This window comes from Xyrauchen texanus, chromosome 15 (genome assembly GCF_025860055.1).
Source record: "Xyrauchen texanus isolate HMW12.3.18 chromosome 15, RBS_HiC_50CHRs, whole genome shotgun sequence".
Lineage (NCBI taxonomy): Eukaryota > Metazoa > Chordata > Actinopteri > Cypriniformes > Catostomidae > Xyrauchen > Xyrauchen texanus.
Window position 1 is genome coordinate 25131670 of NC_068290.1, and position 144179 is coordinate 25275848.

General features: G+C 39.5%; 4 protein-coding genes across 6 annotated transcripts; 3 read left to right on the forward strand and 1 right to left on the reverse strand.

Moving 5' to 3' along the window:
- Positions 1–476: 476 nt before the first annotated feature.
- On the forward strand, positions 477–37484 carry LOC127655627 (sodium/potassium-transporting ATPase subunit alpha-3). The gene is made up of 22 exons (XM_052143524.1): positions 477–772; positions 859–926; positions 22131–22247; positions 22334–22393; positions 23386–23589; positions 24239–24352; positions 24444–24578; positions 25254–25371; positions 26532–26800; positions 28014–28212; positions 28315–28559; positions 29070–29262; positions 30303–30615; positions 30821–30971; positions 31554–31722; positions 31839–31993; positions 33069–33192; positions 33707–33852; positions 33978–34108; positions 34194–34295; positions 35052–35143; positions 35999–37484. The coding sequence occupies exons 2-22, from the start codon at positions 921–923 to the stop codon at positions 36025–36027; spliced, it is 3072 nt and encodes a 1023-aa protein (XP_051999484.1). The 5' UTR covers positions 477–772; positions 859–920; the 3' UTR covers positions 36028–37484.
- A 1882-nt stretch (positions 37485–39366) lies between these two features.
- LOC127655999 (prenylated Rab acceptor protein 1-like) lies at positions 39367–53687 on the reverse strand. 2 transcript variants are annotated; one of them, XM_052144114.1, is made up of 6 exons: positions 53405–53687; positions 43159–43239; positions 42612–42824; positions 41657–41754; positions 40371–40472; positions 39367–40275 (listed from the first exon to the last, which is right to left on the reverse strand). In XM_052144114.1, coding segments are annotated over exons 1-6 (585 nt in total). In that variant the 5' UTR covers positions 53407–53687; the 3' UTR covers positions 39367–40186. The 2 variants fall into 2 exon arrangements, with proteins under 2 accessions (XP_052000074.1, XP_052000075.1); XM_052144115.1 differs by lacking the exon at positions 53405–53687 and adding an exon at positions 45051–45259.
- A 2759-nt stretch (positions 53688–56446) lies between these two features.
- On the forward strand, positions 56447–61739 carry LOC127656409 (uncharacterized). Of its 2 annotated transcripts, none has more exons than XM_052144730.1 (7): positions 56447–56581; positions 57191–57318; positions 57424–57561; positions 57681–57705; positions 58183–58263; positions 58906–59011; positions 59199–61739. In XM_052144730.1, the coding sequence occupies exons 1-7, from the start codon at positions 56488–56490 to the stop codon at positions 59236–59238; spliced, it is 612 nt and encodes a 203-aa protein (XP_052000690.1). In that variant the 5' UTR covers positions 56447–56487; the 3' UTR covers positions 59239–61739. The 2 variants fall into 2 exon arrangements, with proteins under 2 accessions (XP_052000690.1, XP_052000691.1); XM_052144731.1 differs by having other exon boundaries at positions 56470–56581; positions 57194–57318.
- A 23011-nt stretch (positions 61740–84750) lies between these two features.
- On the forward strand, positions 84751–103907 carry LOC127655631 (DNA-binding death effector domain-containing protein 2-like). Its single transcript, XM_052143530.1, has 6 exons — positions 84751–84876; positions 85302–85808; positions 85939–86058; positions 86143–86271; positions 100129–100516; positions 102804–103907. The coding sequence occupies exons 2-5, from the start codon at positions 85352–85354 to the stop codon at positions 100506–100508; spliced, it is 1086 nt and encodes a 361-aa protein (XP_051999490.1). The 5' UTR covers positions 84751–84876; positions 85302–85351; the 3' UTR covers positions 100509–100516; positions 102804–103907.
- Positions 103908–144179: the final 40272 nt, after the last annotated feature.

Here is a 144179-nt window from a genome sequence, read left to right on the forward strand (position 1 = left end):
AGGGCAGTATGTCTGTATTTGAACACATTGAACATGGTGTCCTTTAGGCCTACTGCAGTGTAGGCAAGTCATGCACCTGCATGTTCACATTCTTGATGACAACATAATTGAATGCATGTAATACAAAAAAATACAAAAAACGAACAAACAAGAAACCAAACACGTTTACATACATTAATCATGCAATCACAACAATTATGACTTAGCTTATTCTCAGTCCATTTTATCATAAATGGATTTTCAGAGCGCAGGATGATGCTGCTGTGCGGCTGTCACCTTTGGAAATCTGCAATACCGCAGGAGGGGCAGTGGTCGCCTCTGATTGGTGTCCTTAGCCTGCTGATCCACGCTGATTGGACAAATGATACGTCTATATTGAGGCGTGCGTGTGTTGATTGGCTTAGACCGTATATATGGGCGTTTCTAGTGATGTACTCGGCCATTAAGTAAGAAGCGCATCCCTCACATCCACCGGCACTTCTTTCAGGCGGATTGGTGTGGTGCAGCTGGCAGTGCAGCGGAAGGAGACGTCACAAAAAGGGAGGGCAGTGCGGCTTTTTAGTTTTGCCGGCTTTATCTCAACTCCTCAGAGCAGTGCACGAGACCGGCATCCCGCGAGATGTACTGCCTTGTCGTCGGATTTCATTTGGTCATTTAGTTTGTTTGTATTTAACTTTTAGAAAGCTGCCAGATACATTAACTTAATGTTGCAACGAATAACTTTTTGACGTGAAAGTATACGCGCGTTTGGTCTCTCACCTTATCGGCTGAGGTAAACCAAGTTTTAGTCTCCGTTTATGAGGTAGGCTATGATTGTTTGTCCTTTTTTTAATTACTGACATTCTCTTTTCGTGAAAGGCTGCCACTCTCTCCATCACTCTCATTTTACCTGAAGAGAAGAACCTTCTGACTGCGCAATCATGGGGGTAAGACAGGCTTCTCTCTCACTCTCCTTTTCACGGCATCTTTTAACCGATTAAAGTGTATAAACAATAACAGAAAAAAATTCTGAGATTAAACTTCATCCCTCTTTAAAAGCTGCAAACTGCGGCGTCATGTCCTTTGCTGTCAGATACATGGTGACAGGATGACATTGACTTATATGCGGTATCTTCCGCCTCATCAGACTGCGACAAACGAATGGAATGGACATTCTAGAACGTTATTACGCATTAGATAGTCACGCAGATTTTCCATATGTAATTGTTATTAGTTTAATGCTCAGCAGATGCAACTTAACGTATATTACAAACTTTTGTAGTTCCGTCGTCGTAGTTGATTAATGACCTTTTTTTTGGAGACACAGATAACGTTGCAGCTGTCCTAATTGAAAGCTTGTTCTTATGCAGTCTGAATGATCATATCTGGACTGTTATTTCAATAACGTTCTCGTGCCAGTCTAATCGGGGTATGCAGAGACTTTCTAAAGGGCAGCACTACGTAAAAGGCAGGATGTGCGTTTTATACTTGTATTTACGCATAATAGTAGTGCGTCATGTACTTTAAAGTTGTTTTAACATGTTTGAGGACTGGCTCTTTTTATTCCAATACACAGTGCGTGTGATGTGGTTATCATATGGCGTGACCCCTCATCCTCCACCTGCAGTCCGCCATACCTTCTCATCCTTGCGCATGTTTCCTGTTCTGGGCAGATAATCCGCTTGACGAATGCGAATTTAAAATATATTTGTCTTTATGGACACCGACGGCATTGCTAATTGTGTTTAAGTGCCCGGTACCGGCATATTTTCACACGCGCTGCCTTGAGAGCATCGCTAAAATCCATGCGTCATAATGCGGTTACCGGGAAGCTGTGCTCAAACCGGCTTATTTCCTGCATCTGTGACATAACCTCGAGCGGGTAATCACAGGAGGTGCATCATAACAAGACAGATTAAATACATTTTGTCCTGAATAATGACCCGAAGGTTAAATTTGATTAGCTGGTGTGGATGCAGTCCACACTGCGTTGGGGTGAAACGCAGTGTCTCGATTGCGCAGTTTGCCCAATCATTGTGGTTTTATTATCTATATTCTTCTGAATGGAAGTCGTTGTTGCGTCCTCGCTATTTTAGTTATTTCCCTATGCAAACATGCGCTTAACGGACGTGTTTGATCGTTGCTGATCTCTTGCAGAGGCGCCGTGTATTTTAGACGCCGTGTCAAGTTATAAATAACTTAGATTTTTAAGCAGTCTTAAGTTCTTCTCCATACGTGGAGCTGCGTCTAGCCTTTTCTTTCTTTTTTTTTTTTTTTTTTTTTTTTGCGTATGGACGCGTTCAAAGTGAACGCCGGTTTTTGGCAGCAGATGTGGTTTATAGTCGTTGCCAGTAACACGGAAGGATTGCAGATACCAGCTGACATTATATAAATGTATATAATATTCAATTAGAAACATTTAGCATTGCAGAACTGAATGTCAAAGAAGCGCGCTGCAGCTAATGCGTCAAAACCGATGTCTAGTAGAAGCGCCAAAAACGATTACGCATACAGTTTTGTCAAGTCATGTAGGCTATTAATAATCGTGTGGATTTACCTGGTTAAATGGAATGGAAAGTAACAGACACGCACACTGGTTACCTTATTCGCACAGTTCTCTTTAATTTTGTGAAAGGGTTTGTTTCATTTCAGTGCTGCGTGATGTGCCGGTTGCTGTCGCAGTGATGCTCGTGGCAATGCACCACTATCATCATCCCAGCTGTTTTATTCCATAGGCCGCTTTCTGCGTCAAACACGAGGCGGAGCCACACGAGTGGAAATTCCCGGTATACCGGCCTGTGTTAGGCAAGAGATGCGGATACAGAAAGGGAATAGATGAGATAATCTGAAGTTCACGAGGGTCATAAATTGTATATTCATATTATTTTTAAATATGTGCGTTCTTAACACCACATAGCGCTTCATCAATCAAACCATGGTTTCAAATGTTTCTTAGAACAATATGTAATAGTTTATGATTTATTACACAAAGATGAGTGTAAAACGTTTTTGCCATATTAATTATTAATAGGGTTGTCATACACAGATGAAAGTGACCAGCAGGGGCGTCGGACTGGGGGGGTAAAGGGTACCGAGTACCCAGGGCCCGAGGCAGGGGGGGCCCCTTAGAAGTCAGTTTTCTATACATACATATTTGGTACGGGGGCCCAGCAAGATGGTTTGTACCCAGGGCCCAAAAGTTGGTGCTACACCCCTGGTGACCAGCACTATGAATGAACAGTTATATATATATATATTCAGGATCACTTCAATCTAAAATCTGTAGTGTGTGTGTAATGACTGAACTGACAGTGAACACCCCTTGTATCATGCCAACATAGCTGTTTGAATCTGAGAGAGAGAGACAGAAAGAACTGCTGCCAGTGGCTTTACACTATGTTCCATATTCAGACACGTGAGGATGCGATGCAGTATTTGGGACAAAGTGTGTGTGTGTTTGAGCATATGCAGGTGAGTGCATGTGGGTGGGGTGGGGAGTGGCCTGCTGCAGCAGGACAGTATATCTGAGGGGGAGGAAGAGACAGAAAGATCCTGTTACGTGGAATTAGCCTGGCTTGTGTTTCCAGAGGGCGAGTGGGCTGAGTTACAAGGGTACAGATGGTACTGATGAAGTGTGACAAAGAACGAGGAGACAGTGGTGTCCTTAATGTGGTACTAATGATTAATAAGGTCATAATGAAGTGTATGAATTAATAAGAATATAGCAATGATAATAATTTAGGTCTTATTTGAGTGCGTCCTTGTGTTGACAGAAGTGAGTGAGTTTTTTAGGACAGTGGATAGAGTTAAGTTTTGTTAATTACGTTTAAGTTAAGGTAAGTTTACCAGTGTTATTTTGGTTTCGGAATGCAGAATCAGATTATGGAAGTCGTGTGTGAATGAATGGGTCACATCTCCGTATTCAAATTCAAAACTATTTTATCCACAAAATAAATTTTTTATGAAGTCATTGTTTTATGTGTAAATCATATGTAATTTATGATCATTAACTTAAAGGAATATTCCGGGTTCAGTATAAATTAAGCTCAATCACCAGCATTTGTGGCATAATATTGATTACCACAAAAATTAATTTAGATTTGCCCCTCAAAAAAAAACCCAAAAATCTGGGGTACAGCGAGGCAACAATGAAAGTGAATGGGGGCCAATTTGTACACATTAAAATACTCACTGTTTCAAAAGTATTTCCACAAGACATAAACAATATATGTGTTCACATGATTTTAGTGTGATAAAATCCCTTACTAACCATTTCTGTGTAAAGTTATAGCCAATTTTACATCTTCGTTGCCATGACGATGTATTGTCAACAAACCTTAACCATGTGTTCAGATCAGAGGAGGCGAGAGTGTAAAAATTAGCTCTGGCTACCCTGCCAACAATGCTATGGAAGATTCGTGGATGCTCTGATGTATTTGGCGGCAACGTTCGTTTGGAATGCTTAGTTTTGTGAACTATATTTAAAGGGGCCGCAAAACATCCAGACATGTCGACCTGTATCTTTTTACCAACCTATCACAAGTAGCGTATATCCTCATGAAATATTTTAAATGTGAAAGTAAGAAATCGATCAATGGCAGAAAACAAATTATGGTTGATGCCGGCCATGGATGCGCCGCTTCTTGCCACCGAGAGATGCTGGCTACCATAGAAAATGAATGACTTCCTGTTGATCTGACACTCCAATTCTAGCAGAAGAATTAATGTAATTGCTTTTATAAAAATACAAGCTTCACATTTCAGCCCCACAATTGGCCCCATTCACTTCCATTTTAAGTGTCTCACTGCAACTTTGATTTTAGTGATTTTCCTTTTTTTAAGAAAATGAGGAACGAGTTGAAATAATTTTTAGTTGTAATCAACTTTATGCCACAAATGCTGTCGCTTGAACTCAACTTGTATTGAACACATAATATTCCTTTAAGACTCTCATGATGTTGTACATACTCAGATTATTATAAATTCAACAATACATTTAATCAAATATTTAATTTATAAAAATTTATGATTAAAATAATCAATCTATGCCACTCACATTCTGTCCATCATCCTGAATAACATTTAGTTAATCAGAATCTCTGTCTTGATGTTTCCTTTTCACCTTCTGTTGAGCACATAATCAATAAATGATTCATATTATAACCACTTTTTTTCCTGATAAATGGAATATATAAATGACAAATGATCAATTAAATTACTGTGGTATTGATGTGACAAAGACTCTTCAGTTTTTCCCAATTCATTACTTTAATAATATCATATTTTTAAAATTTTCATAATAACATAAAAGATCTCTAACGTTGTGTGTTGCCCCATTGCTTTGGCAAAGCATCTCTCACTTCCCGTCAGTCCACCCATACCCCCGCACACACACACACACACACACACACACACACACACTGGAACCACCTGGCTGCATCCGAGTCACCAAGGCATTTTGAGCACACAACATCATTTGAGGTAAGTAACATTAACTAACGCTACAGTATCCACCGTAGTTATCCACTAGTCCAAACACAATTTTATCATTATCAGTTTACAACAGCAAACAGATAGCATTACTGGAGAAGTTATCATTGATTAACTTTAATCTAATGTTAGCTAAGTTAGGTGACGGTAACGATGACATATCCGGCTGCTTGTAGTGAAAATCAATGTATAACAAATGTAACATTATATCTAGCTAGCTAACGTTAGGTCTATTTTTTGCTAAAAGCTTAAATTTTTCTGCTACAAAGTTGAACAGGGAAATTAAGATGTGCCCTCCTCATCCAGTATATTTCAATTTTCTAGAAAATAAACCAGTTCAACACAGGTAACCACTTTTGCTTCATTTCTTAATGGCTCAAATACAGTATATGCTCAAGTCGATTTTGTGTTTTGACCATTTGTGAACTGCGTTAATCTCTGTCTCGTTTACCATGCTTTGTGGGTGTGACTTTTTTGGCGTGTCATCACCATTCATATCTACACAAGCATTGTGTTTATGATTAAATTACTACTAGAGCACAAAATTGTCTACAAGAACACAAAGTTCTTCATAGATCTAGCCACTTAATTTTGCTCTTAAAGTGCACCAGATTGATGTATTTAACTTTAAAATGTACAGAATGTTCTTCTGGGGAAGCATGCCCCTGGACCACAGTCTCAAAAAAACATGGCTCTGCAGTTTTTCCAGCACATTATACCCCTGTCCTATTATCCAAATTTTAGACTTGTTTCTAGATCAGTGTTAGAATGCCACTCTTTGGAGGATGAAAGGTTTGTTATTGTAGGGGGTTAAGTGGGCATGATTGGATAAGTTGGGTCACATCATCACATTCTGTCCCGGGGCCATTTGTAAGTGGAGTGGATACTCAAGGTCAGATTACTGTCCTCATCTTTCCTCAGTGTTGATGTAGCGTAACTGCCTCCTCAGGTCAGTGCTGCCGTGATGTTGTTTCAATGATGGGGAGATGTTTGGATGGTTGGGTTCAGGTTCCACACCACCACAATCATTTATTCATGTAATCCTTTGGTAGGAGATGAAGCAGAGAAGAACAGTCCATTCAGAACGAGGGAATTCTGTGTCCATGCTCAGACCAGCTGACCGTTAGCTTTGTTCTAACTGAAACTGTAATAAACAATAAAGTGTCAGGTTTGAGCAAAGAGTTTTGAATGTAACAAATAAGTGCTAATTGGGGGAATAAACGTAATGACAGCACAAGAGAAAGAGAAAGTATGTTTGATTTGTGCATGAATGAGAAAGAAACTTTGGTACAAAGAGTACAAGAATTCTCGGACAACCACTTTTAAAAAGTGAAGCATTCACATTCCTAATGTCACTGTAGCATGGAGCAGTGATTCAGTGTTTCAACCAGGAACACACTCACACAGATGCCCTGCACTCTGCCAAAGCAGCTTGGCTCGGCTGGGCTCAGTAGATAAAGAATATGGACAGATGGAAGGATAGAATGATGGTTGGGGAAGAACAGGAAGAGGATAAAGATGTAATACTTTAACAAGATGGATTATAGATTTTTTTACAGGTTAAATTCCTCTTTTGCTGATCAAATAATATATGGAACCTTTCAAAGAAATGTCCTGGTGCTGTTTTACTCCGAAAATAATAATAACAATGAAGGATTCTTCTGGAAAAAGGGGAATAAAATAATCTGATTAATTAAATTATTTAAAAAAAAACAATCTTGATTGATAAAAGAAGCTTATTAATGTAGATTATGTTACAGTTATATCAAAATGCTTAGACATTTTATGCACACATAAAGATCAGAATCAGAATGAGCTTTATTGCCAAGTATGCTTACATAGAGTGGTGGTAGTGTAGTGGGCTAAAGCACTTATCTGTTAATCAGAAGGTTGCTGGTTCGATCCCCACGGCCACCACCATTGTGTCCTTGAGCAAGGCACTTAACTCCAGGTTGCTCTGGGGGAATTGTCCCTGTAATAAGTGCACTGTACTGTAAGTCGCTTTGGATAAAAGCGTCTGCCAAATGCATAAATGTTTAAATGTTTAAATATACTGTATAAGGAATTTGTCTTGGTGACAGATGCTTCCAGTGCACAAACAATACAACAACAAGGCAGAGATACTAAAAACTAGAATAAAAATAAAAAGTGAATAGAAAATATAAGTATATATAGAAATACATAATAAGACAAAAATATACAAATACGTATGTACAAATACAAATTGGTAACATACAGGGTGTACAGTGCAAGGGAATGTAATGGCAGAAGAGGTAGGATATGTTGGATAAATATAAGTAGACAGCTGTGTTATGCACATAATTATTGCTCAATGGGGCAGTTTTAACTGTTCATGAGATGGATAGCCTGAGGGAAAAAACTGCTATTGTGCCTGATGGTTCTTGTGCTCAGAGAACCTGAATGACTCCACTGCTGCCATAGTGCTGTTCAGAATGGTGAGCAGGGTCAATGTTGATGTGTTCTTCCTAAAGTCCACTATCATCTCCACTGTTTTGAGTGTGTTCAGCTCCAAGTCTGAGGATCTGGTTTAATTTAGTCTGGAGAATAGCTGGGATGATGATGTTGAAAGCTGAAATGAACTCCACAAAAAGGATCCTTGCATATGTCCCTAGTCTGTCCAGATGTTGCATGATATGATGCAACCCCATGTTGACTGCATCACCAACAGACCTGTTTGCAAGATAAGCAAATTGAACGGGATCCATAAAGGGTCCAGTGATGTACTTCAGGTGGGCCAACAGCAGTCTCTCAAATGACTTCATCACCACAGTCTTCAGAGTGATGGGTCTGTAGTCATTAAGTCCTGTGCTTGTGGGTTTTTTAGGACAGGGATGATGGTGGAGCATTTGAAGCAGCAGGGAACTTCACACTGCTCCATTAATTAGTTGAAGATCTATGTGAAGATGGGGTCAGCTGGTCAGCATAGGGCTTTAGACAAGTGGGTGAAACACCATCTGTTTCCAGAAGACCCGACACACATCCTCTTCACAGATCTTAAGTGCAGGTTATGTAGCAGGAGGGGGGTCACAGGAGGTGTTGATGTTTACAAGAGGTGTTTATGTAGATACTGTGAACAATAATGAATTATTTCACAAATTTTTTTTAAATGATAAAAAAAGTCTAAATTATTTTGTAAACCTTAGGTTTGACTTGAGCTTTTATTTATTGCACTCTTTTTATTGCTCCATTACAAAGCTATACTCACTTTGCTGAGTTTACTCCTTTGTGATGATGGTGATGAGGGGGAGCTAATCCCAGTGTGCTGTAATCAGATTATTTAATCTGTACTTAGAGGCCCAGACCTAGCCCAGTCTACATCTCACGGCATACCAGATGGTCCACTAAAGCCGCAAGGTCTCTTTACACACATACCCATCCACTTACATACTGGATGAGGTATTCAGTGTTATTTGCTCTTTAGCAACGGCAGAGTCTCTGTGACACACTTTTAAGATCAGTCTCAAAGCACACAATTTCGAGAACATAATGTTTTTTGTGTCGTTTTTCTGGGCTGTATCAACATGTCTTTAAAACAATAATTTAAACACTGACAGTAGTATATCACATACAAAGCCCTCTAGGGCAGTATTGATGTGCCTTCTGCAATAGCAGTGGTTTCAACTGTTGTGTACAGCTTGCTCGGTTCTGCAGGGAGATATTCATCAGAACTAATTTCTGAACAGAGGAGATAAGCTCTGTCAGGGATTCCCTCTGGTCAACAAGCATTATTTAAAGATACAGACACAAGATTAAGAATTTCTACCCCAACGGGTGATTCTCGCAAAACCTGTCAAGAAAATGTCCTGGTCAAATATTACCCCAATCAAACAATGGCCCTAAAAATAGGCTTCTTTTTTATATTCAAAATTGAATGTAATATAAAACATTTATATAGCACTTTTCTGACACTACACTCAAAGTGCTTTACATTGTAAATTGGGGGTTCTCCTCAACCAACACTAGTGTGCAGCATCCACCTGAATTATGCAACAGCAGCCATAGTGCACCAGTACACTCACCACACACCAGCTGTTGGTGGAGATAGTAGAGTGATGCAGCCAATTAATGGATGGGTTATTAGGAAGCCATGATTGATAAGTGGCAATGGGGGGAATTTGACCAGGACAAAAAGGTTACACCCCTACTCTTTTATGATAAATTGTCATGGGATTTTCAATGACCACAAAGTGTCAGGACCTCAGTTTAATGTCTTTTTCGAAGGATGGTACCTCTTTACATTATAGTGTCCCCATCACTGTACTGGGGCATTAGGACTCACACAGACAACAGGGCACATCCTGCTGATCTCACTAACACCTTCCAGAAGCAACTTCTCAACCCTGCTTAGTTTCAGTGTGCATGTGGTCTAGAGCTACAGGGAGATATGGCTGCTGGCATGTTTAAGTTCTTATTTGTCTGTACCTAAAAGTTCAGTGTCTCTTTTACCTGTAAGACGAGGACTTTTCTACACCAGCCAGATTGGGTGTTCTAATATCTCCCGTTCATTTTTATGCAAGTGGTCCATCTCAGGTAATAGTCTCTGGTTTTAGTTTACATATATATGTGTGTGTGTGTGTGTTTTTTTATATTATACTGGGTCAGCTGAAGCTGCTAACTGATAGATGAAAAGGGAGAAAAAAGCATCATGCTTTGTAAACATCAAATTTGGTTGGTGATTCTATTGAGTCTGCGAAAATGGCTCAAAGTCTTGACATAAAAACTTGCATAAGCCATAGGCACTCTCAAACCTGAATCTTAACATATGGACCAAGACATAATTTTCGTTAATGTGATAAGTTGACGATGTGAAATATGTTTATATGATCATCATGGCTGCTAGTTGAAACCAATTCAGTTGTTTGCCGAAGTGAAACAAAGTGTTAAGACCTCATTTGGACTTCTCTATTATGTGTCACTCTAAGGTGTCACACAGACCCTGGTGACTCAGTTCATGTTTTAAACATTATAAACAAACACATTTGTAGAGGCTGTGTTCCACTGCTGTTCCCAAAATGGAACAGCAGTGGAACACAGTATGCTTTGCTATATAGAACATATAAAGATGTGAACACACTGTATGTGTATACACACATGCAGACTAAATTAGTCCTCCTATTACAAGAGCATCAATAATTTGTGATAAGAGTTCAGGGGACAGACTAGAGTAAGTGCGTGTATGTTTGTGTGTGTGTGAGAGAGAGAGTGTATGAGTGTGGGTTTGTGTGTCTGTGTGTTCTGACTCAGTCAGTAGAAATGTCAACGTGCTGGCGTGTAATTCCAGCCTGTCGTCTCTGGTTCTCTGACAGACCAGTAGCCCTATGTTTTTCATCATGAGGAACACACAATCACTAATTTTACCACAAAGAGCACAATCATATCACATCAGAAATTAGGGGACCTGTGTTACTGTTTAATTTCACAAACTTTAGTAACTACAGTGACTTAATCTGCATAGCATACTATGATTTAAAATGATAAAAAAAAAATATTTAAACTTTGAATATTGCTTGTATGGTAGACAGCATCAGTTACACAATTTTGACTGGAGGGTTTTCTAGTTCCTATCTAGGAATTATTTGGAGCAGCGGGGGCTTTTCCCTGCAGAGCCAGACAAAGGTTACACTACTTTCATACATGAAATTTGTTAAATTCCAGAAAGATTGCTGGATTGCCTATATGTACCTCATCTGCTATTTACACATGCATTGAAATTCTGTCTTTTATCTGTTTTGGTACCATTCACATCAGCACCAAAATGACTCTGTGATGTCTTTCGCTAGAAAGGCTTTTGGTCCTGAGTATACCTTGTCCTGAAGGAGGCTCATTATTTTATTAGTTAATTATTTTATTAGTTTTATTGTGTTAAGTTACACAATCACTTACTCTTCTGTAAACTGTCAACAAATCACTTTATATTTTCTATCCGTCCAATTTGATTACTTTTTTTTTACTCCAGAGTCACAGACATTAAACAGCATTGAGTAATTGCGTCTTCTCCATCAGAACTTTGTGACTAGTCCATAGCAGACTTCTTACGTAAGTGCGTCCTGACATCCTGACTGTCAAACCATCCTGACAGTCAAACCATCAATACAGCTTTGTTCACATATAGCATCATAACTGAACATTTCAGGTAATGTTACATCTTCTAATTCTGAAAAATGGAGCTGATTTACCAATATTTCACAACAGGTATTTCGTAAACTGTAAAATTGTGTTCATTTTCCGAAATGGATTTACAGTATGTGTGACAGTGCCAGTGCAGACAACCCTTCCACTTCTCTATCGCACATTTACAGCAGTTTTATAAAATGGCCCCATCTCTACTTTGTAAAAAGTTGAAACCTGCTACTGTTACCTAAAAGGAATATTCCAGGTACAGTACAAGTTAGCTCAATAGACAGAATTTGTGGCATAATGTTGATTACCACAAAAAATCATTTCGACTTCGAAGTAAATAGGGCCAATTGTTGGAGAGTTTAAGGGCAGAAATGTGAAGTATCTTTATAAAAAATATAAAAGCAGATTAATTCTGTTAAAATGGTATTATATGAGCTGTAAAATTGTTTAAAACATAGTTTTTAGAGTCATTTTAGAGTTTAAGTGTTTACAGCATTACATTGTCATAACAACAGTGTTGTACAATTGAATATACATTTTCAAAATTAGTAATCTATTTTATTACACTAAAATCATATTGACCCGTCTTATGGCTACACTTTTGAAACTGTATATTTTAATGTTAAAATATTCCCTTCCATTGTAAGTGCCTCAATGTAACCTAGATTTTATTTTTTAATTTTTTTTAAAGAAAAGGATGGACAAGTCAAAAAAATGTTTGTGGTAATCAATATTATGCCACCAATGCTGTTGATTGAGCCTTAAATATTCTTTTAAGGAGCTATTTCAACCTGATCTATCCCTTAAAAAAGTTTTGTTGGTGTAAAAATGTATTCAGGTTAATTCAGTGATGTTAAGTAATATTTTTGACTTGAATAAAACATTTCTTTAGGTTATTTTTTTAACAAGTTCCAAGTGGAGAAACACAACACATAATAAAATTTAATTTGGAACAACAAACCCTGGATTAGCTTTAAACTCTACTTAATTTAATCTTATTGGTGCAACCCACCCTAAGTGTATTAGGAGGTTAAGAGGAATATGTTGGACTATGTTGAATTTACAGTCAGGAAAATAGTTATATTGCATTTATTTTGCGATTTTACAAGTTTAAATACATATTACTCTGTTACATCCATGCCCGAAAAAGTTACCTGCTAGGACACAATACATTTTTAATGAGAGGGGCAGGTGGTACTTGTGAACATCATCCCTATGGTCAAGCATGATGGTGGTAGTGTGGGGATGATTTGCTGCTTCAGGGCCAGGGCGACTTAGAATAATTGAGGGAAACATGAATTCTGCTCTCTACCAGAAAATCCTAAAGGAGAACATTTGGTCATCAGTCTGTGAGTTGAAGCTCAAGCGCAATTGGATTATGCAGCAAGACAGTGATCCTAAGCATAGGAGTATGTCCACATCTGAATGGCTGAAAAGAAGCTAAATTAAAGTTTTGGAATGACCTAGTCAAAGTCCTGAATTGAACCCAATTGAGATGCTATGGCAGGACCTTAAACAGGCAGTTCATGCTCGAAAACTACCCAATGTGGCTGAACTAAAGCAGTTCTACAAAGAAGAGTGGGACAAAATTCCACCACAATGCATCTGGTTACAGTTGTTGCTGCTAAAGGTGGCACAACCAGCTATTAAGTTTAAGGGTGCAGTTAGTTTTTCACAAGGGTGACATATGTGTTGGATAACTTTTTTGCTTCAATAAAAAAAAAAAAAAAAATATATATATATATATATATATATATATATATATATATATATATATATATATATATATATATATATATTTGAAAACTGTATTTTGTGTTTACTCAGGTTGCCTTTGTTTTATGTTAGATCTTGTTTGAAGATTTAGTATGAAAAATAGAGAAAATAAATCAGGATGGGGGCATATACCTTTCCACAGCATTGTAAATCTAGCATAAAAAGCATGGAAACGTATTATATATATTTTTTCTCTCTCTTCAATTTTTCTTTTATGTTTTTTTTCTATGATCTGCACCTGTTCTGTTTTTTCCACTCTTATCTCTCATCACTCCCTCTGTTCCTGTGTGTGTACTCAGCTGGTGTTTAATTCAATAGAGATGAAAGAGGACGCAGTTGCATGTTAGTAGAGTTTCCACATTGTGTGACTTATCACTCTTTTATTTGAGCTTACAATACAGTACATTTAGCCACAATTAAAAAGTCAGATTCCAAAAATGCTAAAAATGTTTTTTTGCCTAAAATGTGTCTAAAGTGACACAATGTTTCAACTGTAAGATCAGTGAGATCTGATAGGGGTGATCCTCACTTTCTATTTACTTAATTATTGAGTGGTGTCATCACACACACGCATTTGTTACAGGATCTTTGCCACTGATGTGCGTCCTATCTGGACTGGTTAAAAGGTCAGTGTGTGTGTGTGTGTGTGTGTGTGTCCTGTTAGTTTTGGGCAGGTGGCATGCTGAGAACTGTCAGGCATTAAATGCAGACACTGACAGAGACAAGCTCACACACACTGAGAGATCACAGCTCAATATCTAATTACCCTACAGGAAGTGTCAAATATTCATCTACTTCTCTCTCTGGTAATCTCTATCTCTTTGGATATCTCAGTCTGTCTGTTGGTAACTCCTACTCCCTACACACACTTCTCTCTCTTTCCATCTGTCTCCTGTTCTGTACTCTTTATCTATCCATCTTCCTCTCTCACATTCTCAATCTTTTTAAACCACCTGAGACCCGGGGGAAATTGCTGTGTTCCTTTCCATGTCCCTTTATAATTTGTAACTAGTAGCACTTATTAACCATACAAATGAAGCAAAAACAGCAAATCATATTCATAAAAATATATTTCTTCATATGGGGACAGAGAGTCCATCCATCCATCCATCCATCCATCGTCAACCGCATATCCTGTGTACAGGGTCGTGGGGGGCTGGAGCCTATCCCAGCTAACATTGGGCGAAAGGCGGGGAACACCCTGGACAGGTCGCCAGTCCATCGCAGGGCCACACATAGACAGACATACACTCACACTCACCTCCACATCCACACCTAGGGCAATTTTTTTGGGAGATACCAATTAACCTAGCCTGCATGTCTTTTGGATGGTGGGAGGAAGACAGAGGGTCCATGTTATGGAATTTTTTTAACCTAATACCAAGCTATAGAAAGTCAGCTTTGTGTATCAAATTGTTTATTACAAAGTGTTCTTTACTTTGGCAGCAAAATCTCAATGTTCTCTATCTGCATTGTCAAACTCAAGTGGTAGCCAGTGCTGTTGCATTTGAATAACTTCTGAATAAAAATAATGGTCAACATAGTCAAAAGGCTGCAAATCATGTTGAAATCTAAATTAACTTCATCAATTTTGAATCTATGTACTGTTCAACAAGGCACAATGACTGATCAGTGCTAATTGTTATCTGCAGCCTGGAACTGAACTCCTAAGCTGAATGAATGCTCTTGGCTGCTTAGCAACGCAATAGGCAGCTGTATTGCTGCCTTTAATGGCTTAACCTACAGAGTTTTTTATGAATGCACTGATCTCAGAACAGTTTGAAAGGCATTCATCCTACCATTTTATACAGCCTCTGAAGGCAGCATTTTCCTGCTTTTGGATGAAGTCATTGATTCCCAATGGTGATCACACTACTAGGTCTTGGGTTTTTCATAAATAAAGTGTCAATGTCCTCATAAAAGGACAACTTGATTAACTGTGTGCCCTCTCATGATGAATGACTGAAATTTTCAAATTGGCACATCAGGTGATCACGTCTCAAGATCACGTGAGAGTCTTCTGAACTCTAGGCACTCTTCGCTGACAGAGAACGCTTGCAGGTCCCCAACCATCTTGATGGAAGTGAGCGGCTCGAATGGGGCACTCCGTAGGCCTAAAAGGACCATGGAGAACTATCATTAGGGAAAGAATCACTACCTAGGAGGGTTCAACCTCCTGGCTCCTCTCAGGAACCTGATGATCAGGTCATGCTTACCAAGAAACTTACCTACAACAGCATCATAAGAAGGTCCTTCCTCAGGGGAATTTGCCTGGGATGTGCTGTCATGAGGAGCGTGAGGTCAGAGAACCATGTCTGGGTGGGCCAATACGGAGCCACGAGAATGACCTTCTTCTAGTCCTCCCTGACCTTGCACAGAACCTGTGAAATTAGGCTCACTGGGGGGAACACGTATTTGCGCAGCCCCCGGAGCCAGCTGTGTATCAGCACGTCTGTACTGAGGGGAGCTCCCATCAGGGCATACCAGAGCTGGCAGTGGGAGGATTCCTGGGAAGCAAACAGGTCTACCTGTGCCTTGCAGAAACGACTCCAAATCAAATGGACCTAGGGGTTTAGTCTCCACTCTCCCCTGAGCGTCACCTGCTGCAACAGAGCATCTGCTGTGGCGTTGAGGTTGCCAGTGATATGAGTGGACCTGAGTCGCTGCTGACTCCAGAGGAGGAGTTGACGTGCAAACCACCTTGGTGGTTTATTTTAGCCACTGTCACCATGTTGGCTGTCCGGACCAACACGTGCTTGCTCTGGATCAATGGCAATAGCCTTCGTAGGGGGAGCAGTACTACCAGCAACTCGAGGCAGTTGATGTGCCAACTTAGGCAAGGTCCTATCCAGGAGCCAGTGGCTGCCTGCCTGTTGCACACGGCACCCCAGCTGGTCTTGGAGGCGTCCGTCGTAACCACGATGCATCTGGACACTTGCTGTATGGGGACTCCAGCCCGCAGGAATGCAAGGTCTGTCCAAGGGCTGAAAAGGCAGCAACAGGCGGGCGTGAGAGCCATGCTTAGATCCATGTGTGCTGCAGCGCCATGCGTACCTCAGGACTTGGTTCTGGAACCAGTGCTGTAGCGGTCTCATATGCATCAACCCAATTGGTGGTCACGCCATATGCCCCAGGAGCCTCTGAAAGTACTTCAGTACATTTCCAGCTTGGATAAGTTCAGGTAGTTCAGCGCCGACTGTGCATGCTCGCATGTGAGGCATACTATCATTGACACCGAGTCTAATTACATGCCGAGAAAAGAGATGCTCTGAAAAGGGGAGAGCTTGCTCTTTTCCCAGTTGACCCGAAGCCCAAAACGGCTGAGGTGTATGAGCACCAGGTGTCAAAATGTGCTTTTGCGTCAGTATCTTGAACGGGAGCCTGTGCAAGGCCCGGTTCAGAACTCGCAGGTCCAAGATTGGCCGCAACCCACAGCCCTTCTTGGGAACGATGAAGTAAGGACTGTAAAACCCCTGTCTCACCTCGGCTGCAGGGACAGGCTCTATCGCGCCCTTCTGTAGGAGGGCCGCGATCTCTGCCCGCAGACCGGCAGTGCTCTTGTCCTTCACTGACATGAAGAGAACGCAGCGTAACCGTAATCGCATAGCCGAGTCGGACGGTTCTGGCCAGCCAACATGACGGGTTGGAAAGCGATACCACGAGTACAAACTCAGAGCAAGGGGCACTAACAGAAGGATCGCATCCGACGTTCCTGGAGATGGGGCGGCAGGGGATGCCACATCGAGGAGCGGTGCTCTGACACGAGGCGGCGGTGCTGAGGGGACCCTCGAAGCACTTACCTTGGGCTGTTCTCGAGACTCATCACCACCACCACCGGCCTTTGCGTGATGGTTCCACTCAAGCCCAACACTCGCGGCGGCCCGGTTAAGCATGGCGGTCAGTAGAGTGTAGTCAGTGGAGGGCAGAATGGAGAGAAAGCCACTGGAATGTGCTGTATATCCAACAGCACATGCTTCTGAAGAGGTGAATGGATCAGTAGTAGTATTCAGCTCGCTGAAATACAACCACTGGGCTTCGAAGAAAAAATCTGAATGAATCCGCATTCCAGCCTCCCTTTTATACCCATATTTCAGTGGGAGTGGCATGCAAATTCTACTCACCAATTCTCATTGGCCTTTTCTCAAAGATCTGAAGGTGTCTCGGGCTCTCAAGATTGACCCCTAGGGTCACTACATTGACACAACGTCGAGTGTGTGACAGAAGGGGAACCCCTGTTCTCTATGTAAAAGTGCTTTGAGTGTAGTGTAAGAAAAGCGCTATAGCGCTAAGTGTCAAATTTATTCACTCAAAATATGTAAATAGGAGTGTTTTTTATCTTCATCAAAGCAAGTAATATTTCAGTTTCATTGTAAAACATAATATCAACATGAAAATAGCATGTTATGACTCCGGCTCAGAATATCTGTCAGTCATGATCACACACAGGCGATGTCCTTGTGAGCTCAAATTATGAGATTCATCCACCACAAGAGCAGTGCAGAAACATGACTGACGTAAAGTGTGCTTTCGCAAATTGCTTGCAATTTTAAGTTTAAACCACAGATGTCTTTAGAGAGCACAAAGTTACATTGTGCAGCTTTAATAAGGGTTCTTACCAGATATACTTTGGTTTGGTCTACACCACCTTGTTTTGTCATGTGACTCCAGGCTTGAATAATTTAACCCTTAAATGAAAGCCTAGAGTCTCCTGATTTGGTTTGAAGGGATAGTTCATCCAAAAATTTTAATTCTCTCATCATTTACTCACTCATGCCATCCCAGATGTGTGACTATTTCTTCTGCAGAGCACAAAGATTTTTAGAAGAATATCTCAGCTCTGTTTGTCTTTACAATGTAAGTGAATGGTGACCAGACTTTTGAAGCTCCAAAAATCACATAAAGTCAGCATAAACATGATCTAGAAGACTCCAGTGGTTAAATCCATATTTTCTGAAGTGATATGATAAGAGTGGGTGAGAAAAAGTTCAATGTTTAAGTCCTTTTTTTTTTTTACCTTAAATCTCCTATTTCACTTTCAAAATGTGAAAAAAATTTGAAAGTGGAGATTTAAATATTTATCTGTTTCTCACACACACTTATCATATTGCTTCAGACGCTATGGATTTAACCACTGTATTCTTATGGATTAATTTTATGTGGCCTTTATGTGATTTTTGGAGCTTCAAAGTTCTGGTCACCATTCACTTTGTTTGTGTTCTGCAGACGACAAAGTCATACACATCTGGAATGGCATGAGGGTGAGTAAATTATTAAAGAATTTTCATTTTTGGGTGATCAATCTCTTTAAATTAATTTATTATATGTATAGGGTACAGGAAATTTCATCATCCTCATTAGAGGACGCAGGGTCTTACAAGGTTAATTAGTGTCTCACCTGACCATGTGCATGAGTCGCTGTGCATACCAGTCTAAACAGGCATGTCAGTTGACCATAGAAATGCAGTTAAATCCTCATTCAAATGCCATTTTATGTTTTGGATATGCATGATGTACATTATGACTTAAATTTGTAAATGTAATGAAAAGATAAAGGTCTGCTCTTGACTTGTGTAAAACAATTGCTACTGCTGTATTTATCCACTGCAGCAAAGAAAAAACATTTTTAACAGGAAAAACCTTAAGCTTTAGCTGTTGTTGTTGTTTTATCATGCTCTCATAATAATTGAAAGGGATAGTTCACTCAAAATTAAAATTCTGCCATCATTTACACAACTATGTTGTTCAAACCCATATGACTTCCTTTTTTCCATGGAGATGTTATACAAAAGTAACAGGAAGAAGGATAGGGACTGACAGCCTCAGTCACCATTCACTTTCTTTGCATCTTTTTTTCCATACAATGAACGTGAACGTTGACTTAGGTTGTCATTCCCTGGGGTTTGGAACATTATTAGTGTAAATTAATGATGACAGAATTTTTTATTTTTGAGCTAACCCAAGTTGGCCTGAAGGTTTATGTCATATTGTGACCAGCAGGGGGCGCTACTAATTCAGAAACGTCCTGTGAGAGTCCCCTATGCGGAGGCCTCAGTAAATTCCTGGAAGGGAATTCACTTTTTATGTATTGCCAGTGCTACTAAAATAGAACTTTACTCCCTTGAGGGAGCCATTTTGGCTCTGCTGGAAGCTCAGTATCGATCTGCCTTTGTGGTCAAATGATACACAGTTTCCTGCTTTAATGATGACTGCTCCACTAAAATGGTACCTCTGAGTCTCAATGGAGCCATATTGGCTCTGCTGGATTAATGCTGTGTCACCCTGTATGATAGGATTACACATCCAGCCAATGGGAATAGGATTTAACAAAGGTAATGAATAATGTTAGTATGAAGAGCTCAAAGTCTGTCCATGCACACACATTTTCTCTAGTTCTGCTTTAGTTCTGATGAGATGAATTATTCAGCCTGTTACAAGAAAATGATCTTGACCTCTGAACACACACATTTTCTCTAGTTCTGCTTTAGTTCTGATCAGATGAATTATTCAGCCTGAAAATGGACCTGTAATATTCCACTTATGCTGTGTGTAAACACACAGAAGTCTGTGCTTTGATCTTTGTCTTCATTCAGATAAGATCAAAGTATAACAAATTGGATTTAAGCTGTTTTGAAGTCCTCATGTAGCAGAACATGAAGCCTCTGAACTGTGTTTGTGTGCACAAGTTTCACTGCACTTTTCAGGCTTTCATGTCACTGTGATCTGAAACAGACACATATTCAACCTAATCAGAGCTGTCTCTGATCAAAGACGTAATCATCCCTCTTTATGATGTCACACTGTTTTTGTGAATGACAGGAGTCTCAAATAAAAGAGCTGAATAATGGTTGCAATAGAACTATGATAAAAGACACCTATGTTCAATAAACAATTAATTATTGGAATAAACTATTCTTCACCAAGTAAAATAGATAATCCTCAAGTCTCATTTCAAGTCAAGTCTCAAGTCTCATTTATTTATATAGCCCCTTCAACTACAACGTAGACCAAAGGGCTGTACATCCAAAAACAAGAAAAAACATACATACAATATGCAATGACAAAGTCAAGAATTAAAACAGAATACAAATACGTTTTCACACGAATTTTAAAAACATCAACTGACGGTGCAGTTATAATATCAGGGGGAAGAGCATTCCACAGTCTAGGGCCAGCGACTGAAAAAGCTCGATCTCCTTTAGTTTTAAGTCGAGTTCTCGGAACAAAGAGCAGTAGACAATTAAAAGACCTTTGAGATCTACTAGAGTTCATTAGCACCAAATCCTTGATATATTCCATGGCCAATTCGTGAACAGCTTTATAAACATATAACAAAATCTTATACTGTATCCGATATTTCACAGGGAGCCAATGAAGCCTTTTCAGAACAGGAGTAATATGCTCCCTCTTCTTAATACCAGCAATCAGCCTCACTGCAGCGTTTTGAACCAACTGCAATCTTGAGATAAGAGATTGACTAATTCCTACATATAAAGAATTGCAGTAGTCCAAACGTGTGGAGATAAATGCGTGAATCACCGTCTCCAAATCAGGAACAGACAAAAAAGATTTCATTTTAGCAATAGTCCTTAACTGATAAAAACAATTTTTTACCACATTTTTAACCTGATAGTCAAACATAAGAGCAGAGTCAAAAATTACACCTAGATTTCTTATTTTAGGCTGCACATATGTTTCCCATATACCTAAAAAATCGGTTAAACCGCTGTCAGCCTTCTTCGTCCCAAACACCATGACTTCAGACTTGCTGGCATTTAACTGTAAGCAGTTTTGCTGTAACCAATTAGTCACCTCCTGTAAACAAGCAACCAATGATAAATTAGGGCTTGATCCTCCAGCTCCAATCGGTAAATAAATCTGAATATCATCGGCATATAGGTGATAAAATATACCATATTTCCTGAATATTTGACCTAGAGGCAGCAAAAACAGAGAAAAAGAATAGGTCCCAAAATTGAACCTTGAGGTACTCCACAATCCAGAGAAACTGACCCGGAGGAAAAATCCCCAACCCTAACAGAAATTGAACGCCCCCTTAAATATGAGGAAAACCAATTTAAAACCGTCCCTCTCAGCCCTACAACGTGTTCCAAACGATTAATAAGAATATCATGATCAATTAAATCAAAAGCTGCACTAAGATCCAACATGATTAGTGCCCCAGTATTGCCCGAATCTGCAATAAGTAATAGATCATTAGAAACTCGCAGTAAAGCTGATTCAGTACTGTGTCCTGCCCGAAAACCAGACTGAAAGACATCTAACACCTCGTTTCTAGCCAAAAAAGAACTTAACTGAGATAAAACTACCTTTTCTAAAATTTTAGAAATACAAGGCAGCTTTGAAATGGGCCGATAATTATTAAAATCCAACGGGTCAAGAGTATGCTTTTTAAGAAGGGGCTGAATAACCGCCTGCTTAAAACTTAACAGAAAAATGCCTGTATAAAGACTGCAATCCTAACTCAAAGCTATTTTCAGTTTCCCATCAACAAAGCGATACAGTACATTTCTACAAAATTTGCGTTAACAGGTGTACGTTCTGTCTCCAATGAAAATTTAGACTCGGTACTTTCTGTTTTAAAAGTGCCTTTCGTTGAAAAAATCAACCCATTCCGTGTGATCTTACATGGGTGGTATTGTCATTATACATGGATTTCAGTCAGCAGAAATAATTCCATGACTGAATAATTTCCCCTCTTAATTTCTCTCTCTGTTGTGTTTTAGTATGGGCGGTCGGATAGCTACCGTGTGGCCACCACGCAGGATAAAGGTGATAAAGGCTCTCCCAAAAAGAAGAAGGGGGCGAAGGATCTTGATGAACTGAAGAAAGAAGTTCCCCTGGTGAGTCTTACTGACAAAGTGTCATGGTAACTTTACAGTATTTTGTCTCTTATTTTTAAATGTTTCCTTTTTACTCCCTTTTTCAGACAGAACACAAGATGTCAGTTGAGGAAGTGTGCCGGAAATTTCAGACAGACATTGTTCAGGTAAATTCACACCCTTGGACAAATCTAAGCTTCGTGGCCCGTGGGCCAAATCCAGCCCATTTGAAATTTTCAGTGGCCCTCGTGAGGCTGCTAGTTGTCTTAGTCACACCGAATGCATTTTGTGACTGATCGTGCTGGTTTTTTTTTATTGTTTTCCTTCAGAATATTACACTAGATAGAAGTCGTGCCAGGTCTCAGTGTTTTTATCCTGTCTCGTGCAGGAGAGCACATTTTTTAACGCTGTCAGAGGTTGCAGTACTAATAATTGTTATCCATAATTTAGATGAAATGGAAGATTGAAGAACTAAAATTATGGATGTCTGACAAGCGTAAGTTAGGAGAAGCAGAAAAGTTCTATTCATTAATTTGGTCAAGAAAACAAAGTTTAAATCATTGCATCTTTAACTAACTTTACTGTTATTGTTCAATACAATTTTTATTATCAATCTGATTTACTCTCTCAGTTATGGACTAATTTTAAAGCACTTTTTGGTTTCGTTTATTTCATTTATTTTTGTGTCAATTTATCTTTTTACAAATGTTCTCTTGATGTTTTATATAGTGAACAAATATTATAGGCCTACGATAACACAATATCTGATAGCAGCTGTACGTTATCACAATATTCTGGCTGGACTCGCATACCCCAGAGATTTTTGCCAACTGGCCCACTTGCCTATGAAGATATATAGTCCAGATAGCCCTGGTCTTGGGAATAACAGTTCTTCTGCACTTCTTCTTGTTGACCACTAGATCATGCAATGCCTGACATTGCCATAGTAGACAATGAAAGTCATACAGTAAGGAATACTAATGAACACAATAGACAGAAAATCAGATGTTCACACATAGACAACATCTTGAAAATAACTTATGATAATGATAAATTGGATTGTAATTATGTACTCATTAACTTGCTACAGGAAACTGAATGGCTTGAATTTTATTTAAACTATGATGTCATAATTCTTTCTCTCGTTTTTTTCTGAAAGGGTTTAACTATTGCAAAGGCCAGAGATTATCTGGTTAGGGATGGGCCAAATGCTCTGACCCCTCCTCCTACAACACCTGAGTGGATTAAATTCTGTCGTCAGCTCTTTGGGGGTTTCTCCATCTTGCTGTGGATCGGAGCCATTCTCTGTTTCTTGGCCTACGCCATTCAGGCTGCTACCGAAGACGAACCAGCTGGAGATAACGTGAGATCACCTACACACATACAGTGACCCCAAAAAGTATTTGGACACTTAAGTCATCCTTAAAATGTGTCATAGTATAGATAGTAAAATATCTTTGCCATTTTTGCAATTACTTTAAGCAGTTGGTTTCAAGGTGATTTTTTTGTGGATGGATGAAGTCAGTTCCCCTCAAGTTCACACAGATGTCCTAGCAGAGTAACCAAAGGTGCAGGGCTGGACTGGTAATCTGGCATACTGGGCATTTTCCCAGTGGGCCGAAGCACTTTGGGGCCTATCAGGGGTGGACTGGACTGGTTGGTCGGCCGTGAAACAAGCGGGAAAACGAATGGGCTGCGACAAGCAAAAATGAGCTGTTAATATAAAAATTATGCAGAATGGACCACAAAACGACGGTGCGATATGCAGAAAAGGACAGCGAACAACCCATCTTCGGTTGGCCTTTATCCCTCTCGAGGTCTAATTAACCTGATTAGGGGCCGGGTGTGCGGAATCACGACCCGGCCAATCCCTCCAACATTCACAGATTATGAAGTGTGGCTAAAGGTCCAAATACTTTGTTAACACTGTTTGTTCCCATATATAAATGCAATTCTGATTTGTTGGAGATCAAATTATTCTTTGACTGAATGGCTCTCTGGTCTCCTCACAGTTGTACCTGGGTATCGTGCTGTCTGCTGTGGTCATCATCACTGGCTGCTTCTCCTATTTCCAGGAGGCAAAGAGCTCCAAGATTATGGAGTCCTTTAAGAACATGGTGCCCCAGGTACTGGCAACATGCCAGGCACATTTAAAAGACACACAAAAACAAAGATATGAGTGAATATATCAGTAGAATAAATGGTTTCTATCCACAGCAAGCGTTAGTGATCCGTGAGGGAGAGAAGATGCAAATCAACGCTGAGGAAGTAGTAGCAGGCGATCTGGTTGAGGTCAAAGGCGGAGATCGAATCCCTGCTGACCTCAGAATTACCTCCTCTCACGGTTGCAAGGTACACACTTATGAGTTTTAATGATGAGAGATTTCAATGGTTGCATGGGTTATTATAGTTTTTATAGTCGAATTTTTAATTTAGTTTTTATTTTATTTTATTTTTCAATTGTGTGTGTGTGTGTGTGTGTGTGTATGTGTGAGCGTGTATTTATCACTTTGTGGGGACCAAATGTCCCCATAAGGATAGTAAAACCCGAAATGTTTGACCTTGTGGGGACATTTTGTCGGTCCCCATGAGGAAAACAGCTTATAAATCATACTAAATGATGTTTTTTGAAAATGTAAAAATGCAGAAAGTTTTCTGTGAGGGTTAGGTTTAGGGGTAGGGTTAGGTTTAGGGGATAGAATATAAAGTTTGTACAGTATAAAAACCATTATGTCTATGGAAAGTCCCCATAAAACATGGAAACACAACATGTGTGTTTGTGTGTGTGTGTGTGTGTGTGTGTGTGTGTGTGTGTGTGTGTGTGTGTGTGTGTGTAAATAATATCCATATTTTCAATTTCTATTTCAGTTCATTTACATGTTTTATTTAGTTTTCATTTTAGTTAACAATAACAGCAGGGCTGCAGACATATCCCTGCATAACTTACACACTTGTTTACTAAATTATATCAATTAAATGTTGCTACCTAGTTGTCATTCATGTTTGTGTATCTGACATCATATATAGGTGGATAACTCCTCCCTCACTGGCGAATCAGAACCCCAAACGAGATCCCCTGACTGTACCCATGACAACCCTCTGGAAACCCGCAACATTGCTTTCTTCTCCACTAACTGTGTGGAAGGTGTGGAATTAACTAGAATACAGTGCTGACCTTGTCTATCCATTTAAATGTGAAGTTCAGATTAGGGATGTGCATGGTAATCATTTTTAATGTTCAGTCAACCACTAAGGTTTACAATTGCTTATTTATTTTTTCATCAGGACTCTGGAATAAAGTTTTAATGCAATGGATATGCATCAAACACTACTCAAAGCAGCAGAGAACAAAGTGCACTAAGAGCAATGAGTTTAAAGGGATAGTTCACCCAAAAATGAAAACTCTCCCATCATTTACTCACCCTCATGCCATCCCAGATGTGTATGACTTTCTTCTGCTGAACACAAATTAAGATTTTTAGAAGAACATCTCAGCTCTGTAGGTTTATACAATGAAAGTGAATGGTGACCAGAACTTTGAAGATCCAAAAAGGAAATAAATTCAGCATAAAAGTAATATCTTGACAGCAGTCTCCTTGGCGATCATGAGTTCAAGCTTGATTACACTTACTATAGCGCCATCTAACACTGCAGGCATCAAGCACTAGAAAGTGTAATCAAGCTTGAAATGAGGGATGAGCCTAAGTAAATAATGAGAGATTTTTAATATTTAGGTGAACTATCCCTTTAAATAATCCAATACATAGAACTTCAAATGATAAAATCACTTTAAAGTCAAACAAAAATAATCAATATGTCACTGTGTGTAACATAATATTCTTAACCAATGGAAACTACTTAATTTAAGTGCTAAACTGGATATGTGCTCTGCCTGGGCAAGTTCACATTTCAGTGAGGCAGCAAACACTAGTGCTGTCATGTGAATGGAGTTACACTGCTGTGGTTTATTGGCCTCGTTGGGATGCTTTCAATATTAAATGGTTTAGCATTTAACTTGTGGAATTATTGTCTGCACACCAGAGCAAAAGGGAATAAACATAAAGGGTAAGCCATTTATCAAGTGCTGTTTGTTTACATGTGTGAACAGCCCCTAACTCTATCCTTAAAAATCTGACCCGAACATGGACCAAAACCTGGCAGTTTCTCAGGTCCTGTGAACACTATTGCGAGTGTAGAATAACCAAAGAGTGATTTTGGTATTCGAAAACAGGCACGTAGAAAGGTTATCTGAATAACATCTATCTATGCATAACCCAAATTTAGAAAATGTGTTTTCTTTTTCAGGTACTGCTCGTGGTATTGTGGTCTGTACTGGTGACCGCACCGTGATGGGACGCATCGCCACTCTCACCTCAGGACTGGAGACAGGGAAAACTCCCATTGCCAAGGAGATTGAGCACTTTATTCACATAATCACAGGCGTGGCCTGCTTCCTTGGAGTGACTTTCTTCATTCTGTCAGTCGCTCTGGGGTACACCTGGCTGGAGGCCGTCATCTTCCTCATCGGAATCATCGTTGCTAATGTGCCTGAGGGTCTGCTGGCTACTGTCACTGTGAGTATTCTTAAAGGCAAAGACATTATTTACTGATGGGACAGGTGGGACATGTCTCTTTGTCTTTGCCAATTTTGTCCCAACCACTTTTTGAAATAGCTTTCAACAGGTAAGTGTCTAAAGCAGAAGAAACATTTTTAACAGAGTTTCCATTTCATTTGTGTGTGTAATAAGTGCTCGTTGCGGCTGTTATCAGTGACGTTGAGTGACAGCGGGCGATGTTCTCTTGTGCATTCAGATGTGCGCACTTCTCACTCTGCTGTTCCGCAGCTCGTACTCTTTTCCAGTTAAATTGCAAAGCAAAATGCCAACAGGTGTGTCCCCGCTCATGATATACATCCACTGACGTACAGATGAATCCTTTGTTTATTAAAATGAAATAAATGTTTAGATTGTGTTTGTCAGGGCACTGATCAGGGAGTCAGCCATTTTTAAGGCTGCCTCATTCGCAAAATCGTTCCTATGCTGAAACATTCGCTCCCTAAAAAATCCCACAATGCACCGTAAAAACCAGGGAACATCATTGCAAATCAACAAAGCGTGTTCTTTGGCCAGGGGTGCCCAAACTTTTGCAGACAACTGTAAGTGCTTAGATCAGTTAAACACTCACATTAAGAACGAATGGATCTATAACTTTTTTGTCTGAGAAAATCAATGTACACCGTGTCACAAACGAGCCCCAGTCCACCTCACCGCATATCTCGAAACTCTCATGTTATAAATGCGTGTTGCGCAAACTTTTATAAGGTTTCGCCGTTGACTGAAAACCTGCCCTGTACCTCTGTCAGCATAGCTGAAAAGCTGTTCAGTCTTGAACATTCGCAGCCCGGGACCAACTCACCCTCTGAAGCGCTTGAGAGTTTCAACTGTTCGTCCTATGATATAATGTCATGTGGTGTCATGAATAATCATGAGATAGCACCTTCTCTTTTATTCTTTTTTTTTTGTGATCAATATTTTTATTGAGTTTGAATAAGAGCACATCGATATCAAATCAGATATAGCACCTTCTCAGGGGATAAGGCATTCATAATTATAGAGTCATTAATAATTACAAGTGAAATCTGTTTTCAAACAATACATATTTTTGCATTTCCAGGTGTTGATACCAGTGGCACAGAAATTACACACTTGAGCTTTAAAAATGTCACTACAGTTCGGTCCAGTTACTTTATTTTACTGTAATCCAACTCCTCATTTATCTGTGTCTCAGGTGTGTCTCACTCTGACAGCCAAGCGTATGGCTCGTAAGAACTGCCTGGTGAAGAATCTTGAAGCCGTAGAAACACTAGGTTCCACCTCAACTATCTGCTCGGACAAGACTGGAACTCTGACCCAGAACCGAATGACTGTTGCACACATGTGGTTCGACAACCAGATCCATGAAGCTGACACTACAGAAGATCAGTCTGGTCTGTCCTTTTCTTCTCATGCAAAGCCTTATGATGATCTAGTATTGCCCACTGTATGACACCAGTGTTCTCTGCAGAGTCTAAGTGGGTCTCTCTGTGTAGGTGCATCATTTGATAAGAGCTCGGTGACGTGGGTGTCTCTGGCCCGTGTGGCGTCGCTGTGTAACAGGGCAGTGTTTAAGGCAGCACAAGATTCTTTACCCATCCTGAAGAGGGATGTGGCAGGTGATGCCTCTGAGTCCGCCCTGCTCAAGTGTATCGAGCTGTGCTGTGGATCAGTCAAGATGATGAGAGAGAAGAACAAGAAAGTAGCTGAAATCCCATTCAACTCCACCAACAAATACCAGGTTTGTCATCAGATATCGGTTGGCCCAGAAGCAAACTGCAGACTCACATTTTCTGCGCTAATTTTAGGTGAAAATATGCAGAATGCATAGGAAACATGGGAAAAGTTAGGTAAATGGAGGTGAGAGTACTACACTCTAACTACCAGCTCAAATTAGCCCAAATATTTCATCAGCGATAATTCATGGAGCAGTAATGTGAAGAATTGTGTTAATGACTGGTGTTTTACTTAGGATGAAATCTGCTGAGCTGTCTAGTGAGTTCGGCAGGTGCAGATTCTGTGCAGGCCTGATTATTCGTTTTAAAAATCAAACGGCAAACACCAGCTTGAAATATGATCAATGGGAAGAGCTTAATTTCAATGAAAAGCATTTTAGCACCGACAGTCTAATGTCGGAGTAGATATGTAACCCTAAAACTAAAGCATATATCAGATCTCTCAAAAGCATTAGTGCAACCTCATGCATTACCACCAAAAAATACCTATTAACCCTGTCTCCTTCTGTCCCCAGCTGTCCATCCATGAGACAGAGGATCCCAATGATAACCGCTACCTGTTGGTGATGAAGGGGGCGCCAGAGCGCATCCTGGACCGCTGTTCCACCATAATGCTGCAAGGTAAAGAGCAGCCCATGGACGAAGAGTTGAAGGAGGCCTTCCAGAATGCCTACATGGAGCTTGGAGGACTGGGAGAGCGAGTGCTTGGTGAGTATATAGTGTAGTAGTATACACTGGATGAAAAAAGTATTTGGACACTATTTGAGACTTTATTTATACTTCATTTGTCCAAATGTCATTGCATTAGTTTCAAAATATCAAAACAAGTGTAATCTGCAAACAAAAGATTAAAGACCTTCTCTCAGAATTAACTTTGCTTTTCTTGGCCATTTGTTTTTAATTACTTGTAACTAACTGGTCTCAAGGTGATTTTTAGTGGATGTGTGAAGTCATTTGTTCATCAAATTAACTATGAACATGTCATGTCTAACGTTTGACAAAGAGAAAGTGCAAAAATACTTTTTGTCTTAATTTTTAACAATAATTTTTTCACTATTTGAAACCTAACACATATTTTTGTGCAATGTTTTGCTTGATAAGTCTTGGTGTTAAACAAAGATTTTTAGAAGAATATCTTATCTCTGTAAGTGAATGGTGGCCAGAAATTTGACGATCCAAAAAGCACATAAAGGCAGCATAAAATGTATCCAAAAGGCGTTTAATCAATGTATTCTGAAGTGATATGATAGGTGTGGTTGAGAAACAGATCAATATTGAAGTCGTTTTTTACAATAAATCTGTACATCCACATTCATATTTTCTTCTTTTGTTTTTGGTGATTTGCATTCTTTCTGCATATCGCCACCTACTGGGTAGGGAGGAGAATTTATAGTAAAAATGGACTTGAATATTGATCTGTTTCTCACCCACACTTATTACATCGCTTCTGAAGATAAGAATTTAACAACTGGAGTCTTATGGATTACCTACATGGAGCTTCAAAGTTCTGGCCACCATTCACTTGTATTGTAAGGACCTACAGAACTGAAATATTCTTCTAAAAGTCTTTGTGTTCTGCTGAAGAAAGAAAGTCATACACATCTGGGATGTCAGATGGTGAATAAATGATGTGAGAATATTCATTTTTGGTGAACTATCCCTTTAAATGTCCAAATATAAAGTTTATAGAGTATGGTAAAAAGTTATTGTGTATGTGTATATACAATAAATTTGTCTCCTGTCCACAGGATTCTGCCATCTGTTACTTCCTGAGGATCAGTACCCAAAAGGCTTTGCCTTTGACACAGAGGATGTGAACTTCCAGACAGACAACTTGTGCTTCGTGGGGCTGATATCAATGATTGACCCACCTCGTGCTGCCGTGCCCGATGCTGTGGGGAAGTGCCGTTCTGCTGGCATCAAGGTCATCATGGTGACTGGAGATCACCCCATCACTGCCAAAGCCATCGCCAAGGGTGTGGGCATCATCTCAGAGGGTAACGAGACCGTGGAGGACATTGCTGCCCGTCTCAACATCCCTGTCAGTCAGGTCAATCCCAGGTAAGACAATAGCCAGGATGATGCATGGGCACACCAAAACAACATGCCTTTACATCAGCATACATTATATTTGTGGATATAGAGGCAAAGCCACACGTATATACACATAGCAGAGCCACATGAAACACAAATACACATATTTGTGTGCATGTATATAGATATAAGCACACATATAAACATACTTGCTTTTCTGATGGTCCTTTAGGGATGCCAAGGCTTGTGTGATTCATGGAACAGACCTCAAGGACTATTCTCAAGAGCAAATAGATGAAGTTCTGCAGAACCACACAGAGATTGTGTTTGCCAGAACATCACCACAGCAAAAACTCATCATTGTAGAGGGCTGCCAACGACAGGTAAACACACGTCCTAACATTAATATGTGAAAAGTGTAGATAGTTTATAGTCATTGCATTGCAAAAATCTTTGTTTTTAACAAGTATATTTGTCTCTATTTGTCTTTCAGTAAAAAAGTCTTAACATTCATACAAATATTTTGCATTTACTTGAAAGGCAAAATGGCGTAAGATATTAATATTTGTATACTGAGAATGTATCCAATATTTACTTTGTCTTATTAGAAAATATAGTATTTATTTTTTTATAAATCAAACAACTATAAACTAGTGAGGTTTATGGAAACAAGAAAAAATAATACCTAGGGGTAAGAAAAATAAACATATTTTTAAGAATGTTTTTATTATTTACACAATATTTGTTTAGTTTTTAGTATGTTTGGATATTTTTACTGCTATTTAAAAAAAATACAGATATTTTGTAGTGCAATCCTCCATAAATCCTCAACATTTCAATAATATCCTAATTATACTTTTGTTTTGTGCCTTTTTCTTTCTTTCTTTCTTTCTTTCTTTCTTTCTTTCTTTCTTTCTTTCTATACTTCTTTACTTCTTTCTTTCTTTCTTTTCTTTCTCTCCCAGGGCGCTATTGTGGCTGTAACAGGTGATGGTGTGAATGACTCTCCGGCCCTGAAGAAGGCTGATATCGGTGTTGCCATGGGCATTTCTGGCTCTGATGTGTCTAAACAGGCTGCTGACATGATTCTACTGGATGACAACTTTGCCTCCATTGTCACTGGTGTGGAAGAGGGTGAGAAAGATAGGAGACTGAAGTGTGAATGATTGGACAGGCCTGGTGTTGTCAAAACAAGAGGGTTTTGGGTGCATCATTTAAAAGTAAATGTTGATGTGTTTCTTCCTTTGCAGGGCGTCTGATCTTTGATAATTTGAAGAAGTCAATTGCATACACCTTGACCAGCAACATACCTGAGATCACCCCCTTCTTGTTCTTCATTATTGTCAATATCCCTCTGCCCCTGGGCACTATCACCATCCTCTGCATCGACCTCGGAACTGACATGGTAAGACTTGACAATACACATAATAGTGGAAATTGTGTACGTACACACACACACATATGCCTCTGATGTGTGTGAGCAAACAAATGTACTAGCCTATATCAGATAAACACATTCCCAAACACTCCTGCATACATTAAGCTGCTCATATACACACCTCAATACACACACACACACAAACAACAGGGTTCCCACATTCATGGAAAACATGGGCATAGCAGGGAATTTTAAAATGTGTTTTACAGGAATGGAAAAGTAATGTAAATTAATTATTTAATTGTTTTTTCTCAAACAGGCACTCAGATCTGCCTGAATAATTGATTAGCAAAAGATTTGGTCTGAATCAAAATTATTTTTAAAAATCTTTATCTAACAAGCACAAATAATCACAAACTAGAAAGGTCATGTCAATTTATTGGTCAAAAAGTGTTTGAACCATTAACCTCTTCAACTGTAGTTTTGGGCAGCCGCCTGCCATTTTTTACACTCAAATTTAAAAGCTCACCATTAACACATACTGTGGACTAGTTGCCAAAATTGGTCTGATTTTTCAGAATTGTCATTAGAAAGTTGAAAAGCCCCTTTGCTATGATATATAACATTTTATCAGCAATAGTTGATAACATACATTTGCGATTATTTGTTTAGCATGCTTTTCCTGCTGGACTGCATATGTTGTTCTGAACATCTAAGATATAACATTGGATTCCTGAGAACGCAAGCTTTCATTTGAGATATGATTTGTCTATTTAAGGGCAATTTGAAAATGTTATATTAATATTAATATTTCTACTACATGACCTCGAGTTGGCGCTGATCTTCGATGCAAATATTTTCAGGGCTTATTTTGTTATTTTATGTAAAATAAATCCAGAAGTGTTGGTTATCTGTGAAAAGTTCAGATTCTAAGCTTTCAAACAATACCACAAATGGCTGATTTATCTATTAGCACCCCAGAACATTTTAAGCACAAACTTTTTCGCAACATAGCATCCCCTTTTGGAGTTGAAGAGGTAAAACAATTCAAATGTTTACATGGACACAGAAGTTAACCTTCTCTTTGTCTCTGTCTCCGTAGGTCCCTGCTATCTCCCTGGCTTATGAGGCCGCTGAGAGTGACATCATGAAGAGGCAGCCCAGGAACCCTCTGAGAGACAAACTTGTGAACGAGCGTCTCATCAGCATTGCTTATGGACAAATTGGTTAGTTTGATCCACACATTTCTTGAACAACCAATGGGTGATGCCATGATGGCTTCCTACCTCTGTTTGCCTGTTTTCCCTTTCTAGTTTCATTAAAATTCATAGTAGAATTGACATACTCACTATGAACCAGAACCATTTGAAATGTAAAATTGAGATAAATTTGAGCTTAGGCTCAACATGTGCTCCAGTTACTTGACGTAAAAATAAGATTTTTCAAGGAAATACTGTATAGAAGCCTGACAAAGTAGAGAAGAATGTCTGTTCGCTGTGCAATATAGGTTAAATTCCATTCAGACACAGGGGGAAAGGAACAAGCATGCTTGAAGCTTTATAAATAAAAGATCCTCAAAAAAAAGGTGTGTTTGTGTACATCTGGTGCAGTACCTGGGTTAAGGTTGTATTCCAGAAAAAGGCAGATAGCCATTCAAAGTACCTCTCAACACATTTCCCTCATTTGAAAATGATTTGATATGGTCAATAAGCACACATCTGTTTATGTGTTTGTGTGTAGGTATGATCCAGGCTTTGGGTGGCTTCTTCGCATACTTTGTGATTCTGGCTGAGAATGGCTTCCTGCCCTCTCTGCTCGTGGGTATCAGACTCAACTGGGACGACCGTTCCTACAATGACCTGGAAGACAGTTACGGACAGCAGTGGGTAGGTGCTCTGTGTTTTAAAGTCGACAATGTGTTGTGCATGTGTTTGGGTGTGTTAGAGAGGTTAAAAGATGTTTCATCTCTAGTGTTCAGCATGTTGTATAATGTTGTGTTCATATTTTACAGACATACGAGCAGAGGAAGATTGTTGAGTTCACCTGTCACACAGCGTTCTTTGTCAGTATTGTGGTCGTGCAATGGGCTGATGTCATCGTCTGCAAGACCAGACGCAACTCAGTATTCCAGCAGGGCATGAGGTGAGTTCAGGAAGTTTGTGTGTTTGTCTGTGTGAAGAATAGGATGTAAAAGAAAGTTTTTTGTGTAACTGTGTGTCTTTTACAGGAATAAGATTCTCATCTTCGGGTTGTTCGAAGAAACAGCTCTTGCTGCATTCCTCTCTTACTGCCCGGGCATGGATGTGGCCCTCAGGATGTACCCACTAAAGTGAGTTGAACACAACACACCTGCACAAATGTATACACAGCTGGAAGTGAAACCTCCAGTAGTACGGCACATCCAGTTCCACCTTTTAGCAAGTTAAAATGCAAATGCATGTGTACAAAACTAGAAACTAATGTTGAAAAAATGCAATGATCTGACCATGGAAATTCAGTGCATTAATGAGTGCATTTATATTCATGTTCTTACACTTATTATGCTTAAAACCATTTAAATTAGTCAGATCATTGGGATTCAACAACAAATATAACTGTAGGTCATCTGCATAGCAGTATTTTCAAATCACAGAACCAAGAGATAACATGTTTTGAGAGAACAAAATTGGCCCTAACAGGGATCCTTGGTTGATGAGGATGAATATAGTTGAGGAGGACATCTCCAACAGACAATATATATTCCCTATTTGACAAATAGGAAGGAAACCAATATAAAGCCACCCCAGATATTCCCACTTATTTTTGTAGTCACCTTAAGCGGCATTTGTACTGGCTAATCCAATGTGCGCAAGTATTGTACACATGCCTCTTCACGGTTTGAGGTCAAAAGTAGAGAATAACTAGATTATATAAAATCTCATGTAAAAATGGGTTTCTTGTGGGTTTCTTGTGAGTTTCTTGTGGGTTCATACTGTTTCCACACATCCTATATTCTTCTCTATAAAGTAACATATAAATACAGTACTTTAAAAAGTACTCTGTTGAAAATGGTCACTTTCCTCACATGTTTCTCTCTCTTCTCCAGGCCGAGCTGGTGGTTCTGTGCTTTCCCGTACAGTTTCTTAATCTTTGTGTATGATGAGGTCAGAAAGCTGCTCCTGCGCCGGAACCCCGGTGGTATGTGTTCCTCACTACTGTCTTTGACACACACACACACACACACACACACACACACACACACACACACACATGTTGTGTTTCCATGTTTTATGGGGACTTTCCATAGACATAATGGTTTTTATACTGTACAAACTTTATATTCTATCCCCTAAACCTAACCCTACCCCTAAACCTAACCCTCACAGAAAATTTTCTGCATTTTTACATTTTCAAAAAACATCATTTAGTGTGATTTATAAGCTGTTTTCCTCATGGGGACCGACAAAATGTCCCCACAAGGTCAAAAATTTCAGGTTTTACTATCCTTATGGGGACATTTGGTCCCCACAAAGTGATAAATACACGCTCACACACACACACACACACACACACACACACACACACACACACACACATATGGTAATGCAAGTTACAGTGATTTTACTATGGGTAAGGCATATACGTAGGCACAAAAAAAAAAGAGTTATAAATGGCATTTTGAAACCACAGCATTAGCAATGTGATATCAGAAACTAATATTCAATAAAAAGTCCACATTGTTATTGCTAATTATAGGAATAAACAAATCTTCCACAGGTAATAAAGTTCTTTATCCTAAGTCTGTTTACGATTGCCAAGCAACATAGCAAGCTGGCGCTTTAATATACACAGATAATGAACTTAAATATGCAATAGAATGCGTGGTCTCGTGTGCATTTATAGTAATTTTACAATGACTTGTTTGTGTCCTGTTTGATACATTTAATCAGAATTTACAATCGGAAATATGAATTTTATATAAAACTCAATACATGATTGAATTATTTACAACATTTCTTAAAGAAATTCTCACTCTTTTTCTCTTTCTTGCAGGTTGGGTGGAAAGGGAGACATACTATTGATCAACAAGTTATCTTCTTTACTCTCATTCTTACATCTTCCATTTTGTTCTACTTCTCTCTTCTCTCCCCAATCAAAATGCACAACCATTCTCTCCTCCCCCGTTTAAAGAGACAGCAGCTTTAAGCCAATAGCACGTCTCTCCCCAAAGAGGAAACCACAAAGCACCTTTCAGACTTGGGACCGTCCACCATCATGCCCCCATTTCCTATAATACTCTTTGCATGTATTTTCACACGGCTGTGTACATAAAGTCTACTATATATCTTAAAGTGGCAGCTGCATAATCAATATGTAGATTCGAAAGGAGCTTTTGATGCTAAAAAGGGTGTATATACGCCCACCTATTAAAAAGGCCGTCCCTTCACACTTTCCCTCCTTCATTTCTTCTTCCTGTTCCTCCTGTCACACACGGATACACAGATCACACAAATCTGTTGTTGGATCCCACAACACACTGCTCAACTCTGTTTATCACTCTGACTTTCTCTGTTTTAATGAAATTTTGTTTAATAATTTTGCTTGTTAGGTCATTTTATGTTCTTTATTCCGTAAGAGAGATGGCTCAGTGGCTTTGAACAGTTTATATCATTTGTATTTTCTATTGAAGTCTGATGGAAACAAGCATGTTGTTTCTGTTTCCCACATTAGCATTCTCTATTTCTCTCTTTCTTCTGCTCTTTTATGCCTTTGTTTGTTTGTGTGTTTGTTTGACCCACTGCTACAATAACCCTAAATGTTTCAAATACAATTACAAACTCTTGTGTGTTTTAGAAAAAATGTAAACAATACCACATCTGATTAAAACAAATAAAGACATGTGTTGGAAGATAGAAATACTGGAAAAACAGTAAAAAAAATATCCTGTTGTTTGTTAAAACTTAAATGAAACACACTGCAGGCAAGTCCATGTTTAATATCAGGTATTGCATAGAACACGAGTATGATGTTGAACAGCGTCTGTGGAATACAATCTACTGCCGTTATGGACCTAAACACACCAGGTCTAATTGTTTCCCCCCTTCTGTCAGTTTCCACAGATCTGGCACAGGTTATTTCCCTCGTATAAACATGAGGGTAGAAATCTGAACCACATATTTTCCAAAAATCTGTCTTGAGAGATCAGATTTTTTGACATAATCGATTGATTTGAGTAACTGATTGGGTCTGGTGTGTGAGGGTTCCAGGAGATGTGTTTATCAGGAGATGAAATCAGTATGAAACCGTATCAGGTCTCGTGGTCTGTATGCGTGCATCTCTGTTTGTGGTGTGTGTGTGTGTGTGTGTGTATGCATGTGTGAGGTGAGGGACAGTGCGCTGTTGCAGCCAGTCATTGTCTGTGTTCATCTGACAGAAGTGTTGATGCTGAAACTTAAGACAGAGAAGAAAAAACTACTGATAGAAAAATGGATCTTAATGAAATCAACTCCAATAAAACATCTAGTACATTTAATACAAACTAGTGATGTATGAGTCTTTATTTCTGGCTGCCTTTCTCCTGTATCTCACTATATCACATATCTAAGCAATCTCTTACACGTGATATCTTTTGAAAGTGCTTCAAGAATATTAACATGAGGTTTGATCATTGAAATCAGTTACTTATCAATGAGAGCCTGAATTTTACTAAACGGTCAAAAGCTCTGTAGAAAACTGCAGATTTCTGCAGAATCAGAATGCCAGTTGTTCATAAAATTTGTAGCCCATCCGCCTCAAGGTTCGACATGTTGTGTATTCTGAGATGCTATTCTGCTCACTACGATTGTACAGAGCGATTATCTGAGTTACCGTAGACTTTCTGTCATCTTGAACCAGTCTGGCCATTCTCCGTTGACCTCTCTCATCAACAAAGTTTTAAAATTTTAAAATTCCCTGCACCTTATGTTTCTTTATTACATTTTTGGCTAATTTGATGATGCTTTCAGCCACCAATAAGACTGTAGTACTGTCAGCTCCATGCAACATATTTTAAACATTTAAATTATTACATGTATTTTAATGTTTACGCAATTCATTCAATTTCAAAATTCTATAGAATTTAATTGAGTAATCTTTAACAAATAAACTAAAAACTAAATATTGTAAGTTTTATTAATTCAATTTGTTTTTAAATTACATAATTCAATTTGATGGAATATCGTTATGACAATGAAATGTGTAAATATTAGAAATAGGCTAATATATATATATATATATATATATATATATATATATATATATATATGTAAATCAGTGCAGAAAATCTGGATAAAATATTCCATCTGGGCCAGCTCATAGTCTTAGCAAATTGTAAATGAAATAGGTATCATCAATTTATTCATTTACATTAGCATAACATTTACAATATAAATAATATAGATTTAATACATACTATTATTGTATAAATACTTTTAGACATAAACATTAATTTAACGCATTAGGTATCATGATCTAACAAGGAACAATATTTTTTGCAGCATGTATTAATCCTGGTCATGTTAATTTATAAATATATTAATGTTCATTGTCAGTTTATAATGCATTAATTAATGTTAACACACTGTATAACTTTAAACATTTCAGTACATTTAGAAATTACCATTAACCAAGGTTAATTCTGTAAATGTTTTATTGTTAATGTTTGAGGCTCTATCACCAAAGCTTAATTATCAAATGAGATAAAGGTATTCTTTAAATATACTTACATGAAACCCACAATTGTATCTATTTCTAGAAATGGCAATTAAATACTCCTTATGTGCAGAATTTTAAAATGCATGGATATCTTTTTTTAACCAAGAATTACTCTAATATGCTGACTGCAGTACTCCCCTTACATTTATAAGTCACTGCAAACTACTGACTTGCAAAACTGGACTGCCCAACACACACACACACACATACACACACAAACACAGAAAGAGACATAGACAGACACACACAGACATAGAAAGACACACACAAACACACACACACAAACTCTAATATCCCCTGGGCGAATGCTATGGGCTCACTGCAGTGTCTCTGTCTCTCCCCCTCCCTCCTTACTGCACTGCTGTAATGAAATATCGATTGGCTGCTCTTGCCGCAGTGTTTAAATGGAAAGGTAGATCCCACTCAAGGTCATCACTATGGCAACGTACAAATGAGATGGACCGTCACTGGTTTTGTCATATAAAAAAACTGGTCACATAAACCCCATTTGTGTGTGATGGCTAAGAATAAGAAAGACAGTGAAGATGAGATGAAAAGAAGCAATAACTACTTAATAAAATTATACTAAGCCAGGACCACTCAAGTTATTTCTGCACTTTTCCCCATGTGCTGTGATTAAAAATATTAAGTATTTTACAGGCTAAGCATTTTATTGCACTTCCCATTTATTAATACAAAAGAAGCAAGTCATACATAAAAGGCCAGATTAAACTATTTTTTTTTTTTTACATTAAAATGAAAAACAAATAAAAACCCTCCCACTGGGAATATTATCAGGAGTTGATTACACAAAATAGCATTAATAGCAATAGTACATATCTTTACCATGTAACAAAGGCAAGGGAGGTTACAGTACAAATTAATTAAGTATAGTTTAAAACAAATGATTATGTAATGCCCCGTCACTATATATTTTTTTAATTGGATGAGCTAGCATTACCCATTTTTTGTCTTTGTGAAGCTATTCATGATATTTGTTCTCTACAAAAAGATCTTATCAAAATCAACTTTACAGGTAAAGTGTGTATTTCTTTTAATTATTATACTTACAATATTAACAAAAAACGTTCTAAATCAGCTTTACAGAGTAGTGCCTCCATTCCAAATCCCACCATTTCTTGAAGTTTTTAAGTCAGAGTTTTGTTTTAGGTCACAATCAATTTGGTTTGTGTTTGCTTTGAGGATGTTGAGAAAGTAAATAACATTATGTGTGTAACAAATGAAAATGATTTCAAATAGGTACCATTCTGAAGGCATTTGAGGTCTTTAAATGTGCTTGACCTGTCTTAAAAGTCATTTCAACATCTATCCTTTTCTCTATGCTGGTCTGTCCATGAGTATGTTGATATTGAATAATTCATTGATGCATATTACAAAATAGCACAACCTGTATGTGTCAATACAAATGATGAAGCAACTCATTTCAGGTTAACATGAGGCAATAGGTCAAAGGTGAGATGTGCCCTTTTAAACATGTTCCATGAGAAGCTCCTCCATGTCAGAAGACTCCAGCTCACGAAATGCTGCATGCGAACCAATAACAGCTAGTGTAGCACCTAAATGAAAGAAATCAGAGTTTAAGAGGGAACAGAAAGAGTGTTTGTGGAAACCATTGAAATACAGTGAGGTGAAGGTGAAAAAATATACTCACCCAGTACCCAGAACACAGCTCCTCCCGCTCCAGCTAACCAGAACACAGGAAAAGAAACTCCTCCTGCTAAACCTAACTGGTGTCCCTGAGTCAACTCATGGCCTGAGAAGCAAAGAAGGATGTGTGTTTAGGTGCAAATTGAAACACTAACCTCACCTCAAACATTCATCACTTACACTTTACCATAATCTTACACACTTTAAGCATAGTATTTTCAACCAGTGGTCTGTGGCCCCCTTGGGGTCCCTGATGGTACTACAAGGGGTCAGTGTGGAAGACATTTTCAAATAGAAGTTTCAAAACCACACAAACTAATTTCTAACTAACTAATCATCTGATCAGAGGAATAATTAAATAATGTAGTAATGTTATTTAATGTTAAAGAGTAAAGCTAGTTAGCAATACAATATAGTAATGACTGTGTTACTGAGAAAAATCTAGCTTTTTTTATCCTGGTGGTCCATTGGTTAGCTAAGAGTCCAGGTTGGGAGTCGCTGGGCATGTAGAGGTTGAAAACCCCCTCTTTAAGACAACAATTCAAATAATCCATATAAACACAAATACAATTCTTAAAGGAATAGTACCCCAAAAATGAAAATTCTCAAATAATTTGCTCACCCACACTCCATCCCAGATGTGTATGACTTTCTTTCTTCTGCAGAACACAAACTAAGATTTATTTTATAAGAATATCTCAGCACTTTCGATCCATATAATGCAAGTGAATGAGTGACAACATTCTGATGCTCCAAAAAGAACATGAAGGCAGCATAAGACTCCAGTGGTTAAATCTATATCTTCTGAAGCTATATGATAGGTGTGGGTGAGAAACAGATCAATATTTAAGTCCTTTTTTACTACTAATTCTCCTCTCTACCCAGTAGGATGCATATGCATCACCAACACCACAAAATGAAGAAAGTTAAAGTGGAGATCAACTGATCAGGGAGGAGAATTAATAGTAAAAAAGGACTTAAATATTCTGTTTCTGAAATGATCTGTTTCTCACCCACACCTATCATATCACTTCTGAAGATATAGATTTAGCCACTGGAGATTTATGGATTACTTGTGATGTGAAGTTTGGAGCTACAAAATTTTGGCACACATTCACTGTCATTGTATTGACCAAAACTGCTGAGATATTCTTTTAAAAAATCTTAATTTGTGTTCTGCACAAGAAAGAAAGTAATACACATCCGGGGTGGCATAAAGATGGGTAAATGATGAGAGAATTTACATTTTTGGGTGAACTATTCCTTTAAAATGACATGTAACTCTCTTACCAAAAACAACCAGCTTCTTTTCCAGTGTTTTCAAGTGGATTATATAGAAGGCACCAGCAAACACTCCCAAGGCAATCAACAGCATTGGGGAACTGATACTGAAGAGAAAAAAAAAAGAGAAAGAAACATACACAAATAATATACTGTTGATAAGAATTTTATTTGAACAGCACCTTCAAATTTGCTGTTAACAGAATAAACATTCACAACAAGAGTAAGAATATGCCAGACTGAATGTGGACTTTAACAGAAACTTCAACACACACGTAGTGTGTGCATAAGATTAAAGGATGACGCCATTACAATATAAACTCACTGAGCACTTCAATAGAAACATTTTTGTCCTAATAAAGTGTCTGATGTGGTTTTCAGCTGTTGTAGCCCATCCGCCTCAAGGTTCGACATGTTGTACATTCTGAGATGCTATTCTGCTCACTACAATTGTACAGAGTGATTATCTGAGTTACCGTAGACTTTCTGTCATCTTGAACCAGTCTGGCCATTCTCTGTTGACCTCTCTCATCAACAAAGCTTTTCTGTCCACAGAACTGCTGCTCACTGGATGTTTTTTGTTTTGGCACCATTCTGAGTAATATAGATACCGTTGTGTGTAAAAATCCCAGGAGATCAGCAGTTACAGAAATACTCAAACCAGCTCGTCTGGCACCAACAATCATGCCACGGTTAAAATCACTGCGATCACATTTTTCCCCAATCTGATGGTTGATGTGAACATTAATTGAAGCTTCTGAACCATATCTGCATGATTATATGCACTGCACTGCTGCCACACGATTGGCTGATTAGATAATCACATGAATATGTAGGTGTTCCTAATAAAGTGCTCAGTGAGTGTATTTATATCTATTGCAGTGGAAAAGTTGCATTCACATTAAGTTAATTTTTTTTACTCATAATTACAGATTATATTTAGCATTTTGAGGTGGTTCCTTACATGCAGTAGAGGATGAGTCCCAGGAAGATGAATGTGTAGTTGTTTTGATAGGTGTTCAGGTTTCTCACAACACGTTGGCACAATTCTCCAAAGTTTCTGGGTTTGGAGAACTTTCGCTGATCTACAAAGCTGGCCCATGGACGGATGGCCTTCCGCCTGCGATCCAACCAATCCTTAATCACACTTCCAGACAGACCTTTAGGCAGCCACAGCCTGAGTGAAACAGGAAGATACAAGAGTCATAACATATAATAACACAGTATAATAATATACCCATTTACAAATGTAATATAGTATCATAATAAAACTGTAATAACAATACAGAGTAATAAAACATAACTTATTATATGATAAGATGTGACTGTCATTACATTGGACCATATAATTCATTATGAATAATAATACTATGTGTGGTCAAACAATAGGAAATAAAGGGAAGGGAAATTACCAATTTTATATTTACATGTACATGATTTAAAATTACATATGAAACATCACTAGAGCATATAGGTCTTCTATTATTGGTGAGAAAAAGCAGACTACTTACCTCCCCACTATTCCTGCTCCAGGAATCTGCTCCGCCTCACTGCTAAAGGGGTCGCTCGCTTTTCCATCCATCTCCAAGTGCCTATTTACACACACAGACTTTAACTAATGGGAATATACAACCGATTTAACTCTAAAATAAATGCTATTTAGTGCTACTGAATACCCTAGAAGAATTACTGTAGATCATGTGTGTCATTAGAGGACACAATTTGAACTGCAGATTCCTTCAACCATACCACCCATATGTAGAATTTTTTTTTGGCATATTGCACTTATTGTTGAAAATATTTATGTAAATTTTACATTTTTCAAATGTGTTATTGGGTATTACTGCAAATCAGAAAGACATACATTTTGTTATTTTAATGGTTTAATTCCACATTCATAAATGAAAGAATCCATGTTTTATAATGCTTATACGGAAATGGTTCATTATGGTGAATACATTTTGCCCTCGCAGAAGCAAAATGCTACTCAAGCTGCACAGGTATTCTCTTTAAAGTCTTTATGTAATATTTTTCAAAAAGAAAAGGAAAAAGGTTTCTTCTTCCATGATGGGGACTTTCCATCAATTTGCTCAATTAGACTATTTTCTGTCTATTTGCATTACTCTATTTAGTTATCAAAAGGGCAAGAGGTCTGGAAAATATACTCAAACAAGAGGGAAAAGAAAACCTTCAAAGTGGGAAAACAGGGTCTCTTTAAACCTACTCATATGTTTGAACTTCACTTCTTTATGAACTATTTTATGTGGACCACTGCTTACTGGTGTCTGTCTGTCCACACTTTTACATGAACATTCATATGTAACAAACCACATAAAGGAATATTCAAGGTTCAATACAAGTTATGCTCAATGGACAGCATTTGTGGCATAAATAATGTTGATAACCACAAACTTTTATTTTTACTTACCCATCACTTTCTTTAAAAAAGCAAACATATGAGTTCTAGTGAGGCACTTACAATAGAAGTGAATAGGGACAATTTCAAAAACATCAAAATATTCACCGTTTCAAAAGTATAAGACACAAGACATAAACAATATGCATGTTAACATGATTTTTTTTCTGTGTATAGCTATTAGCCAATTTTACAACAAACTCTAAAACCCTAAATTGACTGTAAAAATTACAATTTAAACACATTTACAGCTCAAATAATACACAAGTTTTAACAGAAGCATTAATGTAAGTGCATTTATAAAATTCTAAGCTTCACATTTCTTCCTTTAAAACCTCAAAAATTGGCCCCATTCACTTCCATTGCAAGTGTCTAACTATAACCTCGATTTATTTCTATTTTTTTATGAAAAGGAGGGACAAGTCAAAATTATTTTATGTGATAATCAACATTATGTCACAAATGCTGTCGATTGAGCTTAACTTGTATTGAACTATTCATTTAACATTCAAATAAATTCAATAAACATAACTTTGAAATAATTATTTATTCTGTGGATAAAAAATAATGTGTTTCCACTAACTGCTCAGCATGGTATAAATGTTTGAAATGATATAATGTGAGCTAATGGAAAGTCGATGTCACGAAGGGCTTGTCAAAGGTCTCCGCGTCCACAAAGAAAACATCCAGCAGAACAAGTTTGCAACGTCGCTACATTACTTCAGCTGTTTGAAAACAGACTGGACGCTTCATCTCGATCATCTCAAATCATGATCTTCTGTCTATTAGGTACAAAAACACTCCCAATGATGTGTTTATCAAATCTGTTAAGGAAACAAACAGGAGCTCTTTGTCGAATAATGTTGAATCCCTTCAACGTAAAATGAACAAATTCAAAGTGACATTTGAGAAGCGATAACTGAGTCTGATGGCAAAACGGTGCAAGGCAAGGTACGAAATACATATAGGAATACAAATCTTACTTACAGTACTTTGTCTAGATGTTTTCAGTGTGTTGAACCACTGCGGATATGATGTGGTTAGCCAGTAATGAAAATAATCTTCTTCTCTAGACGTAATCAAGAGAGAAACTGACGACCGCCTCCTAGTGACACGGACCAAACCAACCGGTCTGATAAAGTTACTTTCCTCAAATGCTCAACAATGACTTATTAGCTGCGTCTCGTTTCGAAGTCTGCGTACTAGCTAGGACGCGCCCTTTGAAGGTTGCAGTATACACAGCGTCCTCCTTTAAACAAGACTGTGGACGTGTCCAGTTTGGAAGGATGCGTCATCGATTTTTTTTTTTTTGGTCTTCCTTTTTTTATCTATTGTCAATGCCTTTTATGTATATGCACTACATGAATGTTAACACTGACGTGCGGTCTGGGTAGGCAAACTAGGCACTGCCTACCCTGCCAAAATTCAAAAATAAAATGTTTATTAAATAATAAACTTGTATTTATATTTTTACTTTTTATTCTTGTGATTTATATATGCAATATGTGTGTTATTCCAATTGTTTAGACGTTATGATGACAAATGTAGCAGTTACGCATAATCAACTAAAAACAAATGGTAGAATAAGCAGTGCTTTTACGGTCCATTCATTGCAGACGACAAGCGGAAAACCCATGTTGCGCATGCGCACTTCGATCCTGTATTCTTTAACATGTACGGCAAAAAGCACAAATCTGCTGTGCCTTTTGACGTAAATATGTTATGCCTGTAATCATCTCCGTTACGTATCAGACATGGACCAATTAAAATCGAGATATTCCTGGACATTTGCGTAGCTAACGTCATTACACCACAGCTAGCCAAATTCAAAATCAAAATGACAGCACCGGCCGTAATCACGGAATTAAGAAATTTTTCCAAGCTCGATTTTAATTCCAAATATGAGTTAATTGCAAGAGGGAGGTCTACGCCAGCCTTAGATGGACTAGTACAGCAAAAGGGCCCAAAACTTATCCGATCATTTCAAACTGATTGGTATGTAAGAAAAGATTGGCTATGTGGCTGTGCGCTTGTGTGTGTGTGTGCGTGAGAGAGAGAGCGAGAGAGAGAGAGAGAGAGAGAGAATACACGATATACATCCTGATTTGTACATTTCTTGATATGCCGCGCTTGTGCGTAACGTTCACTGTTTACGCGCTTGTGTGTGTGTGTGTGTGTGTGTGTGTGTGTGTGTGTGTGTGTGTGTGTGTGTGTGTGTGTGTGTGTGAGAGAGAGAGTACACGATACATCCTGATTTGTACATTTCTTGATATGCCGCGCTTGTGTGTAACGTTCACTGTTATTACGTATTATTAGCTTAAACAATACATCAGGTAATCTGGCTTTCATAACTCAGTGCCTAGCCTCTTTAAGACATCACCGCACGTCACTGAATGTTAATAATGTATGTAAACACAATGATGCCAATAAAGTACTTTTATCACAATTGAATTGAACTGAGAGAGAGAGAGAGAGAGAGAGCGAGAGAGAGAGAGAGTGCACTGACATGTAGCATAATGTTTTTGTTAGTTCAATCAAACAAGACATCTAAAAGAAATAGGGACTTATTTGACATTATCACATAACACACATAATGTGTGTAAACAAAAAGCTTGACAGTCCATGAAAATGTTATTCAACCCCATAATATTTTTGCATATTAATTTATTCAATGTTGTTAACACTGCTTTTAGTAAAATATAACTAATGTAATGTACTACTGTTCATGTGTTGCTTTATTGGAACTTTACAATCAAGTGCCAATCAAGGCAATCACTGCAAACAGCAACCAACTAAATAGGACTCAGACTCTGCACTCAAAAATTGCCTATATTATGTTTTATCCCCTAGTTTGTGTCATTGTCCCTCAAAATATTTGTTCTATCAGAGATTATTTAGCAGAGATGGGCCACTTCTATTTAAATGAATGGGAGAAACTGGAACGCTCAACCAAGGAGCTCTAAGCACTCAGCAGTCAATGGATGTAGAAGGGAAGTCCCGCCTTACATTTACATTTACGCATTTGGCATAACTGCATTTATCCAAAGCGACTTACAGTGCACTTATTACAGGGACAATCCCTCTGGAGCAACCTGGATTAAGTGTCTTGCTCAAGGACAAAATGGTGGCGGCTGTGGGGATCCATCTGATTGACCATCAGATGGGTCTTATTACCAGTTATGTGCTTTAGTCCACTACGCCACCACCACTCCACAATTACAAATTAACAGTTACAATTAAAAGTGCCAATCACCTTTTGAATTGTCTGGTTTTACTGCTGATATGAAATATATTCTTTGATCATAATCTTGACCAACCGTTTTTGTAATTTTGGTCTTTCCCCATTCAAGTTCATCCCAGCCCCCCAAGTGACCATTCGTTACCTTTAAAAGCTCCTAGAGATTTGATTGGTGTAAATATTTTAAAACAACCTATTTGATTGGTTGAACTGTGACTTCTACTTGTGGAGACAGCAGCGATGAAGTGTCGTTCCAGTACATCATAGCAGTGTAAGTACATTCTCTTTATCGCAATTAATTGTGGGGTTTGCATACTTTTTATTTATTTTTAAATTAATTATATTACTAATTATTTATAAAATATGCATTTGTATCTTTAAAAAGGCAGTTCTTTGACAATTTAACAATCGAAGGTAAACAAAGTAATCATATTATGAAAAGACATGAAAAGTTTCAATATTTCAGTACTTTAACTCCTATCGTTTGTCACCTAATTCACCAACGGCAGGGGTAATCTAAGCTTTTTTATTGCAAATGCAGAAAAACAAGGTGTCACGGACAACATAAATATAATAATAATAACAATAATACCTAAACGATAAAGTTTGTAGACAAACCTTGAGGTTGTCTTGAAAAAGACTGGACTGAAACTTTAAGTTTGAAAATATTGGCCCACTTGAACATTCCTTTAATGTAAGTGAATAGGAGGTTTTTCAAGCCAAATAATAATAAAGGCTACATGCTACCAGACTGCCATATATTGCCTATATCATCTGTAAATTGTGCACTTGGAAGCCATTTTAATCAAACTTTGTGCTGTTGCTTATGTTAAAAATTCACAAGTAAATCAATTACATTTCTCATAAAGAATACTTGAATTGCAAGGAATTAGTCATTATTTGATCTATTTGCCTGTTTCTGCTCTGTTGTTACTTGTGATGCATTGTAATGAGAATGAGTGCTCAAGCACAGTATCTTCTGCTTTGCTTTTCATAAAAAATTGATTTCTTTTTTTTTTTTTTGCACAGGCAGTGGATGAAGCTGAGGGTAAACAGAACAGAACTCAGTTGTAAAAAAGTTTTTTGGTATTTCAGGGAGAAAATCATTAAAAACAATATATGGTTTATATATATATATATATATATATATATATATATATATATATATATATATATATATATATATATATATATATATATATTTATTTTTTTTTAAATAAAGGCACAGTATTACAAAAATTATGTTTCTCTATTATTTAGATCACAAAGCAGCTGAGCAGAAGTAGTAAGTTTGATTTCTAGATCTTTCCAGTGTAATGAACTTAGTAATATAGTGCTGTAAATGTAAATACACCAAAAAGACACACTGGTAGGGGTGTGCAAGTTCACAGGCAAACTTTCACTGTCACCTAATTGGGTTATGTTAATGTTATTTAAAATTGAGTTATTAAAAAAGAATAGAAAGTATGAAAACCGATGGGGCTTTTCAACTGCACGGGCCCGCTTTTTGGGGATTTTCCACTGTGGCTGGTACCTGGTAGGCTACTTTATTTTAGTGCCACCTCGGTCGAGGTTCCAAGCGAGGCGAGCCGAGCCGATACTAAATGTGACGTCAAACCCCTGCAGATCACTGATTGGTCAGAGAGAATCGTCACTACCAGCGTCACTGGATTTGACATGGGACATCAACCCGCTACTTTTAAAGTTAGCAACAGCGATAACAGTATCATTTGTTCACCCAACTTTCAAATTGTAATAAAAAAATGGCAATGCGCAAAACCACGGCGTGATCAATAAACGAGGTGCAGGCGTTCCTCTCGTTAGCGACGAATGAAACGAACACATCTTTCAGGAAGTTTCTAAGCTGTTGGCCGCACACGACGGTTATTATAGACGTATAAATACATAGACGCCTCATTAGCCGCTGGATCGTACATCAACGTCATCGCCATGTTGGAGCAGGCAACTTGCTATAACTCTCAGGCAGATTTACTGGTGAAAAGATGCCTGACTCGTGTGCAGCTTGTGGCTGTACAAACTTTTGCACAATCCAAACTAGATCTCGGGGTATTACCTTTCATAGGTAAGACTGAACAGCTGTTTCTGGTTGTATTTGGTCATTATAACATTGTTGAAAGCGAACTAGTTGGCCACCAGAGTCAGTCAGTATTAACGCTATTAGCTATGAATACTGGTATAGCTTTCATAATCCATAATCGGGATTTTCATCTATATTGCCGTTTATCTCCACACTGACTTAAGTGACAAACTACTTGTTTCGGCTGTGAGACTGACATATTGTGACTAGTTAGTTGTCTAGCTAATGTTTCTCATACTTTTTGAAGGTTTCCCAAAGAGAAACAGTTGAGGAGGTAGTGGGAAGTAAGGAGGGAAAGTTTTTCCGCCAGTGAGTCCTCTTTGCTAAGCAGTGAGCACTTCAAGTAGGAGGAATTTGACAGAACAGGTCAGACTGTCAGAATATATATTTAATATGTCATATTCATGCCTCGTCATATTCAAATCTCTCTCTCTCTCTTACCCTCTCCCTATGGGCTGAAATATGTGCCACCAGAAACTGAATTTGAACCATTTATATTTGAATTTGAATGGCTAAACTTGAATAATTGCATTGAAAAACTGAATTTGAATCACATCATTTGAAATTGTATTGTTTAATTAAAATTGAATTTATTCAAAAACTGAATCTGAATTGTATCATTTGAAATTGAATTTATTCGTTTGGAACTGAAGTCCAATAAAATTTGATCCTCACTGAAAATTAAACTCTCTATATATCTTCACATTCACTTCTCACAATTCAGATTCAGTTCTCAAATTCAATTTCAAGTTACTGAGACAGACATCCGGGTAGTTGGAGGATGAAGGAAGAGCAATCGGCGTAGATCGATAGATAGCGTTCATTGGCGCATAGGACTCCTCTTGGGCCAATCAGCACCAATGTTTTGGAGCACAGTACGTTACCGCCATGAAACTATGGAATTACGATTGTGTCAATAATAATGAATGTAACTTTATAAAACTGAACGTAACTTTTTCAGAAACTATCAAAAATATTCCATTACAAAAGAAGAAAAACACAATTAAAATGAAAAAAAAAAAATGAACTCAGTCGCATCGAATTTAACAGGATCTTCAAATATGCTTCATTTTTTGTTAATGTTTTTCAAAGATTCGTTTCGCAAATCATGGATTCTGAATACATTGCCACAGATTTCGCTACGCTTCGCAGTTTTTCGTTTGCTGTTTTGAGACAAACCTCTCGTGGGGGTGGGCTTAACAGTGATCTACTCTGATTGGATAGTGAGCTTTTGATGGACAGGTGCTCTCTGACCCGGATGTACAGACGTCACTCAGTGGCGCGATATTAGAAAGCTCTCGCGGTGATTTGTAGTTATGCAATACGTCGTGCTTTGTTGTATTACTTACTAACAATATGTAAATAATATTTGACCTATAATTATATAATTTAATATTATATGAGACCTTCGATCGTCTAATAATCGTCCTCGATTATTAGACGATCGAAGGTCTAAAAAACTTGAAAACTTTTTTTTCATTTTAATTGTGTTTTTCTTCTTTTGTAATGGAATATTTTTGATAGTTTCTGAAAAAGTTACGTTCAGTTTTATAAAGTTACATTCATTATTATTGACACAATCGTAATTCCATAGTTTCATGGCGGGTAACGTACTGTGCTCCAAAACATTGGTGCTGATTGGCCCAAGAGGAGTCCTGTGCGCCAATGAACGCTATCTATCGATCTGCGCTCGATTGCTCTTCCTTCATCCTCCAACTACCCGGATGTCTGTCTCAGTAACTTGAAATTGAATTTGAGAACTGAATCTGAATTGTGAGAAGTGAATGTGAAGATATATAGAGAGTTTAATTTTCAGTGAGGATCAAATTTTATTGGACTTCAGTTCCAAACGAATAAATTCAATTTCAAATGATACAATTCAGATTCAGTTTTTGAATAAATTCAATTTTAATTAAACAATACAATTTCAAATGATGTGATTCAAATTCAGTTTTTCAATGCAATTATTCAAGTTTAGCCATTCAAATTCAAATATAAATGGTTCAAATTCAGTTTCTGGTGGCACATATTTCAGCCCATACCTCTCTCTCTCTCTGCCACTATTTTCAGACACATTCATGTATACACATGCACACATTGAAACATTCTGGTGTTGAAAATGCTTCCGTGGCGCACACACAAACCCACGGTGATGGCAGTGGTATTGAGGAGTGACGAGATTAAAGGATTATTATATGTATGACTTTTGTTGTACATAAATCACATTTAGGCAGGATAATAGTAATCCATATATATAGGGCCTATATATATATATATATATATATATATATATATATATGGCTCCACATGCTTCCATTCTAACAATTTACCCATCAAAAACTTATTCTAAAAATCTTAATTTGTGTTCAGATCAACAACGAAAGTCATACACATCTAGGATGGAATGGAGGCAAGTAAATTATTAGAATTTACATTTTGGGGAGGAATAATCCTTTAAGAATGCAATCAGCTGGTAGTACATTGTACTAACTGTGCACCAAACAACCAAGACTGTGAGTGATGTGATATAAACATTACTCAAACATTTTCAACCTTCTTTCTACTAGGACCACTCCTATGCACTGAAGACCAGAGGGAGTTTGCCCTCACTCTCCACTTACATGGTCCAAAAGCATATAACTCTCCATCTTGACCACCCACATACACGCACATTACAAAGGTATTCTTCATGTCATTTTATTGCACTTTTACAAAATACTGTTTGCTATTATCAATCTATTATTAGCCTATTATTATACTATTGTATTATATTATACTCCTGTCTATACTACGTATACTATTTATATTATTATTATACTATTGTATTATATTATACTACTTATATTATTATATTATTGTACTATTCACTACTCACTGTTTTATTTACTTTTTATTGACTGTATATTCTACAATTTCATTTATTGCGATAAAAATATAGAAAGCAGACTGAATGCCAGTGTCTCACTATTTGATTTGTATTTGCCGATTGTAATTTTTCTCAGTGTCGATCAATTGTTAGTACTTAAAGATGCACTATTATAAGTATATGTGGTGGTGGTGTAGTGGTCTAATGCACATAACTGGTAATCAGAAGGTCGCTGGTTTGATCCCCACAGCCACCACCATTGTTTCCTTGAGCTTTAACTCCAGGTTGCTCTGGGGGGATTGTCCCTGTAATAAGTGCACTGTAAGTCGCTTTGGATAAAAGCATCTGCCAAATGCATAAATGTAAATGTAAATATGTATATAAACACACACACAGTATCTCACAAAAGTGAGATTTGAATTTACTTACAAATCCTACATTTTCCGCTAAGATGAAGTTCTATGAAAAGTTTTTTTTTATGAGAAACTGGTAAAAAAAGCTAAATCGAAATAATCACCTAGCGTTCCAAATTAAGATTTGTAACAAATGTGACAAGTAATATACGTACGTATATGTAGCGAATCAGCTCTATATTCTTCCACCATTAGGTAGCGAATCAGCTCTATGAAATATTAATAATCAATCATAACTTGTTATAATCGATTATGAATATTTGGATCAGTTAATCGGGTTAACTTGATGTAGCTACATTAACATTACAACCAAATACTCGGTTCATCCCGTGAACACTCAATTTTGGTTATTAATTAATTAATTAATAGAAATGTACATTTCCGGGGCATGGGAAATGTCTTTCTTACTAAGTATTAAGAGCAAGTAGTCAAAATCTATGATTAGTGACTTTAGATATGAGCTTGAGACACAGACAACTTTACATGTGACATGAACAAGAATTTATTAACTAGACTAAACATTTAAACTACTCTAACATACATATACATACATTCATACAGTTTACCAAGGGAAGAGGGCTGAAGCAGAATACAGGAAGGCAAGAAGTTATAGCATTGTTTGAAGTTCAGCAGATCAACAGCCTGAGCAAACCATCATATTAGTTCTGACACGAGGGGTTAAGGATACTTAATGTATCAAATAATGAGACTAAGTTTGATACTTGCATGTCCCATTTGAATTAAACTGTCCTGATGCAATTTGTTGAGGCTCCAGTTGATCTTTGATGATGTTGTCTTGATGAGAGAGAACCAGTGAGAGTCAGAGGATCTTGGTGAATGGGCAGTCGAGGCCGTAGCCTGGCACATGCTTGGGAGTCCTTGGGGCCTTTAGTTTGGCATCATTCAGCGAGAGAGTGAGAGAGCACGAGGCTCAGAGAACCAGAAAGGCAGGAAGCCGGAGGAGCATAACAGAGCGAAGAGATAAGAGAGAGGATAGAGCTAAGAAGAGAGGAGATAGGGCTAAGAGGAGGAGAGGAAGTGGGCGCCGCAATTTTATACCCTCGGGAAACAGGTCCCACCTCTCATTGGCTCGACCAATGAGAAGGGTTTGGGTTCCAGGCGGGAATTTGGTTTATTGCTCTTTGTTGTAGAATTGCCCATTGCATGTGCAAGAAAGAAAATAGGAAATATACTTTTAATACTAATATGTTGTTGTTATCGACATATCATGTACACAGTCATTTCGATCTTCAAAATACCAAGTTATAGAGACCAAATATGCCACACATATGATTTTGGTTAACCATAGTATGCAAAGTCTGAAACATTAACCCATTAGTTTGCAAGAAAACATAGATCAAGCACATTTAAGGGAAAATGTGAGATGGCACATTAGATACATGTCAATATTTATCACATGGATATATAGAATATATATATAGGATTAACAGGGTTCATTTCTCTTTCTCAGTAAGAGAATGAAGGGAGGGTCAGCACTTCTCTGAACATTCCTTTGGAGGTCGTAAAGGCCTCCATTACTCTGGGCAGGAGAATGATTCCTTTGTTCCGTCACGGCTCATTTGCATGTTTCTGGCTGGGTTTATGACAGTAAGAGATTTTGGGCTGAATGACTCAAAAGATGGCAAAACATAACGTAATATCATTCTACGAAGATCTTATATTCGAATTTAGCTAGGCCAAATCGTAAGGTTTAATTTGATACCAAGAAAAGTATATTTAGTACACTTAGAAAGGGAATATACACTGAGGCTATTAAATATGAGGCCTCAGAGTTTAAAACACACACTGAAACAGTTCTAACGAGTTTGATATACCTCAGAAATACACAACATACAGGGATTACACGTATTTCATTAGCAATATGCAGTTCTGTGTTTAACTGGAAAACACACACACACACACACATTTTTACGTTCAAAGTTTCCCCTTCCTGTCCACATGATAAGCACGTGGTGAGCATGCGGATGTCACATCGTCGAGTTCTCTGTCAATAGTTCATTGTCTCTTTGTCAATACATTTATTGTGCTTGTGGAGGCTGGTTGGCGCTATTTCAGTAATTAGGGGGGTTTTTAACAGTAAGTTCTTGTTTGTTCGGGAATCTGTTAAGGCACTGATCCTCCGCCATACCTTACATATATGCATCACAAATAAATGTCTAAATGTACAATTATTTTTTGCAAAAGACAGAGGCGATCTTTGACAGAATGTATAAAGTAACAACTGCCTACAGATCCGTTCAAAAGCACCTATATTCTGGATGTTTTGGCCCCTGAGGTAAATGTACATACACAGTTTACACATTGTTTCAACTCATGGGACACTTACATTAAAAATTAATCACACTTTTACACACTGTCCAAAATTGTATTCTTTTTGTCTTGAAAAGGTAACTATCTTAATTTGAAAAAGACAGAGTGCTTTCACAGGTTCCAGGATGAAATGTCTTTGCAGTTAAACATATCTTTGGCGTACCTGCTACTATAGTTTTTCTTTAGTCCTGTTATAAATATGTAATATCACTTAATCTTTAAACATGTGTTCTTATTGTTTTTAAAGGATTAAAAGTTCAGACAACAACTGATATCTGCCTTGTAGCAGTATAGATCATCTTACATCTATACAAGCTAAACATGACTATTGAGTGAGCTGAATTTGTATTCATTCACCTCACTCATTTGATTGGCTATCAATAGTTTGCATGTTCCCTTTTTATTTGATTTCAATATTTGTTTAATTGATATTATAAATATCAAGTGATATTTGGATGACATATAGAAAAACTATTAAGCATATTATTTTGTACATATACTGATTTTTGTTCATTAGTAAGGGAGATCATCACAGCATCTTATAGAAAAATAAAACAGGCTAAATAAACAAACAAACACAAAACATGTCAGTGCTTTTGCAATCCACAAACACTTTGCAAACAAATATGTTTCATGTTTTATACACTGTGATACACAATGACACAAAGTTATTTATTTTTTAAAAGGAGTGAAAAACATTAGGTTTCTGTCATCATAAAAGCTATATATTTTCACTATACAACACTGTAGACTTTAGATAAATCCTGTCATATTGCACTGAGCCTCTGTAACTGAATATAGAAACACTGTAATGATTTTAATCCAAAACTTTTCTCAAATCTAGCCAAATGAATGTTCGATTTTGATGTTAAAATATTATGTTATATTAATGTTCAGAGGATTGTACTTGGGTATATTGTTACTAGAAAGATTAGCATATATTATGGGATACATACAGCCATACACCATATCAATAAGCCAAAAGCAAAAATACTTTTTCTAGACAAAACATTATTGGGAGTACAAAGAGAAAAGGGGAAAAATCACACACCAGCCTATAAAATACAACAATTTATTGGGGTTACCATGGTTCGTAATTGATGGATGGTGATGTTCTGGTAATTTGATAATTATATGTTATGTTGATGATTTGTATACCTGCTTGAGCAATAGTAGCTGGCCAACATTTTTAATGGAGAGAGTGTGATTGGGGTTGGTTGGCACACAGTATTTAGACCGGAGGACGCACCTTTCCAAACGTGACACAGTTTGAAGGATTTTTTTTTTCACCAGGCGAACGAAGGCACGTCAGTTAACTGAGAAATCCAGCTTTTACGCCTCATAGTTTCACGTGTTTGGTGGGCTGATCCGATAGGAGGACACACATACACCCACACACGCCGCCGCTCATGCTGTTGCCTCCATCAGTTCTTCCGGATTTAATCGGCCCATTGAAGAAAGCCAGATAGACCGCAGCTATGCATTCGAAGACCTTCACGCTACTGTTTGTTTTCATGATGTTGGCATTTTATACGCCTGCGGAATCTCATTATGTTTTCAAGACATCTGACGGTAAGAGTTCATGGTTTGACGAGTTTTTAAACGGTAAAATATCTCACAACCTTTTTATTCGTCCAGACCAATAAGCGTGGTGAACGCTTACCGTATTGTCGAATATTCATGAATGAAGCCCTCGCAGTAGATCGCGGGAGGGTGTGCGAAAGAATCATTAACGTTTTTAGTTCAGTGAGTCGCGACGCAAAGATCGCCGGATAAACGAAGCTAAATGCATATAGTAAAATGAAACTAACAATATAATGCAGTTAGGATTGTAAAATAGGTAAGGTTTTTCGACTTTTAAAAGGGCTCTGTTGGGTTGGGCACACTCGCGTTATTTGTGCCGTTGTAACATTGTAAATGTTTCTATTCTGCCTATGCCATGTTAATCATTCTGCATATAGATACTTGGTATATACCGTTCATTGTAATATTAATAAACTTCAATGTTTGATTTAAGAAAATGTTTGTTTAGGCTACTTTTTGTATGATAATAGCCATGTTGTGTCACGACTTGATAAGTAAATTCTGGGCTTGAGGCAAACCCAGTTAGTTATTCAGCTATTAAACTGCTTAAAAGAATATAAAAATATGAATAATTAAATTGTGTTTGTTGTTTGTCAGAAGAATGTCCTACAACGCAGGAAATCCCATCATGTGATAGCATATTCTCACCCAAGGCCAAGGCATATATATACCAGGTGCCGCAGAACATCTCCACAAACCGTTGCGAACATGGATGGTATTATCAGGTGGGCAATTTTTATGTGTAGGATTTTATTTAACTATTAATTAATCATAATATTATGAGAGTAAAACGTTTTATAATGCATCCATTTCTGTTCTTTTGTACTTAGAATGGAACATTTATTGTTGATTCTACGCTGGATGGCAATGGGAAGAAGTTCGGATTTGTCATGGATGTGACACCTCAGAACCTGACAGTCAGTGGCTGTGTGAACCTTCAATGGCAAGTTAACTGTGAACACAATCAGGTGGGAGTTTCTTTACACACCAATAAATGATATAAGTCTGTTTGTGTGGCTCTGTAGTTAAGCAGAATAAAATGTATAATTTTGAAAGGTGTTAAAACATTTTTTTTCTTCTGTTACAGTATTTCTGTGCAATCAATTATACAGGTAAGCACCATGAAGCCTTACACCATAGATGCTCTATAAAGAATTTGTTTAGCCTTGGAGTTTAGATCACAAAGGACATTTCATCTTTTTCTTTTTGCTTTAGAACAAGAATATAAACAATCCTAATATAGTTCTCCAAATGTATGTATTTTGTATGAGTTACACATCTAGCCATTTTTATTGTCATAAAAATCATAATAAACATTACATTTTATATAGCACTTTTCTGACACTACACTCAAAGCGCTTTACATTGTGTATAGGGGACTTTCCTCAACCACCACCAGTGTGCATCATCCAACTTACAGTATAAAGAGAACAGTCAAATAGAATAATGGATAAGGGTCAAAAATAATAAATACTAGTGAATGTTTAAAAATGGCCTTTTAAGGTCTGTCGTCTGCAGTGTACACCATGCACCAGAGTGTTAAGTAGTATACTGTAACTTCTATGAAATGTGCTTTTGTGTGTGTTAAGTTTTAGAAATGGAACATCAAGCAACACATGACCCCTTGCCAACAAATGTGCCACCACAGGACAAAGTTGAAACCCATAATGGTATTTGTAAATTGCTTTTTCAAAATCTAAAGTTTTGATGTTATTTTAACTTTGACCTTGGTTTTTTTTTTTTTTCAATTTAAGTAATAGTTCACCTGAAAATTCTACCATTACTTACTCACCCTAAAATCGCTCCAAACGATGTATGAGTTTCTTTCTCCGTTGAAACAAACAGTGAATTTATAAAAAGTATTCACAGGGTTTATTTGTCATAATTTAAGTGAATAGTGACTGGTCTATCAACCTCAAAAAAGGACAGAAAACACCATAAACCACAGTAAAATTGGGCTAATCGATATTTTGAAGTGATTTGATCACTTTGTGCATTGAACAGAACAAAATATAAGACATTATTTACTGTCAAATCATTAATAAATTGCTTTAATAAAATATGGTGACTCCATAGATATCATCAAACTCCATTGGTTCTATTCACGCCTCATTACCAAACATGCAAAATGAAGTTTTTAACGAGACATGATGAGAACCAGTGAGGTTTTATGTTATCAACGTGTTCTTCCAAAGAAAGTCACATGGGTTTTAAACAACATGAGGGTGAGTAAATTATAACATGATTTTCATTTTTGGTTTAATTCTTTCTATAATAGATTTCCTAAAGCTTTTATTCACATATTTCATCAGGTGTACCTCCCTGGGGGATTGCTTTAATTGTGATTTGCATTATAATGGGAATCTTTGGTTTGACTGTTTGTTCCATTCGTTACTGGCGTCAAAACCCCAGAAACAGGTGAGTTCTTTAAGCAAAGTTGGGTAAGACTGATGTTGGCATTCTAACTAACTTCTGTATAAGGACCATTACATTTCAGCCTGTATTGGTGCAGATTACATTTTATTTTTTATTTGACTCCTAGACAAAAATCTTTCCCTTTCATAGAAGTGACTTTAGCAATGCAATTTATTTATTTTTACCACAGGACAAATTACGTTGCAGCTAAATCAAATGGTGTGGAGTAGTGAGTGAAGATCTGGGCTGGTCACCAAAAGAGTGTTCTAGAGCTATTGAGCAAAAGACCTTGTGCAAAGGTTGCTTCACAGGAATTAGCCTTCGTAAAAAGTATACTTCTTATAAAAAGTCACAATTTTATATTGTGTTTACTTAAATTACTAAAATAATTTCTTAATCTGTAGTCTTTCCTTTTATTTTATAACAATGGGTGTCTCTGTAAATTTTAACTGATATATCTTTAACTCCTGTTTAAGCATTTTTTGGCATCTCACACCTTTATAGATTGTTGGTTTTTAATCAACATGTAATCATGGGCCCTATTTTAAGAGCTCTGAGCACAGCGCTATGCCATCACAAGTCATAAGTGCTAAGTCAGTGGGCATGGCCATGAAGTTTTGATATTTTCAAGCAAACATGCGCTATGTCTCGGTGCAAATGGGTTTGGTAAAATCACACACAAGGCTCTAATAGGGTCATGTGCAAGTTAATTTGGAGGTTCTTCTCTGGCACCGTCTTCTTCCTATTATATAGTCCATTCCCTTAAGCACCTACGATATAAACAAAGACTGCACATTCATAAGAATTTGGTTGTGTAAATGGACTGTATGCAATGAATTAGATGAATAGAAATATTGACTTACATTATTTTGTTAAATGGGACAGACTTCTTTTAAGCATGGAAAATGTGGTTCAGGTTATGGATGTAGGCTCCGTTAAATTATAGAGAATGTAAGTATTATTATTATTAATTTTCATGTAATGACACACACATCACTTTTACCAGTCGATTTTGATTTAGAAAAATGTTATTCATTTATTGAAACACGAAAAATTAAACCTAAAATATTTCTAAATTCAAATTACACATCAAATCAATATACATAGGACAAATCCAAACATCTTACTCTCTCAAACTGCTTCCACTGGCTCCTGTTGCAGTGATATAAAAACGAATCTACAGGAACAGGTGGAAATTCTTTGAAAAAAGAAAAAAGACAGAAACGTCTTAGTGCAATGACCAAGTTATCAGGAAAATAGAAAATTGCACTTTATGCCACTTCATGAACATAATAAATGTTATGCAATGTATGCAACACATAGGGGCGGCATTTAAAGGGGGGCACCGATGGCTAAATAAAGGGGGTGCAATTGGAAACGTAATCGTGCACTGGCATGAAAATTGCACTTAGAATTATCACTTTCACAAAAATTGGATAAGACGTAGCACAATGTCGTAGGGCATAACGCTGCGCTTTGTGCGCTTCCAAAAATAGAGCCCCATGACTCTATTTTGAGCTCCACCAAAGGCAGAACTGACACTGAAAAATAGCATTTTTAGAACAATTATAGTAATAATAATTATATTTATGTTTCTATATATCATATTACTTATATATTGATTATAAATCCAAGTTCTAGTTGTCAAGCACTGATTATACAGAGGCTAAGGGGGCCATGTATGTTTTCTTTATCTATTTTATGTATCTATATACACAATATATAGCTCATGTATACCTGTTTATGTAATATTGCATGGCACTTATTTCTTGAGATTGTGGATATAATGTAAACGAGGGAGAGAGGAAACTTCTGTCTAGATGCTGTGATTATCCAGACATTGGCTTTGTTTATTGAGTGGGGCTAGGGCCTTTTACTGTGAGGGCAAAGGAAATGTACAACGAGGGCAAGTATTTTAAATTGTTGCTGTGGAAGCAAAATGCATTGAAATGCTGTGCCAGTGAGAACACAAATCTAATGCATTTTTAATTATATCCACTTAACAAATGTAAATCTGGAGAATTGTAAACGATAATCAAGCTTAAAAGTGAAGTGTCTAATTTCTGTGCCTGTTGCGATACCAAGCAAAATTGGAAAAAATATAATGTTTTATAACAGGTTTCCCAATCATTCCCCTCATCCTCCTGTTTTCATGGTGAAAAACAAATAGTCCCATCCCAAACACCTTAACATTGGGTTAATGTTTTTGTGTTGGCTGTGGAAGCAGAGCATGTTTTGAAAGCACTACACTTTTTACACCTATCTGGAAAACCAACCCACCAATAGATTACTTGGTTGTCTCTGCATATTAAGATGGGACAGGATAAAGTATTTTAACACAAAAAAATTACACACTTCACCTTAAATTAAAAGAGAAATGGATGTTGAAGATACTCCGACTATCAAGATGATGATATATATATATATAATTAATTATTATATCACTCTGTGCCATGCAATCTGCTGATACTCACTACATTGAGGAAGGTACTTTTCATTGTTTTTATCGGCCTATAATGAATATAGACTTATAAATTATGTTACAGTGTGACTACATTTGAAATATATCATACTATGTATTATGTAATAAGAAATATTAATGATAAAAGTCAGTTGGATCTACATTATATTGATTCAGTGTCAGCTGCCTATTTGTTGTGAAGTTCAATTAGCATTGCTACTTATGTTAAAAATATTTGTAATTTTTGCAAAGCTTGTTTGTATAAAATAACATTACTATACAATCTCTTTTTTTTAAATATATTTTCTGCCTTCATTTTCACCACTTCAATTTCTATTCATTTATTTTCTGTCAATAAAATCTGATGAGACCATTCTCATGTCTTGTGAAGTTATTTCCTTCAGATACATTTACAAAATGTTTAAACAACAGGGTGAATTTATCAGCCCTGTGAGGATTCTGAGGTGCCATGTTGTGTTGAGAAGATATGCAGAAAATCTATTTGCAATTACAGCTTCCACATACAGTATGTTTCTTCTAGCAGCTTTAGTTAATCAAAATAAAAACATCTATAATAATTTTAACAAAACTGTTGGTGATAATCATCAAAAGATCATGTTGTGAGCTTTCTCTGCTAAAAAATAAAATAAAAAGTGTCAAGTTTGTGACCAGCCTATGTTATATCTATATATAATTTGACCCTTACAATTACTTTTATTATAACCTATTGTAGTCAGGTTGATTCTGTCTTTTTTTAAGGTTTAGAATCTCTTCTTCTTTCCCTCTAGAAAGAAAATGCATCATAGAGAATAATCGCTATAAATATATTTTAGAGTATTGATTGTAAACGTAGCAACATGATCGCACATACAGTACTGTTGTGGTGAATAAATGTAAAGTGGGACACTTTCTGAATAATTGTTACAGGTGTTGTTTAAAGTGTGATGCCAAATTGCTTAGCCCCTGTAACAAATCCCTTAGTTTCAGGGAATGAGGAAGCGAGTGATCCATGCATTAGTATCCTTCATGCAGTGGAGCCATTAGAGTGGGGCATGATACGAACATAGGGCAACGGACCACCATTTTGTTGACCAGACATTCATTCTCTATCATGCTGTATTTCGTCTCTCACACCGAGAGCTTCCAAATAGTGTACAGCATGGGGCACTCCTCCCCACTCCACTACCTGGGATAATATGGGCTAACAATTTTGGGCTCAATGTGGGTAATAACACAAGGACCTCAGGCTCTTTCATAATGAATTTTGTTCTTACTCTCTGAAGTCCCTACTCCCAGTTTTTCTAAAGTAATTAAAAGGGGGTAAACCCCGTGGAGGCTTGTGGGACCTCTTGTACTGCAAATAACAGGGGTTCTAACCACTTATCCCAATTTTGCACATCTTTTATAATTAGCCACCCGAAGGACCATTTCCCGGCAGCTTTTTGGAATTAACAACTGGTTTGTATCCGTTTTTGTTTGGACGTCCTGCGTCACTCGATACAACCTATCTTTAATAATTGAAAAGTAGGGATAGGAGAGTGCAAAGAGCAGAGCCCTCACCTCCGGGTTCCCCTGATGTAGAGGGGAGAGAGAAAGAGAGAGAGAGGGATTTGCCGGCTCCTGGATACGCCACCAAGTAGTCCTCTGCCAGCTGGACTGCCTCTTCCAGCGATGTCGGATGGTGGTACTGGACCCAGTCCACTGTTCACATTGGCAGACAGATGACAAACTGCTCCAGGACCACAAGATTGAAGACTCCATGTTCGCCACGTTCCTCAGACAGCAACCATCTCCTACAGGCATCACGGATCTGTTAGGCGAACGAACGGCCGAACTCACCAAATGTCAGTGCTCAGAAGTGCTGATGTTGCTGTTCTGGGTTACGGCCGACCTGTCGCAGGATGGCTCATTTCAGGTCTGAGTACTCCAGCAGACTTGTGGCAGGTAGCTGTTGGACTGCAAGCTGAGCCTCTCCCTGACAAAAGCAGCAATAAACGAACCATCCACTGCGCACGGAACACCCGACCCATCCGTTGCATGCTTAAAGATTTCAATGAAGGCTTCAGGGTCATACTGGGGTCCCATTTTCACTAGCATGATCTGAGGAACAGCGGGCTCGGTCGAGGTCGCTGCTGGAGCCCCTGTGGCAACAAGCTCCGGATCACCTGTCGGTCCTCCGCCTGGGCTTACATCAGGGCCTGGAACCATTGCTCTTATTCTGACTGCAGCTCCAGTAGGGCCTTGATGTTGCATTTGGTGGATGCTGGTGAGGGTCTTGATGATTTTGGCCAGTAGCGAGGACTCCATGACGGTGATCTCCCTTAATTCCCAGGTTTTGGGACCACTGTAACAAATCCCTTAGTTCCAGGGAATGTGGAAGCGGGAGACAGCATACTCCATTGCAATGAGTGAGTCTTTATTTAATAGCTCTTTGGGGGCAGACGTGACACCATGCAAGGTTTGGACTTGTGAACGGTGAGCTCTGCGCTCTTTGCTTGTTTTAACACTTTTAATGACATAAACCAGTGAGATTCAATACATTTTGTTCCATAACTGTTCTAGGAGGGCAATATGTCAAAGAATTTTTCTTTGTTTTGTTCTGGGGGATATTCAGGTTTTGATGGTTGCACATGTTGGAATGTGGTCTTTATAATCCTGTTTTTGACACAATCTATTTTTTTATATGTCAAAATGTAAAATGTTAATATGAGTGGATGTTCTCTATCCACGTGGAATGTGAATGGGTTGGGGCACCCCATAAATAGAAGGAAGGTTATTTCTCTTCTTAAGCGTAAGAAATATGATATAGTATTTCTTCAAGAAACACACCTTTCTCCGCAGAAAGCTGAAATATTGGGAAGATATGGGGAGGGCATTTTTTTTATAGTGCTGGCTCAAGTAAGAGTAGGGGAGTCATTATATAATAAGTAAACATCTACAATTCAAACGTCTCAAACAGAGTAAAGATAAATTAGGGAGAGTCATTATAGTTTTATCTGAAATTAAGGGACGAAGTCTTATTTTGGCTAATATTTAGGCACCTGATGTTGATGATCAGGGCTATTTTATAGATCTTGAAGGGATGTTGTAAGCTGCTGGCACCCCTAATGATATAATATTAGGAGGAGACTTTAATCTTTTGATGGACTCAGTCCTTGATCAGAGTGAAGCAAAAGTGTGCATGCCCCCTAGAGCAACATTGACATCACAGGATGTGTAAACAAATCTTGGTCTTACAGATATTTGGAGACTTAGAGCCCATCTGGTAGGGACTATTCATTTTTTTCATCAGTCCATAAGATTTACTCTAGAATATATATATATATATATATATATATATATATATATATATATATATATATATATATATATATATAACTAAGTCCCTCATTTCATTCATTGTTGTGTCCTGGTGTGTTTAGAGGTTTTGCCATATACGGAAAAAAAGAAATCATATAGTTGGCACTTTAATGTATCCCTTTTCCAAAATCTTGAATTCTAACACATGTTAAAGGCTGAAATCAATGTCTATATGTAGACCAACTGGTCCTCGGTATCCTCTGTGGGTGTGGCTTGGGAGGCACTTAAGGAGGTTTTTAGGGGCCGGATCATACATTATGCCTCATTCACCAAAAAATCCAAAGCACAAGAACTCGTGGAAGCGGAAGGGAATATTAAAAGTGCAAAGGCAGAGTTGATGCGCTGAATGTCAAGTAATGGCCTCAGGGAATTGACCAAATTGAAATACTGATATAATACCATTTCGTCACAGAAGGTGGAGTTTTGGCTATTCTGGCAAGACAATCATACTTTGAGTAAGAGGACAAGGCAGGGAAAGCTCTGGCTAGATATATAAAACAGAGAGAGTCTTTTTCTACCATTCTCTTAGTGAAATCTGCTGGTGGTGAAAATTTTACTTGAATTATTTACCTGATTTACCTGGCCATTTAAATTAACAATGTTTTTAAATAATTATATCTTGATCTCTATAGTTCCACTTCTTTGTCTACTGATGAAGATATTAAAAACTTTGTGGAACCATTAGAACTTCCTAAACTGATGACTGAGCAAAAAATTCTCTTGATTCTGAGATAACCTTGGAGGAGCTTGGTGAGGTAATTAAAACCTTGCCTACAGGCAAGGCTCCGGGGCCAGACGGCTTTGCCACTGAATTTTTTAGACCTGATGCTACAGAACTGGCTCAACTTTTGCTAGAAGTTTATAAGGAATCATTAAAGAATGGAGCTTCCGCCAACCATGACCTTAACAAGGCAAAGATCCAAGTGAGTGTAAGTGTTACACTCTGACCCTACTAGATCTATGCCTTGCCTCCACATATTTATTAATTCCTTTTCTAAGTTCTCTGAATACAGAGTTAATTGGTCTAAATCCGAAGCTTTGGCTCTGACAGCGTACTGCCAGGCACCTTCCAGTAGCCCAAACAGGACATTAAGTATTTGGATATTTTATTACCAGCAAATTTGTGTGATATAAATAGTTAATTTTGACCCTTTAATAAAAAGGTTTTTGAGCGATGTGGGCAGGTGGGCTTCATTACCAAAATGTAACTACCTGCTACAATCTCTCCCTATAGATTTCCCCCTCTCTGATTTCAAGCAATTTGATTGCATAGCGATGTCCTTCATTTGGAATGGTAAACGTCCCAGATTACATTTCAGTAAATTGCATAGGCCGACTGACAAAGGTGGGCTATGCCTACCCAAGATTTTGTTTTATTATTATGCAATTTTATTAATGCAGACATTTGGCTCATTGGTCGCTTCCACCTGAGAGAGCCCCTCCTTGGTTTTGTATTGAAAAAACTTTCTTGCCCCTATTTTGCCATTGCAAAGCCTTTCTATCAAGCTAATCGGAGAAGTTAAGTTACACCCTGTTATCTTGCATTTGCACATGGTATGGACAAAAGTGTCCAGAGTGTTTAATTCTGACATTTATTTAAATGTTGCCTCGAGCATATGGCTGAACCCAAAGTTATGTATTAATAAGTTCCCTTTCTGTTGGACAGAGTGCATTGTGAGGGAGGTTAATACACTTGGTTACCTATATGAGGGTGGAGTGTTGAGATCCTTTGAAAATATGGTTCAAACTTTGGGATACCCAGGTCTCAGTTCTTTAAGTATTTACAGCTGCACCACCTGGTGTGTACTATTGGGAGTAGTAAACACCCCCCTAAAGCATCAGATACTGGGAGTGGCGATTACTGCTTTTAGAAAAGTTCATGAGGCATCAGTGTATTACTTCCTGCTAATTCAGAGTCTGGGGGACGGAGCTTCAACTTCTCTCAAGAGATTATGGGAGAAAGATTAAACTTGGTATTGGAGGAGGGAGTGTGGGCCAGGATTCTAAAATAAATCAAGTCTACATCTAGAGATGCAAGGGTGCGCCTTGTGCAATTTAAGATTTTACATCGATTCTATTGGATGCCCTATAGATTGTATAGGCTTGGTCTTAAAGACACACCCACCTGATGGTTATGCCAATCAGAAGATGTGGACACAGCCCATGTTTTTTAGTGGTGTGTTAAGATACAAGAATTTTGGATGAGGGTTCAGAGTATTATGTGTGACGTATTAGGCACTCAAATTTCATTTTGCTCCAGACTCTGTATTTTAGGTGATGGGGCGGTCATTAATATAGGGGAGGTGACGTATTGGGTCCTAGCCACTAGCAGACAGGTCATCCTTAGGTGATGGAAGTATTCTGGAGCACCCTCATTTCAGGAGTGGTGCACAGAGATGGGCAGGGTGGTGGCATTTGAGGAGGTGACGTATAGAAGGCTATGCAACTGGGAGTTGTTCGATTAAAAAGTGGGGCAGATATCTGGCCTTTTTGGAGGGCACTCTGGAAGGGCAGTGGAGAGGGACTTGTAGTTTTAAATGTGTGTTTATTATTATTTGTATTTATTTTATTTTATTTTGTATCTGCGTGTATACTCGGGCTTGGCCACAGGGATGTTTGTTGGAGGTGGGGTTGAGGATTGGGAGGGGGAAGGGAATTAATGGGGTTTAAGGGGGATAATGGCTGACTCTGTACATGAATGTACATGAATTGTGTCATGCAAATAATTGTCAAAAAATTTAATCTGAAAAACATATAGCTCTTTGCTTTTCAACAAACACTCCAAAACACACACACACACACACACACACACACACAGGCAGTTGAAGCGCAACTCTCTCTCCCATTTTCTGCCGTCTCCTCTGCCACAGCTCACAGAAAACACAAATGGCTGTGAGCACAGGTGTAAATCATTTACCACTCAGATTTCCCAGCCTCACTCTCCACAGATTGGCACTTGACCACACCCCTGCCACCACAGCCTCTCACACAATGCACTTTTAAACAGATAAAGATCTCCACAACAGTAAACAGACTCTGACTCCAACTCCTTCATCCCTGCTCAAACTTGTAGAAAATGCAGCATTGTCATTTCAAATCTTCAAAATCAGCTAGTGAAACACGTCTGGTACGTTTTTTAAATGGAATATGAGGTTTCAATTCAATCCTATGGGTAACCCCAAGCATACTCCCCACATCAAGATCATGCTTGGAGAAGGCATGAGAAACTGCATTTTTGATCTGTTTGAGGATATGCTCCTTGTACTCTAAAGTAATTGGACTTCCCTTGAAACTTGAATCAAGATTAGTATCCTTCACCCATTCAGACTTGTCACACTGATATATTGGTAAAGAGTGTGCTATAAACCTGTCAGTCTTTTTCAGGAAATCTTGAGATGCCAATGGGATGATCCAGTCAACTTGGAGACATTCAGCAACTATGAACTTTGTAGAAAGAGTAATAGCACGACTGGAGATATTCCTGATGGTCAGCCTGAATATATTATAGGACCCAGGCTTCATGTCTACAATCTGATCATTAAATATCAAACCTCCTGGAATATTGCAGTTCAGGGATTCTCCAATTACAGCTTTCACTGTTTTCCAACAGCTCTGGAATGACAGATGGCTTTAAGTGTACATACCTCATCCTTCTTAATACCTATGGGCACTTTGCTACTAATCTTTACTCTTAAGGCCTTAACTTTCATTATGTTGGGTTCCTGTTTTTGACAATACTCTGAATATGCAACAGCCCAATCTGCTTGAAAAGGTAGAGAATTCAAGAATTTGGAACCATCTCTTTTCTTACAGTCCTGAATGAAGTGTCTTAGGATGTTTGTGCCTACTAGAAATGGAACCTTCTCATTGTAGGATTGATCTGGGCACACCTATGCCAGCACAATTAATTTATTTCCCATTCCACAGACACTCTAGGGAAACTGAACTTCTACTTCAATATACCCTTTGTAGGGCACAGTTTGTCCATCTGCACACTTAATATTCAGCAAGTCACTGACAGAACTCAATTCCCTATGTGTTAAGTATTTTGAATGGAAAGATTGTGAAATAATGCTTACTTGTGATCCAGTGTCAATAAGACAATTACACTGAACACAATCAAGCCAAGCAGTGCCTTCACAAGATTCTCCAACGAGACCACTCAGAACTAGCATCTGCTGCAGCATCGTTTTGAAACTCAGAAAAACAGTGACTAGTCAATGAGGAACCAATAAGATGAAGAACTCCTTGTTCCACAGCAGGAGCTCTCACATGTTTAAATTCTATACTGGAGTGGTCCTCGGGGTTTGTCTGGCTTGGTGCTTCTCGCAGAGTTTTCTCTGCAATAGAACAGTATTTACAGGGTTGATACAGCATTGCAGAAGAAGGGAGTCCTCTCCACACCTGTAACAAAACTTTTTGAAAATGACTTGTGTCTCTTTTGTGTTAGTTATAATCAGTGGTGTACAAATATTACACAAGGTGCAAACATTACATTGATTGTTGCTTAAGAAGACAACAACCTTGCCTACTATATGCATACTATACTTTATGTAAATATCTGTAATGTAGATTCTGAAGAGCAGTTTTAAATAAATCAAATATATTTGATCTCTTATAGTTGTATAAATTATGAAAGGGGTGTGAACATTTGAGACATACAGGAATACAAACTTATCTTCTCAAGTATATACACTGTTTATTAATCCTTCAATGAATGGGTTATCAGCTGTCTTCCATTTCTTCGGCTTTCTATCTCGTTTCTGAACAGCAATCTAAATCGAGACAATCTGTGATTTGCCTACTGAAAACAGTCATTTTGCTCCTTAACATTTCAGTTTAGTCTGGAGCCCCACAGATACATAAATGCTCTCTGAACATCTATTAGACTCATATTTGCATCTTCTTTTCTCAAAAATATTGAGTATTCAGGATCAAAACCATATTTATCACAGAGATCCATTATTAGATACAAACAAAGAACCTGTTGTTAATTATGGTCTTTTGCTTATGATGACTTTTTTTTCATACTACTCAAACTGTACGCTCCAGTCCCTGTTTGGGTGCCACTTTTTCTCTACATGTAACCCTGCTCTGAAAATAAATTCTCAAGACAGTTTAATATTTCAGAGTAAACTGAATTTGTTTTTATTCCAAGGTCTGATAACAATTTGTTATCAAGAGCTCAACTTTAAAAGTATGAACTAGAGCATACGTCTGAATGCAATCAAATCTGTTTGAATTCGATAAGAGAAATAAACAAAACAATCCAGAACAATATTAAGAAATAAATTGACATTGTATATGAGTAACACTTGAAACATCAATATACCACAGACTCAGTGTTTGACCTTTCCCAACACAAATTACAATTCTTTAAGAATCTTAAAGGAGTAATTGCAGTCTCGAAACATTAAAACTACTAGAAAAATATTCTGGTAGTGCTTATTGTCCTTTTACAAGCACAATGAGTCCAAGAGCGCACATCTAAAATAATAATAATAAAGGTTTCTCTGATGGAAGAAAAAAATAGATATCCAGAAGAGAATATCTGGGAGGAAAATTGTATTTGAACAGAAATCTGTGTTTATGGCCATGTGTCACATGACTCACACCTTACTTAGTGACAACTATGTGAATCACCACAATATGGCATGATGGAGTCCCTGGAATGAGTCTTCAGACTTTTCACTCTCCTACGAACAGCTGGGTGTTACCATACAGACTGCATCAGATTCAGACTCGGGAGCTTTTCAATAGCTGACAAGACAGAGTTTTCTGTTCTCTGACATGACTGTAGAACAGGCAGGAATGAAGCCATTAAGCCAACATTAAGCCAACTTTAAACAACCCAGTCTGCCAGTTTGTGAATTATTAAGTTATTTAGTTTGTTTTAGAGTTAGTTACACATGGGAGCTGCTGTTGCAAGATGCCACTCAATGTGGCACTGGAGTGACAGCAGAAAACCCATACCACACCACCACGCACATTGAGCTCACCTCTGACACGTCGCCGTGACGTCTGATGTCGCCGTGACATCGCCTGTACTTGATCTCTGATCTACCATGTGAAATCTCAATTTCCACTGTATTCCCTTCCATTCCCACATGTGCATGGACCCATACAAACTGTACCTTCACTCTTAACTGCTGTAATGTATATACAAGAGGAAGAATTTCCAATATAATATCTTGCCATGTTTCAGACTGCCAAACATCAAGACTTAACAGAGCAGAACTTATAAATTTATCTCACTTATCCATTGTATTGCCATAAGTTCACAAGTATACACTGATAAATGATCAGATATCCGTTTCTTCTTTACAATTTTCAACATTGGAATGGTAAATGCAATCCCGACTTGTCCACTATTTGGATTCTTTGATGCATCTGTGAATAGGAGTGTATTATTTCTTTAAAGTGACCATAAATACTCCCTCACACATACCACTTCTTGTTCATTCTGACCTTCTTTTCATCTTTGTCTTCCTTGTGTGTCTCGGGTACCCCAAATAATCTCAAGTTCCACCGAGAGTAGCTCTCTTGATCAGGAGCTCTGGAAAGTTTGTCTTAGCAATGGACCACCTTGGAAGCCCCCAAATGTGGAGATATATCTATCTGCAGAGACTCAGAGCCATATGTCACAGCCGTTTCAGGACAGCAGTCTCAGGCCGGAGGTTAGGGCGGAGCTAATGGAGCTACAGTAGATTCTGAACCGATGCTTGCACCACCTACAGTTTTGAAGGATACTTAAAACAGTATTAACAATTTCTTATCCTAAACATTTAATGGCAACACTGTTAAATAAATTTCCATTTGTTAACATTAGTTAATGCAGTAGGTATCATGAATGAACAATGAACTATATTTTTAACCATTATTTATTAATCTTGATAATGTAAATGGATAAACACATAATTGTTTTTTTTTTTTTGTTCATAGTGCATGTTCAGCCTCTGTTAGAGACTGTGTATAATTTACAGAGATAGACATTTACATTTATAATTATTATAATTACTTTATTGTTTAATATTTTGTATAAGATCATTTTTTCCTGCCGCTATTATGTGAGGACTTTTATTTTGACGTTTTCCATGAGCAATGCGCATCGGGTAACAGGAAATAACGAGCTCATGGTGCAGTGAACGCTTCAGAGATGTTTGAGTTGCATCATCAATCTTTCTTCTAATTCCTGTCGTAAGCGTTGGCTTTTTACTCGGTTCAGTGGCCGGTGTTTTTGTCCACGTAAACTGCAGTACATGTTATACCATTAAAGGAGCAAGACGCTCATATCCTGGCTCTTGAACAGAGTTTGGCTTGCTGTTTATCTATATTCACGTTTTGAAGGCAAACATATAGAGAGAACAGTATAGTAAAAAGCCATGGATCAGCGGGTGCTAGAAGAAGTTACAGATGTAATCATGGAAAGTGGAGGAAAAGAAAAGGCATCTTCAGAGGTTGGTTCTGCACGCTCATCATCTTCCTCCAAGTGTTCTGTTGCCAGTGCTGCCGTTAGAGCTAGAGCCTCAGCAGAAGCTGCACGTGCCAAGATGGCGTTTGCAAAAAGACAACTTGAAATGAAGCAAGAGAAAGCCAAACTGGATCAAGAGAGAGCAATGGTGGAAGCGCGTTTAGAAGCATTGGAAGTTGAAAAGGAAGCTGCCGCTGCTCTGGCAGAGGCTGAAGCGTTAGAGACAGCAGTGGCAATGGAATGTGATGACAATCGCAGTGAAAAGAGCATACTTTCATCACATGTGATTTCAATGAGAACAAAAGAATATGTGAAACACCAGTCTCAGGTGAGCTCTGACTTTGCTACCTTACCTCTGAATAGCTCTTTGTTAACCTGTGTGAAGGAATCGACTCCATGTGCGATAAAGTCTGAGAGCATGAACGCTGCATACGACGGCGGCGCAGATACTGTTCTGGAGCGGAGCAAAAGCTGTCAAGGTGAATGTCAGCAACGAGCAAGATATCCAGAGTCACTGTATAATCTGCCTCATTCCATACCAAATACTGCATCTAAAGCATCTCCATGTCAAGATCCTGCTTCACGAAGGTACGCAGTCCATCCAGATATGCAGCATTTCTCTCAAAGTCAAGTCGTCCCTATGTCAGACTTTGCTAGATTCGTAGCGCGTAGAGAGCTAGTCACCACAGGACTTACTATGTTTGATGATAACCCAGAGAACTTCAGAGCATGGGCGTCTTCATTTGTTAATGCTACACAAGACTTACAGCTCACAGCCAGTGAAGAATTAGACTTATTAGTCAAGTGGCTGGGGAAGGAATCGTCGGATCATGTGAGAAGGATTCGAGCTGTGTATGTTACTAATCCACAAACTGCTCTTCAACTGTCGTGGATGAGACTTCAAGAATGTTATGCTACTCCTGAAGTGATAGAAAGTGCTTTATTTAAGCGGTTGGATAACTTTCCACGTCTATCTCCAAAAGACAGCATAAAACTCAGGGAACTCGCAGACCTGCTCATGGAGCTCCTTGCAGCTAAAGAAGACACATACTTACCAGGGTTAGCTTATCTCGACACCCCTCGTGGTATCAATCCCATAGTGGAGAAGTTATCAGTAAGTTTGCAAGAAAAATGGCTGTTCGCTGGTTCACGTTTCAAAGAAGAGAAAAAGGTCAGTTTTCCCCCATTCTCGTTCTTCACTCATTTCGTTTGCAGTGAAGCTAAAGCCAGGAATGATCCTAGTTTCAAGCTCTCAAACAGTAGTTATACAGCCATCAGAAATGAAAAACCCCTCTATAAGCATGGTGTTAGCAGAGTTCCCGTGTCAGTGCACAAGACAGATGTATCCACAAATGATGAGTCATATTCAGTTAATGTGAAGGACATTATTAAGAGAGACTTGACAAGGTACTGCCCTATTCATAACAAATTGCATCCTCTGTCTAAATGCAGAGTCTTCAGGAAAAGATCGTTGATGGAACGCAAGAACCTGCTGAAAGAACATAAAAGATGTTTCAGGTGTTGCTCTCCGAGTCATGTAGCCAGAGAATGTCTCATGATCCTCAAATGCTCAGAGTGTGATTCTGACAGACATTGCACAGTTATGCATCCTGACATAGCCCCGCCCCTCTCTACACCTCCGACGCAAGAACCAAACACAGAACAACAGGTCAACACAACCCCAGAGGTAACTTCAAGGTGCACAGAAATTTGTGGAGAAAGTACGTCAATGCGATCCTGTGCAAAAATGTGCTTGGTGCGTGTATTTCCTCAAGGACAGCAGAGACGAGCTATCAAGATGTATGTCATCATTGATGACCAGAGCAACCGCTCACTGGCGAAAGGAGAGTTCTTTCGTCTGTTTGGAGTCCAGAGTAACCCCTCTCCATATTTGTTGAGAACATGTGCTGGTTCAATAGAAATGTCTGGAAGAAAAGCAGTCGGCTTCCAAATAGAGACACTGGATGGTAAGATATGTCTTGATCTCCCTCCACTAATAGAGTGTAACGAGATAATGAGCAGCAGATCAGAAATTCCCACTCCAGAGGTCGCCCTTGTTCATCCACACTTGAAACCTTTGGCATAGTTCATCCCAAAGCTAGATCCTGATGCTCAGATCTTAATATTGCTGGGAAGAGACATGATCCGTGTACACAAAGTGAGACAACAAATTAATGGGCCTCACAATGCTCCCTTTGCACAGCGGTTGGATTTAGGCTGGGTGATTGTAGGTGATGTCTGCATTGACAAAGCTCATAAGCCGATGGTGAGTGTCTTTAAAACTAACATCCTGGAGAATGGTCGTCCATCTCTTCTCACTCCATGTCAGAGCCACCTCAAAGTGAAAGAGAAATTGTGCCATGGTGGGGAGTATAAGTCTGTTGTATTTTCCCATTCGTTCAATGATGCTACTCATTGCATGCAAGACAAAGATGAACTTGGGTTCAAGGTATTTGAGAGAACCAAGAATGATAACAAACTTGCCATGTCCTTTGAGGATAAGATCTTCTTGAAAATCATGCAAACAGAGTTCCAACAAGATGAACTGAAAAACTGGGTCGCTCCTTTGCCATTTCGGTCACCCAGACCGGGAACAAGCTTTGTCTCACCTTAATTCTTTGCATCGCACACTGAGCAGAAAACCGGAGATGAAGGAACAGTTTTCTGCCTTCATGGAGAAGCTCTTTCAGAACCATCATGCAGAAAGAGCGCCACCTATCCACGAGGATGAAGAATGTTGGTATTTACCCATCTTCGGAGTGTATCATCCGCAAAAGCCGGGACAGATACAGGTGGTATTTGATTCCAGTGCGCAACACCAAGGTATTTCTCTGAACAATGTTCTCCTCTCAGGCCCTGACCTAAACAATTCCCTGTTAGGTGTGCTGTTACGGTTCAGGAAAGATCTCATTGCAATTATGGCGGACATCCAACAAATGTTCTATGGTTTCCTGGTGAAAAAGGATCACAGAAACTATTTGAGATTCCTCTGGTACAGAGACAGTGACTTGAGCAAAGAAGTGGTAGAATACCGTATGAGGGTACATGTTTTGGAACAGCCCTTCTCCAGCAGTGGCCACATACGGTCTACGGTTAGCTGCACAGCAAAGTGAGCAAGAGTACGGAACTGACACTTCACACTTTGTCAACCGACATTTCTACGTGGATGACGGGCTTGTGTCCTTTCCCACAGAAGCTGAAGCGATCGACTTGCTCAAGCGCACTCAAGAATCGCTTTCCAAGTCGAATCTTAAGCTCCATAAAATAGCTTCAAACAGTGTCAAAGTAATGCAAGCTTTCCCACCAGAAGACCTGGCTTCTGGCCTCCAAGATCTGAATTTTGGAAATGAGATTTGGCCCACTCAAAGAAGTCTGGGTTTATACTGGGACATAAAAACAGATACCTTCACCTTCAAAGTTGCAACTAACAACCAGCCCTACACTCACCGTGGAGTGCTCTCCACTGTGAACAGCATCTTCGACCCTTTGGGCTTGGTGGCACCAGTGACAATCCAAGGCAGAGCGCTAGTACGTGAGCTGGCTAAAGAGGTGCATGACTGGGACACAGCCCTTCCTGAAGAGAAAAGAAACAAGTGGGAAGAATGGAGAACCTCACTTCAAAAGCTAAGCAACATTCACATCACACGCACATACCTACATCATTCACTCTCTAACACTTCATACATTGAGTTGTGTGTCTTTTCAGATGCCTCGAACTGGGCCATAGGGGCAGTGGCTTACATTCGAGCTCTGACTGATGAAGGCGAGGCAAAAGTGGGATTTGTGCTGGGCAAGGCAAAGTTATCGCCTCGTCCTGAGCCTTCCATCCCTCGCCTAGAGCTGTGTGGAGCGGTGCTGGCTGTAGAGATGGCTGAACATATCCTTGATGAACTAGACTACAAGCCAAATGCTGTGAGGTTCTATTGTGACAGCAAAGTAGTCCTGGGATATATCTACAATGAGTCCAGACGCTTCTTCGTTTATGTGCACAACCGTGTTCAACGGATACGTCAATCAACTTCTCCAGATCAGTGGAATTATGTGCCTACGGACCAGAATCCAGCTGATCTAGCGGCAAGATCTGTGGTTGCATCACAGCTTAATGACACTATATGGTTCACAGGACCCAGCTTTCTCTACAAACTGCCCCAAGCGCAAGAATGTGAGTTATTCGAACTGGTGAATCCTAAGGAGGATGCAGAAATCAGGCCTTGTGTGTCCAGCTTCGTTACTCAAATTGACAGAAGCCACTTCTCAGAACGGTTTCAGCGCTTTTCAACCTGGGAATCTTTGCTAAGAGCCATTTCCTTTCTGATTCATCAAGCACGTTCTCACACGTCAGGTTCTATCAGCACATCACATGAGTGTAAAGGATGGCACCAGTGTAGCGGAATACGCACTCCTGAAGAGCAGGCAACCGCAAAAAGACTAATTCTTCTACATGTTCAGAAAGATCTATATCCAGAGGAGTATGCTGCTCTGCAGAGGAACGAACAAGTTTTTCATTCAAGTGGGCTGTGGAATCTCGACCCCTACATCTATGACGATCTTTTGAGTGTTGGTGGACGTCTGAGACACGCCTCTCTTGAATCAGAGGTGAAGAATCCAATCATCCTCCCAAAGCAAAGTCATGTTGCTAAACTGTTGGTGAGTTACTATCATTCCAAAGTGCACCATCAAGGCCGACATATTACAGAAGGAGCAATCAGATCGGCTGGCTTGTGGATTTTAGGAGGGAAAAGACTGATAAACTCCATTCTCCATCGTTGTGTGACATGCCTCAGACTCAGAGGAAAGCAGGAAGTCCAGAAGATGGCAGATCTGCCTCCTGAGCGCCTCAGTACATCTCCTCCATTTACCTACGTGGGATTAGATGTTTTTGGTCCATGGACTGTGGTCACTCGACGCACCAGAGGTGGGGTAGCTGAAAACAAAAGGTGGGCTATACTCTTCACGTGTATGAGTATACGAGCAGTACATATAGAAGTTATAGAATCCATGAACACTGCCAGTTGCATCAACGCTCTGCAACGGTTTTTCACTGTGAGGGGACCTGCTAAACAGCTCAGATCGGACAGAGGAACCAATTTTGTTGGAGCTAGCCAGGAATTGGGCATGCAGCCAACAAAAGAAAACCAACCTAGTCTTCTGAAATACCTCCATGAGAATGGCTGTACGTGGGAATTCAATCCTCCACACGCTTCCCACATGGGGGGAGCGTGGGAACGCATGATCTGCGTGAGCCGCAGGATTCTAGACGGTATGCTGTTGCAAAAGAAACATGCTCACTTGACTCATGAGGTACTTTGCACTCTGATGGCAGAGGTATCCGCAATCATAAACGCTAGACCTCTGATTCCCGTCTCTTCAGATCCCTATTCTCCATGCGTACTCACTCCAGCAATGCTCCTTACCCAAAAGCCAGGAGTACCCGTCCCAATTGAGAACTGCACTGAAAGGGATCTCCTAAGATGTCAGTGGAGACAAGTAAACGCATTGGCCAACGAGTTTTGGAGCCGATGGCGAAAAGAATACATCAGTACACTCCAACCTCGACGGAAGTGGCTTGAAACTCACCGAAACTTGCACATTGGAGATGTTGTGTTGTTGAAACAAGTTCAGTCTAAAAGGAATGACTGGCCTTTGGGCTTAATCACATCCGTCTTCCCGAGCAGTGATGGAAAGGTCCGCAAGATAGAAGTTAAAACAACCTCAGGTGGTAACGTGAAAACATTCTTACGACCTATTTCTGATGTGATCTTACTCCTAGCTAAAGAGGACTAAGACTAAACACGGACTGTTATAGTGGCATTAATAATGCCAGGTGGGGAGTGTTCTGCCTCTGTTAGAGACTGTGTATAATTTACAGAGATAGACATTTACATTTATAAATATTATAATTACGTGATTGTTTAATATTTTGTATAAGATCATTTTTTCCTGCCGCTATTATGTGAGGACTTTTATTTTGACGTTTTCCATGAGCAATGCGCATCGGGTAACAGGAAATAACGAGCTCATGGTGCAGTGAACGCTTCAGAGATGTTTGAGTTGCATCATCAATCTTTCTTCTAATTCCTGTCGTAAGCGTTGGCTTTTTACTCGGTTCAGTGGCCGGTGTTTTTGTCCATGTAAACTGCAGTACATGTTATACCATTAAAGGAGCAAGACGCTCATATCCTGGCTCTTGAACAGAGTTTGTCTTGCTGTTTATCTATATTCACGTTCTGAAGGCAAACATATAGAGAGAACAGTATAGTGCATGAACTAATGTTAATATATACAACTTTTAATTAAAAAAAAGTATATTAGTAAATGTTTAAAACAACATTTACCAAGATTAACAAATGCTGAAAATGCACTGCTCATTGTTATTCATGTTAACAAATGGAACCTTGTTTTAAAAATGTTACCCATTTGACTATTTTATATGTGATAATGTGATTTCCTTTATGCTCATGATGTCACAGGTATTACTTTAAGGAACAAAGCATGGGTATTTAATGTCATATATATTTAAACATATCAAATTAAAAATACATTTTCAATTTCAAAGCCTAGCAAAAATATACACTGAACAATTAGAAAACTAATAAGAAAGGTTAATATTCATCAAATGGAACTAAGATAATAATTTAAACGATTTGAAACACTCAAAACTTTATACAATTTATACAACATAAATATACAACTTAAAACTCATCAAAAGAACAATTTAATCTTGGGCCCATCTTATCATGTAATTCCAGGAAAAAAAATCTCCATGTCATCATTGTAAGGAAAATTAAATGTGAAGGAAAGTTTGGATTCATCAAAATGATTGTGGATGGCCCTTTCCCTTTTTCCAACTGTAGGAAACGAGGCTTTTCCCCTGAACTGCTGTTTATGTAGCCACTTCACAACTGTTTTGAGGTCTTTAATAATTGATAGCGCCTTCATTAGAGAAGAGTAAAGAATAATGTAATTATTGGTTTTAATATTTGCAACAACACCTATACAATATATATGAAAATATATTATATATATGAACATCCCAGGAGATCAGCAGTTACAGAATACTCTAACCAGCGTGTATGGCACCAACAAACATCCATGTGATTATCTAATCAGCCAATCGTGTGGCAGCAGTGCATAAAATAAGGCATATACGGGTCAGTTTTCCATCAGAATGGGGAAAATATTTGATCTCTGTGATTTGGTCTGTGGCATGATTGTTGGTGCCAGGTGGGCTGGTTTGAGTATTTCTGTAACTGCTGATCTCCTGGGATTTTTACACACAACAGTCTCTAGAATTTACTCTGAATGGTGCCAAAAACAAAATACATCCAGTGAGCGGCAGTTCTGTGGATGGAAATGCTTTGTTGATGAGAGAGGTTAATAGAGAATAGCCAGACTGGATTGAACTGACAAAGTCTATTGTAACTCCAGGGTTTCCCGCAGAAAATTTGTTAGTTAAGGTGGTGGGGGGTGGGATTGCATAACTCCTGACACAAATGAAGACAAATACTGAAACTTGAGTCATATCTTTTTAATGATGTATTAGTTTGTCAAGGTAATAACATTACATCTAATAGTCCGTCAAAATGTGCAAAGCTTATTACAATCACTGCTTATGGCAGAGCTGACACCTAGCATCGCTACAGGCTATCCTCCTTGGTTTAGAAAAAAACATTTCAAGGGCCCTTCGGTAATTGCACTCTTTTACGAGTGGACCATTTATGCATATTTTCATAAATAACATTTATGACCTAAAAAAACTGTCAAATAGCAAATGTTTAGTTTAGCAACTTACATCTTATCTAGCACTTGACCGACCATAAACTGAAGCGCGTCGAGTCGCTCTGCTAAAATCTGCGCTGTGAACATAAAGCCCGCCTACTTTGATTTGATTGGTCATCTCAAATATTCTGACATTGACGAGCAGTGACAGACCAATGAGGCTCAGATGAACACACACACACACACACACGCTCGGCCGCTCATGGAAGAACGCGCTGATAACAAGACTGAAGCGAACACGAAGGCTTATCACATATTTAAAGATGGAAAGGGAGAAAACAGGACAGAGTAACACGGCGAATATCGCTCATATATATTTTTTTGGCGACGTAGTTAAGGCGGCAGGCGTGTGTTGCTTAGGCGGCCGCCTTAGTTTCAAAGTGCTGCGGGAAACCCTGAACTCAAATAACCGCTCTGTATGATTGTAGTGAAAAGAATATCATCTCAGAATGCTACTCTGAGATGCGGGTTGGCGCTGTTTTGGTGGCACGAGGAGGACCTACACAATATTAGATTTTAATGTTGTCACTGATCAGTGTATATACAGTATATTTGTGTGTGTGTGTGTGATATACTGTGTATATATACACTCACCTAAAGGATTATTAGGAACACCTGTTCAATTTCTCATTAATGCAATTATCTAATCAACCAATCACATGGCAGTTGCTTCAATGCATTTAGGGGTGTGGTCCTGGTCAAGACAATCTCCTGAACTCCAAACTGAATGTCAGAATGGGAAAGAAAGGTGATTTAAGCAATTTTGAGCGTGGCATGGTTGTTGGTGCCAGACGGGCCGATCTGAGTATTTCACAATCTGCTCAGTTACTGGGATTTTCACGCACAACCATTTCTAGGGTTTACAAAGAATGGTGTGAAACGGAAAAACATCCAGTATGCGGCAGTCCTGTGGGCTAAAAATGCCTTGTTGATGCTAGAGGTCAGAGGAGAATGGGCCGACTGATTCAAGCTGATAGAAGAGCAACTTTGCCTGAAATAACCACTCGTTACAACCGAGGTATGCAGCAAAGCATTTGTGAAGCCACAACACGCACAACCTTGAGGCGGATGGGCTACAACAGCAGAAGACCCCACCGGTACCACTCATCTCCACTACAAATAGGAAAAAGAGGCTACAATTTGCAAGAGCTCACCAAAATTGAACAGTTGAAGACTGGAAAAATGTTGCCTGGTCTGATGAGTCTCGATTTCTGTTGAGACATTCAGATGGTAGAGTCAGAATTTGACGTAAACAGAATGAGAACATGGATCCATCATGCCTTGTTACCACTGTGGTGGTGTAATGGTGTGGGGATGTTTTCTTGGCACACGTTAGGCCCCTTAGTGCCAATTGGGCATCGCTTAAATGCCACGGCCTACCTGAGCATTGTTTCTGACCATGTCCATCCCTTTATGGCCACCATGTACCCATCCTCTGATGGCTACTTCCAGCAGGATAATGCACCATGTCACAAAGCTCGAATCATTTCAAATTGGTTTCTTGAACATGACAATGAGTTCACTGTACTAAAATGGCCCCCACAGTCACCAGATCTCAACCCAATAGAGCATCTTTGGGATGTGGTGGAACGGAGCTTCGTGTCCTGGATGTGCATCCCACAAATCTCCATCAACTGCAAGATGCTATCCTATCAATATGGGCCAACATTTCTAAAGAATGCTTTCAGCACCTTGTTGAATCAATGCCACGTAGAATTAAGGCAGTTCTGAAGGAGAAAGGGGGTCAAACACAGTATTAGTATGGTGTTCCTAATAATCCTTTAGGTGAGTGTGTATATATATATATATATATATATACAGTGAGGAAAATAAGTATTTGAACACCCTGCTATTTTGCAAGTTCTCCCACTTGGAAATCATGGAGGGGTCTGAAATTGTCATCGTGAGGTGCATGTCCACTGTGAGAGACATAATCTAAAAAAAAATCCAGAAATCACAATGTATGATTTTTTAACTATTTATTTGTATGATACAGCTGCAAATAAGTATTTGAACACCTGAGAAAATCAATGTTAATATTTGGTACAGTAGCCTTTGTTTGCAATTACAGAGCGCTTCCTGTAGTTTTTCACCAGGTTTGCACACACTGCAGGAGGGATTTTGGCCCACTCCTCCACACAGATCTTCTCTAGATCAGTCAGGTTTCTGGGCTGTCGCTGAGAAACACGGAGTTTGAGCTCCCTCCAAAGATTCTCTATTGGGTTTAGGTCTGAGACTGGCTAGGCCACGCCAGAACCTTGATATGCTTCTTACAGAGCCACTCCTTGGTTATCCTGGCTGTGTGCTTCGGATCATTGTCATGTTGGAAGACCCAGCCTCGACCCATCTTCAATGCTCTAACTGAGGGAAGGAGGTTGTTCCCCAAAATCTCGCAATACATGGCCCCGTCATCCTCTCCTTAATACAGTGCAGTCAGCCCTGTCCCATGTGCAGAAAAACACCCCAAAGCATGATGCTACCACCCCCATGCTTCACAGTAGGGATGGTGTTCTTGGGATGGTACTCATCATTCTTCTTCCTCCAAACACGGTTAGTGGAATTATGACCAAAAAGTTCTATTTTGGTCTCATCTGACCACATGACTTTCTCCCATGACTCCTCTGGATCATCCAAATGGTCATTGGCAAACTTAAGACGGGCCTTGACATGTGCTGGTTTAAGCAGGGGAACCTTCCGTGCCATGCATGATTTCAAACCATGACGCCTTAGTGTATTACCAACAGTAACCTTGGAAACGGTGGTCCCAGCTCTTTTCAGGTCATTGACCAGCTCCTCCCGTGTAGTTCTGGGCTGATTTCTCACCTTTCTTAGGATCATTGAGACCCCACGAGGTGAGATCTTGCATGGAGCCCCAGTCCGAGGGAGATTGACAGTCATGTTTAGCTTCTTCCATTTTCTAATGATTGCTCCAACAGTGGACCTTTTTTCACCAAGCTGCTTGGCAATTTCCCGTGAGCCCTTTCCAGCCTTGTGGAGGTGTACAATTTTGTCTCTAGTGTCTTTGGACAGCTCTTTGGTCTTGGCCATGTTAGTAGTTGGATTCTTACTGATTGTATGGGGTGGACAGGTGTCTTTATGCAGCTAACGACCTCAAACAGGTGCATCTAATTTAGGATAATAAATGGAGTGGAGGTGGACATTTTAAAGGCAGACTAACAGGTCTTTGAGGGTCAGAATTCTAGCTGATAGACAGGTGTTCAAATACTTATTTGCAGCTGTATCATACAAATAAATAGTTAAAAAATCATACATTGTGATTTCTGGATTTTTTTTTTTTAGATTATGTCTCTCACAGTGGACATGCACCTATGATGACAATTTCAGACCCCTCCATTATTTCCAAGTGGGAGAACTTGCAAAATAGCAGGGTGTTCAAATACTTATTTTCCTCACTGTATGTCTATATTTGACACATACCTCATTGCTGCTGTGAGTGCCTTGTTCTGCTCTTGGAAGTGACTTCTGAACAATGGCTTCTGTTCTGTAACATACATTTTTGGTTGATTTAGAATTGTCATTCACAGGATGGTTAGTGTGGTCTGGAGGGAAATATGGAGATACGTTTCAGAGATAATTCCGGAGAGTCACTCTTGAAGACTGCAACAAACATCATTCATTTCTTGAAGTGCTAATAAATTACTTACAGAGGTAAAATTAAAGGGTGCACCCAATGTGCAGAGCATACTGAAAAGCAACAATAAAAAACTATTTCAAGAACAGTTCAACTTGCATTAAAAGTACTATACAAATATGTGTTTACAGTATCGTATATGCCAGGTTAAACATGATCCATACTCTATCGGTTGAAATGCAGGAGCTCTGTAGCTCAACTATTAGAGATAGAGAAAGGATGATAGTAACGACAATATTTTGGGTTCCCAGGAAATGCATAAATGTATAAGTCAATAGATTAAAGGCACAGTAAGTTGTTTTCAATAAAAGCATTTGCCAATTGAATAAATGTGAATGCATGTATCCTTATACTGTCTTTCTTCCAACAAATACTTATAAAGCACAACAATTATAGGTTATGTCAAAAACATGATTTCTCTATATTCCTCACCATTAACATGACAACCTCACAGGCTGACTGCTGGTGTGGTCACTGAACTGGTGGTTAAATGTGTGTCTCTGACAGCTGACGTTGGCACTGGTGGTTGATGGTGTGTCTCTGACCACTGGTGGTTGATGGTGTGTCTCTGACCGCTGTCTTAGGCACTGTAGCACTGGTGGTTGATAGTGTGTCTCTGATTGCTGGCTTGTGCACAGTTTCACTGGTGGTTGATGGTGTGACTTTATAACAATGCCTATTTACAAAACACAATACCAAGAGTAATCTAAATGTCCCCAGAAAAATATTTGTTTTAATAAAGCATGACAAAAAATGTAAGCTTCAATAAGAATAACAAGAAACACACCTACAGATTCAGTAGTAAGCAGCTAAAACTAAGCGTTTATGTATAGATTCATTGTTCACCAAATAATGATAGATTTATTAAGATATTACAAAGACAACAACTCTCCACCATGATTGCTGCTTTGTCATAAGCTCCGCCCTTACCTCCAGCCTGAGACTGCTGTGACGTATAGCTCTGCAACTCTATGGATACTATTGGGAACGTGACATTATGTAATGGGTACTATGGAACACGTGAGGCTGCGCGAGCGGAGCGATTAACAGCAGCGTCAGCTCAGCTGACTAAATAAACTGACGGCTACTGTCACCACAGAAACACTCTACAAAGAAAAACATCTGCGGTGTTTCCACCACGACGTGTAAATATCTTTATTCAGATGTTGTTTTTAAACGAAAGGCAGATTAAACGCGGGATTTAAACGTTGTATATGTCTTATAGAAGCGTTTACTTGATCTAGAGTCGAACCTTATAGCTAGCTCAGATGCTAACATATGTTTTAGTGACACGGTTGTGTTGATCTGCGCTGTTTAATTAAATTGTATTTGTTAGTATACCCTCTAATGATGCCTAATGAATGATTGGCATCGAAACTGTATTGACAGCATATCTTCAGAAACAGTTAATTACAAACTACGATACAAATACCTTGTTAATTATTTCAAAAGATGTCTAATTGCATGTTTAAAATAGCATGTCATATTATTTAACATTGTTTATAACCTTTATTAATAACAAATAATTCGAATTGATCTGTTTATTTAATCCGTATTTTTTCCTCACCAGAACCATTTCGCATTTGGAGGATTAGAGTTTTTTTCTGGAGGTCAGGGACTATGGCTAAAGCACGAAGCACAAGATATTCTCTGTACTGGGAGGAGACCGAGTGCCTCAGCTACTATGAAATGTTGTCCCTCCACGAGATCTTTGAAATCGTGGGCTCTCAACTTACAGAGACCGATGTCGAGGTTTTGTCGTTTCTCCTCGACGAAACCTATCCTGGGAAACATCCCCTTGATTCAGAGGGATGGACTGAGGAGTTACCTGATGGAACTCCCCTGGGTAATACTCCATGCCCCCAGCTTATGAAAGCATGGCGAAAGATAAAGCCACGGAATGAACGATGGTCAATCGCCTATCGTCACCGACCCAAGAGTGGTGTTGAACTGCTGTTAGAGTTGGAGAGACGAGGGTACTTGAATGAGGGAAACCTCGAACCTTTATTGCAGTTGCTACGAATTCTGACACGTCATGATATCCTGCCCTTTGTCTCGCATAAGAAAAGAAGAACAGGTGAGCATCGGTTTTAAAATTACTGAGCCGATTACATTTATTTATAATGCTTTTGCTCAAATAGGGTCAATATGTGGGAGCGATCAGTGATAGTTATGGTCATATTCTGATGTATCAATTGTACTGTTAGTGTCCCCAGAACGAGAGAGATTCGACCACCCAGAAGTAGATACCTCCGGGGGGACACAGATCAGCTCAAACACAGAAATACCATTCTTGGAAAACACTCAAGACCAGCAGTGGAGAACACGTGAGTAGAGATGCCACAAAATTTCTGAAATTTGAGAATTAGACGAGAATTGTTGTGTGGATTAATTTGTGTTTGGCATGTCAGGTGCTGGCTCTTCTGTGACAATGACCACCCCTGGCCGACGAAAGCGGGGTAGAGGTCACTACTGTAGCAGGAAATCTAGGGGCAAACCTGAAATCGAACCTCAGCCAACACCCAATAAAGTGACCTGTGGTAAGGGAACTTTCTTTACTCGATTCTCTCTTACTCGTCCTCTGTTATTTGATCTCTTTTCCCAGCATTCTTTGAGCATATGTTTTTTTGTTGACTTAACATTTCTCTTTTTGTTTTCTTTTTATTTTTAACACTCTACTGCTGATAATCTCTGAGTATCCCAGTGCTTGATGCTGTGACACATTATAAGTAACCAATCATTCATTCAATAATGCCTGTCTCTGAATCTCTAATGCTGTCAGAATAAAAGTGTGCAACAATCACACCATATTAAACATGTGCCATCCCCATTCATCCTTTTTGTAAATCCTTGTGCTCTGCACTACTGTACTTTTTAGTTTCATTCTCACTGGACTCAAAGAATGCTCACACCACAGCCTCTTTATTCTTTTGTACCTCACTATAGCTCGAATGGTGCTGTCCTGCCATCAGGGCATTGCTAAACACACTTCAGAATAGAGCACAGAGTGGCAATAATGGCACAGTAGGTAAGAAAACAAATAAGAGAAAACACTGCCTTCTGAAAAATGTCCAAAACAAGTAACTATCTGTAAAGAAAGAAGGTAATACGTCAGACATTCATTTCCTACAAGGACTGTTTCCGGGACAGTCAAATCTAAAAATACTAATGGCCATTTGAGGAAATCGGTTAGGTTCTGCTTATACTTTGCACCACAATTTGCTGCACAGAATTATAAACTATGACCTTCAATTTGTTCCTTGAGTTGCAATAATTTATCAATAGTATTTTCATTATACAATACTCTTGTAAGAGCTGAATGTCTCATAATGAAGTTTAGTTGAAGTTTTTTTTTTTTTTTCTTCATTTAAACTGCATGAAACTGACCATTTATCTTAGACCTAAATAGATTCATAGTACATCATTTGGACCTTCAAAGATATTTTTGGTTTGCAGGAATCATTGACTGACTGGGTTTTGAATAATTTACAAGATGGGAATTCTTTAAAATGATTCTGATGCATGAGACACATTGAATCTCACACTTTCAAAACATGAATTGTATTCAAGGCAATCTATACGAGGTTAAAAACATGGAATCGTTTTTCTCACTTTGTTATTAGGGTAGTTGACCATTCAAACCGTGACGGCAGTGTCCTGCAGTGTGATATCTTATACTTCCATTACTGTAAAACAGAAATAATTAATACAAGCAGTTTTGAGACCTAATAATAATTGAGTAGGCCCTACATGGAATGTCTACTTAAATTAATTTGTCACTCCATAGGACCACTTACGTTAACTACAAAAAAGCAAAAATGTAATTAAATATAGTGAAAAACAAAGAAATGTTGACCAGTTTCAATACCTAAATTATATGTCCTTCATACTTTCATGTAAAAAAAAGTTAATGGACATGTTATTTTACAACTACCTATTTTTCATATATCTGCATCATATTCGCATGCATTTTACATCAGAAATACTGCATTAAAATGTGTAAGTCAATAACATGGAGTCATAGAGGGTGCTATTTTGATTTTAGTTTTTCTGAAAATTGCAAGTCAGACTCTTGACACTCTTTGTCCCACTCATCATGCCAAGGCATTCGGCATCGGCACTGGTAAAAAATAATAATAATAATTTGTTACAGGTGCTTATTGACCCTTTAAATCTGCCCTGCCAACAATCGCATGGCTCTGGTAAGATTCTTCATTACACTTGCTGCAGAAACGCTTGCATTTTCACACCTTCTGCTTAAAGCGATTAAAATTTTCTAAAGGCACCAAGCATATTCAATGATTTTAAATCATAGTTTTAGTACTTACTATTCCTGTGCTTGTTGCCACAGCTCTTAATGGTTCTGGGAATGCAAAGTTGTAATTTGGGGCAGGACAGTAGACCTTAACCATCCATTTTTGCAACTGGTATCAAATAAAATGGTTTTATTTTAAAATAAAAATTGTGAAATACTGCCTTAGGGGCCATTCACACAGTGTGTGTTTTTGCGATAATCTGCATGGTTTGGAATTGTTTTTCTCTGTTAACATGCTTTAGATGGGGGGGCTTTGTCCTCTGTGACACGTCTCGATTATTTTCAGTGTTTTTAAGATGCCATCAAGTCAAAAGGACTTCAACATTTAGAAATGTGTCACAAGACACTTGCATTTCTGTTCTGTTCGAGGCACTGCGTCTAGCTTTTTTAAATGCTGGATTACATTCTGTGTGAACAGTCCCTTTAAGATGTTTAACCCATCCTCATGTGACAGCATCAGAAACAAAAATGTATAACTAATTTTAGGTTATACATTACATTAGTGTAATTAGGGCTGGGTGATATGTAAAAAAAACTTGGTTGATTTGATTTTTAAATGTACTCAACTAAAAGTTAACTCCAACGTGATTCAAATAAAATATACTTTATTAGAACGCAAGGCAACCTGGTTAGATAAATCAAAGTTCATTTCATAATAGAAAACATGGGTGTGCAAGACAAATGCACAAACAAGTGCACCACACAGGAAATTGGCAACATTGTGTAAATGTACATGCATGATGGACAAATTTGAGCTACAATCACACTGTATAATCGCACTGGAAAATTATGGTCTTTTATATCAGTCTCTATGTTGTTAACCTGTTACATTCATTTGGAGTATACACACATGTACAGCTGATCAGATTGTAGGTGGCATCAAGCCAAGCAGTTTGAACATCTTTTTTTTCTCTTTCTTATTCAGCCTTTGGTGGATTGACAATATATGTAACCATTTGCTAATATTATATGCAAAAACTCTATTCTTCTATATAAAAACAATTGTGATAAAGCGTAAATTCGTATTAATTGATAAAATAAATCACCCAGTCCTAAGTGTAATTTTTGTAATGTGTGTGTGTGTGAGAATACATCTGTTTTACAGATTTAGAGCTGTAATGGCTTCAGTTACCCTGTTACCGTGGTACAATTTATATACTAAATTACACTCACATTTTCTGTTTTTATTTTCATACTTTCTCTCTCCGTTTCTTTTACTTCTTTTATTTTTTTCCTTTGGATAAGCAGTTGTCAATGTGATTAACTCTTGTGAAATGTTGATTCAAATGTCTTGAAAAGAGAAAAAAGTGATTATTTAATATTCATCCACCAAGACTGGCTGCATCAAATGTCTCATATCCAATTCAACAATGCAGATCACTGTCGCGCTACCTCTGATTGAAGGTATTTATTTTCCCCTCTGTTACTAAGCCTTGATGCAGCCAAAGCTAATCTACCTTCTCCATCTGCCTTCTTTTTACCGAGATGAGGTTCATTTGTGCTATAACATACCTTACCTGTCCCTTAAATCTTGGACCTTTTTTTTTACTTATGAAGCATTCATCTATCAAACTATATAATACTCAGGGACGGAGGGGTGCCCTTTGGAGATAATTGGCCTTTGCAAGTCATAATCTGTCCCTGATAATACTATTTCCAAGTATCTCAAATTCCTTAATTTGTAGCTGCTCACATTTATTTCTATGTTCTATGAGATCCACCACTGGAGACTAAAAGGCTTGTAAAACAGATTCTCTCAGACAACTTCAAACATTACAGTCCTGCTGTGCCATGATTGACTTATGAACTTGCACCTTTTTTCACTCCTGAACTAGCTGAACATGCTGTTTGCTTTGTTGACTCCACATTTGATCTTGACAGGTTGACTCAAGATTGAGTAGAAAAAGCAGGAGAATGGATATAGTGAAAGAGGCAGAGCTCACAACAAACAAGTGTGCTGTCCTCTGTCCGATCTCACACACAGTCAAGACATTTGTGTGCTTTAACTCACACGCCTGGTCCATGTTCTAAGGTAAAGAACCCCCCTCTTAACTCGCAAAGGAGGAGGGGTGAAGTCTAATTCTGTGTGTTCAGTTGTTACTGTCTACTTCCCCGGTTGCTTTTATATGTGCTAAAATATTAACTAGATTTGGGAAAAAATAGGAACGAATTCCTCTCTAGAGGGGTTGTTGGCCTCAGTGTTTCACAGAACTGACTCAATGAAATCATAAAAAATGACATTTGTTGATTGTATTACAATCAACATGCATTGCCCCTACATGGCTCTATTTTTCCGATCTACAGTCTTTGGCCAAACTCAACCCTAAAGGTGTGTGTGTGTGTGTGTGTGTGTGTGTGTGTGTGTGTGTGTGTGTGTGTGTGTGTGTGTGTGTGTGTGTGTGTGTTTTTAATATATATATATATATATACATACATACAGTTAAGTCTAATAATTTGTACACAAAGGCCTCTGTGAAACTTATTCTGGATCAGTTCTGAGGAAAATGAACCAACAGTTCTTGTTTAGACCCATCCTTCCAGTAATTTTGTATTTGTGTTGATTAGACTTTCTGTATTGAAACTGCTTATTAAACGTTCATAAATGTACCAGATACCTTAATCCATCTAATCTTAAACTGCCAGTGTTTTCATTTTGTATTATTGAATTACATGTTGGTGGTTTCCACTGCAAAGTTAGTAGAATCGTGTCTGATAGGCTCATTCTGGACCCAAAAGGTTTGCACCAGTGGTCTCTATTTGAATTACATTTGAAGTCAGAAGTTTACATAAACTTAGGGTTGAAGTCATTAAAAGTAATTTTTTTAACCACTCCACAGACTTAAAATTAGCAGTCTATAGTTTTGGCAAGTCGTTTAGGACATCTACTTTATGCATGACATGAGTAATTTTTCCAACAATTGTTTACAGACAGGTTGTTTCACTTTTAATTGACTATATTACAATTACAGTTAGTCAGAAGTTTACATACACTGGTTAGGGTTAGGGGTTACACTGCTTTTAAGCAGCTTGGAAAATTCCAGAAAATGATGTCAAGCCAATTAGCTTCTGATAGATGTACTGAATTGGAGGTGTACCTGTGGATGTATTTTAAGGCCTACCTTCAAACTCCTTTGCTTGACATCATGGGAAAATCAAAAGAAATCAGCCAAGACCTCAGAGAAAAAAAAATTGTGGACCTTCACAAGTCGGGGTCATACTTGGGGGCAATTTCCAAATGCCTGATGGTACCACGTTCATCTGTACTAACAATAGTATGCGAGTATAAGCACCATGGGACCACGCAGCCATCATACCGCTCAGGAAGGAGATGCATTCTGTCTCCTAGAGATGAACGTAGTTTGGTGCAAAAAGTGTAAATCAATCCCAGAACAACAGCAAAGGACCTTGTGAAGATGATGGAGGACACAGGAAAACAAGTCCTAAAACAACATTATGTGAAAGGCTGCTCTGCATGGAAGAAGCCACTCCTCCAAAACCACCATAAAAAAGCCAGACTACAGTTTGCAAGTGCACATGGTGGCAAAGATCTTACTATTTGGAGAAAAGTAAGCCTCTGATCTGATGAAACAAATATCAAACTGTTTGGCCATAATGACCATCGTTATGTTTGGAGGAAAAAGTGATGAGGCTTACAAGCTGAAGAACACAATCCCATCAGCATCATGTTGCTGCAGGAGGGACTGGTAGACTTCTCAATATAAATGGCATCATGAGGAACGTTTGGTTACGTATGTAACCTCCGTTCCCCGAGGGAGGGAACGACACGTTGTGTCGGAGAAGCGACACTAGGGGTCTCTCTTGAGCGCCGATATCCACCTCTGATCTATGAAAAAAGGCCAATGAGAGTTGGCAGCCAGTATTTGCATGTCCTGCCCCCGGACATACGGGTATTTAAGCGGCGCAAATACGGGAGTTCATTCAGGATTTTTCTGAGGAGCCGGAAATGGTCCGGCCACAATAGTGGCTCGGTTCAGTGACATGGCGGAGGAAAGACACAACGTGTCGTTCCCTCCCTCGGGGAACGGAGGTTACATACGTAACCAAACGTTCCCCTTCTGTCGCTCTCTCCACGTTGTGTCGGAGAAGCGACACTAGGGGACCCATTCCAATCTTGCCATGTGCTGAACCGTGTACGTGAACTGCTGATACAGAGGCGGGCAGGGATTCATCCAGTGCCACGCATCGTCTGTACCCTGCTGCACGTACCCTTCCCCAATGCCCCATACTGAACATCGGGATCCTTCTAGTTACCCTGGGAGGGGAACAAGGCGATGTTTGCCAACATGGGAACGGGCCAGCCTGGCTGGGCCTCTTTTCTCTCTATGTTTCTCGCATAGAGCAATCACGGCCGGGGCCCTTACACGCATATAGGGAAGGGGTCTTACCAGACCCTGCGGAGACCACACCTGCCCTTTTTCTTGGGGAGGAAAAGTGGTAGACACGTCACACGGCCGCCTTAGGGCTCGTGTGGAAAGTATGGTGCGGTGGTAGATCCCAGCCTCGAAGGGGGAGTTGCTACAGCACGGCGACCGGGGCAGCTGTAACTGCCTAAGGGAGACACGGGGGTCCGTTCGTAAGGGGACAGAACCGTGGAAATACGCACAGGGGGCGTCCGCGCAGGAGGCCTTCTATTTTACCTGTGGAGCACCTATACCAGTACAGGGTAGCCATCAGGATACCCGCAGTGGCTTGGGTCGGCGAGTTCCTCCGCTGAACCGCGGACCCGGAGGGCTGGGGAGGAATCGACCAGGGTCCCGACTCGGAGTGGGGCACCCTGGGAAGAAGGCGCACTACTTTACCTTGACGTCAGGAAAAGGGCGCTGGGCGCAAGCGATCCACCCGGCCGGTCGGTCTACGTGTTACCGAGTTCTACGGGCTCGGACCTGAGAACACACGAGACGCGACCGACTCAACGTGGAGGTTGTAAAACCTCGCGAAGGTGTTGGGTGTTGCCCAACCCGCGGCTCTACAGATGTCTGCTAGGGAGGTGCCCACGGCCAGTGCCCACGGCCAGTGCCCACGAGGACGCAACACCCCTTGTTGAGTGAGCTCGGACCCGTAAGGGTAGGGGCACGGCCTGTGTGTGATAAGCCAGTGTGATGGCGTCGACAACCCAGTGGGCGAGCCTCTGTTTGGAGATGGCATTCCCTTTCTGCCGTCCCCCAAAGCAGACAAAGAGCTGCTCAGAGCGTCTGGTGCTCTGTGTGCGGTCCAGGTAAATGCGCAGGGCGCGCACTGGACACAGCAACGAAAGGGCTGGGTCTGCCTCCTCCCGGGGCAGCGCTTGCAGGTTCACTACCTGATCTCGGAATGGTGTGGTAGGAACCTTGGGCACATAGCCCGGTCGCGGTCTTAGGATCACAGACGTATCTGCCGGACCGAACTCCAGGCAAGTGTTGCTGACAGAGAATGCTTGCAGGTCCCCGACCCTCTTAATGGAGGCGAGCGCGATCAGCAGGGCCGTCTTAAGAGAGAGGGCCCTGAGTCGAGCGGCTCGAAGGGAGGTCTCTGGAGTCCTGCCAAGACTACCGAGAGATCCCAGGAGGGAACTAGGCCTGGCTGGGAGGGATTCAACCTCCGGGCGCCTCTCAGGAACCTGAGGATCAGGTCGTGCTTACCCAAAGACTTGCCGTCTACAGGATCGTGGTGGGCGGCGATAGCGGCAGCATACACCTTGAGGGTGGACGGGGACAGCCTCCTGTCCAGCCTCTCCTGTAGGAACAGAAGCACTGACCTAATCACGCATCTCTGCGGGTCTTCGGCTCGGGAAGAACACCAATCTGCGAACAAGCGCCACTTTAGGGCGTAAAGGTGCCTGGTAGAGGGGCTCTGGCTTGGTTGATGGTATTCACAATGGTCGCCGGTAAGCCGGCTAGCTCTTCCGCGTCCCGTCCAGGGACCAGACGTGGAGGTTCCAGAGGTCTGGGCGTGGGTGCCAGAGCATGCCCCATCCCTGAGAGAGGAGGTCCTTTCTCAGGGGAATTCGCCAGGGAGGAGCTGTCGCGAGGAGCCTGAGTTCCGAGAACCAAGTCCGAGTGGGCCAGTAGGGGGCCACCAACGTGACTTGCTCCTCGTCCTCCCTGACCTTGCACAGCACCGGTGCAAGAAGGCTCACTGGGGGAAATGCGTACTTGCGCAGCCCGAGGGCCAGCTGTGTGCCAGCGCGTCTGTCCCGAGGGGAACCTCTGTTAGGGCGTACCAGAGCGGGCAGTGGGAGGTTTCCTGGGCGGCGAACAGGTCTACCTGGGCCTTGCCAAACCGTTCCCAAATCAGCTGGACCGACTGGGGGTGAAGCCTGCTGGCTCCATAGGAGGAGACGGCGGGCGAGTTGTGACGTGTGGCGGGAGCGTACGCCGTCTTGGCGATTTATGTACGCCACCACCGTGGTGCTGTCCGATCTCACGAGGACATGTTTGTCCCGAACTAACGGGAGGAACTTCCTGAGAGCAAGAAGGACGGTCAGCAACTCCAGGCAATTGATGTGCCAACGCAGCGGGGCCCCTTTCCAATGGCCCGCTGCTGCGTGCCCGCTGTACATGGCACCCCACCCGGACCGGGAGGCGTCGGTTGTGATCAGAACGCGTCGGGACACCTGCTGCAGGGGCACTCCTGCCTGTAAAAAGCAGAGGTCTGTCCAGGGTCAGAGTGTTTTGAGGCACAGTGTTTGTGCCGTGGTGCCATGCTTGTCTCGGGACTCGAGTCTGGAGCCAGTGCTGGAGTGGTCTCATATGCATCAACCCCAGCGGCGCGACCGCCGCGGAGGATGCCGTATGCCCCAGGAGCCTCTGGAAAAGTTTTAGAGGGACCACTGTGCCTGGCTTGAGGGAAGCAAGGCAGTCCAGCACCGACTGAGCACGCTCGCTCGTGAGACGTGCTGTCATTGAGACTGAGTCTAACTCCAACCCGAGAAAAGAGATGCTCTGAACCGGAGTGAGCTTGCTCTTTTCCCAGTTGACCTGAAGCCCCAAGCGGCTGAGGTGCCGGAGCACCTGGTCTCTGCGGATGCCGGCTACTTGTAGCGGGGCAAGGGCCGCCTCTGCGACCTTCGTGAAGACGCGAGGGGACAGAGACAGGCCGAAGGGGAGGACTTTGTACTGAAACGCCTGGCCGTCGAACGCGAACCGTAAGAAGGGTCAGTGTCGTGGCAGAATTGAGACGTGGAAGTACGCGTCCTTCAGGTCTACCGCTGCGAACCAATCTAGATGATGAACGCCAGCCAGAATATTTCTCTGCGTGAGCATTTTGAACGGGAGTTTTAACAAGGCCCGATTGAAAACTCGCCGGTCCAGGATTGGTCGTAAGCCGGGTAATGAAGCGTCGGGCGGCTTCGTTGCGGCCCGAGGCTGAGGTGCTGAGAATAGACTCAAAGCACTTACCTTGCTCCGCGCACCCGGCAGGGGGCGGGTTCATGACTGAGGAGGAGGTCTGATGCTGGCGTCCTCTGGACTCGTCTGAACCGGCCGGCCGGGGGACAGTCGTGGGCAGGCGGAAGGTGGGATCGCCGTGTCCGGTGTACCCGGACTGTCGTAATCTGAAAGCAGATTGCCGTGAGAACGGCATTTGTGGGCCAGGTGACCCAGAGGCAAAGGAAATATCTCTGTTAATGAGAATGTGGGTACCACAGCCCCCGTCAGGGGGTGTGGAAACATGAAAAAAGAAAGGATTCTCTTCCCGGCCCTCCACCGGGGGACGGAGTGGTCTTACCACCTCCGGAGCTAACATCTTCGGCTCTGGGTCGGCTGTCTCAGGAACGCTTGGGAGCCTTCCGGGTCCTGGAGGGGTTCGTGAGACGGGGTGTGCTCGACGCTGGGGCTGAGAGCTGGGCCCGGGTTGAGGCGGAGCAGGAGCTGGTTTCTTCGCAGGGGGACGCCCTCTGCGGGCAGACGGGGCAGGGCCCGTAGCGGCAGGTCTGCGGCGGGGCATCATGTGAGAGATGGCCTCCGTCTGCTTCTCCACCGCGGAGAACTGTTGGGCGAAGTCCTCGACGGTGTCGCCGAAAAGGCCAATCTGGGAGGCAGGTGCGTCCAGGAAGCGGTTCTTATCAGCCTCACGCATCTCGACCAGATTGAGCCAAAGATGGCGTTCCTGGACCACTAGGGTGGCCATCGCCTGTCCGAGTGCCTGCGCTGTGGCCTTCGTCGCTCTCAAGGCGAGGTCGGTCGCTGAGCGCAGTTCCTGCAGCACATCAGGATCAGGTCCACCCCCGTGCATGTTGAGTGCTTTGGCCTGGTGGACTTGCAGGAGGGCCATCGCAAAAAAGCCGCTGTTGTGCGCCGTCAAGATCCAACAGCATGCAGATCGTCAGAGGAAACAGGAATGTTTATAGTGGTGTGTAACTCGCAGCAAACTGCAGACAGACCATCGGCTCCGAAGAAATTTTCTGAATGAACTCCCGTATTTGCGCTGCTTAAATACCCGTATGTGCGGGGGCGGGACATGCAAATACTGGCTGCCAACTCTCATTGGCCTTTTTTCATAGATCAGAGGTGGATATCGGCGCTCAAGAGAGACCCCTAGTGTCGCTTCTCTGACACAACGTGGAGAGAGCGACAGAAGGGGAAGTAAAATTATGTAGATATATTGAGGCAACATCTCAAGACATCAGCCAGGAAGTTAAAGCTCTGTTGCAAATGGGTCTTCCAAATAGACCGTGACTCCAAACATTCCTCCAAAGTTGTAGCATAATGGCTTAAGGACAACAAAGTCAAGATACTGGAGTGGCCATCACAAAGCCCTGACCTCAGTCCGCTACAAAATTTTTGGGCAGAACTGAAAAAGCGTGTGCGAGCAAGGAGGCCTACAAACCTGACTGAGTTGCACCAGTTCTGTCTGGAGGAATGGGCCAAAATCCAAGCAACTTGTTGTAAGCTTGTGGAAGGCTACCAAAAAAATTTGACCCATGTACAAACAATTTAAAAGCAATGCTACCAAATACTAACAAAGTGTATGTAAACTTCTGACCCACTGGGAATGTGATGAAAGAAATAAGAGCTGATATAAATAAATTATTCTCTCTACTATTATTCTGACATTTCACATTCTTAAAATAAAGTAGTGAACCTAAGGTTTTCTACAATTAAATGTCAGGAATTGTGAAAATCTGAGTTTAAATGTATTAAGCTAAGGTGTATGTAAACTTCTAACTTCAACTGTATATAGAAATAGTTTCCTTCACGCACTGACAAGAAATTATGTATATGAACTGTTGCAACAACGTTCATCCAAAACTGCTTGTCTCTCTTTCTCTTCCTCTCTTTTCTCTATGTTCACAGTTGAAAAACAGACTGACACAAGTGTCAGGGACAAAAACAAGTTGGCCATCCTCACGTACTAATAGAGGGAGAAAATGAAAGAAAAAAACAGTCAAAAGAAAAGCTTGATCCTGACCTATGTGCACAAGTTGGTCAGCCTTTTGCCCTCGTTGCTCTTCCTCCATCTTGGTTTGTTGTTCAGCATAAAAGAGAGATTAAAATAAGTGTGGAAGCTCTTCACATGGAGCAACTCAAAAAGGTTTTTCTTTAATTTAAAAATTTTTTTTTTAAGTAATATTTTTAAAGGAACTTACAGAGTAGGCATTTCTATATATTTGTGGATTGATGTTTTCTAAAGTAATTCTCAGGGAAGCACAAAATAGGTTTATGATGCCTTACTGAGCAAAAAAAAAAAAGAAAGAAAAATCATCATGCCGATGGGTACATTAACTATTTTGTGAGAAATCTCTATTGTACTGCTCCTTATGGGTGCCTTCTGTGTACTGCAATATAAATACAGAAAAGTCTGAAACATACTAAAGATAAAGCAAAGGAGAAAAAAAACAAACAATGTCTTGTATTACTGTATAAGAGGAACTCTGAAAATTTTGTGGTGTTTGTGTGCATTTCATTATATTAACTTAGAAATATTGTTCAGGTGACAAAGCTTTTAAATCAAAACAAAATAACTGATAAATGTTTGAAATGTTTTGTTGCCACATTCCCTATATCAAGAACCCTCTCTAGAAGTTTAACAGTATTAAGCTTAAATTCTCATCACATCATAGTCTGGTTTTCATGTAACAGGTTGAGTTGAGGAATACATAATCCTTTAACTGTGAAATGTAATCAGTGATCATTTCAATAGTTATTTCTAAATCCTAATTATGAAACTTTTTTTCCCTGGTCCTAATGTCTCATTTGAATCTTGAAATGTTTTACAAGTCCCATATGTAAGGATTAAAAACAAATAAGGTGGTGTTTTAGCTGCAGTCCATTGATAAAATGCCAAACAAAACTTTAAATAGCAACCGTTCACAAGTTGCACGTTAAAGCATTTGATATGAACAATGTTATGGTATTTATAACAAATCAGCTTCTGTGTGCTTGTTTTAGTTAATTGGGTTGTTAATTTGCTGCTGTGAGGAGCATCTGAAAGGTTACTCATTCCGACTTTTCCATTTTAGTTTTCTCTTGAGCTTTATTATTCATTTATTATACTATTACTCTCACTCAGTCCCTTACTTCATATTATAAAAATGATAAATAGACACTAATGTTGCTTTGTAAGCTTCCAAAAATGAAAAAGGAGTTTGTGGTTGAGCTTTGGATGCAGAAAGGTTGGATTTGTGTTGCAGCAGTGTTCTGACGATTGATGGGTCCACTGCCACCTCTGACCTCTGAGATAATGACATGAAAGGAAATGACATCACTGCGAAGCTCTGGTTCAGTATGTATACTCCAATCGTATTTTGCCATCTTTGTTCACTGTGCTGTTGCATGATTTAAATTCTAACTTCTGGAAACCAAGCCATCTTTTAAAAATGGCCTCTTTAGAACTTGGATGCACAATTAAAGTACAAATATCACCAAAACTATCGACTGCCAATTAAACTGAGTTTTATCATCCGTTTACAATGAGCTCTCAGTACCTCTGCTCTCTGGCCCTGGAATTTAAATTGATGTTCATCTCCAGACTTTTTAAGAGGGATGCTTTCAGCCCGCCTGAATTTACCAAATTACCTTGAGCTCTCCAATCTCCCTAACATATTTCTCTGTGACCTGTACATATGCAAAGGCCATGTTCAGTCAACTTGTTGGACCAATATGTACCCTATGTCCTTTCCAATAATTTGAAAGCTAGCTCTTGAGGAATCTAAACCATTGATTCTCCCCTCCCAAAGAGCCCCTAAGGAAAATCTGAATTGGCAAACTGGTTTTTACCCATCACTGTGTTTACTGAATTCAAATAAGCAGGGTCAGTCAACTTTAATCAACTATGAAATGCATCGAACAGTTTCTTGAGTCCAGCTTGTAAACATTGCTGAGGACGTTGGCCTCGGATAGCCACTACTTCTCAGAGCTGATACAGTTCCACAAAAAGTAACATTTTTGTGCATTTTGGTTTAATGAAATGCACTGTGCTCACTGTCCTTAAAAGTCCAAACTACATGATCTTATGGGAAATCAGTGAATTTTTTTTCTCCACCCAAATTCAGACCAGATGTGCTGCATTGAAGTGTGTATTGAAGTGTTGCAATGTGGCAAATGTTCATGACCCAAAAACTGGCCAAGCTTTGCCTTTGACATCACATCCCTTTTGATGTCCATCTAACGAGAAATAAATGCAAAGAAGAAATGAAATAACGCTGTTGGTCTCAGTTGGGGTATTTCTGATAAAAAAAAAATTGAGGAAGCGGAGACCAAGTTTAGCAGAAAAATGTTATTTCCTGTTGCTGATTTCCCACCAAATCAGCCTGAAGTAGGGAAAGAATTTAAACAAAACTGAATTTACAATTATTTGTATACCAAATAATTTGGTATAAGCAAATAATCTTGAATGTCAAATCTCATAAAATTTTCACTGTGCTTTTTACCCTCTTTTTCACTCCACTGACTCTGCTTTATTTCTTGTGTTCTCCCCTTTTCCTCCTGCTGTTTTACTTATTTCTCACCATCTTTGCCTCAAAACATCCTTATCCCAAACTTTCTCATCTACATCTCCATGCCCTCGTTAAATATCATCCTTCATCCCACCTTCCTCTCTTTCTCGCTGTCTCCCCCACTCTTGCACTCTTTCATGTTCTCAGATATCCGGCTACGTGTGCGTGCAGAGTACTCTGAGCATGAGTCGGCTCTACGAGGAGGAGTTTCGTCAGACAAGCAGCAGCCTTTGGAAAGGCAGTTTGAACTGTTCAGCCAAGCAAGTTCGTTGCTTCGCACCCGAGACCTGGGGTCTATTGTCTGTGATATCAAGTTCTCTGAACTTGCCAACCTGGATGCGTTCTGGGCAGATTACCTGAGCGGGGCACTACTTGAGGCGCTGAAAGGGGTCTTCATCACAGACTCATTAAAGAGAGCTGCAGGACAGGAGGGTGTCAGACTGCTTGTCAGTGTGGATCAGGATGACTATGAGGAGGGCAGAAAACTGTTGCTCAGCAACCAGACATACAATGCTACAAAATGGTGAACACAAAGGTGAGTTTTTAAATTGACTATTTATGCAATTTATGCATTTTATTATAACTAGGGTCTAGTTATAGTCATTCATTGGGTAATTTATATAAGATAAGGGGACTTGTTCAGCTGTAAAGGTATTACAGCTTATTTTGAAAACTGTCATAAGCAGTTAGATACTCCCTTCTCATGCCCAAGTAGGCATAGCTGCTGGCCGGCGATCTCAAAATAGTGGTAGAATCTCCAAAAGAGTGCAAGGTTACTCCCAAATGGGTCGCGCCAACTCCAAAAAGGGGCATCACTTTCACTTATGGTTAAGTTTAAAGCAGTGGTTCCAACCCTGTTCCTGGAGGCCCCCCAACATGGCACATTTTTTATATCTCCCTTTCTGACACACCCAATTCAGGTATTGGATTCTCCACTAGCGAGCTGATTAGTTGAATCAGGTGTGTTTAATTAGGGAGATATCCAAAATGTGTTGTGATGTGGGGCCTCCAGGAATAGGGTTGGGAACCACTGGTTTAGAGAAAGTGTTAGATTTCGGGTTTCCTATATCTTCGATGGCAGTTCAGAGCTCCCACCCCTTTTTGGAGTGCTGCCTGGAACTAAACTCAGCAAAAAAAAAAAAAAAACGTCCTCTCACTTTCAACTGCTTTTCTTTTCAGCAAACTTAACGTGTAAATATTTGTATGAACAGAAAATACCAACTAAGACTAAAACTGAACAAGTTTCACAGACTTGTGACTACCAGAAACGGAATAATGTGTGTTTGTGGGGGGTGAGGGTAAAGTTAACAGTAGGTATCTGGTGTGGCTACCAGCTAATTACTGCAGTGCATCTCCTCCTCATGGACTGCACCAGATTTGCAAGTTCTTGCTGTAAGATGTTACCCCACTCTTCCACCAAGAGACTTGCAAGTTCCCGGACATTTCTGGGGGGAATGGCCCTAGCCCTCACCCTCCGATCCAACAGGTCCAAGACATGCTGTATGGGATTGAGATCCGGCAGAACACTGACATTCCTGTCTTGCAGGAAATCATGCACAGAACAAGCAGTATGGCTGGTGGCATTGTCATGCTGGAGGGTCATGTCAGGATGAGTCTGCAGGAAGGGTACCACATGAGGGAGGAGGATGTCTTCCCTGTAATACACAGTATTGAGGTTGCCTGCAATGACAACATGCTCAGTCCAATGATGCTGTGACACACCGCCCCAGACCATGACAGACCCTCCACATCCAAATCGATCCCGCTCCAGAGTACAGGCCTCGGTGTAATGCTCATTCTTTCTATGATAAATGCAAGTCCGACCATCAACTCTGGTGAAACAAAACCACAACTCATCAGAGAAGAGTTTCTTTTGCCAGTCAAGTCTGGTCCAGCAAAAGTTAGTTTGTGCACATGGGCAACGTTGTTGCCGGTGATGTCAGGTAAGGACCTGCATTTCAACAGGCTTACAAGCCCTCTGTCCAGCCTCAGCATATTGCGGACAGTGTGAGCACTCATGGAGGGATTGTGCATTCCTGGTGTTTCTCGGGCAGTTGTTGTTGCCATCCTGTACCTGTCCCGCAGGTGTGATATTCGGATGTACCGATCCTGTGCAGGTGTTGTTACACATGGCCTGTCACTGCGAGGACAATCAGCTGTCCTTCCTGTCTTCCTGTAGCACTGTCTTAGTCATCTCACAGTACGGACATTGCAATTTATTGCCCTGGCCATATTTGCAGTCATGCTAAGGCATGTTCATATACATGAGCAGGGACTCTGGGCATCTTTCTTTTGGTGTTTTTCAGAGTCAGTAGTTTTTATAACTGCTCTTAATTGCCTACCGTCTGTAAGCTGTTGGTGTCTTAACGACTATTCCACAGGTTCATGTTCATTAAATGTTTATGGTTCATTGAACAAGTATGGAAAACATTGTTTAAACCCTTTACAATAAAGATCTGTAAAGTTATTTTGATTTTTACAAAATGATCTTTAAAATACAGTGTTCTGAAAAAGGGACGTTTCTTTCTGTGCTGAGTTCATATACTCCTCTTGCCTGGCCTGATGCCTGTATTCATATATTACCACCAGAGGGTGTTGGAAACCATTTTTTCTCAGTATTTCATGACTATGGCATCATGTAAAATCATGAAATGTGTACATTTGATTTTGGACAGTGCCTATTCAATGAATGTAAAATTTGAACACAATAAAACAGCAATCTTAGTGTTAAGTCTCTGTGTAAATGATTTTACAATTGATAAATTGCCTCTAGTCCTGGTTAGTTTTTTGAGTAAATTATGTATCTCCTGTTTCTTTCACAGGACTTTGATTAATGGCAGAATGCCTCAGGACCTTCAGTGAAGGTGGATGAAGAAAACTTTCTTTTGCCTTTTATATTTCATTGTCCATGGAGCATTGTGACCCTTCTTGAATGGAGAGCTTATTAAAGGGCCACTTTGTTTTTTGTTTTCTTAAAATGATTCTTAATTATTTATGTTCAAATGTGGGGTTGTTTCATGTACTGTGGGTCAGCTTAAATGTGGACAAACACTCACTACTACACCCATAGACTCTCGGATCATTCCTCTTGTAAGTGCTATGAATACTGTGCCACAGGTGGTACATGGATATAAAGTGAAGGGTTTTCATAATGTCATGAGACTTATGAACTTAAGTGAATCATACAAATTCATGATATATGAAATGTAAGGAAGCTTATGAAAGAAAACTCAAAAGAATCACCAAAAATAAACTTGTAAAGTATACAAGCCCAATTTCTATTATAGTGTATAATTAAAAAAATATTGTTATAAATAAGTAGTTATAATAGGATTTTTCTTTTTCTTTTTCTTTATACTGGGCAAGTGTGGACTGAGGTAAAGGGTTTTTGAATGACTGAGTGCTATCTTAGTGGATAAGAGTTTGGGCTATGTAACAATACAAAGGACAGAATCCTATGCTTGCACCTTCAATATCACTTTTGAATATAGAACTTGATTGGGCTAGGTCTCTCAAAGTGGCCACTGGACAGGGCATTGAATATCGGGAGATGCCACAAGATGGGGAAGAGACTTGTTTTGAACTACTAAAAGAAAGACTTTCTGCAGTGTGGATGACTTGGAAACTACAGTTGTACCAAATACTCAATAACTTCCTCTAGACCACAACAAGATCAATGTCATGGATTACCAGGGCTTCCAGATGCCTTTGTTAATGGTTGATAGAATAAGACTAGTTAATTATAATAAGGGAAATGCTGGTTTGACCCCAGCCTTGACATACAACCTAACTAAACTGGTATTATTTCTAAACTAATGTGTAATTTTATTTTTAGTAAAAATGTTTTTGTTTAATATTATGTAACCTGTTTGGGAAAATTTTCTTTTATGTAAATATAATTCTTAATAAAGTATTGTCAGAAAATAGTTGTTGTGTCTTTCTGATGTTTTGTGTTAAAATGCCATTTAATTTATTCCACTGAAATATCAAACCTTATAGTGTAACCTTAAACTTTCCAGGGAAGGAACATTTTTACTGCAAAGACTTCAGACTAGCAACGTGACAACAGTGACGTGTGTTTCAGAGGCTGAGCTCGCAGTGACTTACTTCACATAGAACTTGTACTACTACTGCTATGTTGGTCTCTGGCAGAAACAATAGTATGCCATCACCAAGTTGTTTATTCTGACACCTGTTCTACTCTCTCATTAACTCTCATTAAACTCTCAATCTGTGTTCTTATAACAGTAAATCATGCCATATGTTTATCAGAGTAATAACCGGCGAATCTCGCAAATTATATAGGCAAAGTGCAGTTGGAGCACACCTATTTTCTTCAATAATAAGGCTTTGCACATGTATTTAAATATATTTTAGAGTCCCTAATCATTGCAATGTAGATTTTATATATATATATTCATATTAATATATTGTATACAAAATATAGCCTACATTATACAATGCATATAAAACTTTGTATGATATAATATGCATATTTAAAAAAAAAAAATTTGCATAAAGTATTGGTAGGATTTGTGCAGATTTGTGGTTGCTGCATAGCAATTGTGAAATGGGATAAACAATAAACATTTATAAAGTTTGTTATACACTCACTTTGCACTTTATTAGTAAGACCTGTACTAATTATTCATGTGATTTTCTAATCATCCAATCATGTGGCAGCAGTACAATGCAAAAAATAATTCAGATAACTTCATTTAATGTTCATATCAACCATCAGAATATAATTTTTTTTTATCTTTACCATGGCATGATTGTTGGTGCCAGATGGGCTTGTTTGAATATACCTGTAACTGTTGATCTTCTGGGATTTTCTCGCACAACAGTCTCTAGTTTTCTCAGAATGGTGCCAAAAACAAAAAACATCCAGTGAGCGGCAGTTCTGTGGATGGAAATGTCTTGTTGATGTGAGAGGTCAGCGGAGAATGGCCAGACTGGTTCGTGCTGACAGAAAGTCTACGGTATCTCAGATAATCACTCTGTACAATTATAGTGAGCAGAATTGCATCTCTCGAATGCACAACACATCGAACCTTGAGGCGGATGGGCTACAAAAGCAGAAGACCACGTCAAGCACTTTATAGGACCATAGTGTATGTAATTAAGTACTCAGTAATTGTATGTGTGCTGAAGAATAGTGGGACAGACCATGGTACTCAAGAAAGTCACAATTGCAATATCTTTAAATGTAAATCATTACCCACCAGCCATTTACTCAAGGAGGCAAGTTTGTGTACATGCTATACATGAGCATACCCATAAGACACCATCAATTCACGATCAAATCTATGTATCTTTTTATATCAGGAGATGATAAACACTGTACTTTTAGAAGAGCCTTCCATGGCTGTTCAGTTATGACTTTGTCCTTGGTGCTGAAGTGCTGAAATTTAGCTGCAGGTAGAGCTCCAAGGAAGGGCAGGAGCTCCAAACTCACAGCATAGATATATAGAGAGCCTTGCATGACATGCTGTTACATTCTTGCTTTTTAAATGTTGTAAGATGTCTTTAAAATTCCCTGGACAATGTGTGCAGTTAATGGTTATCCTAATAATCAAGCAAAACAAAAGTATTGTCTAAAATAGCAATGTTATGATTACAAATCACTCGCAAAGCAAAGCGCTCCAGTCCCAGATGCTGCTGCTTTCATTACAGAAGGATTGACTTAAGAACATCTGTTTTAAAAAGCTTGGAATAATTTGTTTGTGTGCTCTTTTCACTTTATTGGCAAGAAGTCAACAGCTGGGGTTACTTATATTATCCGCCGTTACGGTCTGGCTACGATAGATGACCAGAAACAGAGCACAATGAATAAACGATAGAATGAATGTGTTAACAAGTGTGTGTACATGTGCTGAAAGTTCATTAGAGATTTTGAGAGTCTATTAATTTCTATTCAGCATTGGCCTTTGTGAATGCTCCATGTGTTTTGAAATGGGATTATTACTATATAAATAGTAAAAGGTATAAAAATGTATAAAACTTTGTGACAATGTTTTCATGCTGTGATGCTAAATGGATAACTTCTACAGTGGAAGACCATCATTATTAGATGAGATGTACAGTAGTGAGAAGTTTTATCACATTTGATCTTAGTTGTGTTATGATTTTCCTCTTTCCTGGATTTTTCCTGCCTGCAATTAACTTTCTTTTGAGTGTCTTTGCAGAATATGCTTCTCTTCCTTTAAGGAGAAATGTGATTTAGAAAACAGTGTGGACATTAATTCAGTATTAATTAAATAGATTTTCTAGAGCTTTTAATAAAGCATACTGTTTTATAGTTGCTTTACAGAGAACATTGAATTCTGTGTACAATGTTTATAATGTACAGGTATGTCCAAATAATTATGTTTATTTGTATTGCATGTAGTTCTTTGTACTGTGCGGTTTATTGTGTGGCTGCTAAGACATCGTTATTTCCTACACAAGAACAATAAATTCAATCTATCAACAGGGTCTTTGTTCAGTCAACACTAAAACATTTAATGTAGATTATAGCATTTAGATACAGATATTATGTATGTAAAATAACAATTATAAAGCTAGATTGAATTTACTTCACATTCATCTTCCACAAAATATTTGTATTTTACCCGAAAAATGGCAGCAGGTTATTATCAATGCCTGAGTCCTGTAATGCATGAGCATCCTGCTGTCTGGACCTCTACTGTATCTGCAGTAAATACATAATCTTGGGACAACAAACACTTCAGGTTCTGAACTCAATATATGCTTTGAAATAAACATAATTACCTACAGTTCTCAACACATGTCTAACATTACAACTTTGAAGGGCTGTAATAGGCTACATAGCTTTTCAGGTTAGTCTGCTCAGGTTCTTCCATTGATGGATAAAGACTTAACAAAATAACTAAAATGCTCCTATTTGTGATATTTGGCCATCATCCTCAAACCCATAATCATTAACAGATAGGTGAGGAAGAACAATATCACCTTGCTATAATCAATGATCATTTGTTCTCAAGTTTATATGCTGCCTTAGTACATAACTTAATGATTGTTTACGCTTAACCGGAAGTTCCGCCCACAACGCCCGAAAAAGCGTTGTGGAACTCAGAAATATTGTGGATTGCTTCTATTTTCATTGATTACAATTAAGGAATGATAATGACTTTAACACACAGCTGAAATATAATAATATCAATTAATACTTATAAGCTGTGTGTGGATAGAGGCCTACTTCAAGCCCTCCCTGTCAATGGTCTGTTTGTTTTGCAATATATTAACTTCACCAGTAGATGACAGCTATACATTTGCTGAGACATATTCAAGCCTACGCAACTGAGATATTGGCGAAGAGCAGCAAGGAAAAATAAAATAATTTAAATTTTACCCTTTAGCATTTTGGGTCATATCTTTCCCATTCTCCCACTTCTCTCTCTTATACACACAACTGTGATTTCATTTCAGCACTAGCGGTCAACGCGTAGTCATGGAAACCGCTGGGCATGAGCACACATCGTCCACCGGACCCCCTCACCTTTCGCCCTTCATTTCAAATTCAGGCTCCTTACCCGACGCCCCCCTGTCCCTTCAACGGTCCCCCACACAAACACCTCTACCCCTCTCGCTCCCCCGTTTTGCTGTCTTCTCTTTTTCGAGTCCGAGCAGCTCGCACGCATGACGGAGACAGCCGTGTTCATCGATGGAAACGCTGGTAACGTTTTTACACAAACTGACAGCTTTATAAAACTATTCATATGTATAACTTTTCCATACTCTGTCGCCATATTTACTCTTTTGCTTTAAATGACACCGTCCCATATATTTGCTTTCCCTTCCTGTCTCTTATATATATGTTATATTCCATGTTAACAATTCACTTAAGCGATCATATCTCAATTTCACCCGTCCTGCACAGGAGCATAAGAGAGACGCACAGAGTTATTGCCTGTAATGATTTCTTGCTCGAACCGGGATATTCTTTTTATTGATTAGATAGTAATGAATTCATGGGACAACCCTCTGTCTCGGTGTCTGTACCTGTATTGCTCTGCATGTTCCTGTGAATCACTCTGTATGTGTGTGTTGGGTATGTGGGTGTTACAAGGTTTACAAGGACTTTTTTAGGTTACAAACTGGTGATTACAAATGTATTATGCTATTAATGTGGTTTATGAGGACATGTCTTGTGTCCCCAGAAAGTTGTTTGTGAGGTTTAGGGTTAGGGGATAGAATCTATTGTTTGTCCAGTATAAAAATCATAATGTCAATGGAGAGTCCTCTTAAGGATATCTGCACCAACATGTGTGTGCGCGTGTGTGCGTGTGCGTGCACGCTCTGTTCTGCATGCTGTAACAGGTGCAGGCCGTCGCGGGAATATTTGATTCGAAATGTGCAGCGGAGCGCGCGAAGTGAAATGTGCATGCACGCTACATACAGTCCTGTGCGTAAGGACTGCTCTGATCTCTCTCGTGGCGATTAAACACAGCTTTCTTTGAGCTATTCTATACCATTGTGATCATAACTGTTTCATCACACATTTTTATGTCTTTGTGATAGCCTACTTTCAGAGTTCATGCTTGTAAAATAGTCCACTTACCTTACGAGGATCGTTAATGACTATTAGGCCTAAGGTTCTAATTTTTTTTTCATCATTCGCCTATCTGTGGTTAAATATGCTGCGGTAGTCTTCCAGATGTTTTTAGAGGGGCTGCTGTTGTTGTTGTTGTCAGGGTTTAAATCTTATTGGGATGAATGTGTCCTTTCCGTGTGAGCTACTGTTTTTCTCTTGACTTGTGGGAAATCTGGACATATATTTAGCACTTTAGGTTACTTTTTAATCAATATGGTCGATATTTGTTTCCTTAATAACAACGTAGTCATAATACCGACATGCGGCCTCAGCATAGCCGTCAGTGTCTGCCGCCACAAAGGCTAATACTCCGCTGAGGGAAAAATCGATGAGCAGACTGAGTTAATTATGAGAAAATCAATTAGGAGGTGGATAATTTGGCTTTAAAAGGGCAGCCAGCGCGAGCGCACAGGCAATAGGACAGAATCGGGAAACCTTGCACATCTGTGTGGAGAAAGACTCTCTTGTCTTTCTCCTCTCCTCTCATCTTACTCGAGGTTTGTTACAGTGTGGTCACCGTCTCTGTGGCTTTGGCCGTTAATCTGGATGACTGCTAATTCTGTCAGATAGGCCTACAACAGATCTACAAAGATGTAATGAAGTCATCCTATATATAGGCCTATTTTAAAATAGCTAACCGGCCTGTATGTCGAAATCATGCATCCAGTAAACAAACGGAGTCAGCCGTTTATATCGTTTCAACATGCCTATTTCGACGTGGAGTAGGCCTATTCATTTTCAGTGATAATTTCTTGTTTTTTTACACACTGGTTTAGAGAGAGAAACTGAACAGGTGAATCGTTCTCCTATGTTGACTTAAGTGAAGATGGTCCATCAAATATTTGATAACATCAAATATAACCTCACGTTTCCCTGTTGATACACAGGCACATTTTATAAACTTCAGATTAACTAAAAAAATGACCCACAGCAACCTCTTTACGCGGGTGCCATCAGGAATATACAAAACGATGTCATTTTTTAGTTAGTTTAATAATAATAATAAAACATAAAGGTCTTCGCAGAAATTATGAGAACCATCAGGAGCTATTATTGCTCCTTAGTTGAAAAGTTTGAAAATACGAAATAAAGCCTAATTTATCATGCCCGATCTAAAGGAAGATTGCAGAAATAGATGGGCTAATAGGCCTATTATAAAAAAGGATATTCAAATGTAAATCATCACGAAATTCTTATAATGCAGAACGAATTTATTAAAATTAGACAGCAAAAATGACAGGATAGGATATTCTTCATACGATTAATACATGTCATTACGGCATTACATAGGCTATATATATATAAATATATATATAAAGTTCGTAATTCATAAACGTGATAGTTCCCGCGCATTCACTTAGGCCTATATTCGTTTCTTATTTGGTGCTAGATACAATTATGCAAATAAATGTCATAATGTCAATAATGCATATAAAAAAACTAATATGAATAATGATCTAATCAAATACAAATAAAACATATTTTCCCTTTTTATTTGTACTGAGAGGAAGCGTTTACATGAGTGAACTTGTATAGGCCTACATGTAGGCCTAATTGACATCCCATGAGTTTGTATAATTTTAGATAATTCAGTAGTGTTTTAAGAAGTCTTTATTAATTATTGTAATGAATTCATGATTTATGTTTAAATGGTCAATGTTATATTTGGGTGTGTAAAATATACCGACTTGCATTTCCGTGATTGTAACGATAATTATACTTATTATATTACATTGTTTTAATGAAATAATTATTTTGTCCAGTGGGTAATCAAGTATGGTTTTTAAACACCAATATTTTATAAATAACGATTCCATATAATCATTAGAAGAAATAATATGCACTTTAGCCTTGCATAAATAATACCGTATAGATCATTTTAAAATAATTTTGTTTAGCGTTTATAAGCTATAGTGGCTGTGAAACTATTTACAGATAAGTCATTGTTATCGATGAAATTGTTTGTCTTCTCAAGACAGGCGTTAGTAACTTAAAAAAAAAAAAAAACCTGTACTCAGGCAATAGGCTACCAAATTGCGTGTGATTCTACGAAATATGCAATAAAATATGGCTAACAGCCTACAATATATGAAGCTATAAACATTTGGCAATTTGTACAAATTAAGCATTTCCTGGCAACACGCTCATAACATGCAAAATATGTCCTCTCATCTTCTCATCATGTAAGGCAGTTTATGTGGAAATAAGTGGTTGAACGGCTCTCATCAATATAGGATGTTTTGCCGTTAATATCAATACAAACTTTATAAATCATAATCATGCATCATTAATGACAACACATTAATGATGCTAAAACACTAAACCCTGATGTAACCAATGTAGGAAGTGATAGGAGAAATGCAAAGGAAACCTAAAAAAACAACAACAAACAACAATATTCTAAAGCTAGTAAAAACGATTGCAAGCACACTAAAGCATAACAGCGGCAAACGCAATTTATAAAACACTTGAGCAAAAGACAAAACCGTATACGCACTAAAATGTACAAAAATACGACGTTAACGATTAGCCTGCGATTATTAACTAGTTAGCTAAGCTAAGTTGCCTCTCTGTTTACTCACACAATCAGATATTTTATATTGGGATGGGCTCTGCTTTGTAGTGGCAATGTCACCCAAATCTGTATTAACCTCAAACTGCCAAAATAAATTAAATAAAGGATTTATCGATTTAATGTTCTATTTTCCTGTTAACACATTACCTGTAAACATTTGAGGAAACTACCCTATTGCTCTAAATCCTTTCCATATTCGGGTATTTGTGACTCGGGTATGTTCTTCTGTTGCAATTAAACAGGCTCAGATCCTTTTTGGTACAAATTCTGGCAGGGAGATGGCATTTCTGACCGGATTTTCCCCGTTATTTTGGAAAATAACTGGTCTTCACGCACAACCTCAACATTGTGCAATCTATTACAAGATCTTTTCTTTTTCGTCATGATTTTGACCGTCGTCTCATTCAGAAAGTCGAAAGAACAAATGACAATATCCGTATTAATATTTTTTTACATTTTCGGTGCACATTTGCAGCGACAGGCATCAATCTCATGGTTTTCCACGAGCAGCTGTCATCGTGCATAACTCCACGACCCCGCGGGTCAAAGGCCAAAGGACCACCGGTGCAATTAAAACGGACAGAGATAGAGCATTATGCCTCCATCCAATCTTCCTCTCCAAACTCTTGACTGTTTATTTCAGAAATATCATGTTTTCCCAAGCAAATGACCATATTACTATAAATAATCTGCTAACTAAATGAGATGTGTGAGCCTATGTGCTGACGTGATCCCTTAAGAAGTGCAGAATATAAAGTAGGACTATTGCATTCATATTCTTATTAGCATTTCTTGGTCGTGGTTTTCTGCTGAGGCAACAGAAACAACGGTAATATAGCTTTTTGCTTTATGGTGCTTTGATAAGGGAGCGATTTTTAAGCAATCAAATTGACATTTATTTAGGCCTACATATAATTCCGTCGCACTGGTTTATTTTAGTAGGATAATAAATAATATGTTCTATGTAGCTGTTAATGTGTTCGTTTAACCAATTCTTTGGACATTCATTTACAAAGGGTAATATATAAATATGCTATGAACAACATAGGTCCCTTTTTTAATTCGTTTTCAGAGAGCATACGCTATTTTTTAGAGGTGGTCTATGATTTATTGTTTAGAAATATAGGCAATTTGGCCTATTTTTTTTTTTTATTTTTTTTTTTTTACCATTTTTCTATGAAACGTGTAACGCACCCCAAGTGGATTTGTTTCTCTCTTTTTATGTTTTTAAGTCAAGGTTTTGAATGAAATTAAATTTACTAAGATGACGTCGCATTTCCGCATTCAGTTGGGAAATCTCGCCAGCGAAACCTCTATATCAGCAACTAATAAATTGTGGTGCGTGCTACAACCCAGTTGTGACTTTTCATCCTGGTAGTGTGTGACCGGTCCATTTGTGGCCCTATTTTGTTGCTGCGTATGGCCGTTGAATGAATAAAGATGACCACAATAATAAAGAGGGCCACGCGCGCCTTTTATGAACGTGCGCGTGTGTTTAGATGATGATCAGACGACAGGGTCAGAGTTCAAATTCAGCCCCAGACGGGCGAACTTGCCCTTATGCATGACCTCATGGTTATGCTAGGATGGGGGAAGGATTTGAAGGGATATAGAAAGAGACTTGAAGGGAAAAGAGAGAGCATAAACTGAAAGGAAAGCGGTAAATACTGAGGTGGTTACCAAACATTTTCTTTCCATTTTCATTGCCCCTTCAGTATATGGTTTATTTTTCCATTTGTTTGAGTCACACTTACAAAAAAGGAAAAGTTAACCTTTGACCTTTATTTTCACCCCAGCTTCAGAGTGCCTCTGCAACCCCAGCTGCTAGATTAACTGTTCTGTATCTCACACACATAGGCTGTCAGTACATATTCATGCACATTTCCTCTAACCTTCTAAGATTGAGGTTTAAACACCTGCAGTTGACCACTGCCTATGGCTGCATGCGTACACTAGACTAGGGGTTAGTAAAGAATAAGGGCTGACGCTCCAAAATGGTACAAGGGCGAGGGCCACAAAGGCTGGTGATAGGGGCGTGAGTGAGGTGCAGTTTCATGTATGGCCTGTGCTAGACAGCAGAGAGTCAGTTGTCTGGTCCAGTTAGTTTAGCTACTTATCTTGGCCAATGACTGGGAGAGGACACAGGAATGAGAGGGAAGACGCAAGCCTGAGGTTAAGGATGAAGATGACATAAAAAAAAAATCAGGAACATTTTTGTTTATCTCATGTTTTATTAAAGTTTTCTTCAATGCTCTGTGTTACACTTCTCACTATTCCCACAACGTTGTCCTTTACACACATTTGTAAAATAATTCCTGTCTATTTTATGAATGTTAATCAAGTATCTCCCACTCTCATCTACTGTCTATTGTCCTTCTCTCTGTTCTTTACTTCTTTTCATTCTTTACAATCCATTAACATGGTTCTAAGAACATTTCCTAGAAATAACATCAATTCAAGCTGTTACATTTTTTATCTTTCTTTCTTTCTTTCATAAAATACCCTTCTTCTCACACACTTCTCTTTTTCTTTGACTGCACACCCCTGTCCTGTAAACCATCTGAACAATTACTCCCATCTCTCTTCAGAGATATATCTGTGTGTTCTCTCGCTGAAGGAGAACAGCAGGTTTGGCTGACATTCCCTTTATCTGGACTGCTGTGGTAGCTAATCAGTCTGCCTTTACCTCTAGTTATGGGGTGTTTAGGGGGAATTTTCTCTTTGATGTGGGTATTTATGTATTCAGGGAAACCTCTTTGTACCTGGGATTTGTAACAGTATATTTCTGTTTTCAGCATGGTGCTGGTCTATAGATATTTTGTCTTTTGTGGAAGTTTTCAGGCAGACCCATCTCCTAGTATGGATTTATATCATATAAGTGAGATCAATTTGAAATTTAATGTAATCAATACAGTGTTTATTTTCATAATATTCATAATCATAAAATAAATTATAGATTAAAAACCTCTTTTATTTAATAAATGAGCATTAAAGGTTAGTCAACTAATTATAGAAAAAAAAAAGATATTCTTTTATCTTTTAAAAAGAAGACTGTACAACAATGTGTTTTAATACATTCACTGAGCAATTTATTAGGAACACCTGTAAACCAACTTTTTCATGTGATTATCTAATCAGCCAATCGTATGGTAGCTCTGAAATGCATAAATTAATGATAATACAGGTCAGGAGCTGGGGAAAAATGTGATCTCAGTGAATTCGACCATGTCATGATTGTTGGTGCCAGGTGGGCTGGTTTGAGTATTTCTGTAACTGCTGATCTCCTGGAATTTTCACACACAACAGTCTCTAGAATTTACTCTGAATGCTGCCAAAAACAAAACAAAAAACATCCAGTGAGTAGCAGCTCTTTGGACAGAAACACCTTGTTGATGAGAGAGATCAACAGAGAATGGCCAGACTGGTTTGAGCTGACAGAAAGGTTACACTAGCTAAAATTTGTACAATTGCAGTGAGCAGAATAGCATCTCAGAATGCACACGTCGAACCTTAGAGGTGGATGAGCTACAACAGCAGAAGACCACGTCGGGTTCCACTTCTGTCAGCCAAGAACAGAAAGCTGAGGCTGCAGTGGGCCTAACATTTGTGTACATCAGCAAAAATCCAGATTCATCATGTTTTTCCTGTCTTTAACTCTCCAGTTTTGGTGAGCCTGTGCCCACTGCAACCACAGCTTTCTGTTCTTGGCTGAAAAAATGGAACCAGATGTGATCGAAATCACTGAGATCAAATTTTCCCCATTCTGATGGTTGATATGAACATTAACTGAAGCTTCTGACCTGTATTGTCATTATTGTATGCATTGCAATGCTGCCACAAAATTGGCTGATTATATAATCACATGAGTAAATAGGTGTACAGGTGTTCTTAATAAAGTGGTCGGTCAGTGTTGTGTATTCCATGGACCTCAATTTTTCAGGATATGATACTTTTCTTCACATGGTTCATAGTATTTATTAAAAGGTATTATTTAAAAATGAATAAAAAACATATGCAAGATATATATTTAATCTATGTGCAGAGAAGTAAAGAGAAACTGTCTTTAAGAAAATATTGTATAGTAATGACAATGTCTCCTGTCCCTGTATTAACTGTAGTTCATTCTCCAAGATGATGTAACTGAGTGGGAAATCCAGATTGTGAGCTGGACATGAAGGTCCCTGTTGACTGATCTGAAAAAGTACCTTTATATAATGCAGTCTTGTCACTGATGTAGTTGGCCTAGGCTTTACCAGGGCCTCGTCACCTTTGGATGATCCAGGTGTTAAAAATGCAATTGCTACGCTTTCTTGGTATCTCTCATATTATGGCCCAATTGTTTAAATGAAACTGACTAAAAAGATAATTCACACATGTGCTGTTTTAGAGAACTTTTGCATTGGCTGTATTTAGTGTGAGGAATCTGAATAAAATGTCAAATCTAATATATATGAGAATTGTCTTTTCTTTTTTTAAGACAGCCCTGCTGTCAATAATTCTAAACTCAGATTTATTTTCCAAATGTCACTTTAAAGGGTGTGTGTGTGTGATAAACTTATATTAAAATTTTTTGTTCACTTGCTTGATTTTGACAGTTCAAGCCCAGATATTCTGGACCCTTAATTTTTTGTAAGGGGGAAAACAACCAAGAACGCAAAACAAACATACAGTGTGAAATGGTGTGAGGGATGGAGAAAGGAATTGAATGAGTGCAAAAGAATGTTGATCAGCTCTGAAAAACAAGGCTCTCAGCTGAGAGGGATGAAAGCAAAGGGATGCAGAGGCTTATTTGAGGGAAAATGATCTCTGGATGGTTCCACACAGCACCAAATGCCTTTTTTTCCATCTCTCTCTCTCTTTATCTCTCTTAGTTTCACTGTAGCACCAATACCATTTAATCTGGTTATGTTATTAGCAATTATTTAAAATTAACATCTATTAATAACACCCCATGCTCATCCCACAAAGAAACGCATATTACGATTAGCATTTTCAAAGGTTTGCTCCATTTAATTTTTACTGTGTGAATTTCTTCCTTTTTATGGAGAAATCCTTTTGTAATCATCTGTGCAGCTCTTTGTAATGTTACCTAGAAACTTGAAAACACAATTTTATTAATACATGCTGACTACAACACAACAATTCTTTATGAGAAAACAGAGGTGAGAAGGGAGAGCAAGAGACCCATGACATGTTCCATCACTATACGTATTCTTCCGTTATATTGATGATCTGATACAAATGAATAATTAATTAATTACATTATGTAAATTATGTACCATGGGTGGAACCAAAATTTGGGTTAAGTTCAGACTGAGGGACAAAACTATATATAGCCTGGTTTTTATGTTTAAAAAATCATGCATTTTTTTGATAAAATATCTTTCTCAGCAAAGGAACACAAATAGATGTTTACATTAATGTTAAAAATCATAGAGCGTGTGCAAAATTTATAAATTATTTTCTAGGTACAATTCCAGTGAAGTGCCTCAGGTGCATGACAAAATGCATAGTAAAAGATAGAAAGAAGACATTCTTTTATAATGAAGTTTATTTTAATGTTGATTCATTGTAATGGACATATCAACATCTTGTAACTAAACCTTTAACATACATTTTAGTGAACCACCGCTTTAAAAAGTTTGGGACAAAAATATTACTGAATTAAAAGAATGACCCTCTTACATTTCTTACATCAATAATCAATTGTCAATTACAGTAAGCCATAGAACAGAATGAGTTGGAAATATTAGTCAGTAACATTGAGCACAGAGATGAAAAACAGATTGCGAGTTAGCCTTGACTTGTCATGTGTTTGTGTGGCTGATGATGTACAGTGTTTTGTGTGTGTTTCTTCGTGGGATATTTTTCCTCCACAAAGAACAGGTTTCACTTAAAAATTTGCAGATGTTGTACCTTTTTCTTGCATTTCTTCATCTTGCTTTTTCTTTGTTGAGCTGAGTATTACAGTCTGAACATGTCTTTACACAAACTCTCTTTGCAAAATGTATATGTAAGAGTTTTTGAGTGTGTATTTGTAATTCAATGCCTTTGAATAAAATTCAGTCAAAATCTCAACCAATTAGTTTTACTGATTTCTGATGTTGTTTGCTGTGATCTTTGAAATTACTTGTTCCATTCTTTTTGCATTATATTTTATACCTACATTTGTATTATTAGCATGGATACATTTTGCAGGGTTTATTTCTTTTGAAGTTTAAATGAACCAACTCTAGGCACTAATGAAATGTGAACAATCAAATTGTTCATCCTTAGTCAGCTTGTGCACCACAATGTTCAAATGTTTGCACAGATTTTCATATGAACTGAGATAAGGATGAGATAAAGATCCTTTTTGACTGAGTCATTGTAATTCATCCATCTTTTTATTCTTGAGTCCCTCTCACTGTAAGTTTTCCTTGTGTTTGGGATCATTAACCTGTTGAAAGAACTAAGTTTCAGTTTTTTCATTCTGAATAAGTTCTCTTTCCATTATTCCCTGTATTTTCTTTCTGCTTTAACAAGATGTCCTTTTCCTGCCCACAGCAAGTAGCAAAACTTTTTCATTACTATTATGTAATTTATTTTTTTTTAGTTGTGGGCAGTATTACACACAAATCACTTTGCCTCATTTGGTCAAAAAATATTTTCCCAACTGGATGATTCAATACATACTGTACTTTTAAATTGTTCTTTTGTAGTTATGGCTTCTTATGTGCAATCCTCCCATACAAGCCAGTGATATGCATAGCTGTTCATACTGTTGACTTGTGAAATTCCATCCTTGCAAATTAACTCTGTAGCTTCTTCAAAGGGACTGTTAGCCTCTCTTAGGCTTCATTGTCATTTCGTGCAGAGAGTTTTGAAGGACAAAATGTGAAGGACCCATTTTCTTGGCTGTAAATATTTTTTGTCAGGTAACCTTAAAACGTGCTTCATGTGGTAACATCTAAATTAAATGGTTTTTATTCTATTAAAAATTTTTTTTTTATCTGAAAACATTTACCTGAAATTGTTTTAGTTTTTTTTTGGATTAGATCAAGTAGAAAAATATCCTTGAGGCAACAATTGCAGGTTACCACTTTTTTCAGTGCAGTAGCTGTGTCCCAAATGATGCACTACAGGTACTATACACTCAGACATGCAGTGTATGTGTGGAGCGGGGCGTGGTCGTGTGTCTGTCACTGGGGAGAGAGGAAGTGGTAAGGGCCATCACCTGGTGATTAATGATGCGTAACACCTGTTTCTTGTTACAGTGACAACAGAGATGGGCTTGAAAAGGCCGCAGAGAATGCCGGTGAAGGGGAGAGAGTTGCGTGAAGCGGAAAAGCCACTTCTGTACCCATGAAATCTGTTTAGTGTTTGTGAAGCTGAAAAGCCTGATCTTTGTTCATGAAGCTGAAAAGCCTATACATTGTCTGTGAAGCTAAACGCTTGAATAAAAGCTGATTTACCTGGACTGCCAACCCGCTTCCTGCTTCATTCCTGTTGGAACATTTACACTGGTGCCGAAACCCGGGACATCGAAGGAAGAAGAATGGTCGCCATGGACACCTCACCGCTGGGCAAGTCATCCACACCCTGGCTAGCATCCAGGAGACCCATCACCAAACCCTACTCGCCCAGGAGCAACGTTTCCAGAAGCTCCTCCTGGCCCAGGCCGAGGATTGGCAGGCTATACGGAGCTGGTTAGCTCCAGGTGGATCCTCTGCCAGCGATGAAGCCGCACCTCCTCCTGACAAAGATGGGCCCTCAGGAAGACCCAGAGTTGTTCCTGGGCCTCTTTGAAAACTCAGCCACCGCCATCGGCTGGCCTCAAGCCTAGTGGGCCCTCCACTTGCTACCGCTGCTTTCTGGGGAGGCCCAACTCACGGCGCAACAACTGCCAGCTGAGGACTGCATGGACTGTGCTAAACTGAACACTGCTGTCCTGCAATGGGCGGGCAAGACCCCTGAACAACATCACCAGCAGTTCAGCTCCCTTACGCTGTTTGAAGTCAGCCGCCTGTTTGGCATTAACTCCGGATGCCTGCTGAAAATGGATGCTAGCCAGGGAAGGGCGTGTCGTGGAGGACATAATAGAGCTGATGGTGCTGGATCAGCTGACCATTCGTCTGCCCAAGAAGACTGCTGAATGGGTCCAGTGCCATCATCACAAATCAGTGGATGACGCCGTCCAGCTGGCCAAAGCCCACATGGCGGCCTACCCCAAAGCCGGCGAGCAATCAGTCTCTCTCTCTCTGCTCTCTCTCTCTCTCTCTCCCTCTCTATCCTACTCCCCCTCCTGCCCCTCCCTCTCCACCCTCTTGACCTGTTCCCATTATTTACCCAAACTGGCACCCCTCTTCCACGGGCTGCACTATGCGTCGACCCCCTCTCCATTGTCCTTCCCAGGGTGATGTCTCCGCTGCCACGGGTGCAGCCGGGGAGCCTGGAACGGTCTGTTGGAGTTGCAGGGAGCCGGGCCACGTCCGGGCCAGTGTCCGGTCAACAATCTGCTGATTTTGGGAGCAAATTGTCCGAGGTTTAAGAGTTTATTGAAAGCGCTGTGTGTGGATGGGTCCTGTAAACCGAAAACATGTGGTAAAATCTAAATTAAATGGTTTTTATTCTATTAAATTTTTTTTTTTTATCTGAAAACATTTACCTGAAATTGTTTTAGTTTTTTTTGGATTAGATCAAGTAGAAAAATATCCTTGAGGCAACAATTGCAGGTTACCACTTTTTTCAGTGCAGTAGCTGTGTCCCAAATGATGCACTACAGGTACTATACACTCAGACATGCAGTGTATGTGTGGAGCGGGGCGTGGTCGTGTGTCTGTCACTGGGGAGAGAGGAAGTGGTAAGGGCCATCACCTGGTGATTAATGATGCGTAACACCTGTTTCTTGTTACAGTGACAACAGAGATGGGCTTGAAAAGGCCGCAGAGAATGCCGGTGAGGGGGAGAGAGTTGCGTGAAGCGGAAAAGCCACTTCTGTACCCATGAAATCTGTTTAGTGTTTGTGAAGCTGAAAAGCCTGATCTTTGTTCATGAAGCTGAAAAGCCTATACATCCCCCAGCCGGGGAGCCTGGAACGGTCTGTTGGAGTTGCAGGGAGCCGGGCCATGTCCGGGCCAGTGTCCGGTCAACAATCTGCTGATTTTGGGAGCAAATTGTCCGAGGTTTAAGAGTTTATTGAAAGCGCTGTGTGTGGATGGGTCCTGTAAACCGAAAACACTGTGTGATGTGATGGCTGGGGAGGTGGAGCCGGGGCCGTCTGCTCAGTGTCAGAATGACGCAGGAGGGGAATCCTCAGGTATTACCGCTCTCAAGGAACTTCGCCGACGGGGACTTCCCTCTAGAGCAGACGTGTGACAAAACCCTTTTTGTGTGGCACGCCTTTGACCAAGTGAAAGTAATCGATGGTCGGCAACTCCAGCTGGACATCACACTCACATACCTGTACTTTTCAATTAAAAGGGACCGGTTGTATCAAGTGATGCTGGACACCTATACCCATGAAAATACAACCCAGTTATTAGTTCTGAGGAGCCGTTGGGAAACGCTTTTCCGGGTGGCTCACCACAATCATATGGCGGGTCACTTAGGTCTGGATAGAACACTACACCGTTTAATGGCCCGCTTTTATTGGCCGGGCATTCGCGGGGATGTACGCAGATGGTGTGCGGCATGCCGTGAATGTCAGTTAGTGAATCCACCGGTCACCTCAAGAGTGCCATTGCACCCATTACCGTTAATCGAGGCCCCTTCGAAAGAATTGAATTGGACCTCATCGGTCCATTAGAACGAAAAATTAAAAAAATGCCACTCCACTCGATCATGCCCCGCTTCAGTGGCTCCACCACATGAAGGATACCAATGCGCGGATCACTCGTTGGTACTTGGCACTTCAGCTCTTCAAATTTAAGGTGATCCACAGGCCGGGGCCACAGATGGTTGTGGCTGATTTCCTCTTCGGGAATGGGGGGGTTGGCAGGCCGGACGTTGCGTGGAGCGAGGCATGGTCGTGTGTCTGTCACTGGGGAGAGAGAAAGCGGTAAGAGCCATCACCTGGTGATTAATGATGCGTAACACCTGTTTTTCATTACAGTGATGACGGAGATGGGCTTGAAAAGGCCGCAGAGAACGCCAGTGACGGGGAGAGAGTTGCGTGAAGCTGAAAATCCACTTCTGTACCTGTGAAGTCTGTTTCGTGTTTGTGAAGCTGAAAAGCCTGTTTGGTGTTTGTGAAGCTGAAAAGCCTGCTCTTTGTTCATGAAGCTGAAAAGCCTATACTTTGTCTGTGAAGCAGAACGCTTGAATAAAAGCTGATTTACCTGGACTGCCAACCCGCTTCCCACTTCCTTCTTGTTGGAACCTTTACAGTATGAATTTTCAAAGTGTATTACAGTCCCAAATGGAACACATTTTTAAAACTTATTTACTAAATGAAAAAATGTAATGGTTGAAGAAAGTGATCCAGATGATCCAGAATGCAGCAGCACGTCTGGTCTTTAATGAACCTAAGAGAGCACATGTTACACCACTTTTTGTCTCTCTCCACTGGCTGCCGGTTCATGCACGTATTAAATTCAAGGCCCTGATGCTGGCATACAAAACAGTCACTGGGTCTGCTCCAGCATACCTAAAAACATTTATGCAGAGCTACGTTCCCACCAGAAGCCTGCGGTCGGCTAAGGAACGTCGCCTTGTCGTACCAAAACAAAGAGGCACCAAAACACTTTCCTGGAATTTCAGTTTCATCATACCACGGTGGTGGAATGACCTTCCCAACTCAATCCGGGAAGCTAACTCACTCTCTAGCTTCAAAAAACGGCTATAAACACATCTTTTCCAAAAGCACTTAACTGGTCACAAAAAAAATAAAAAAATATTTACATTTCTTGTGGCACTTAAATCTGTTTTGAATACTATTCTGATGATAGTGAAACTTTGTAATATGGCACTTTTTGTACCACTGTCTCCCTAAGATGATTTGCTGATGTTTTTCCTCTTTTGTAAGTCGCTTTGGATAAAAGCACCTGCCAAATGAATAAATGTAAATAAATGTAAATGTAAATGCAAGCAATGTATCCACGCTATTTTATGTCAGTTGAAGATCCTACATCCTCCGGGTACTCGTTGTACACGTGTAAAATGCTCTACGTGGTCTTCTGCTGTTGTAGACCATCTGCCTCAAGTACAATTGTACAGAGTGGTTATCTGAGTTACTGTAGCCTTTCTGTCAGCTCGAACCAGTCTGGCCATTCTCCATTGACCTCTCTCATCAACAAGGCTATTCCATTCACAGAACTTCTGCTTACTCAATGTTTTTTGTTTTTGGCAGCATTATGAGTAAACTGAGATCACATTTTTCCCCATTCTGATGGTTGATGTGAAAATTAACTGAAGCTCCTGACACATATCTGCTTGATTTTATGCATGGCACTGCTGCCACAAAATTGGCTGATTAGATAATCACACGAATAAGTGTACAGTTGTTCCTAATAAATTGCTCGGTGAGTGTATGTATTTGTTTTATTTTAATATCTTTGGAATGGCCTTTAGTCTAAGCCGTTTTGGTTCTTTAACTTGCAGGATATTATTTAAATGATCGCGTGAGTAGACCAAACCAGTTGTGTCTGTATTATTTAGGGCAATCTGTATTTCACATGTGTTATTCGATCTCTGCAGCACAAGGGACTAAATACCTATGCAAACACTATTTCAGTTTTTAATATATGTTAAAATATTACAGAAAATACAGTACTAACAATATCACATGACAAATATTAGCCTATTTTTGATTTGAAGATTTTAGAAATTAGATACTCAAAAAATTATTTTAAAATTCTTGCATTTCAAATTCATAACAATATTTCATTACATTGATTTAAGTAATTTGTAACAAAATACATAATAAGTATGTGATGGTTTATACATTTAATTTTGTTCAAAATGACAAAATTAAATTTGATGGAGTTTTGATATGAAATTTAAATGCATAAATCTTAAATCATAAATCTAAAAATAGGCAAAAATTAGTTTTCAGTGTATGAGTGAATAGAGAACTGCATTTAAATGTAAGATTTGCTATTCATTAAAATTAGAGAATTGGTTATGAGTTTAAATACTACAACAAAACAAGTCAAAAACAAAAACAAAAAAGCTTGTGTAGTTGACAGCAAGTAATTTAACCTTAAACCAGATACCAGGCCCATGAGTGTTTATTTGTGTGTGTGTGTGTGTGTGTGTGTGTGTGTGTGTGTGTGTGTGTGTGTGTGTGTGTGTGTGCGTGTATTTATCACTTTGTGGGGACCAAATGTCCCCATAAGGATAGTAAAACCGAAATGTTTGACCTTGTGGGGACATTTTGTCGGTCCCCATGAGGAAAACAGCTTATAAATCATACTAAATTGTGTTTTTGAAAATGTAAAAATGCAGAAAGTTTTCTGTGAGGGTTAGGTTTAGGGTAGGGTAGGTTTAGGGATAGAATATAAAGTTTGTACAGTATAAAACCATTATGTCTATGGAAAGTCCCCATAAAACATGGAAACACAACATGAGTGTGTGTGTGTGTGTGTGTGTGTGTGTGTGTGTGTGTGTGTGTGTGTGTGTGTGTGTGTGTGTGTGTGTGTGTGTGGCGTGTATTTATCACTTTGTGGGGACCAAATGTCCCCATAAGGATAGTAAAACCGAAATGTTTGACCTTGTGGGGACATTTTGTCGGTCCCCATGAGGAAAACAGCTTATAAATCATACTAAATTATGTTTTTGAAAATGTAAAAATGCAGAAAGTTTTCTGTGAGGGTTAGGTTTAGGGGTAGGGTTAGGTTTAGGGGATAGAATATAAAGTTTGTACAGTATAAAAACCATTATGTCTATGGAAAGTCCCCATAAAACATGGAAACACAACATGTGTGTGTGTGTGTGTGTGTGTGTGTGTGTGTGTGAACAATACATTTATATAGCACTTTTCTGGCACTACACTCAAAGCGCTATACACAGTGAACAGGAGACTCTTTTCACCCACCACCAGCGTGCAGCATCCACCTGGATGATGCAACAGCAGCCATAGTGCGCCAGTATGCTCACCACACCAGTGTGTGGGCTATTGTGTTTGCACATGAACACATCTTCTCAATCAATAGGTTAATTGCAGTTTTGTCAGTGTATGTGAGTATGTGATTAGCTGTATGTTCAGCAATTGACATGATGTGGGATTTTTTTATTGATTGCCTTCAGCAATGAACAAGAGAGAGAGAGAGAGAGAGAGAGAGAGAGAGAGAGAGAGAGAGAGAGAGACTGTGTGTGTGGTATTGATTGATTTACCCTAAATTAGCCCTTCTTTCAATCCTTCTCCTTTAGTCACCATATCTCTATCAAACTCAGCTGTCAAAAGAGTTCAGATTCTCTAAACCTTTTCCTGCTGTCAGAATAGACTCTATGAAAACCAGTGTAAGCATGTAAAAAAGGTTTTTTTCAAGTAAACAGCTGCTTAGCTGCCAATAGCTCATATATGCATTGTCTTATACAGAAATCATAAGATACTGTAGTTGTGAAATATCACTTATAAAAGGTATTGTATTGCATTGATGGTGGCAAAAAATCAGATTGTTCCTATCTGTTTTTAATTGAATAATGTGCTGTTCCCAGGTGTCATTTCTTTCCGGCTTTCTTGCTTTCTTTCTTGCTTAATCAAGGTGTCTCTCTGCAAGCCCTCTCTTGCCTCTTGTTAAACATTTGTTCACCTCTTAATTGTTTTGACGGAACTATCTGGCATTCTTATTAGAGCTCATTGATTTCAGGGTTGTTAGTGCATTGATTTTGGAACTTCCCATTGGTCTCGGGTTTAATCTCTCTCTTTTTCTCTTTCTTGCACTCTTATGTAGACTGTTTACAAATTGTACTGAAATGGAAGTGATGAGTCAATAGTGGGGTTGACAGATAAATATATAATTTATAGAATAATCAGCAGCTGCCAGTTCATAGGATCCCATAGAAGGAATGAGGAATTTTCAGCAAGATGGAAAGGAAGGTGGTGATATATATATATATATATATATATATAAGAAGAGGAGAATGAAAAAGAGATTTTTCTCTTTATTTTCTAAGTGATTGGTCACAGCTGAGGGTTACCACTGATGAAAAGGCTGAGAGACCTTTCCTGACCAAATGTGTCTATGAGTGCGAGTGTGTGACCTGTGTCTCCTCCAAAATAGTGTATATTCAAGGGGAATAGAACGCTATATTGTCCATTTGCTGTGGTGTGAGAAATCCCACATTTCTTTTTCCAGTCCTCTTCAGAAGCACTGTCATCAACATGAGGATTTTCTCAGGTTTAAATAAGAATCTTATTCCGGGTTTTGATGTAATTGTATTTATCGATTTCTACTTTTTCTCACCTTTTCTGCACAGTGCTATGTGCAATCTTCACTTGTTCACTTGCTGTGATTGTTAGGAGCCTCTTTATACCGCTCACTGGATGTTTTTTGCTTTGGCACCATTCTGAGTAATATAGAGACTGTTGTGTGTGAAAATGCCAGGAGATCAACAGTTACAGAAATACTCAAACCAGCCCGTCTGGCATCAACAATCATGCCACGGTTAATTTTTTCCCATTCTGATGGATGATGTGAACATAAACTGAAGCTCCTGACACTTATCTGCATTATTTTATGCATTGCACTGCTGTCACATGATTGGCTGATTAGATAATCGCATGAATATGTAGGTGTAAATATAATGCTCAGTGAGTGTACACGTATCATCAATATTCTTTGAATCCTGTTATCACAATTGCCCTTGCTTCTCATTGTCGCCCTGAGGAGCTGTCTTATGGGTGTCATTCTTTTGTTGCCATTGACTAATAGGGGAATGTTACATGGGGAAGTAATGAAATGTGCATTTCTCTAGCAGTAGTTTGGTATGTTGATTTCAAACACCTACTTCAAAACCCTCTTAAATTAGAATAATTTCTAAATTTTACCCTCCAAATTAAATATTTACTATCATAATTCTTTTGTTGAAGCTTTTGGGTAAACAATTGAACATAATTAAACCACACTGGCATACATGAAAGCAAGTGTCAACTATGTTGTGAGGCAGATTTTTACAGAAAAATGTAAATATTCTCAAACAAAGTTATTTTTTCTTAAAAGTAGGTCGGGAAATGTCACATTTTTATAGGGGCAAGTTCTAAATTACACAAATGTTTATAATTAAAAAACTGTGATCATATTTATGTTGTTTCATTAATTGGTTTGTGCCTAATAATTGTTTTATTTGGGTTAAAGGAATATTCTAGGTTAAATACAAGTAAAGCTCAATCAAAAGCATTTGTGGTATAATGTTGATTACCACAAAAAAATGATTTCAACTCATTCCTGTAAGACCAAGAGCAAAAATCTAAGCACTTTCAATGGAAGTGAATGGGGCCAATTTTTTTTTATGTTAAAATACACAAAGCTCAAATAATAAACAAGTTTTAACAGAAGAATTAATGCTAATTAAGTGCTTTTATAAAAGCTTCACATTTCTGTGTTTAAACCCTCCAAAAATTGGCTCCATTCACTTCCATTGTAAGTACCTCACTGTAACAGTGATTTTAGCTTTTTTTAAAGAAAAGGAGGAATGAGATTTTTGTGGTCATAACAATTATGCCACAAATGCTGTCGATTGAGCTTAACTTGTGTTGAACCCGGAACATTCTTTAAGCTCAATGTCTGTTCAACGAAATGTATATTTTTTTCAGGGCAATATCGGTGGAAATGTCTTACAGCTTTTCTTTTTCATGTTAGTATGTGGCTATGCAAAAATTGACTTTCAAAAAATAATTCTACCATGATAAATATTTACTAGAATAAATAATAGAATGACAACTAGCCCCAGTCTTCCCTTTATATATGTATTTGTTTATATATTTTAAGTTGCTGTTCTGTGGCTGGTCTTCCATTGTGGCCAGATTCCACTTTGCTTCTGCTGACCAATGAGTTAGAAGCACCTGCTGTGTCCTAGAGAGAGAAACAGAGCGGGTGAGGGAGGAAGAGAGAAAGAGGAAATCGATAGGAGAAGTGATGAGGAAGGGAGGTGTAGATTAACGTCTGGAGGCCTTGGGTCTACGGGGTTCGTGGGGGGGCTGCCTTAGGACTTAGCCATGAGGCTGTAGCTCTCCTAAGTAAATCTCTCTATACGCCATAAGAAGAAACTAAGGCACACCTAAATTTTATATCTGGTGAAAAAAATAAAAGTGATGCTGTCAAAAGTAAAAAGAAATGAGGAAATCAAATTTAGTGCCTCGTTCCTAATCAATGTAGCCACATTTCCTTCAAACAGCATTGCAAAATTCTTGTATTGCAACCACACCAAAAGAAAGGAGGCGAGAATTGCAGGTTTAAACTGAAGGAACCCCGGAGTGTATTGCTGTTACACACTTGCACACAAGCACTGCAGCATTGGTGAGGATAATAAATATATCTAATAAATATCATTATTTTTGGACAAATCTCCCACAATAAAGAAGGAGCAGTGAGGGATTGCACCGGAGACTGGCTGGGATATTGGCAATATATCAGCATTGATTATTGAGAGTACTGACAGAGACAGAGAAGGAGAAAGGGGGAGAGGGAGTTCATAAAAAGTAATAAAAGAGACAACGAGTGAGGAAAGAACAGAGGCTTTAGATGGATCTGCCTTTCCTCTTTAAACCACTAGCAAAAATATTGTGTGCATGTTTGTGTGCGAAGGTTTACATATACAGGGAACGTATGTGTATGTTCACTTGTACAAGTACTAGTGCAAATATGCTTCTAGATGCAATAAATGAGGAATCCATTTGAGTGTGCATATGTGTGTATCATAGAGGGTGATAACAGATGAAGATAATCAATTTAATTTACACATAAGTTGTCACTTGGAATTATTCAGTGAAGACAAAAAGAAAGACAGTAAAGTATAAAGTGAGGTGACAACAGTTGCCTCTCTTTTAAAGGAATATTCTATTCCATTAAGATCTATTGCCAGCATATATGGCATAAAGTTGATTACCACAAAATTATTTCAAAACTTAATTGTCATGACAACCAGGGCTGAACTGGTAATCTGGCATACTGGGCATTTACCTGGTGGGCCTACGCACTTTTGGGCCGATCAGGGGTGAACTGAGCGTGCCGGTGGGTCGGCCGCGAAACATGCCGAATGGGCCGCGATAAGCAAAAATTAGCCGCCGCGTTATGCAGAACGGACAACAAAACTGAGCCGGGATATGCAAAAAAGGACAGGGAACACCAACCCCCCCACCCCAGTTGCCATGTAAAATGCCAGGCCAATTTCTCTTCCCAGTCCAGCCCTGATGACAGCGTAATGCTGTAAACCCTGTAATCAAAGTATACTTTGATTTAAACAATTTAGCAGCTAATATAATACATGAGTTTTAATTAGAGCTAATTAAAACTAATTAAAAGTAGAGCGAATCCTAGCCCACACTCCCTCCTCCAATATCAATTTTAAATCTTTCTCCCATAATCTTTTGATGGAAGTTAAAGCTTCGTCCCCCAGAATCGGAATTATTAGTGAGTAATATACTTATGCCTCATGACCTTTTCCAAAAGCAGTAATTGCCACTTCCAGAGTATCTGCCGCTTTAGGGGGGTGTATGCTACTCCCAAAAATAGTACAAAGTAGGTAGCACAGTTGTAAATACCTATTAAACTGAGATCTGGGGATCCCAAAATGTTTAACCAAATTTTCAAAAGATCACAACACCCCATTCTCATATAGGCACCCGTGTTTATTAACCTCCCTCATAATCCACTCTGACCAGCAGAAAGGGGACATATTAATACATAATTTGGGTTCTGCCATATGCTCGAGGCAACATTTAAATAAATGTCAGAGTTAAACACTCTGGACACTTTTGTCCATACCGAGTGCAAAAGCGAAATAACGGGGTGTAACTTAACTTCTCCAATTAGTATGATAGAGAGGCTTTGCAATGCCGAAATAGGGGCAAGAACTTCCTAATTAATACCAAACCAGGGAGGGTCTCTCTCAGGTGGAAGTGACCAATGAGCCAAATGTCTGAGACGGAATGCATATTAATGAAACAAAATCTTTGCTAGCCCTAGTCCACCTTTGTCAATCGGCCTGTGTAATTTACTGAAATGTAATCTGGGATGTTTACCATTCCAAATGAAGGACTTCGCTATGCTATCAAATTGCTTGAAATAAGAGAGGGGGGATTTCTTATATAGGCCTAGGTAGTTGAATTTTGGAATACAACTAATTATAATAAAATTAACCTTCCCAATCATAGATAAATGTAATGAAGCCCATCTGCCCACATGGCTCAAAAAACCTTTTTATTAAGGGATCAAAATTAACTAACTAAATCAGACAAATTTGCTGGGAATAAATTGCCCAATTACTTAATAACCTGTTTGGGCCTCTGGAAGTCACCCGGCTGGAAAGCCGTTACTGGGCTGTATGCTGTCAGAGCCAAAGCTTCGGATTTAGACCAATTGACTCTGTATCCTGAGAACTTAGAAAAGGAATGAATAATTCTGTGGAGGCAAGGCATAGATCTAGTGGCGTTGGAGATGTGGATCCTCTAAGTCAACAACAACTTACGTCAGCATCACAGACATGCTCGCCAGTTGCCGCTGTATTTCTTCCGCCGCACCATCCAAACCGAGTCCCTGATCTGCAGGCCTATCTGAGGCACCAGCTTGAGCACGTAATTGTCTTTTAATATCTCCAGAGCCCGAAGATTTTGAATTCTTTGCCACGTTGACTTCGAAGAACAAATATGTAGCAGAGTGTATCGAATCTCACCAGTTTATGACATAAAAATAATTAAAAACTAGCAAAGTGCACAGAGCTCGCCGTTTACACGGCCGACCCTCGCATGGCGTCATGTGGAAAAATGCTTCACATTTTTGCCTTTAAACCCTCCAAATATTGGTACCATTCACTTTCATTGTACTGTAAGTGCCTCACTGTAACTTTGTTTTTAAATTCAAAGTCAAAGTCAAAATACAAAACATTTTAAATCAACATTTTAAAGTATCCCTTTACACTAAGAGATCTTTACATGAAAGCTAAAAACAGTACATACAATTTCTATGTCAAGGATAACACAACTTATTTCCATTAATGTCCTTGATATTAAAAAAATGTATACTTTCAAGGTTAAAACGTAAACTTATACTTATATTGACTGTCTGGCTGTTGCCTCCTTTGTACAAACATATACAATATAAAAATAAAAAATAAATTTAATTTACTTTTATTAGAATTTCTTATTCTCAACATGGCATCATTGTTTAGCAACAACCATCACACGCACACACACACACACACACACAAATGCTTATTCTCTTCTTCACTCACTCATTCATACATTCTCACAGCCTGATCTTTTCCTCAAGTTATATTAATCATACTTTCTACTCTGCTATATGTCTCTGTCTGGAAAATGTGCATTACACCATATGAGAATTTATTATTTCTTGTGCACATAACCACAGAATATTTCTGCAGTTGTCAGCTTGTGACAGTTTAATCATCAATAACAAGCACAGCAATATTAATCATGCATGTGGAATTTCGTCCCACATGCTTGTAGAGTCATTTGAAGATCTCCATGCTAAAGCTATCACCCCACCCTAAGAGAAAGGAAATTGTTATAGGCAAACTATGTTATAAGTATTCTTGTGATCTCACCTAAATAATTAATATGGGTTGAAATAACAGAGAAAGAAAGTTAATGTGCTGATTTAAATACACAGAGATTGAACATATTTTCATGACTTGGTGTTTGAAATGTTTGGGATTTTGATTTTGTTATGGATATGCTTGAATGTTTCCTGTCTCAAAAATCACAACTTGATAACATGAAGTCATAGTATGTTTATTATAGTGAGGACATACAGAACAGTATGGACACTTTACAAGCAAGTCACATGCACACAAATGCACAAGTGCACATTGACAGTTTGGTCAGCACTGATTAATATGTGTACATTTACACCTACATGTGAACATATTTAATTGTGTACATGAATGAGAATTTTCCATTACTCCAAGGAGTAACGCAAACAACAATGGATGGGTATGTGTGGATGAGGAGAGCACAGCTCGGAAAGGGGTGTTAGCTCCCTATCCTTCCAACACAATCTTATTTTCCTCTCCCTCAATTTCGCACTCCCTCCAGTCCCTCTCTCTTCTCACTATTTTCTACAAGAAATAATTGCTTTTGTCTGAAAGAAGTGCTGGAGGGAGGGGCCGAGCGCCTCGTTACCTCTCTGTGTTAAAGGGGGTACGTGAGGGACAACTGGTCACTTTTCCTTCTTTTCATCTCTTTCACCTGCGGATGTCATCTGTCAACAGCAAGATGTAAGAGAAGGACAGGGACAAAAAAACAAACAAACAAAAAACACCCTTTTAAAACTAAATGAGGAGGCCACACATTTGGTTGCAGGCAACACAGTTGGCCTATCATAATATTTTCACTTAATACTATATCTGATGTCATTTCACTCATTATAAAACTATTTGAGTTTTGTATAGCACTAATTGTGGCTGCATAAAGTAAGTTCCTGTGTTTGCATCCGCAAGTTTCACGTCAGCAGACGTTTGTATCTCGGTCATTGCTCATTGACTAGACTTCTGAGCCTGAGCTCAGAGTTTTGCTGCCTTGTGGAATCGATTTGGTCCCATCGACTGGAGTGTTAAGCACATAGATTTTTCTATTTAAACATCTATATCTACAATAATCGTGTGTGTAAGAGTGCCGCAGCATGATTTGTAATTGACAGGGCGAAATGAACTGGCTGTAAGAGAAGGAAGCCGCGCGAGCTCGCTGATTAAGGCCCCCTGGGAGGGTTGCTGGCACACATCGACTCTAATCAGCCCGCATTGCTTGGCACATCATATTGGTAAATGTTTGTTGACGAATACAACTAACTCAGTATGCGACTTATTAAGGGCATTTCAAATGTGTACGAAAACGAATGAAGGCTGACTGTAAATGACTTCCTATAGAGAGAGTAGCTGTTTTTTTTTAAATTACATACATCAACGCCGGCTGCTTTGTTTGAGTCTCGCGCGGTTTATCTTAACGAACTGCCAGTGTTACAATCTACATTAGGTGAGCCAGTGTTGTTAGAGAGAGTGTGGGATTTTACCCTTCAGCGAGCAGAGGGGTTCGGAACCGAGAGAGAGAGAGAGAGAGAGAGAGAGAGAGAGAGAGAGAGAGAGAGAGAGAGAGAGAGAGAGAGAGAGAGAGAGAGAGTTGTAACGGCTCCGCGTAAGGCTCAGCGTACGGGAGGAGCGCGTGCACGACTGAGCTATTGGGGTTCCCAAATAACGGGAACAGGCAGACAGACCAAAACACGCAGGCGGATGGACGAAAAGATATAGGCAAGTGATCTTAAAACCAGTGATGTAACGAGCTCTTTTCCCCCTGATGTTTTCGTGCTTTATTTGTTTGTTTGCCTTATTTAGACATGTATAGATTGATTGCGTTTTAATTACTGGCGTATGACAAGGTGCGTGGGAGGAGGGGCGAATCCGGTGAACCCGTTGAGTTGCTTTATTTTTGTATGGATTTTTAATTTAAATGTGCAAAACAATGCCATTTAATGCAGCCGATTTAACCACGTTTAGTGACTTTGTGTACGTATGTGCTAGAACAAGGAAGGGAGCTATAGCAGAGCTAGACCAAATAAATTCACCAAAAATATAACGATATCCAAGTAATAACACAATATCCGCTGTTTTTATACGTTATATAGTGAGTGTGTGAGATATGTTTTCTTTATCAAGACAACTGCAGAAGTATCGGTTAATTTCACAAGAGATAACAAAAGTTAAAACGACCGCGAACAAGGGGTGAAGCAGGCCAGCTGAAGATACAGTGGTCAGTCTCGACAGGGATAGAAACACTACAGTTAACAACGGAAGAATATTATATGCAGTTCTACACGTTCACAAACAGTGAATCTACAGATGCCTTAGACTGAAATATTAAAAAAAATCGGCAAGCAGAACGGACAGTAATAAAAAATACTGTAGCTTGATACCAAAACTATTAGGCAAACGTGAAAGTAATAGTGAAATGAAATAAACCACGGTTGTCTTGTTTCATTCCGTCTATCCGCCTGTGTGCGCGCGCGTCTGGGTAGCCTATCTATGCATGTTGTAGACTAAAAGTAAAATACAAGCAAAAAGGCAAAATACAATTTTACATATTTAACTGGAAAGCATATATATATATATAAGTATACACACAATATACCGAGTAACTATTATGACTAAGCCAGTTTTATGCCAGAATTTCCCAAAAGCTTTCTACCTGGAACGCAACGGAACCAAGTGAATAAGGTGTGAAAAAGCCTCTCTTGGCACTACTGCAAAGATAAAGCAACAGCAAAAAGAACATCTGATAAGAAGAAGACCAGAAGGATCATGTTTGTTCCTCTGCCGGTGCCGTTCGTTTTGTCGAGAACTGCTGACCTGCACGCCTGGCGCCTCAAGTCCCCGCTGGCTCTCCGCTCTCACTCCGGTAAGGCTCTTCCACAATAATCACCACTTCTTCCCCATAAAAACGAATCCGTAAACTCGGTGAAATCTCCACAATTCATCCCACCCAGTGTCCTTATCCCCATATCCACCGTGTCAATGAAACATCCTCCGTTTTCTTTCTCGCCTTTTTATTTCTGTCGCGCGCTTCCCGCCCTTTCAAGCAATAATTTTCAGTCAAATCGAAGAAAGTTGACCCATAACAGAAATGTCACGCCTCAAAATGCAGCTCAGGTCGCTTTCGTTTTGTTAAGGTTTTTTCCTGAATACATTCCTGTCTCGTTTTTCTGTGCTTTGTATTTCTAAGCCTCCGTATCCGTCCTTCTCCTCTTCACGCCTGTGCCTCTGCCTCCGTCTCCCCCGAACTAAACTCGCGGTGGGCTGGGAATATTCATGCCAACTTATCGATCCTGGAGAGATCGATTCCAGGTCCGGCGGATCGAGGGGAGAGAGGAGAGAATCAGAGCAGCTAGCAATGAAGAGGAGGTCGCCTGATCAAAGAAAGCTGTATTTATACTATGTTTACATGTTGTTTTTCGGCTAGCAAATCTGAATGTATAGTGTTGGCCAGGTGGACAACTACGTGCATGTTTGGATTCAAGATCACACATAGTGTGTATAGTGTGATTGTAGCCCTCCGTTGCAATTGGAGACGAACAAACGGACCACACTTTCAGCTGTTTGTTTCTTTGCGGGAACTTGCCGGTTGTTCGGTGACCAGAAAGAGAGATGAAAACAGAGAAGGGTACGGGGAAGGTGGAGAGCGGGGATGGAGGAAGGGGAAATGGGTGTAGTCTGGATTTCACATGCCTTGAAGAAGCACAACTGCATAAGCGAGTTGCTCTTACATGTTTACAGTGGATGTAACAGTCTGAAAAGTTCCAATTATTGTATACATAACATAGCTTGTGTGAATGTGTGATCCATAACCTTTATAGTGGTGCAAAAACAAAATTATGCTTGGAAGGTCTCGTTAGAGGTCTACCGATTAATTTTGCAGATATGATAACTAACGTAGTAGAAAAGCCCAAAATCAGTATATCGTTTTTTTATGTAGGCTACTTATAGAATTGTAAAAAAATAAATAAAATAAATCTTAGTCTTTTCTTATGATGGGCACAGAAGAATTTGTGCACAACATGGGACATTTAAATATAAACAAGCCCAATTACATCAGAGACTCTTATTTTGAAATGATAAAGACTTTGCTGTGATGCAATGCTCTATGTGTTAGTATTTACCAAATTTAGCGTTTTATAGCCAATATATTCACCAGATGAAGGGTTTTGTATATAAATATTTATCCAGATGAGGTTTAATAAGGAATAAGGTTTATTATTATTCACAAGCTGTTCTGTAGAGCTAAGCTGTTTTAACCGTAGACTCCTCCAGCACTGGACACAAAGGAACAGGGAGGAATAATAATAACAATACTATCTGCTTTGAATTTGCCAAAAACCAATATGCAACCAAAACGCAATTTTTGGCACTGATTTTTCTGTAAAACAAATGTATCAGTCTACCTAAAGTCTTGAGACATTATTTTAATTGCAGTCAGGATATGTGCAATGGAAAAAGTGTTTACAAAGTCATGTGTAATTTTTAATCTGGCTTAAATGGTTAGTTGAATTACAGTATTCTATGTATAATTACTCTTTCATGATTTGCATAGCTCAGGGTCTTACAGGTTTTTTTTTTTAGGCATTGGGACTGAAGAATGATACAAGATGGTTAAGGGGAAAAACTAATAAGCCTCTTCCCCTCAGAGATTAACAGTGCCATGGGACAGGAGGAGGAGTCTCATGCCCCTCTCCGTGAAAAATAGCCAATGTCAAAAGAGATTAAAAAAAGGAGGGCAGAAAAAGAAAAAGCTGTGGACTACAAAAGGAAAGTAGGTGCAGATGACAGTGAAAAATGAGAAAGAGTATGGAAAACTGAGTTTGAGCAGGAGAGGTGATTTTGAGCTCTAGACTCAGCGTGTATGGACGTGGCTGTCTTACTCATTAGTGATAATGAGTGATAAGTAAGGCTGTAAAATTTATATTTCTTGTTTAGGTTATATATAACTTATACTTTTTTCATGTAGAACCATGGGGAATAGGGATGGGACTTGCTTGTAGAAAATATTTAATCAATAATTGTACCAGTTCTGCTGTGTTTTTGCATTAGACACAAACATTTAGCTTAATCAGAAGACACTCTACGAGTCATGTGAATTCTTCTTCACAGTCTATTAAACATCAGAACAGTCTGAGATATGACACAGATTGGATGTTGCTGTAGCCCAGAGGGAGGCCTTAAAGACTGGTCTGAGACCTGCAGTGCTCGTTTCCTTAATTTCATGCTGTCACATACAGTTGTAACCAAGAGAATTATGCATTATCTATTATACAGTTACTAGTAAATACAGCTATGACACCTTTTCCCATTAGATATTAGATACACTGAAAAAAACTATTTGTTGGCTCAACAACCATCACAAAAGAAAATAAGTAGCTTCTACTCAGAAGTACATGTTTATAAAATGTTTAACTTTACTTAATTTGCTTTAATGTGTTCAACACAAAATATTGGTTAGAAGGTGAACTTTGTGTGATAAAGTAAACTTAAACCTAAGGAGGACGCCCTCTGCGAGCAGACGGAGCATGGCCTGCGCTGGTACGGTGGTGGGGCATGATGTGGGAAATGGCCTCCGTCTGTTTCTTCTCTGCTGAGAACAGCTGGGCGAAGTCTTCAAAAAGGTTCCTCGGTGCATGGCGAAGACATCAACACCCTGCGTGCAGAGATCGTGACCCTTTTACTCAAAGACGCGATAGAGTCTGTCCCTCCAGCCAAGATGAAGAAGGGTTTCTACAGCCCTTACTTCATCATACCCAAGATACGACCAATCTTGGACTTGCGAGTTTTCAACCGGGCCTTACACAAACTCCCGTTCAAAATGCTCATGAAAGGACACATTCTAACTTGTGTCCGGCAGCAAGATTGGTTTGCAACGGTAGACCTGAAGGACTCGTACTTCCCTCTAAAACAATTCCTGAGGCTCCTGGGGCATATGGCATCCTCCGCGGTGGTTGCACCACTGGGGTTGATGCATATGAGACCGCACTGGCTTCAGACACGAGTCCCGAGATGGGCATGGTGCCGCGGCACGTACCGTGTGTTTATCAGAATTTCAACCTCTGGACAGACCTCTGTTTTCTGCGGACAGGATTCCCCATACAGCAGGTGTCCCATCCTGGTCACCACAGACACCTCCAAACAGGGTTTGGGAACCGTGTGCAATAGGCACGCAGCCGCCGGCTCCTGGATGGGGCCCTGGTTGGGTTGGCACATCAACTGCCTAGAGCTGTAATCCTTGCCCTGCGGAGGTTTCTCCCTCTAATATGGGGCAAGCATGTCTTGATCCAATCAGACAGCACCTCTACGATAGTGTACATAAATTGCCAAGGCGGCGTACGCTTTCATTATATGTCACAACTTGCCCGCCATCTCCTCTTTTTGAGCCAGCAACGACTCGTTGCACGCCACTCACATCCTGGGCAACCTCAACACGGCAGCGGACGTGCGGTCACGACAAGGTACGCTCAGCGGAGAGTGGAGGCTTCACCCCCAGGCGGTCCAGCTGATTTGGGAGCGGTTCGACAAAGCACAGATAGACCTGTTTGCTTCCCAAGAGACCTCCCATTTCCCGCTTTGGTACTCCCTAGCAGAGGCTCACCTCGGGACATACGCGTTGGTACACAGCTGGCCCCGGGGGCTGCGCAAGTATGCATTTCCCCCAGTGAGCCTACTTGCACGGGTGCACTGGTGGCCCCCTACTGGCCCACACAGTCTTGGTTGTCAGATATCACACTCCTCGCGACAGCCCCTCCCTGGCAAATTCCAGGAAGGACCTTCTTTCTCAGTGATGGGGACCCTCTGGCATCCACGACCAGACCTCTGGAACCTCCACGTCTGGCCCCTGGATCTAATTGGCCTTACACCTGCTGTCGTAGACATGATCATCCAAGCCAGAGCTCCCTCTACCAGGCAACTTTACGCCCTAAAGTGGCGCATGTTCATAAATTGGTGTTCTTCCCGATCTGAAGACCCGCAGAGATGCGCAGTCGGGTCAGTGCTCATGTTTCTGCAAGAGAGGCTGAAGGGGAGGCTGTCCCCCTCCACCTTTAAGGTTTATGTAGCCGCCATATCGGCTCACCACGACGCAGTGGACGGTAAGTCCCTAGGCAACACCCAATACCTTTATGAGATTTTACAATCTCAGGGTTGAGTTGTCCGTGTTCTCTCAAGTCCGAGCACGTAGAACTTAGGAATGCGGAACGTTTGACTGGGTGTTCCGCTTGCACATAGATCCTTTCTCCTCTACTGAGGTGATATTGTGCATTCTTTCCCCCACGAGAGTCCACTAGATTTCCTCCCTAGCCCTCTGGTTTGCGAATTCAGCTGAGGAATTCCCAGACCAGACCCAGTACGGGTACTAAAATTACTCTGTACTGGAATAGGTGCTCCACAGGATGAGCCCTTGTGGATTAATCTCCCTGTGTGTATTTTCCACGGTACGGTCCCCCTACCCACATCCCCCTTGGGCAGTCCCCCACTGCCCCCGGGTTGCCGTGTTTGTAACAACTCCTCCCTCGCAGCAGGTAGGATCTGCTACCACGCCATTCCCACATGTGGCCTGAAAACCCATGTGACATATTTTGCCACTCTTTACCTCCCCCCAGCCTGGGCAGGTGGTGGTCTCCATGCAGTCTTTTCCCCCAGAAAGAATAGGAGTTGGAAAAGAATGCCTTCCTTGTTGCGTGTGATAGCGCTAAGATGGCCCCAGCCACTTTAACTCTATGCGAGAAACATATAGAGAGAAAAGACGAGGCTGGCACGTCGCTTTGTTTCCCCCTTCGGGGTGCCGGGAACCTAAAAATGTTATGGGGCATTGGGAAAGGGTACATGCAGTCTGATGCAGCCTGTCGTTTTGGCACACAAACGCCTGTCTGCACCTGCATCAGCAGCGCACGTAAATGGTTCAGCACACGGCGTGATTGAATAGGGACCCCTAATGACGCTTTACGCGACACAACGTCGAAGTGAGCGACATGTGGGGAATGTCTTTGTTATTGTTGTAACCTCCATTCCCTGATGGAGGGAATGAGACGTTGTGTCCTCCCATCCACGATGCTGAACCGAGCCACTGTTATGGCCGAACCTTATTCTCGGCTCTTCAGTGGAAAACCTGAATGGACAGACACATGATTCCCTCCTTTTATACCCGTATGCCCAGGGGAGGGACATACAAATTCTGTCTACCAATTTCTCATTGGCCTTTTCTCAAGTTCAGAGGTAACTGAGGTCTTCAAAGAAGTCCCCTAGTGTCGCTTCACTCGACACAACATCTCGTTCCCTCCATCAGGGAACAGCAGCTACAACAGTAAACTAGATGTTGTTAACTCTTATTCATGTTATGGGACATATCTTTTTAAGTAAATAAAGTTCAATGAACTGATACTTTTGTGTTTATTTAACAAATGTTTTCTAGTTATGTTGACATAAAATTACCATAAATTGAATTTACTTAAAAAGGTGTGATGCAAAAATGCTACATACACTCACTGAGCACCTGTAAACCTGCTTATCCATGCGATTATCTAATCAGCCAATCGTGTGTCAGCAGTGCAATGCATAAAATCATGCTGATATGGATCAGGAGCTTCAGTTAATGTTCACATCAACCATCAGATAAGGGGAACATTTTTGACCATGATTGTTGGTGCCCGATGGGCTGTTTTTTCACGCACAACAGTCTCTAGAGATTACTCAGAATGGTGCCAAACACAAAAAACATCCAGTGAGTGGCAGTTCTGTGGAAGGAAATGTCTTGTTGATGCACGAGGTCAACAGAGAATGGCCAGACTGATTCGAGCTGACAAAGTCTATGGTAACTCAGATAACCCTTCTGTACAATTGTGATGAGCAGAATAGCATCTCAGAATGCACAACACATTGAACCTTGAGGCAGATCGGCTACAACAGAAGAAGACCATGTTGGACACTTTATTAGGACCATAGTGATCCTGAGAAAGTGCTCAGTGAGTGTAGATATTTTAAGTAAATCCAACACATAATTTTTTTTTCAGTGGAGAGAGAGAGAGAGAGAGAGAGAAAAACAAATCATCAAGAGTTGCCTATTCTTGTAAGTGGTGTCAGGAATTATTGCCATTAACAGCTCCATTAAGGTTTTATGTGTGCTACAGTAATAGGCAGGTCCTGCAAAATGAGAGAATACTGACATAAAGTGAAATTACAGAGAGAGCACTAATGTACGGTTCTGCTGTGCTGACATCTGTTGTGAAAAAAAATTAACTGTTCTTGCTGCCGGTTGCAAACTCACCTATCAGCTAAAGTCACCTTTTCTTTTACCTTGCCCAAATTGTTTGTGGCAAGGTAACTTTCTACATTTTGCTTATTAAAATTACTTGAAAGTGTTTAAGCCTAAACAATTAAACAAAAGCTTTAAATACAACTAAAATCTTTAAATATAATATACATATATATATATGTGGTCGGGGTGCTCCCAGTGTTAAGATGATTGCCAATGACAAAATGTCATCTTGGGTTTGTTAGCAACATAATATTAAATAGGAATCTATTGATTAATAGATATAAGGAAGATGTCAATACAGAATGTTACTACTGCATTTTGCTACCTTTCTCTCTCTGTTCCAAACCCTCGACCACTCTGATTAATATGCCATGTCATCATGATGTTTATTTAGTGACAGTACTCCCACAGGTCCTTTAGTTGTTCTGTCAGTTTCAACAGATAAGAAATGTGTTTGTGTCTGTGTGGGTTGACCATTTGTAGTGTATTAACACTGGCGATACTCTTCCGCTCATTAGCACTGCTGGGAGACGGGGCTTTTCACTCAGTAAGGAATTACCTAGTTTACCTAATTTCCACCCAGTGACCAAAACAAGCAGACACAGACTTGTATGATTGTATGTCTATATACTGTAATGTTTATTTACAACCAGAGAGACATCACGCATCTTTTGTCTGGTCTAGATAAACTGCTGATCAAGAATTATTCATATTTTAAAAATCTAGTCAAATTTTTTTTATTAATCACTATTTCTGCCTTGTTTTCTGTGTTTGTCCAATATAAAAAACACACTCTGGAGGTGTTAGTGGCTACATGATGGCAAAAGATTAGAAGAGTTCAGGCAGGCCATTAATCAACACATATGTGTTAGAGTACATGGTCAATACACCCCCCATCAGCACTCTAAAGCTGCTCACACAGATTCTACACTGATGTGTTAATTTAGTGTAATTATCTGGGTACATATGTGTACATGTGTGTCTGGATGTGCACGTGTGTTGGAGAGGGGAAAAAACATTGCTATATTTCCCTCAAGCACACAGGACTGTTGTTTGTAGATGGATGAACGAATGGTAGAAAATGTAGAGTAAAGGTTGAAATGAAAGATGTCAAAGATAAATATACAAGAATAAAGGGAATCATATTTGAAATGGCAGTGTAAGGGGGTTAAGATGGGCAAGGAGGAGGCGAGAACCGGCTTGTTAATATAAATAATAATTTAATGAAAACTTAAACCAAAAGCACAAACATAAACACACAAACATGACGGACATGCCCGTAATTCTCTCTCTCTCTCTAACCGCCTTTATCCCTCGCGCGCCCCATCAGGCCCCCTCTCCGCTCCACAGGCAGGTGCATTGAGACTTTATTGTCTTATTGTTTGACAAACTGATGTACTAAGAAACATATATAGTAGATTGTCAGGAATGACATTTGAGATAAGCATATAGTGGATTGACGCATTAATATAAACGCTTTAGATTTGGTCCCTCCCTGTGAACCTGTAAGGTGAAAATGGGCATGAACCAGTACCATTTGTCCTTTCAGCATCTGCTTAGTGTGTGTGTGTGTGTGTGTGTGTGTGTGACAGCAAACATTTAGATAATAGAGGATGTACAATAAAAGCTTGCTCTTTGATTATGTCCTTCACTCCTCACAAACAAACCTGAGACCTAAATCTGTTCTCTTCATCCATTTCATTTAAGATTTATGATGGTCAAGGCCTCCCAGCTGTCTCCCAGCTCTGATTTTCCTTTCTTTTCATGGTCTAATAGTGTTATGGTTTTTTTAAGATTTTTAATAATGCCTATTACCTCAAGTTTTTTGGAGTACATTACTGGGCCACTGGTATAGTTGTACTTGATGTATAAAAATATACTTAGTGGATATTTCTGATACTTCTTACCCGATGTTTTTGAGAAGTCGGCTTTCTTAAAACAGTTGAAAGGAAACATCAGTGAAAGAGCTGTTAAAAGTGTGAGAGGTGACTGGATGACCTATTCCGTATTTTTTCTTCTTTTTTTTTGTCCATTTTGTAGCATATACTGTATTTCTGTTTTTTCCTCCTTTCAGGCCCCCTCGGTTCTTGCATTTTTGCTCTAAACATATAGTTTTTCTGTATCCTGAAGTACCCATTTTTCATTGTTTTATTCAGGTCCCCCTGAGTACATAATTTCCACTTTTAATGCTTCTATAACAACATGGTGTAAATTAGGAAATATTGAGTTTTAACCAAAAAAGAGTGCTTACAAACACATGGCATTTTTAACTGACAACACAAGCTAAAAGCACTAGCCACCTACTGGTACAAATCTTGTAATTGGCCACATACTGCCTTTAGTGACAAGTATGATCATCAATCAAATTAAGATGGAGAGAGGGGAGGGACAGACTCTGACTCTCCAGACAGGGATGCTGTTAACAGGGTTTCCTTCAATCCAGGCTCATCGATCAATATGTGGTTTGACAAATTTTACTCTGCACCTGAGTACATAAAATGCCTATTGCATCTTATTCTATCCATTATGCAGTATTTTCAGTTTAATGTTAAGAGCAAATTGTTCCCATTCACTTTAAAAAGTATTAAAACAGAACCAGAACAAAATACACAGTATAGCATTTATTTTGGCAGCATACTTTTCTACTAGATTTTACTCCAGAAGAGAGCAATTTGTGCTATGTGTTACTTCTGCCTTTACTTTGTACTACTTCTTTCTTGAGTTTACATTACCAGCGAATATGATGGTGTCCACATCTGATAATGCAGATAGGCATTTAAACAGCAAGGGTGGAAGGATCACAGCTATATAACCACAATTTCATCTTCTTCGGAACGTGTAGGCAACATGGCAAAAATTATTATTAGTCATAAAATTGCATTTATTTGTGAATTTTATTAGGCATTATATGCTCATCTCAGACAATTATTTGATTTCTAAATCATTTTCCTCTCAAATGAAAGTGTTACCTATATCCACTAAATTCTGACCTGTGTGTCAGGTTTTTTTTTTTATTGGTGTATTGTGTTGTGGTAAGGGATGTTTCTTGTGAAAGTTTCTAAAGGCTTATCCTTTACCCTAGGTCTCTTTCTTGTCCTAGTGTGGCATGATGGAGGGATTTTAAAGAGATTTTTTTCTGTTCATTGGCCATTGATGAGCTCTTCTGTCTGTCGCTGCTGGCCTGTCATAGCCTCTACACTGCTTATAGCAAAATCAATCGGCCTCAGTCACAGAGGTTGAAAGAGAGGAGAGTGCCAGCGCTCCGTACACACGCATGTATATACTCAAACTTTATAGCCAACAAATACACACTTAGTTCAACTTCTGCCCTCCCTCACATCTTGGAGAATAAAAGATGGGATGAAGGGATGGAGAGAAAATGGATAAGAGGAACGGATGACAGAGAAGAAGAGAGGGATGTAGAGCGAGGTACAGATAGTAGCATTAAAATTCATGGCTTTTTTTACTCTCTGTGCTGAAAAATCAATAGTGTTTACTATGAATGAGAAGAACACTGGACAGCAGAGCTGGGGGCAGATAGAAAAAAGGGGAGGAGAGAGAGGGAATGGGTTGGGGGGTTGACTTCATTACTGGAGGCAGAGGCACGAGAGGTCAAGGTTAAAGGCTCACACTAGCAGGGTAGAAGGTGAGGGTAGCGTCTACCATTTTCGCACAATGCTGCAATAGTAATGTGGAGTCAGATACAATGCTCCTATCAGTATAAATAAGAACATGACCATTCGAGATCCCTGCTTTTTTCTACCTCATGCGCATGGAAAGATTAACCAAATGGGGTGAAAATTATTTGACGAGAGTAAAAAAAAACGTGGATAGGGATGTAGTGAACACAGACTAAGACAAATACAGAGCCGCTTAAAATGCACTCAAGTAAAAATATAGCTACCTTTTAAACTGCTCAATAAAGTACGATTCCTGACTTATTAATTAGAGTATTTGTAAATCATTACATCACACCACTAGTTACCAAATGTGTTCACTAAAGTTTCCTTTCTTTTAAAAAAGTGTTGTATAGGAGGCTTACTAAAATGTACACCTGTATTGTATAG

Coding starts and splice junctions, on each gene's coding strand:
- LOC127655631 (XM_052143530.1), top strand. CDS start 85,352: ATGGCTAAAGCACGAAGCACAAGATATTCTCTGTACTGGGAGGAGACC. Junction 85,809..85,938: donor GCATAAGAAAAGAAGAACAG/GTGAGCATCGGT, acceptor TTGTACTGTTAG/TGTCCCCAGAACGAGAGAGA. Junction 86,272..100,128: donor ACCCAATAAAGTGACCTGTG/GTAAGGGAACTT, acceptor TCATGTTCTCAG/ATATCCGGCTACGTGTGCGT.
- LOC127655627 (XM_052143524.1), top strand. Junction 28,560..29,069: donor ACTCCACCAACAAATACCAG/GTTTGTCATCAG, acceptor TTCTGTCCCCAG/CTGTCCATCCATGAGACAGA. Junction 30,972..31,553: donor TAGAGGGCTGCCAACGACAG/GTAAACACACGT, acceptor TTTCTCTCCCAG/GGCGCTATTGTGGCTGTAAC.
- LOC127655999 (XM_052144114.1), bottom strand. Junction 42,825..43,158: donor GGAGCAGGAATAGTGGGGAG/GTAAGTAGTCTG, acceptor TGTTTCACTCAG/GCTGTGGCTGCCTAAAGGTC. Junction 40,473..41,656: donor AAAGAAGCTGGTTGTTTTTG/GTAAGAGAGTTA, acceptor TTTGCTTCTCAG/GCCATGAGTTGACTCAGGGA.
- LOC127656409 (XM_052144730.1), top strand. CDS start 56,488: ATGCATTCGAAGACCTTCACGCTACTGTTTGTTTTCATGATGTTGGCA. Junction 56,582..57,190: donor TGTTTTCAAGACATCTGACG/GTAAGAGTTCAT, acceptor GTTGTTTGTCAG/AAGAATGTCCTACAACGCAG. Junction 57,562..57,680: donor TTAACTGTGAACACAATCAG/GTGGGAGTTTCT, acceptor CTTCTGTTACAG/TATTTCTGTGCAATCAATTA.